The 144,179-nt window shown below is 43.0% G+C and overlaps 1 long non-coding RNA gene across 1 annotated transcript; it reads left to right on the forward strand.

Moving 5' to 3' along the window:
• The first annotated feature begins 45,466 nt into the window (after positions 1-45,466).
• LOC134478980 (uncharacterized) lies at positions 45,467-116,599 on the forward strand. The gene is made up of 5 exons (XR_015620231.1): positions 45,467-46,336; positions 100,457-100,625; positions 102,391-102,463; positions 106,914-107,015; positions 116,302-116,599. It is a non-coding gene; the product is annotated as an uncharacterized LOC134478980 (long non-coding RNA).
• The last annotated feature ends 27,580 nt before the right edge of the window (positions 116,600-144,179 follow it).

Genomic DNA, 144,179 nt, shown 5'->3' on the forward strand with positions numbered 1-144,179 from the left:
TGTGTGTGTGGTCACGTGAGCTCTTGTGTGTGTGTGTGTGTGTGTGTGTGTGTGTGTGTGTGTGTGTGTGTATTTGTGAATATGGAGGGCAGAGGTCAGCCTTGGTGTCATTCTTTTCAAACTACACACATTGTTTTTGTTTTTGTTTTTTTGAGACATGATCTCTTACTGGGACCCAGGGCTCACAATTAGGTCAGCCTGGCTGGCCACTAAGCTTCAGTGATCTGCATATCTCTGCTGTCCCAGTGCTGGACTCCCATGTACACCACTAGGGCAAATGCTTTGCTCACTGAACAGTCTCCTTGGTTCCCAATACAGACAGATTGTTCTTTAAAACCTGCTCAGCCCTCCCTCACCATGACTTTGACAGCTATAGCTACACCTGAGTCCCAGTTAATTTTGTGGCAGGTCTCAGGGTAGCTGGGGATTTCTCTCAGGAGGTTGATCCACAGAAGTAGATAACAGATCCTTCAACATTTTGACATGAAGAAGAGAGGGACAAAGCATGGCTAAGTACTTTCAATTAGCCTAGCTCCTTGTCAGAGACATCCAATTGTAATGGGAATTCAGTTGTTCTCATACAAAATGATGGGACTTCTTTTTTTTTTTTTCCGGAGCTGGGGATCGAACCCAGGGCCTTGCGCTTGCTAGGCAAGCGCTCTACCACTGAGCTAAATCCCCAACCCCTAATGATGGGACTTCTTGAACAGTCCCATGAATGGTGTGTAATTAGGGCCTCTGAACACCAGAAAGCTCTTTGTAGTTCCTTCTGAGAGGAACACACAAGCACATTGTTAGGCCAATGAAAACCAAGCTTTGTGAGAAAGAAGACCCTGGGAAAAAAATAATTTGAATATCTGCTGCAAGTCAGTGGACATTAGGTTAAACTGTCTGTGCAAGCTGCAGAGGGATCAGAAGAAAGGGTAATAAACTTGATCTGGGTCGGGACTGAGGGAATTTATTTAGAGTAGATTTCAGATTGTGAAAAGGTGTTTCTGGTCAACGAAGAGAGGAAAGCAGTAATATATGTAATCATGTTTAAAAACTTATCAATAGGTTCAGTATGACTGTGGCTACTGGGAGGAGTGAATGGTAATAAGACTCAAGAGAGCCCTAGAAAGACTAGCAGGCGTGGGGGCTGACATGTATGGAAGTAGCTTTACACTGAGAAAGGCTCTGACCAAGAGGAGATGCCTTTCCTGTCACAGACCCACGTTGGCGTGAACCTAGACTCTGTGCCCTTCCATTTTCTGTTTCCTCCCTGACAGACGTAAGTGAATGAATCTCTGATCTGGGAACTGTCTGAGAACACACAATACCGACAGAAAGCTGGGAATTTCAAAAAGAGACATGCCCAGGCAGGGACCCAGCTCCTGAGGGTTGGGTGGACAGCAGGGCTGACAGGAAGCCAGCTCAGACCTCTCTTTGCACTGCTTCTCCTCTGGGGGGGAATTGGGGTGTGTGTCTTGTAGCAAATATTTGTCACCAGAGGGAAATCTTGGCTGGCCTCAGGATCGCAGATAATTAAGAGATATGATTTATCACTGATGATGTTTCCAGTCCTGGCCAGAGCGTGAGTAACTGTTTTCCAAGCTGCTTGGCCTTTTGCTCAGCCAGGCTGCTGGGGAGGCTGTGCTTGCATGCCACGGATCTTAGGGTGTTCGAATTGTGATATAGCAGGACCAGGGAGAGCCTTTGGTGCTTCCTATCAGAGGTCCCTGGTTAGCTAGTCCTATCTTGCAACAGGAAGATGGTCTGGTAAAATCAACAGAACCAGGCAGGCTTGGGAGGAGTTACTACATGTACAACAGTGGGCAACTTGCTTGGCTTAACTGAACTGCCCCAGTTTCCTAGTATTTGGAATTAGAGACATTTAAAATGAAGCAACGTTGAGCCCAGGGAACACTTAGTAATGCCTGCAAGAATTATTTGGTTGTCACAACTTTGAGAAGGCCACATAGCGGGAAATCGATCAGAGTTGCTGATGAGTACAACAGAGTGTCCCTGCCAGTCCTTGCCTCGTATGTCCCCAGGGCTGAGACTGCGAAATCCTGAGGCATAGTAATGACATAGATTAGTTGGGAATGTAAATAGCAGCACAGGGCCGTACTGCTCTTCTGGACATGAAGTGGCCCTGTGCTAATAATCATTACCGTGGTAGCTACTAAAGTCATTTAAAAAAACCACTTTAAGGCCACCACCAATCTGAGGTAGATTTGGAGGGAAAGGGCCACCTCGATGCAGAAGTACAAATTAGACCCCTCCCCCCTAAAGAGCATCTCTCTCCTCCCTCACATATTAGGGGCTAGATATTTGAGCTGTGGAATTGACTAGAAGACTAACTTGCATGTCTTTGTGGAGAGTTCATTCAGAGTATTATCCCACAAACAGATCACGATTGGTTTTATAAAACAGAATCCCTTAAGGAAAAGCACAATCAACTACATAGACAACTTGGTGAGAAGTGTGTGTATATAGTTACAGCAGTTCAAGGTGACTTTCCTGAGGCCTGTAGGGTGAGAAGTCAGCATCCTACCCTTTCTTAGTGATTCCCCTCTCTGTCCAGTGGATGACTGGAATCCTTTCCAGATGACTAGCTGGTGTTGGCCTGAGGAGAGTGGCCCTGGGCCAGGCCCTGAGGTGTAGAGCTGAGCATCCGCTCAGGGACCAACTCATCTTATGGACCTGCCCTGCAGCTGGCCATGGGGGTGTTTGCAGAAGGAAAGGAGAGATTGCTGATCAGTCCCCATGTGCCCATCCTGGATTGAAAGGAACCTGGTTAGATGCCTAGGGCAAGCGGTTGGCTCTTGTTTTCTCTGAAGCAACTGGATGGGGATATTTGTACTCCATCCCAAAGCCGTGGCAGCAGGTTCAGGGTTGCCTGCCACAGCAGAGGCAAAGCCAGCTACCAATTTAGAAGTGTGTCTGTAAATGAGAAAGTGAGAACACATACACACACACACACACACACACACACACACACACACACACACACACAGAGACAGAGACAGAGAGACAGAGACAGAGAGACAGAGACAGAGAGACAGAGAGACAGAGACAGAGAGACAGAGAGACTATCATGGCTCTCTTTTTAATACCAGTCTCTAGGGTTCCCTCTTCAATGCTTCCAGCCATGACAGGATATACCCTTCAAGGATATGGAATTAATAGGATGAGTTGTTCACAGGACAAAAGAGATAAGCATAGGAGAGATCAGGTAGCTAGAACTACCTACATTTTATCACCAAGTCTCCCCTTGCCCCCTTCCCTGCCAACAAAAACGACAATCGTTTGGCCTCAGCATTTCCACAATTCTCATGCTCATGGTGGTGCGTGCATGCCCAGTGTGGACCTCTGTAGACAGTAGCAATAATACTACCTTTTGAATGTGTTTCTCTAAAGCTTTTGGGGTGCAGTTTTAGTTACTCAGTGTGTTAGTACTGGAGCTGTTAGGGCCATTTTTTTAATCATCAAGAAGGGAGCCTCACCTTTCTCCAGAGAAAGAGGATGGCTAGCTATGACAGTCAGCGCTCTTTCCCCAGTAACTCCTTTCTGCATCCACTGCTTCCATGCAGCAGAAAGCCCTTACCAGATGACGTGACCTGATCTTGGAGTTCCAAGGCTCGAGAAACTGAACTAGATGAATGTCTTTTGTAAACCTCTGAGACTCAGGCATTCTGTCTTGCAACAGAAAATAGATCAAGAGAGGGTTTAAAGAATATTTGAGAACCAGATATACAGGGGGTTATATACACTAGATATAGAAGAAAAGACATGTGGCCAGCAAGTGTCTTCTGGTTGGGATTGGGTGACTAAGACTACGGGTTAGGTGAAAGTTCTGGGATAGGAGTTTGAGAAGATATATGGGTTAGGAGCAGAGTTGGTGTAAAAGCAGGCTGAGAACATGAGGCTTTGCTTTGGGACCATTGCCAAAAAATTATCAGGTCTGAGATTTATGGGAGAGCCATCCCAGAAGCCCAAGAGAAAGTTTCCACGAAGAATTCAGGGTAGTCAGTGAATGAGGGGGCAAAGCTGAATTCTGGCTGTGAGTCTTTGCTCAGAGCATCTTGATAACACATTCTCCCACCTCTGCTGCACCAGTCCATGAACTAATGCAGCCTCAGAATCAGGAGGAACCTTAGAGTCAGTCTTCAAGGTCCAGCCCCACGGCCCCTCCAATGCCCTCTCACCATCACTTTGGATTTGCTGTGCAGCACACATTGGGCACCCCATGAGGCAGGGTGTTCTCTGCCATATCACGGTCCACTGGGGACAAAAACATTGACCTGTAGGCCGTGCCTGTCCTTTAGACTTCACTTAGTCAATCAAGTATCTGAACATTGAAAACAACACCAACATCTCAAAATCAGGTTCTCTACTCAAAAATAGACTCATCTGACTTATGAAGAAAGGGAAAACTCTGGGCACACTTGGCACCATGTGATTAAATCACGTGGACGGTGGGGGCCAAGCATCCTTCAGTGTTTTGCTGCTTCTGCCTCTACATTGAAGCTCCTGTTGTCTCATTTGTATAACTTGTCTAGCAACTATATTCTCTGGTGCTCATTTTGAACATGGGACTGTCACTGGGACATTTTGTTTGAAGCTTGAGCACTTACTACTATGTGGTCACAGCCTCTGATTGGCGTCTTGATTTTCTCATCTGTAAATCAGGAATCCTGACTCTTACCTCTTGGCATTGTTGCAAGGTCTAAGTATGGTAACATGACCACAGATCCAGCAGTGATGTGGAGGTGGGTGCTTCGGTATTCTGATTACTCCTTACTCCACATGGGTCTGGATCTCAGTGTCTTTTCTCTGTGGTCTTCCTGACTTTGAAGGAGATGAGAGGGTTAGCAAAGCCTTACACGCTAGGCTCATGACCACATAACACTGTGTCCTCTGCATCTCCTCCTCTGCTGTGTGTGTATGTGTGTGTGTATGTGTGTGTGTGTGTGTGTGTGTGTGTGTGTGTGTGTGTGTGCTATTTCCTGTTCTCAACCCACTTGCCCCTTTCCAGTTGTCTTCCTACTCAGAATGTTGCCCATGTCCTAGTCTCAGCCTCTCTCGGCATACCTGCTACAGTGTTGGTCCATACATTGTGGATGAGGTCTAGAAGCTGAAGACTTGTCAGCTTGAAGCCCTGCGTTCTCCTTTCCTGAAAGACCAAGAAATGCCATGGGAAAGAGCCTCTAGAGTCAGACAGATATGGTCCCATTCCCATCTTTGTCACTATCCATCTCTGGAACTAGGGGCAAGCTCTTTTCTGAGCCTCGATTTAGCTATACAGTGAAGCAATGACACCTCGCTATCAGGCTTAAGTATGAGAATTAAAGGAGTTGGTAAATTGGACGGATCACACATGCTTCCCTCATCTGTGTTCCCAGGAACCTTACTAGCTACGTGTTGTCAGGGTACCGGATAGTCTACTGAGCGCTAGGAGAGTGTCCTCAGTTCCCATCAGGAGCTGAGTGGCATCTTCTCTGGGTGCTTCTAGCAGGAGCTCAGTATCTTATTTCTGCACTGTGAAAGCTTTAGGTGAAACTTTGCCTCTGCTATAGGAGAGCAGGATAGCTCCGTGAAGGAGGATGATCGGCGATGCCGAGTTTACCTAAAAGCTTTTTTCCTGCACCAAGGGAGCAGGAATTCACTGTAGTAAGAGAGACTCACAGTCCTGTTCTGAGAACAATCATGGCTTCTTCAGAACCCTGGCTGCAGTCCAAAATCAGCTCCACCTTCCCTGCAAGCCAGTGAAGCAGGAAAGACACGCATGGCACAGCCTTGGACACGTCTGTACCTGGCAGAGCCTTCGGTGCTAACTTCTCAGTGACTGGCTGGAGCATCAGGGTGTCTGCCTGGAAATAGTCTCGTGGTAGACAAGGGCCAGAACTTTGAGAAGGCAAGGCCTCAGACTTTTAGGAAGTCCCTGCACAAAGACCAGTGTGTTCTGCAAAGTGTTTTGCATTTTAACATTTCTCTTTGATCAAAACCCATGTACTTGAGGCAGGGAGGCTGAGGATGTAGCTCAGTATTAGAGCACTTACTTAGCTTGCATAAGGCTCCTCCCCTCAAGTCCACAAAAAAAATGTAATAAAAAACAATTTGACTTTTTCTTTGACAGTTCTTTATTTCTCAACCCTGGGACTCAGAAAGAAGAACTGTGTGGGTTGGAACTCAGCACAGGGCCTGAGGACTTTGTGAGTTTGTGGCAAGAATGAAAAGGAGGTTGATTGTAGTCCTGACAGAACCTCAAATGTCAGCAGTGATTGTATGCCTATTCATAAAGATAATTTCAGTAACATAACGGGCTGTGTGCTTCCTCCATGGTAGTGGCAGGTGAATCTTTTCCTCCACATTGACAATTTTTCATTCATGCAATTGTCAGGGACGTGTAGTCATTTTGCAGATGAGAATACTCAAGACTTCAGGGTTACAAAACAGCCGAGGCTGACATCCAAGCCTCCACATGGTTAAGCATTGGATTATAGCTGGCTACAGCTGAGGCCCAGCCATTCCATGACAAGGGACAAAACCTAACGGTGGTATCTATTCTGAGGTTTGGAACCTGTACAGTCAACATGCTAGGAACTTTTCTCATTGGCTTGCCCAAACACCTGACAAAAGTAAGAAAGGTGCATTTTGGCTTGGGGCTTCAGGGGGCGTGGTCTATCATGACAGTGAAGATGGCAGTGGGAGTGTGCAACTGGGACTCCTCACATCTATAATGATCAGAAAACAGGGAACTGTACTCCTTTCCTCCTTTTGATTCAGTCTGGGACTCTGACCCAAGGGAGTATGCAGTCTACAATCAGGGTGTGTCATCTCTCCTCAGGTAAACTTCTCTGGAAACACCGTCACAAACATACACAGTATGTCTCCTAGGTGATTTCAAAGCTTGTCTAGTTGACAGTGAAGATCAGCTCTCACGACTGCACCACAGAATGATGTTTTAGACACTGATGGGTTACATGTAAACTACAGTGGTTTTACATAGCGATGGGTGGCCATCTTTGTGTAAGTCCTTTCTATGGTATACACAGAAGGAATGAGCCTAACATTTTGTTCTTTTTTTTTTTAAAGATTTTATTTATTTCATGTATGTGAGTACACTGTTGCTGTCTTCAGACACAGAAGAGGGCATCAGATCACTCGATAGATGGTTGTGAGCCACCATGTGGTTTCTGGGAATTGAACTCAGGACCTCTGGAAAAGCAGACGGTGCTCTTAACCACTGAGACATCTCTCCAGCCCAACAGTGCATTTCTAGGAACACTTCTCTGTCTCTACATGATATACAGCTCTAAGGAGATTTGTCCATTTGTATGGCATTGGGACTCTACTTACTCTATTTCTAAGCCCTGGGCAACAAGTTTGGGAATGCAGATCAAATTGCATTTGAGTTAAGGAATGAGAAATAAGACTCTAGTTTATTTCCTGCTTTAAGACTTAGGGTGAATCCTGTTTGCTGGGATCACAGAGCAGAGCTCTTAGACTGGCTCTAAGACCTTCACAATCCAGTGGTCAATCTATTCTTATTTCTCTTGTCTGTACTTCAAGTCCACATTCCAGCTGCATACAAAAGATGATTCTACCTTTAGAGTCCCTAGTTCAGACTTCTAGGCTTCTAGGTTTTCATGAATATTGTGATAGCCTGTCTTTATGTTTACTCTCTTAACCTCCTTCAACACACAGATACACATACATACAGACACATCACATACACACACACAGACACACACAGACACAGACACACACACAGACACACGCACACAGATACACACACACAGACACACACACACAACACACAGACACACAGACACACAGACACACACACACACACACACACACACACACACACACACACACACACACACACACAGCTCATCCAGGGCAGAGGTGAACTGAATCAATCACTCTTCACCTTGATCTCATCACAGAGTCAGCCACAGAGAACGCATACTTCATCTACAGAGAGAAAACTCAGAAACAAATGGTGAGAGCATCAATCCACAGGAATGAAGGAGGGCAGGACGGCAGGAGTCTGAATTAGGCTCCTTCCCAACGCTATGGCTAATCTTAAACCTAACCGAGGACCTTTTGTAGTAGCAGCTGAGCCCCGGTCCTTTCATAAATGATTTTGTGGGTTCAGTGGTTCAAGTTAGCTTAGGTGTGGCTGAATGCTTTGGAAAGATGCTGCCTATGCATGTGGTGTCTCAGTTTTTATTCCTTTCCCTACCGTTTATTGTCAAGGAGTCTAGATAAGGCCTCTACACATGGTGGTCAAGAAGCCCAGAAGCAAAAGAGCTGGCTCTCCAAGCCTTTGCCTGATTCTCATTTAACGATATCTTCTTGACCTAAACCAGTCTAATGGTTAACTGAGACCCAGGAAGTACAGAAGTATGTGCCATTTCTTAAGGGAAGAAACTGCAAATGTCACTGCAGCATTTGAGACAATTAATGACCATAATGGGTGTATGGTAGGTGACACAGCAGAGGAAGCAGGAGAGACTGAAGTATATCCTGGGACTTCAGCACAAAAGAGGGCTTCAATTTCATTTTGGCAGTGATGGGGCCAGGAAGGGCAGAGGAGTGAGCACTAAACCAGCTTTGTACCTCAGAAGCCTGTCTTTCAGACTTTGTGGAGGCTAAGCCAGAAACTCCAGGCAAAGGGCTCAGTAGGGACATGAGGGACATGTTGCTGAGACCTCCACTGCAGTTGTGTCTCTGAGCTCCTTGAGGATGGAGCTGCAGCAGTCAGCTTGCTTTTAGCCACGTGTCTGGCTGGCACAACAGTCTGTCTGGAATCAGGGCTCACTGAATGCTCACACGAGTGCTGAAAGTAGATTAGAGATTAGAATGGTAATCTGTGTGAGGCGGGTCCATCAGGACTCTAGGGATGGGCAGCAGCTGATGGGAGAAGAATGTGGTGGGGGTACATGCTCAGAGACTGGCTTGTCCTGGCCTGCGAAGGGGAGGGCTGGGCACAGAGATGGAAGTCAGGGGTAAAGAGGTGAAGAGTTAAGATATATACCTCTCTGACCATTTTCTATTGTCGTCTTCCTGCCATAGGTTTGCTCTTCCTAGTAACCTTGGGTAACTTGCCTCATCCTCAAGTTTCTGAAATAGCAAGATATATGTATCTCAAAAGAAAAAGAAAAAAGGGGTTGGGGATTTAGCTCAGCGGTAGAGCGCTTGCCTAGCAAGCACAAGGCCCTGGGTTCGGTCCCCAGCTCCGGAAAAAAAAATAAAGGAAAAGGAAAAAAACCTATATAGATGGCAGCCATTATTGAAATCCTGTGATGCCCACAAACAAATTAGCCACATAAGGGGGAAGAATAGAAGCCTTCCCATTGAGAACTCAGCTCAGTTCTATTGCTGTCTCAAATTTGCAAAGCATGCTGGTCTCTGTAGTGAGATCATCTCTTTAATGTTTTGGTAATGTAAGCATCATCAAGGCCTATTATGACTATTTCCAAGATAATGGATGTCCTGGTGGATGTTCTGTGATTGGCAGGGAAAGTATCACCAGAGCCTAGGAGAGAACTCAGAAATCTGAACCCAGTCCTTACTATATATTGCTTTCTCCCAGAGCAATATATAATAAAGGTTTCTCAGGTTTGCCCAAGCACAGCTCTAACCAGCTTCTCAGAGCTTTTTTCCCTTTCCCAGTAAAGGTCATCTTTGCATAAAAGAGCTGGAAGCAAATATTCCAATGAAAGAAAAAGTTCCCCCATGAAAGGGAGTTTGCGCACAATCAAAACGGTTTAGAACCAAGACAGGACTGCTAGTTTTGAATGCTGCATTTTTTTTTCTGGCATGTGCTATAATTAATACAGATGTTGAACATTATACATAATCTGCATATTAGTGACCCAGTACACAATTCATATGGTAATGTCATTAATTGCACATTACCTAGACTGCTGAATGAACATTACATAGGTTTTTAATGGATGTAGTTATTATAATTGAAGTCAATTATATTGCTTCTTGTGCATATCTAGTCAGTAGTGTGTGGTTGGACCTTATGGGGTCCCTGCCAAAAGAAACAGGTGTTTGTCATGAGGACAGCTTATGAGCTGGAACAAGGGGCAGGGAAAGGATGAGCCATGGTCAGAAATGACTGATCTGGCTGAGCCCTCTGTAGGGCTGGAATAGTGGTACAGAGGGCAAGGTGAATGGCCATTGTTGCTCCAAGGCAGGCTCTACTTGCCCTTTTGCTGTGGGCCTACGAGAGGGTGCAAGGCTGAGCTGAAAGCCAGCGCCACCCACACTGTAACAGAATACTTTTCTCCAGGCTGACCCAAAGCTAGATGGTGGTTGCATCACTTCCTCTGGCGTTGTGGAAGCCACATGACTCTGGCATCTGCTTTGCCAGGGATGAAAGGGAGCCCTGCCTGCCCACGATGCTGGCACAGAAGACTCTGGGTCCTGTGTGTCTTCTCCTAATATTCCGTTTCCCTAGCAAATGGGGCAAAGTTGTTGTAGTAGTACTGCAGTTCCTGACACTGACGTTGCTCACACTCTCTGGAAGGACAACCCAAAGGACACCCTGAAGGCTGGAGAATGAAGAGGGGTTAAGGCTGTGACTACTTTTTGGTAGTCAGTTTTCTGTCTGACAAAAATACCCAGAGTATTCAACTTATAAAGGGGAAAAGTTTGTTTTGGTTCCTGGTTTCAATCCATGCTCTTGTTGGTCCAGAATTTGATAGTGTTGGAGTGGCAGTCAATCATTGTGGTCATAAATAGAAAAGCTGATCACTCCTAGTGTCTGGGAAGGAGAGGGAGGGGACACACACACACACACACACACACACACACACACACACACACGAGAGAGAGAGAGAGAGAGAGAGAGAGAGAGAGAGAGAGAGAGAGAGAGGAGAGATCCTCAAATCCCTCTTAAGAGCACTCTTTTTTCCCTTTTTTTTTGGAGCTGGGGACCGAACCCAGGAAGAGCACGCTTTTTAAATGACCTCTTTTCACCTCACTAGATTCTATATCTTCATCTCACGACCTCCCAGGTGCAGCACAGGATGAGGACCAAGTGTCGAATACATAGGTGTCTGGGGACATTTATTCTAAACTGTAGTATCTTTTCCTTAGAGAAGGACACTTGAGTGCCATGATCCCCTGCTTTGACAAGTCACTTTGAGTGTTGCTACCCCCTTTAAACTTCATGCAAGAGCAGGCAGGATTTTTCTATTTAGTTGAATTGACACTGAAACTAAAGAGATTTTTTTAAACCCAGTGATATACATATTTATGCACCCTCACACACACACACATACATGAATACACACATACACACAGCACTTGTGTACATGACAGACAGGTCCTCTTAGTTGATGTGATGCTATGATTCTAGAGAGCTTGGAAATTTACTCACATACATATGCATGAATGTTCTGTCTCTGTCTGTCTGTCTCTGTCAGTCCCTATCTCATCTCCCTCCCTCTGTCCCTCCCTCCATCCCTTCCTTCCCTCCCTCCCTCCCTCCCTCTTTCCCTCCCTCCTTCTCTGTACAGTGTTAGTTGAAGGTAGGATGAGATTTTGAACTCTGTTTGATAGAGACTGATAATCATATTCAGGTTATCTAGGCCACCGTGTTGCAGTTTTGTGACTCTATTTTGGAGGTCACTCTGGAAGCTGGAGCTGAAATAAATGATGAAGGGCAAACTTGACACACACACACACACACACACACACACACACACACATCAGATTCAAGTGAATAGGAAAAGGGGAACAGCCTGATTTTCCTGGGAATCTGTGATATACGGACTTGCACGTCTCCTCTACGTCTCTGTCCAGCCACTGACGGCTCCTTTGCTAATGCCAGGGCAGCCAGTAATACACTTTCTATTTAGAAAGCAAAGGCGGCCAGCTTTGGGACTGGGCCTGGAGACTGACTCACTGTTTTTGGGATGACACATTGCCTGCACACATTTCACAATTCTCTGAAACACCAGACTTATTTCTGTGAGTATGCAGAGGCCCACTTCACCATCCACCTAAGGCCACACACAAAGGTTTTGCTATTTTTCTTCTCTGGGGCTTAAATGGATGGCTGGACTTCCCATGCCTGAAACATCACCCTCATTTGGAAGAAGAGAAACACTGGCCAAGAATTGCAATGTTTTTTAACCAGAGTCTGGCTAGCTTTCAAAAGCCACACACCAAGGCTATACCAGCCAGAGCAATGGCTATGAATGAATTAGGGGTAGGACTGAGGCTTAAAAACAAGGCAGAAAAAATATAGATAACAGAGAGGAGAGGAGAGGAGAGGAGAGGAGAGGAGAGGAGAGGAGAGGAGAGGAGAGGATGAGATAGTACATGTGAAGTAAAAGAGGGAATTTAAATGGAGAAGGGCTGCACAGAAATGATTGAAGAACCAGGGCAGAGGGCGAGAGTTCTGGGCTGTGATCATTTCTTCACGTACCTTTCCCTCCGTCTTTGGGTGAGTACTCTTAATACTCATTACTAAGAAGCAGGAGCAGGGGGTCAGGAAGTTGCAATCTATGTCTCAGATGAAATGGAGGACATTTTTGTTTATTAAACAAACAAACATACAAACAACTATGTCATATCGTCGGCCAGGCAAGCCCAGCACTCACCCAGTAGCCCAGGCTGGTCTTGAACTTATGGTAGTCTTCCTGCCTCACCCTTTGATTGTTGGGATAACAAGTATGAGAAAGGAGCTCGCTCCACATCAACGTGAGGTCTTTGGACCCCACATCACTGTCTCTCTGGGATCTGAAAGCCTGAAGGATCCTCTTCATGACCAGAGAGCTAGCTGGGAGGGCCCACAATCTGGATGGCCTGTGACAGTGTCCTCTGAAGAGTTGTTTATACACTTAGACATTAAGTGCTTAGGACTTGAAGGGCCGGCCTCATATTCAAAGCCCTGGATTCAGAACTATCTGGAGACTTCCTCCAGGGTAAACAAAAACAAGCACTTCAGCTCACTTGCCAGGGCATCTCACTCCAGAAGGGAAGGGAAGGGAAAGTGATGCTGCTTTTTCCCCTGCAAAGGAAAGGTTACAACAACATTTTCTCTGGGCAGCTGTGAGGTCGGCGGGCAGACTTTTCTCTGGTAACCATCTCAATGTGTCTGTGTGGAAAGTACCTAACAGTGACTAAGCGTTAGCTGAGGTGATTCACTTGTCACTTCGCTTGGGGACTTTGGCCTTGTTCTAGAAGCCACAGAATGTTTTCAGCACATGGGATCCAGGCCCTCCATGTAGGGTGGCAGGTGCGAGAGAACAGACTTATAGAATTCTGTTAATAGGAAAGGACCCCAGGAAGGAGGGAGGGTGTGGGCTCATTGGAATCCTGTCAGGACTTCTAAGAAGTCTAAACTCCAAATTCCTGTCAGCAGAGGAGTCAGGAGTCTGTGGAGGTTCCAAAGTTTGAATGGAAACGAAGTTCATTCATAGAGTATCCAGGATAAGTTGGAAGTTTCCTTAAAGTTGTCTCATCCTTCCTCACAGTAATGAGGCAGGTGTTGCTTTCCTTCCTTGCTGGAATGAGGACTTCACAGGAAAAGAGGCCCAAAAGTTCACATCTCTAACTCAAGAACACAGAACTGGAATTGGGGCCAGGAGACTCTGGGTAGGCAAGGATGTCCACTAAGATACAGGGGGGCCACACAGAGGCCAGCCTGTTCAGAGCAACTGGAGTCATTCTGTTTAATAATCGAGTTCAAATGTAAACTCTTTTGTTGCAATTTAATGCACAGAGAAAGGTACACATCACAAGTGTGTAGATGCTGGACTGTCACAAACTGAAGAGATCCCTAGAGTCCCTGCCCAAACAGAGACACAGAAAGCTTGTTTCCAAGATGACCACCAACAGTTCTTAGTCTCTATGTATATATATCCCTTCCTCAAAGCAGTAGAATCTCTTCCTCTTCTTTTCTTGATTCTGGATTGGCCATCCTGACTTCTCTGACTCAACATAATGCATAATGCAGTGACCCTTAAGCTAGGGCATAAGATGATTAGATGATACTTGCTGGGTTTCTTAGCAACTGTTTCCAGAAACACCTGGAGTCTATTGGCCCAGAGACTGACTCAGTAAAGGGCATACACAGCCACACTGTCCACAGTGTTGGTGGAGGCGAGCCTTCTGCAGATGATGCTGAAGTGCCGACTTTGTAAGGCGAGCTCTCTTGAACTGTTCAGAGGCCTCGTTCAAAACCACATGAAACACAAGAAATGCTTAGCCTAACCCTGACCTCCTGACTCATAGAATCATGACAAGCAATGAAATGGTTGTTATGTTAAGCTCCTAAATTTGGAATAACTTATTAGACAGTACTATAACCAAACATTTCAACTCATCATGGAGTACCTCAGTGATCCTTGCTAGCCATTGTGCCCCTTCCTGCAGTAAGCATGCAGTTGGCTTCTCTGGATCACTGTTATGTCCAGGACAGTCTTCTCTGATGTCTCCCATAGCGGTACATCATCATTGTTTTCAGCATGTAATAAGGTGTGGTTCTATTTATCCATTTATGATTGACAGGTAGTTAGGCTGCTGTGAATGCATGGCTGTGAACATTAGTGTGTGCATTTCTGCTGAATACTATTATAGTTCAAAGCTCAAGTGTCTCCTGCCAGCTCATGTGCTTGAAAACTTGGTCTCTAGCTGGTGCTACCAACATTGGGAGGTTGTGGAACCCCTAAGAGTTGGGGCCTAGCTGTTGGAAGCACTTTACTAGAGATGGGGAGACTGAAAGCTAATATCCACTTCAGGTTCTGACTCAAGCTCTCTACTTCCTTATCTATCTGAGATAGGAATAGGACATTCTGAGAGCTTATGCCACCAAGAACTGAACCACTTGGGCAGTCAGCCCTGCTTTTCCTGTCACGAGGGACTGTATCCCCTGAAGTTGTATGCAAAGATAAGTCAGTTCTCCCTTGAGTTGCTTCTTCCAGTTCCCTTCCACAGTGAGAAGAAAAGTCACCAATACGAATACATTGCTGGAGAATAAAGTGTTTTCGACTTCTGCATCGTCTTCTTCATTTTCAAGCACCATAACAATTTATGCTATTAACTGTGATTGGCGGGTGCTCGACACCCCTCCGGAACTGAACTTTACTGTCTCTGTCTTTTCATGTTTGAGAATTCCATCCAATCTGTTAACAAGAAAGAAATGGCCAGGCTGTCTACCTGCCAACAAGGCAACTGAAACATGCAAGCTAAAGGCAGAAAACTAGTTCCTTCCACCCAGATGTGTTCTTTCCACAAAAAAGGAAAAAAGAACACTACAACTGTTTGCTCACGTTCAGAGGGGTGGTTGCTGGCTCGGGCTTCCACTGTGTTATTCATCTGGGGAGGTTTTGTTTTGTAAGTCAGCTGAAGTTGCGGTAGAGGAAGCGATTGGGATTCTGAGTATTTTCTTCATTCTTCCACTGTGACTCATCTCTCAGTCATAGAATATTTGGAAGAAGGTGATTTGGTTTATTTTAGGGCAATTAAACGGTAGGATCACAAAAACCTACTCAAAGGGACTTGAAAATTCATCCCCCAAACCCCGTGACTCTCACATTTGTGCCTCCTAATTAGTGTGAAAAGTTACCTGGCAAACTCAACTTAAAATTGTGAGGAAACAAACAGACAACAAAACCCCCAGGATCATGGCTATTCCAGAAAGCTTCATCCAGCTTATGAAGTTGGAAGAAATATCATCACAATAAGGTTGGTGTGACAGTTGTTTTTTGTTCTTGTTTTTTTTTTTTTTATAATCAACTAAGCCAGTATGTATTCCTCAGCTAATTAAGCAGACATCAGTCTATGTGTTGTCATGAAGGTGTTTTATAACTGTGATGAGCCATCTATGATCAGGTGACTTTATCTGAAAGAGACTGAGTGGCTTTAACTGCTTAGCTCATCTGTTGAGTGTCTCAGGAACAAAATCAAGTTTCTGGGGACAGACAGAATTCTGACTCAGGACTATAACATTAATGCTTGAATGAGGGTTTGTTAGTTTACTTGTATTTGTTTCGTGAGACAGGTTTTAGGTAGCACAAGCTGACCTTGAATTTATGACTTTTTTGCTGCTGCATTCTGAGTCCTGGGCTGCACCACTACACTTGACCTTGTCTGTAACCCCCCTACAGGTTTCAGATTTTCTCACTTTACAAATACATGATCCAACTCACACACATAGACATATATGAACTCACACATATTTGTCATACGTACAGAGATGAGTAGGGGTAGACAGATCCCACTACTTGTTTTGTTTCTCTAGAGAAATCTTGACTAACAAAGATGGTATAAACACAATGAAACAATCCAGGGGAAAGTTTCAGACTTGCTGGGGGCCAGCTGGAGTTTCCACATTGCTCCAGAGGATGGGATTAGTATATGGTCAAGCATCTGTCCTGTTCATATTTTCTCAATTGAAGCTGAAAACCACACTCTGATTACTCAGATTACTCAGAGAAAGTTCTTGGTGCTACCCAGCATTAGCTGTCTTTTGAATCTGGAGATCAAATTCAGAACCACAGAGAGCCCCAACTGTATCTGTGTTAATCTTACTTCCTAGAAGAAAACCACAACTGAAAGTGACTTTCAGGTGAAATCTGCAGTCTTCCGTGGACACCTGGCACCTCTTGACCCATTTAGCATAATAATATCTGTGTTCTCATTGACATAGATGGATTGAAGATGCACACAGGACCTACAATGGTGGTATTATGCTTCGACATATGCCTTTAGTAAAGCCAATGAAATAATTATTCAAAGCAATTATCATGGTAATGATTTGCAAGTAATCTTTCTGAATTTATTTTTCTCTACAAAGGTTAATGATATGGTCTCACACATGGAGTTCTACAATGTGTCTTCTGGCAAAAAAAAAAAAGACAGATTGACTAATCTTTGGTGTTTTAGTAGATTTCATTGTCTTGGGCTTGTAGTAACCTAGCTTGGACAGCTCACTTCACTCAGCCTCTTCCACAAGTTTCACAGGGGCCAGAGAAAGGAGAAACTTATATGCTTATCCCATTGTGACACTGCAAATGAAATGACTCTCCCATGGCATCTTCCCACAATGATAGAAAGCAGTGACGTCACCAAGCAGCCTGTAGCCAGCCCCTGGGTACATAGTCACTGGGTGCTTTTTAGGTCTTGGGTTTCAGTATTTCTAGGTCTCTGAAGAAGTGTAGAGAGTCACCTGTGAATTTTATACCAAATTCAGGGCCCTAGTTTGTGTTTTCTGGGACAGAGAATAACACTGGCCAGGGAAGTTATAAATATTAGGGTAACCAGATGTGGAGGCAAGCACTTATCATCCTAGCACTTGGGAGGAGGAGGAGGAGGAAGAGGAGGAAGAGGAAGAGGAAGAGAAGAGGAGGAGGAGAAAGAGAAGGCAGGTGGGCCATCCTCTGCTACATGGTGAATTAGAGGCCAACTGGCTACATGAGGAGACGCTGTATTAAAATTAAAGCAAACTTCCAAACAATAGGTCTGTTTAACCAATATTTCTAGAGGTTTTAAAGTCCACGGGCATGACATCATCATCTAGTGAGAGCCCTCGTACTGTGTCATGACAGTTGTTCTTTCTCTTCATTTAGAATGTTGATCCCATCATGCAATTCACCTCTCATGACCTCATCTAATCCTACTTCCCCCAAAGTCCCATCTCCAAATAGCACTAATCTCTGGCTTGAGGGATTACGTTTCCCACATGTGAACTTTTGGGGGACACATTTTAACCACATTAGTGAGCTCTGTTCTGCCTATTGGCAGCCATCCCCCGAAAGGTTTTTACACACAAATTAATGTTGACGTGTTTTAAAGGCCCAATAATATGTGCATGTCACCACTTGTGCACTTAGAAATAAGTCACATCTATAAACAACAGTTCTTACTGTAGAACCAGGGCCAAGGGCATCTTCCCAAGAGGTAAGAGATGCTCCACAAGAAATATTCTAATTGATCCAAAGGGGCTCCGTGTCAGTCTGTTTTTCTCTAGTAGGACATGTTGCAGATCCTGCTGTCTGTACCACTTCAGTCATGCAGGAAGAAACTACAGGGCACAACCTCCAAACTGAGCAAGCGCCGAGGGAATCTTCTATGTTACCGTAGGCTCTGTCTGAAGTTTGTGTGAGGTTGGGATGCTGGCTTATACTCTGGGAAAATAGGTTTGCAGTGGGTATGACAGTCAGGATTAGAATCATGAGCCTGGGCTTCTGTGTGTTCAAACCCAAGAGCAAGTTGGCTTTCGTGTCCCATCATCCCCATCAGGTAGAGGTCTAAGTGAAGGGGCTCCCATTGCTAGGAGGAGTCCTTGATTCTGACAATGAGAGGCTATGTGACAAGCTTATCCTTTTGGGAGAAAAGACTGGGACCCAGGCATGGAGGTCATCAACCAAGGCAGTAATTAGTGGTCCTGCCTGACATGGAGTATCAGGGAAATGCCATTGTCCACGCACTTCTGCAGAGGACACCTGGCTCACTGGAGTAGGTGTGTAAGTGTGAGCACTTGTGTCATCCACTGAGCCTCTCACAGTTCCCTCTCAGAAAGTAGAAATCGGAGGGAGGCAAAGCAACTCAATCCTGGCTATTTAGTGATGAAGCTAGAATCCTGATGGCCTTTAAATATTACATTTTTGGTTCTTTCCATGACAACACTTTTTACTTTTTTTTATTATTTTATTTTTAACACACACACACACACACACACACACACACTTTTTTCACACGTGGGTATCAACAGAGAAAACCTCTGGGGTAGTTCTCATGTCAGCTCTAAGTGTGAAGGTGGAGAAGGCTTGTTTCTGTGGTGTACACTTGCTCAGTTTGACGGGCAACTTGGGCACACAAATCCGGTGAGTGGAGAGTTCTAGACAGTGACAGAGAGGAGAGAAGGGAATTCTAAGTAAACCGAGGCACATGCAAAGGAATCAAGGTGAGGCAACTGGACTACCTGAAGATCTGAAGTCAAGTTGATGTGACGAGTTGCAGTGGGCAGGGGATTTAAACCTCTTTTCAAGCAACCGGCTTCAGTGCTCTGCATGCTGTGGGGGCCCTGAATAATTTAGATAATTGCAATACATCTTTCCTTGGCATCACATCAGAGGCATCAAGTCTACTTGCTGAGGACGCTGGCTCAGGGCCATTTACCAGCACTCCAGCTGGACTGGCAGCCGGCGTGGCGTGAGGCCTCTGATGGCAATGCCCTGCAGGTACGAAAGCATTCCAGGTAGGAGAGCATTGGCACTGAAAGCCACCCCTCCACCCCCAACCTGGAGGCTCCACCAAGGAAAGCAGCAACAGCGTCATTAGAGAAGCCTTCCAGGGATTAGGTACAGTGCCACTCTCTTTACCTACCAGCTCCTTTGATCTCGCGGCTATACATGCAGGAGAGCTCAACCTTCTCCCTTTATAGACGGAATACAACTTCTCTTGTTTTGTGTGATTTGTCCTGAGTGACACAGCTGGGATTTGAACCCATGTGTGAATCCCTTTCCCTCACCCAATTTTGCTTCTGAGAGTTCTGGTTGCTGATTTCTCTTAGATTCAAGATGGAGGCCAATGGTTTCTCAAGGGGGCCTTTTAAGTACCACTGGTGTTTCATAAGAAACTGAAGCTTCCTGCTAAGACTGAACCCCCAGTGAACTAGACTATAGGGGGAGGGCGGCAATGGGGGGAGGGTTGGGAGGGGAACACCCATAAGGAAGGGGAGGGGGGAGGGGGATTTTGCCCGGAAACCGGGAAAGGGAATAACACTTGAAATGTATAAAAGAAATACTCAAGTTAATAAAAAAAATAAAAAAAAAAAAGAAACTGAAGCTTATCATTTTCTTCTCTTCCTCCTCCTCTCCTCCTCCTTTTCCTCCTCCTGCTCCCCCTCTTTTCTTTTTGAGGTAAGATGCCAATTAGCCCAAACTGGCATTGAACTTCACCTGTAGCCAAAGGTTACCCTGGACTTCTGATGCCCCTGCTTCCTCCACCCACTAAGTGCTGGGATTCTAGGTATGCACTAGCATTCCTGGCTTATGTGGCGCTAGGAATTGAACCCAGGACTTAGTGCATGCTAGGTCCCTTCTCTACCAGTTGAGGTCCAGACTGCAGTTCCATGCAACTCATCCTAAAGTACTTTGGTAGGCCTTATTTTTTCCTGGCCACCTTTCCTAGGACAGAGCTGGCCTGGCCACTTTGAGCAGCCTCTTAGCTCAGTCAGGACATTGAGCCTTTGTGGCTCCTTCCTGTCTAAGGAAATTTAGGACAGAAATGGTAACTGGTACTTATTTTTAATCCTGGCCTGTAACCTAAGAGAGTCACAACTGCTTTTGGAGCAGGGTTCCCCCAGAATGAAGGGAGGAGGGACCCATAGCAATTTCATGGGGAAGTAGTTCACCCGGGAGGATGGGGAGGGGCACATTGCCAAGAGGCAGCAGAGGAGCTGGCCGGAGGAGACAGGCGGGAGGAGGAAGGCACTGGCAGAGGTGTAGGGATATAACGCTCCTGTAGCTTGTGGGCGAGTGTGGAACTCTGGATGGATAAAGAGCAGGAGTCCGGGATTGCCGGACCCCGAGTGGGAAGTCAGCGAGGAGCCGTGGCTGGTGGCTTGTTTTGGTTCTGCTTTCGGAAGTACAGCAGTGGTTTGGCTGCAATATTCAAAGACCTGAAAATATGGAAGCAGGCTTTGAGGAAGGGGACCACCAAGAATAGCAGTAGTGAATACGGGAAGTGCAGAGCCAAGGGCTCTTCCTTGGAGCAGAGATTCGACTTCTTTCCGGAGCCTGTGGGTTGACAGGAAGAGGACATCGGGTTCCGAACTGCACTGAGTCTGCCTGGGTCATCCAGCTGGCTTGCTCTATCTTTGGCTGATGTCTGCACTCCAGTCTTGCCCGTGTCAGCTTAGACTATTTTGCACATCTTAAGGAGCCATTAATGACAATGTAGCTGTTAGTAATATTGGCTTTGTGGTTTATCATAGTTTATTGAGATTAATCTGTGAAAAGCCCCGAAATGTTGAGATGGAGTGAAATTCGTTGCAGGACAACGTTATAAATGTAGTGTGAGCCGCAGCATAAAGAAGTGCACTCATAGAGCTGCAGAATTCAGAGAGGGGAGAGCCTGTGCTGAACCTTGGAGAGCCAAGGTCAGTAGACCCAATGTAGTGCTTCTCAGCCTTCCTAGTGCCTCAGCGTGACCCTTTGATACAGTTCCTCATGTTGTGGTGACCTCCAACCATAAAATTATTTCATTGCTACGTCATAACTGCAATTTTGCTACTGTTAGGAATTACAATGTAAATATCTGATGTGCAAAATATCTGATATATGCAGCTCCTGTGAAAGTGTTGTGTGATGCACCCCCCAAAGGGATTGTGACCCATAGATTGTGACCTGCTGACCTTAAGGGTTTGCAGATATGTGTTTATGTAGAGGCGATGGCTCTAGGGTGAAGCATTTGCTAGGAAACATGAGGATCTGCACTGAAATGCCCAGAGTCCATGTAAGTAAAGTCAAGTATGATGGTGTACTTCAGTAATCTCAGTGGGGTAAAGACAAAAAGATGCTCCCAAAGCTCATGGGTCAGCCTGGCATATACAGCTTTGAACATCAAAGATGCCTTGGCCTTGTCTCAAAACAAGGTGCAAGGTGAGGAATGACTCCTCCACAAATATGCTATGGTACACACACACACACACACACACACACACACACACACACACACGCACATATACCATACACAAGCATACACAAGCCCACCGCACACATCCGCACAAGCATACATATCACTCCTCCCCCTACACACAGGCATGCACACACTAGGCATGTACAATGCTTAGGGAAAAAGGTATGAAAACTTGACTAAGTGTGAAGTTGACAGTGCAAGAAGGAAAGGCAAGACTTGTGCTTAGAAAGAGAAGTGTTTGACATAACTGGGAAAGATCCAGGACAAAAAAAAAAAAAGGTAGAAAGAGGATTGCAAATGCTGGACTCAGGGGTTTGGAGTTTATTCAGTTGACACTGGTAGCTAAGAAAGATTTTTACATAAGAGATAAATAGGATCTTAACATCATGTTTTAGGATTCCAGTTGTGGTGGTTAGAATGAAAATGGCCCCAATAGGCCCATAGGCTCATGGGGTAACAGCTGGTTTTAGAGCTATTTCCAAATAGTGCCTGGAGGAGGCACTGTTGGGAAGTGTGGCCTAGTTGGAGTAGATGTGGCCTTGTTGGAGAAAGCGTGTCACTGGGGGTGGGCTTTGAGGTTTCAGAAGCTCAACAGGTCCAGTGTCGCTCTCTTTTCCTGCTACCTGCCAATCTAGATATAGAACTCTTAGCTACCTCTCCAACATCAAGTCTGCTTACATGCTTTTATATTTCCCAAGACGATAATGGACTAAACTTTTGAAACTGTAAGCCCACCCGATTAAATATTTTTTAATAAGAGTTGCCATGGCCCTAGTATCTCTTCCCAGCAATAAAACCCTGATTAAGACATTTTAGGATATCAAATATGTAGTGATAACAATAACTAATATTAATTACAAATGGTGATGATGACCATACAAGTAAAAACATATTTATATATGCAAAAATGGTAGACAATGGGCCATCAGGATAGCTTAGTGGGTGGGGTGCTGGCTGCTAAGCTTGATGACTTAAGTTCAGTCTTTGGGGTCCACAGGATGGAAGGAGAAAATGACACCTCCAAGTCATCCTGTGATCTGCACCCTTGCATTGTGAAACGGTTACCCCTTTCCTAAAGGAATGAAAGAATGAATCAATCGATCAGTCAATTAATCAATGTAACTGTTAAAAATGTGATGGCTGTCCTAATGTTATTCTTTTATCATAAAAGGCTCTTTCTTAGTGGGTTGGAGAGTGTGATTCTCCTGGTGGCTTTGAAGGAGCAAATTGCCATGTTGTGAGCTGCTTCAGGGGGATGGCCGCTAGGGAGACAATGGGAGCCAGAGTCCTCAGTCACACATTTACAGGCAATGAGCCCCTCAACAACTGCAACAAGCTTGGAAGCTGCTGCTTCTCCATAGGAGCCTCCAGTGGACAGCCTGGTTGACACCTTGATTACTGCCTTATGGGTCCTGGGCAGAGCCAAGTCATACCTAACCTCCTAGAAAGTGGAGGATAATGCCTGCTGTCTTAGACTGCCAATCTTGTGAGGCATTACAAAGCAATATAAACAATGATACAGACCTCTTCCCATTCTCCAGGAAAGCAGCCCTGGAATCTGCTTCTAGGAGAGCCTGTTTGATGTGCAGGGTTATTAAGAGGCAGGTGTGCCTGATCTCTAAGCTTTCAGCCTCTGCAGCTACCCCACAAGGTAGAATTTGAGAGGGAGAATTGTGCCACCTGATCTCTCCCTGTCATTGCTTTTCATCCACTAGCAAGCAAGCTTCTTACAATCTTAAAGGCATGCCCCTTAAAGGGACAAGCAAGCACTCAGTTGGGCTGGATATCACCATACAGCCTTGTTTATTATTACAGCCTTTCTGAGTAAGACTCAGTTTCCCCATTTGGAACAATGAGGCTAATAAAGCTGAAGGGTGTGTCATTTTGCTTGTGATAGGCTCTCATGTCCCTAGGTTAGCTTCAAACTTACTAGGTAGCTGAGGATCACTTTGCCCTTCTGATCCTCCTGCCTCTACTTTCTGAGCACTGGGACCTTAGGCTGACTCTACCATATCAATCTTCTGGGGTGCTAGGGATGAAGCCAAGGCCTTGTGTGTGCTAGGAAAGCCCTTTACCAACTGAGATATACCCCAACCCTCAAATGCACTTCTTATGAATTTTATCGAAGTTATGTAGCTTGACTGCCTTTGTGCTGTGTAGCCTTTGCACTCAGAGAGGCAGCAGGCTATTGAGAAAGGCACAACAGTGCACATAGAATCACAGTGAAGTTTCTGTCTTCAGTACCTCTGGTCTCGGTCTAGGAACTTCATGCAATTGAGTAGAAAGCTGTGAGTTCAGGCCATTTGTTTGAAGCAGGTCCCAACAACCAAGTAGAAGGGAAATCTGAGCCCTGTAGAAGAAGGCATTGTTTCATGCCAGCTGTATTACATACAAGTGACTGGCATCCAGGGCCATGGGACTGTGTGGACAATGACTGAGAGCTGTCCCAAGTCCATGGCCAGGAAGTTGAACTACTGGTCTGCATCCATCCTTCTGTCATTGTCAGGGGCTGCTCTCAGCATCAGTCCGTTGCTCTCTGCCTTGCCGGACACTTGGGACCAAGTAGAGTTTCATGACCAGGAAAAACAAAACAAAGCAAAAAACAAGACTGTGCTTGTTTGCACAGTCTTTGGTATGAAGAGGTGAATGCTGTGAGTATGCGAGCTGAGGCTTTGTGAGGACAACTTCACTCGGATGCTCTGGACCTGAGACAACCCTTCACACTATCATAACGAACGTTGAGATCATAACGAAATAGGAAAATGATCAAGAAAAAGTATATAGATGTGAAAAACTACAGTGCTAGAGAAACCATGATGAGGCAGCTTGCTCATAATAGGATACAGTACAGTCCTGCAGCTTGACCTCCATTGGCCTCCTGGAGCATCGGTTGTTGCGACTTTCTGCTTGTCTGCGAATGAGGCCCCCAAACACGCTGAAAGACCATAAACGTTGCTATTGGGGGAGCAAAGAATGTAAGAGGGAAACAAATCCAAAGATAGTGAGAATTGGCTACGTTTCAAACTAGGCTAGGGATGGAAAGATGGCTTGATCAGTAAAGCTCCTGCTCTGTCATCTTGAGGACTGGAGTTGGGATCTCCAAAACCCATACAAAAGCTAGCTGGCCTCAGTGCTCCTTGTCTACAGTCACAGTGTAGGAGGTGAAGGCAGGCTGAGCCCTGGGGCTTGCTGGCCAGATAGCCTAGCAGAAACCATGTGTTCCCAGACTCAGTGAGAGATCCTTTCCTCAAAAATAAGGTGTGGAGAGATAGAGGAAGCTGTCTAACTTCCACCGCTGGTCTCCACATGTATGTATTCTATGTACACGTGTAGATAATATACCACATGTGCATCAGCATGCTTGTGTTCATGCAAACTGATGGCATTCTAATGTATATTATGATCAGGGAGAATAAAGAGTCCAACAGAGATCTGTCAGGCAACATCAGAAAATGGTAGAGGAGGTTGACTGCTCGTAGGATAGCCTTAGGCCCCTGACATTAACCATTCACGGAGCCCTGGGCCTCTTCTCTCTCCTCTCACCTGGTTTCCCAGACCTGATTTACCTCTTAGGCTTACCTTTAGGCAAGGCAGGCAGGAGTTGTGCATTCCAGGAACCCCAGCAGCCTCTTGTTTTTCACACTCACTCCTCTATGAGCTTAGGTCAAACCCTGTTCAGCCTCATCCTGGTCAAGTGATCAGAGAGCCCCAGGACATCCTTAGCCTTTATGTCTGCATTTCCCAAGGAAAGACCAGGAAAAGGATGGAAACTTCCATTTCCCAAGGGTTTCCAAGTGCCAAGCCACCAGGGATGGCTACTGTTGCCCCTGTCTCATGGAATCCTCACAATAACACTTCAGTGACCAGATACACCAGTACAGAGGGAGAATGTGAGGCTCAGTGGGATCCAGCAAGTGGAGGTAGGAGCACCCCTAATCTGGCTATTTGACAACATTGATTCAAACCACCACGTAGAATTCTTCCCGATGGATATGTCAAACATGAAAAGATGCAGAAACCTAACCAGGGTGTGAGACAAGCCTTAAAGTAAGAACTTTAACCTGTTTGATATATGCTAGGTAAAGTCTGGAACACATTACATATTCAATTCAGTGGTGATTTGCGGTATGGGCCATTACTGTGCCCATCGTTGAGATAAGGTATCTGGACTTTGGAGATGGAGCTGGTTTCTCAGATGTTCCTAACTCAGTGAGCAAGAGAGCAGAGGTGGGGATCCAAAGTTCTGCTGTGGTGGGCGGAGCTGGGGCTCATTTCTTGCCCTTCAGGCACCTCCAGTTCCTCCTCCATCTCATGGAAACTCGGGTCACCAGGAGCCAAAGAGTCTTCATCTGAGGAAAGACAGGAGCAGGAAGTGAGACTGGCACTATCTCACCCCTCGCTTCATCAGCCTTGTCATCCGACTGACCTCCAGCTCAGAGGTCTCCACTCACTCCTTTACTCTAGCTTTTCTGCCATTTCCTGCCTTCGGAGCTCTTTTGGGCCCCAGGGTTTCTCTTTCCTGCGGTGTTGCTTTGCAGAAAAGGAAAAAAGGAGGGACACCAATTACTGAGTGCCTGCTGTGTGCTGACAAGTTATGATTGTTATACCTTGTGATGGCTTTTATGACTCTGTCTGTCTGTCTGTCTTTATGTCTCTCTCTGTCTCTGTGTCCCCCGCCCTCTCTCTCTCTCTGTGTGTGTGTGTGTGTGTGTGTGTGTGTGTGCACGTGTGTGTGAGTGCAAGTGCCCACAGAGTTCAGAAGAGTGCATTGAATCCTCTAGAGCTTGAGTTACAGTGGTTATGAGTAACCTGATGTAGGTGTTGGGAACTAAACTTGAGTTCTTTGCAAGGGTGGTCAGTGCTCTTAACTGCTGAACAGTTTCTCCAGCCCCCACCTTTCTCTTTCATTTTCTTCTAAAATAGAAAATTTCAGCTGAGAAAAGCTGAGCCATTTCCCCAAGATAAGCACTTCTGTGGAGTAAGACCTGAAAAGCAAGGAAGCACAATTACTGAGAAATTCTTGGTTTCGAAAGAATGTCCTCTGGTTCCCTTCTCTCCTCATCATTTATGTTTTATCCTCTAGTTTCTCATTTTAAAAAATGCAATGGTTTTTTTCTTTCTTCATACCCTCCTTCCCACACTCCCTATTTTCCCTTACTTTCTGAGACAGACAGGGCCTCACAAGAAAACTAGGCTGGCTTGGAGTTCACTATGCAGCCTAGAGTTGTTTCAAGCCGAGATCAAGATTCTCCTTCCTCAGCCTTCTGAGACTAGGACTACTGGTGTGGAGTGATTTTCTTGGAAAGACTGTGAATGTGCTGCTTCCGTCTGATGCCTCAATGCTCACAACTCCACTGCTGGATGCGTAATACTGTAGAGGTACCCAGGTTGTGAGCATAGGGCTCATATCCACATCTAAGTCATTTCTCACCGCACGGCTAACTCTGAGCCTGCAGTCTAATGGTAGCATTTTCTCTCCAGCTTGACCTGATCTTGGAACAACAGTTGAACTGTGGAGACCAAGCAGAGAGATGGCGGCTTAGCAGTAGAGGCCAACAATGCATGTCACAGAGCTGTTAAAGACAGACCTCCATCAACAGGAGGCTTATGCCTTGTTTTACAATCCAAAGGATGAAAAATGGGAGGGACAGAGATTGGTCTCTTTTTGGAAGTGGTTTTCTTTTAAGCAGGGGATTCTGCAGTCTTTCTCCTGTCAAAGCCTGCACTGCTCCATACCCCACCCTCTGGAAAATATCACTGTAGTCAAAGCCACCCACCAGCACCCTGATCATTTCATAGGTGTGAAAACAGTCACCAATAGCAGAAGACACTTGGCCAAAAGCAATAGCAAATCCCCAGGAGAGCTAGATGAGGCCCAAGTAATGAATGTTCTGCTGAATATCCAGCTGTACCTTTCAAGAAATTTCAGTTTTAGAACAAGGGGCAAAATAAACTCTAGATCATGGAAGTTTTCGTCTTGAGGAAAAAGCTTTTTTACTTGTGATTCTTTATCCAGAGAATAGATCAAAAGATTTGTGCAACCTTCAAAACTATGGTTTTGGACCATCAAGGTGGCTCCGTGTGGGGTGGGGGTGGGAGTGGGGGTGGGGGTGGGAGTGGGGGTGGGGGTGGGAAGAACATGTTACAATGTCTGACCCCCTGACTTCAATCTCTGAGACCTACATAGTAAAAGAGAACCAATTCTTGTGGATTGTCTTCTGTCACTTGAGAGCTATTGTATACACACACACACACACACACACACACACACACACACATACACAGACACACACACACACAGAGTAAGATTTTGAAAAGAGAAATTAGTTTGAATTAACACTTTCTTTGAGATGGCCTATATGGGGCTTAGCAGTTGTAACAAGCTCACTGGGTAGTCTACTCTATCTAATTTACATCAATCTGATCCTAATCAAGTCTTGTTGGTATTGATACTTGTGTTACACTCTATTTATGTATTCAATTATTTAGTGTGCATTTCCATGGTATTATCAGAGACATCTACTTGCTTGTTTTTCACTCTATCTATGCTTTGTGATTTCCATATGAAGAAGTTGTGACATTTTTCATTTCTTGAAGCCACTTAATGCCTGGTGCTGTGACACCTTAATGACCCATGTTTCTTTGTTATTGAGTTTTAAAATCTTCTATTTAAATTCCCACTATAGTGACAGAACAAATATAAACAAAATCTTTTTGGAGCCCTCAATCATTTCTAAATTTTTCACTCTTATATCTGTAACGGTATCTGTATCTATATATTTATTTATTACCTGTGTTTATGTAAGTGCACCATGTTTGTGCTGGTGCCTCTGACAGCTAGAAGAGGGCATCAAGTCCCCCTGGAACTGAATTTCCAGACAGCTGTGAGCCACCACATGAGTGTTGGGAATCAAACCCATGTCCTCTAGAAGAGCAGCTCTTAATCACAAAGCTGTCTCTCAGGTCCCTACTCTCAGTAGCTTTTAAGACCACAAAGAGAACCACAGAGCAAAGCATTTGAAGATTGCTAGCAAATCCTCTTGGTGACTTAGTACCTGTATATGCGAAATAGCATTGTTATATATATGTATATGTGTATTCACCCACACATACATACATACATACACACACACACACACACACACACACACACACACACACACACCCATGGGAGTGTGTGGAAGAGCCTACCTTGAGTTGTTAGTAGGACTGAGGATTACTTTAGTTCTTTGAGTATCTGAGGATGAAAAAAACAAGCGGGGTAGGGCCTTTGCCCACAATAGAACCAGAAAGCTGCAGAAAGGGAGTTTGACTGAAGGCCATGAATGTCATTAAACCCCACTTGTAGGAACTCAAGAAGCCCTGATGTGGGCAGAAGGAGGGGAGCCCAGGACAGGGACTTGGCTGGCTTGCCAGGATAGGGACGGCCTTCCCGGCTGGGCTCTGGCACCTGCCTCTGAGTGGAGCAGCGCTGGCTGAGCAGTCTGAGCAGCTTGGGTTCCTGGAACTTTGCATCAGCACATTAGTTATTGTTTTATCAGCAAAGCACAGAGGCGGTGGAGAGCAAGGGACAGATCCTGTTACTCCAGACAAAATGCCTCTTTGGTTATGCATGAACAATGTTTTAGGGATGATTCCCAGCCTTGGTGTGAAAGCAGATGTTGAATTCTTTTTCCTTTATTTCTTTTATTTCCCTGATGCAGGACAAAGGGCAGGAGCCAAATGTCTGCAGCTGATTTCCCACATGTGATGGCCCTGGAGTGACTTCACAGGAGCTTCCCTGTCAGGGCCCCTGGGACAGAGAGAGCCTCCGTATGCAGATGGAGTGGCAGAGGTCACTCGGTAGGTACCAGGGTCTCAGATTGGCTGTGTTTCTCTCAGCCCTTTCCAAATGTTGAAAGTTAGGTTTGACAAGAGGCAAAGCATGGAAGCTGTCAGCTTTGGAGAGGTCCCTAGGGCAACAAGCTTGAGGAAAAACTGACCTTCTTACAACAGGGTCAAAACATTCTATCTGTCTGCCTGTCTGTCTACTTATTTATTTATTTATTTATTTATTTATTTATTTTTACCAAATTTCATATTTAACTAACATATTTTCTCTTCAAAAAATAGTATTTATAGACGAAGAGAAGTAAGAATTGAGGGTGTACAGACTGATGCTCCAAGCCTCAGTCTTTCCTTTATAGAAATGGGATACTGACCCCTCCTCTTCCCTTTCTTCTTCTTTACTTCCTTCATTTTTTTCTCCTTTTGAGTACTCAAACCACAGCTGTGCCATCTGTGGTGCTTCGTGATAGAGATGTTGTAAAGGAGACAGAACTTCTATTCAGAGGTAACCTAGCTACTTTAAGTACTTCCTGTATGTGCTAGACTGAAGAACTCATTCACTTGAAGCCTCATTTTTAGAATGAATGAATGAATGAATGAATGAATGATTAATTAATTAATTTATAAACAGGTTCTCATTATGTGTTATAGGCTGGCCTTGAACTTGTCATATTTATCAACCTGGCTTCAAAATTTCAACCCTCCCTCCTCACTCTCTCTTCTGAGAGTTGGAATTAAAAGCTTACATCTTTGTGCCAGCAGAAAGCCCCATTCATGGTGTGGTGGTTTGAATATGCTTGGCCCAGGGAGTTGTCACTATTAGGAGGTGCGGTCTTGTTGGAGGAAGTGCATCACTATGGGGGTGGGCAATGAGACCTTCCTCTTAACCACATGTGAGCCAGGCTTCTCCTAGAGGCCTTCAAATGAAGACACCCCTTGGCTCCTCCTGCACCATGCCTGCCTGATCACTGCCATACTCCCACCTTGATGAAAATGGACTGAGCCTCTCAACCTGTAAGGCAGCCCTAATTAAATGTCCTTAAAAGAGTTGCCTTGGTCATGGTGTCTGTTCACATCAGTAAACGCCTAAGACACATGGGCAAGAAAATAAGGACTCAGAGTAGTTACATACCTGCTCACGTAACTAAAATCACCAAGCCAGCAAGGGTCAGAGGTCACATTTGCACTCACCCCATATTTGATTTCCCATGCCTACATGGACCCTTGCAAGTTGCCAGGACAGTAACAACATATATGGTAGGTCCATGACAATTACTTTGAACATTATATACATTATATTCCTTTTTTAATTTCCTACATCATATCAATAAATTTGTGCAATCACTACACCTCAGTTGCAATATAGATTACTAAAAAGAGGCTGACATGCATACCGTCAATATTGGTGCATGATCAAAATGTTTGTATCCACTCTCCTCCCTTGAATCTACATGTTGAGATTTTATCATTTCAGATTTTACCAAGATACAAGGAGGTGGCGTCCTCATGGTGGCCATTTGTGTCCTGAGTATAAACCTCCTAAGAGAGATCACTTAACTGTCCACTCTGGGAGGCCAAGGGATCCATCAAGGTGTATGAATCAGAAAGTAAGTTCTAGCACACAGCAGGGTTTCACAGCAATTATGGGAAATTCACTCCGTTGTTGAGGCTAGAGCTTCCTAATCATTTTCCATTCATGAGTTCCCTATAGCCTGAGAAATTTTTATACTACCCCAGATATAAAGATACATAAAATAGGCATGCAAGTAAAGTGTTTGCAGATAACTACTCTTAAAGGAATTTATAAACAGTCTTTAGTATACATATTATCATTACTGACTACGAAAGCCAATCTACATTTGAATGAAGTAGGCATGCGTTTTTATTTTTCTATAAAGAATCAAGTCTTAGATAATACTTGCTAATGTTTTTGGAGGCTTTATAGTTTCTAATCTTCAGAAGACCGTTACACACTGATACATAGAACACAATGGCAGAAGCATGGTTAGGGCCATTTCAGAAACTCTTGCAAATTCTGTCCTACTCCTGTGCCAACATCCATTTAATTATTTTCAATGAAACACAGGTCAGCCACTTTTAACAACTTAAAAAATTTAAAAAGTCATTTTTATCATAATCCAATCCAAAGATATTTATTTAATTCTTATATATTGAAGAGTAATGGAATGAAATACTAAAGATCTTTGTTGTCTATGATCAAACCATTATGTTTTTATAAGAATGCAAACTCTTGTATATACAATAAAACCACTGCCAGAGTCCATAGCATACAAAAGTCTCATGTGTGAGCTGTTGTGTTTCAGACAGCCTTGCTGGGGCACGACAACATGTACAGAATGGTGTGCTCATGTGGTATCTTCAGAACGAGGTCTGCTGTGAAATTGGTGAAGCAACATGGATGGACATTGCCAGAAACACCTCAGATTCATTATGCATTTGAATTTGGTTGTCGCACATTCAGAAACCCTGCTCTAGTGCCAACATTTTCATGATCACCAAATTTAGCAACAAAACCCTATATGGGGCCACAATTCACAGCCTGAGAAGCTAAGCTTTTAGATTCTACTCAGTTTATGGTATTTTGTTAGCAGACAAACGACTAGGAAAATGCCTATGATTAAAATAATCATATCTCATTTCTCTTGGTTTATGTAGCATCCAAAAGACCGTTATCATTTCCAAATCACCACTGAAAAGAGTTCAGGAAAGTGGTACCCTGAGACAGCTGAAGATAGCCTGCAAGTCTCTGGAGTACCCGAGGTTAGGGGTTCACAGTGAATCTATCTAAGCATGCCGTCGTGGAAAGTTCAAGAAAAACAAAGAAAAGTTTCTGAGTTAATTTCCGTATCCTAAGATGAATCTTGGAAACCCAGATTGAACTACTTCTATGGCTCTTCCTGGATGACTAAAATGATCAGATTTCTGAGCTTTGAGCCGCCATTATGGAAGCCAATGGAGGGATTTTGCTTATTTCACGGTAATCACATGATTAGGCTGGAGCTAATATGAATGATTTGATAGGTGGTTACATGCCAGACAACCTCTTTCCTTTTTTATTGGTTGCATACTCTTTCAGGATGTGAATCTCAAGAGAGAAAATATCACAGTAGGATTTCTCTATGAGAAAGCTAGGGGCCTGTATAGTTGAGTGGTTCCCCCATTCAGAGATGTTTAATTAGCAGAAACAGATCTGACTGGTAGGCGGTATGCTTCAGAAGCCTCAAACGCTCCTGATTGGTAGGCGGTGTGCTTCAGAAGCCTCTAACGCTCCTGATTGGTAGGAGGTATGTTTCAGAAGCCTCTAACGCTCCTGATTGGTAGGCAATATACTTCAGAAGTCTCTAATGCTCCTGATTGGTAGGCGGTATGCTTCAGAAGCCTCAAATGCTCCTGATTGGTAGGCGGTATGCTTCAGAAGCCTCTGATGCTCATTGGTGATGAGAAATGGATGTTTCCTCCCCTCCATTATTTTAAAGGGATAAATTCAGCGTAAGAGTAAGCAGGGCTCTTCAAGGCAGAGGGAAGCAAGGCAGTCCACAGCTCAGGGCTTTTCAGATGTCGGATGGGTTTTGCTAGAGTTTCCAGAGCACTCCACCCAGGAAGCTTTTATTATTCAAAAACCCAGAAGCTTCTCAGGGAAGATGACAAGCTTTCTCCTAAACGGAAATAAAACACAGGAAAACCATGCACACCAATGAATTTTTATGAACCCATAGAGTGATACCTGGATTTAAAAAAACAAAAACAAAAACAAGACCTGGCTAGCAGCAATGAGTCCCCAATCTTGGGTACCTCCTTCTAACTACACTCTCCTAAGGCACGTGTCTGTCCGAGTCCAAATCCCTTAGCGTTGTCTTGCCTGCTTTTGGCTCTTTTCTAAATGGAACTAATTGCGATGTATATTATATTGGAATCTTATTGGAATCCTTTTGAGATGTATATTTTTAGAGGCCCAGCTTCACAAAATACTATTTTTGCATTTTTGTGATATTCTTACATACTGTTTTTTTCTTAATCCATGGAACATTTTGTATTCTTGCCACTACATTGTATTCTATTCATCGAATACACTATAATTGATTGGGATCCTCTATTGCCGAGAAATGTTTGGTTACTGTACATGCTGCTGCTGAGAATGTCCTAGCATCTGCCTTTTAGGCCATGTCTGCTATACTTCATTAGTAGGCTGATTGGTTTCTTGACAAGCTAGAGTCATCTGGAAAGAGGAAGTCTTAAGTGGACAAGTCTATGGGTACATTTTCTTGTTTAATGATTGGCGTGGGAGGGCCCAGCCTACTGTGTGTGGTGCTAGCCATGGGCAGTGATCCTGGGCTCTATTAGAAAGCAGTGGAGAGCAAGCCAGTAAGCAGGGTCTCCCTCCAGGGCCCCTGCTTCAGTTCCTGCCTCCAGGTTTCTGCCTTGAGTTTCTGCCCTGACTTCTGTCAATGGTGAACAATGATCATCTAAGTCAAATGAACCCTTCCTGCCCCAGCCGCATTGACCAGGGGTCTTTATCACAGCAATAGAAAGCTAAGTAGGCCAGATGTATAGACATGCACAGTGGAGCTGCTTGGAGGAGGAGTTTTGAGTTCATTAGGATAAAATAACTTCCAAAAATTCAGTGGAGGAAGATAATTTGTGCAGAACACAAAGTGTTGGAAGACACTAGAGACCACCCAGGAAGTAACCCTAGGGTACCAATAAAACCCACTCCACTCCATGTGCTTTCTTTTCTGGGGCACCGTAGCCTTCCTGTCTCTGGTCTTTCTGGTTGCCGCCTCATTCCTCTGTCATTTACAGTGTTGTCCGGAGCTTATGACTTCCCTGTCTTAGCTGTCATTCTCTCTGACTCTCTCTCTCTCTCTCTCTCTCTCTCTCTCTCTCTCTCTCTCTCTCTGCACACACACACACACACACACACACACACACACACACACACACACACACACACACACCCTGTTCTGACAGCACCTAGTGAACTGTCTTTCTTCGGTCTGGACTGCAAGCTTCTTGCAGGACAGGCAGGCAGGCAGACAGGATGGGGTTGACCTAGTGTCTCTGCTCTGTATTCGATCCACTTGTCTCTTCCTCTGCTCTACCCTCTGCCTAGGAAATCTGACTTCTATTGGCTGAACTAAGAGACCATCTCTGCTTTGGTTTTGTCGGTGGCCAATAGAGAAGTGCCTTCAAGGCCAGAGGTGGAGAGTGACAGGATCTACTAGGATCCAAAGACAGAAGACATTCATTAAAAAGAACACAAAAAAAAACAACAAAAAATAAAACAACAACAACAACAACAGCAAAACCAAACTATTGTGACTGCAAAGACAGCTCAGTTGGTAAAGGGCTTATCTTGAAAACCTTAAGACCTGAGTTCAAGTCTCAGGACCTACAAAAAAAGACAGAAGAGAAAGACAGAGAGAGAGAGAGAGAGAGAGAGAGAGAGAGAGAGAGAGAGAGCGCTAGGCACATACTTGTAATTTCAGAGCTAGGAGAAGTGGAGAGGCTGATCTCCGGGGTTCCCTGGACAGTCAGCTTTATCTATTTACTGAGCTCCAGGCCAAGTAAGGGACTGTCTCAGAACAAAAGCTCACGGTATATGAGACACAACAGCTGAGCTCTCCTCTGGCATGTGTGCATACTTACTTTGACGTGCACCCCCCCACACACATACATGTAAACACATATGAATGTGCACACACATACTCAAAAATTCATCTGTGTGTCTCCATTGTATCCTGCCTGGTACCTGTTAGTGATAAGGAAAACTGAGACAGTCACTGGGGGAATGTCTGAAACAGTCAGGGGTTGAACTGCTGAAAGAGCTTGGATGCTTTTTCAGGGCTGGGACTGTGAAGGTGACTCAAACTTGGGGACAAGATGCTGCCGTGTCAAGTATCTACAAAGGTAGGGAAGCACAGGCTGGGATTGTGGCACTGCAGGAAGTGAATGCTATTTAGTGTCAACTCCATAAGGCTTTGCAGGAATGCGGCTTCTCAAGGTTTTGAGGTGTAATCCTGTGTTGTAAGGTTTGTCATCAGTCAGTTTTGAAATACTTCATCCTGGCCAAGGAATAGATAGCTTCCAGTTTGTAAGCTTTCCACTGCCCCTGGGAACCCACTGGGCATCGTGAAGGCAGAGGGCGAGGTGATTGGATGTTGTATCATGCTCTGAAAAGGATTCTTGTAGCAAGTAGGGCATGGAGAAGGCAGCTCCTTTGATCTCTGGCCGCACAGCCGTTCAGATGATCTGGGAGGCTACTAGGCTGAGGACACTAATCTTCATTCTCCACGATGTGCTTTCTTCTTAAATTGGGTTGTAGTTCTAAAAATAGTGCTCGGGTTTGGTGGATTTCTCCGCGTTAGTCAGGTTCCCAGCCACTTTCTCTATTTCTGCTTCAAGCGAGGAGTCCTGAGTTCTCTCGGGTTTTATCAAATTATATACTGTGCGAAGGCATCCATTTCATGAACAGATGGACTTAATGTGCATGAAAATACATGCCTTTTAAAGAAACTAAATTGGTAGTTCTACTTCTTCCCCCTTTTATTAAAGACAGAGTTCCAGGAGAGCTCTCTGCTATAAAGCCAGACTTCATAGACATCAGCAAAATGAGGCTTATTCAGTGGAAACAGGACAGAACATTACAGGAGTCTTCACACCACAGATCCTGCAGGGTTCAAATAGAGACTCAGAAGACACCAGTCCCCTGTTCCAGTTATGGTTTAAAAATGGCCTAGGAGTGGGCTTTGGGGACCTCTAACTTCTTAAGAGTTGGAGACATCCTTGGAAGAAAATGAGGATGGCTTTCTTTGATCTCAGCTAAAGGGGCATCAGGACCAAGACAGTAGGGACGAGTGAAACAGGCAGGTGCTGTCCACAGAGCACTGGGGGCAAAGATATAGAAGACCTGGGGCTTCATCACTAGCCTGCCCTCCCAAATAGACTCTCCCGTTCCTCACAGGGAGCTAAGAGGCAGCTGATGACCTTGTTAGTTCATTGTTCGAGACAGAATAACTCTATAGTGGAAGAAAGTATGCTTTTTCTTTCAAGATTTTATTGATGTATGTATTGTTATGGAAACTATAATGTGTTTTCACTGTGAAATTTCATTCAGTACACTACCAGCATGAATGCTCTCTTTGCCTTTCCTTTGCCTCAGTCCAAAAAGTGACTAACAATGGCATGAAGGCTTTTTAAAATGAAATATCGTGTGGATAGAGGCTACAGGCATAAATGGTAATCTGTTTGTCTTTCTGTACAGGTCTGTCTGTCTGACTTGGGATATACTTCTGTGTATGAGTGCCTGTGCATACATGAAGAGGTCAGAGGTCATTTGGGGTATCTTCCTCTACTGCTGTTTGTTTGTTTATAAACAGTCTTATTATGTAGCCCTGGTTGGCTCAGAACTTGCTATACAGACCACATTGACTTTGAACTCATGGAGATCTGTCTGTTTCTGCCTTCTAAGCTCTGTTTTCCCCTTCTTTTCTTTTCTTTTCCTTTCTTTCTTTCTTCCTTCCTCTCTCTCTCTCTTTCTTTCTTTCTTTCTTTCTTTCTTTCTTTCTTTCTTTCTTTCTTTCTTTCTTTCTTTCTTTTTTTCTCTCTTACTGAACCAGAAGTTCTGCTAAGCTAGCTGGCCAGAAGTTTCTGGGATTCTCCTGTCTCTACAGCCTGATGCTGGGGCTACTGACATTGGCAGTCATTCCTGGCTTTAATAAGGATGCTGGGGATATGAACTCAGTTTCTCTTGTGTTAATGCTCACTGTAAGTACTTTGTCCCATTGAGCCAACTTCTGTCCCATATGGTGGTGCGTGTGTGTGTGTGTGTGTGTGTGTGTGTGTGTGTGTGTGTGTGTGTATGACAAGTAAAATCGTGTGGTCCACGATTATCTACAGTTTTCTCGTTTCACTGAATAAAACAGTCCTTGATAGAATATGGAAGTAAGGTGTGCTCTTCTGGAAGTCTTCATAAATGCTGGAGTTGATGACACTGTGGTCCTTTCAGCCATTCCTTATTGATGGAATATAAGAATACTTCGATACTGCATTAGTATGAGAAAATACAGTTTTACTCATTGAAACTATCTCCCTGAGATAGGTACAAAGAACCAACCTTGCTTGATCAAAGAGAATGTATCTTTAAAACTTTTATAGAGACATCCAAATTGCCCTCCAGAGAGTCCACTGATGTGGGTTTTTTCCCCACAAGCAACATTTATTAGCACACCTTTCACTTTTCCCTCACTGACATGGAAAATTATTTGCTCTTGTCATTTTTTTGCCAATATGATGAGTGAAAAATGATTTTAATTAGTGATTCCCAGAGGACTGGGCAGTTGCTCAACTTTTCGTATCTTTATTTGTTTGTGATGAGGATAGCCTCACTGTGTTTAAGGGTAGCTATGTAAAAACCATAGTTGTAATGGAAAAAGTCACCCTGGGAGAGGGATAGTGGTTCAAGTTCTGCCTCTACTGGTGAGCATGGTGACCCTGTTGCTGTTCCTTTCTAGTCCTTAATGAGCTCATCTGTAAAATAATAAATGTACTGTTACGGACTAAATATCTTTGTCTCCCAGGATGTCAAAGCCCCAAATCCTCCTCCAGTTCTTAATGTGATGATATTTGGAACTGATGCCTTTGGGAAGGAATTGGGGTTAAACAAGGAAGCTATCTGTGAGCCAGGAAAAACATTCTTGCTTATTGCTGAATGAGCCTGCACCTTGATCTTAGACCTCCCAGCCTAGAACTCCAAGAAATCATTTGCTGTTGTTTGAGTCAATCCCTCTGTGGTACTTTGTTATAGCTCTCTGAGATGCTAAGCACACACCACACCATTGTTCCTTCCCCTGAGTGTTGCTAAGAGAACTCAGTGTAAATGGGCCTGCAAAGCCCTTTGTCACACTGAGTCTTGCTCTTTAGAGAGTATAAGGCTCATTATTAAGAGGCGAGACTGAGGAAAGTCAGTGGGGAGCTGGAGCCTGGACACCTTAAACAGAACAGGTAGAGCATGAGCATCCTTTATTTGCCCTTCATTTTGCTGTACTGTTCGGGATTCAGTAGATTAAGAGGTCTGAAGGCCATCTGATTTGCAATTGCCTGACTCACAGATTCTTAATCCTGAAGCTTCTCTAGACACACAGAATAACCCTTAGCCAGATTCCTCCAGGTGCCTGTGACTGAAGCACTCATCTTCTAGCTAATTCCTCGAGTCCTAAGGCAAGCCTTAAAGTAACTGTCACTTAGAGTACAGAAGAAGGTCTCAACATTTATTTTTCCTACTCTAATCTGTTGGAGAAGGAATAGTTTCTAATTCCAACCCCATCCCAGCCCTCCCCAATTTAGTGTGTGTTGATATGCAGTGACTGCATCTCTGTTAAAAAGCTCCATTTCCAGGCTAGGAAGAGACTCGGAGCAGCTCAGGCCTTAGGACTGCCCAGCTCGAGAACATTCTAAGCTTGTGTGGTTTGGCTCAGACAAACCCCACAACTGCTTGCTTTTCCTTTTGTTTCATTTCACCAAGTTATAGGACAACCATCTCAGGACACTTGTTGCTTTTTTCCCTGACACCCAGGGAGCTGATGATGGAAGTTTCCTAAAGGCAACACACATAGAGTTCCTCTTGGTCCATGGCTTTACTTGTCTTCCCTGTGCTCTTTTTTCCCTCATCATCTTTCTGATTTTCTTTTTTTTTTTTTTTTTTTTTTTATTTTCCCGGTTTCCGGGCAAACATTCCGCTCCCCCCTCCCCTTCCTTATGGGTGTTCCCCTCCCAACCCTCCCCCCATTGCCGCCCTCCCCCCATAGACTAGTTCACTGGGGGTTCAGTCTTAGCAGGACCCAGGGCTTCCCCTTCCACTGGTGCTCTTACTAGGATATTCATTGCTACCTATGGGGTCAGAGTCCAGGGTCAGTCCATGTATAGTCTTTAGGTAGTGGCTTAGTCCCTGGAAGCTCTGGTTGCTTGGCATTGTTGTACTTTTGGGGTCTCGAGCCCCTTCAAGCTCTTCCAGTTCTTTCTCTGATTCCTTCAATAGGGGACCTATTCTCAGTTCAGTGGTTTGCTGCTGGCATTCGCCTCTATATTTGCTGTATTCTGGCTGTGTCTCTCAGGAGCGATCTACATCCGGCTCCTGTCGGTCTGCACTTCTTTGCTTCATCCATCTTGTCTAATTGGGTGGCTGGATATGTATGGGCCACATGTGGGGCAGGCTCTGAATGGGTGTTCCTTCAGTCTCTGTTTTAATCTTTGCCTCTCCCTTCCCTGCCAAGGGTATTCTTTTTCCTCATTTAAAGAAGGAGTGAAGCATTCACATTTTGATCATCCGTCTTGAGTTTCGTTTGTTCTAGGGATCTAGGGTAATTCAAGCATTTGGGCTAATAGCCACTTATCAATGAGTGCATACCATGTATGTCTTTCTGTGATTGGGTTAGCTCACTCAGGATGATATTTTCCAGTTCCAACCATTTGCCTACGAATTTCATAAACTCGTTGTTTTTGATAGCTGAGTAATATTCCATTGTGTAGATGTACCACATTTTCTGTATCCATTCCTCTGTTGAAGGGCATCTGGGTTCTTTCCATTTTCTGGCTATTATAAATAAGGCTGCGATGAACATAGTGGAGCACGTGTCTCTTTTATATGTTGAGGCATCTTTTGGGTATATGCCCAAGAGAGGTATAGCTGGATCCTCAGGCAGTTCAATGTCCAATTTTCTGAGGAACCTCCAGACTGATTTCCAGAATGGTTTTACCAGTCTGCAATCCCACCAACAATGGAGGAGTGTTCCTCTTTCTCCACATCCTCGCCAGCATCTGCTGTCACCTGAGTTTTTGATCTTAGCCATTCTCACTGGTGTGAGGTGAAATCTCAGGGTTGTTTTGATTTGCATTTCCCTTATGACTAAAGATGTTGAACATTTCTTTAGGTGTTTCTCAGCCATTCGGCATTCCTCAGCTGTGAATTCTTTGTTTAGCTCTGAACCCCATTTTTTAATAGGGTTATTTGTTTCCCTGCGGTCTAACTTCTTGAGTTCTTTGTATATTTTGGATATAAGGCCTCTATCTGTTGTAGGATTGGTAAAGATCTTTTCCCAATCTGTTGGTTGCCTAACCACAGTGTCCTTTGCCTTACAGAAGCTTTGCAGTTTTATGAGATCCCATTTGTCGATTCTTGATCTTAGAGCATGAGCCATTGGTGTTTTGTTCAGGAAATTTTTTCCAGTGCCCATGTGTTCCAGATGCTTCCCTAGTTTTTCTTCTATTAGTTTGAGTGTGTCTGGTTTGATGTGGAGGTCCTTGATCCACTTGGACTTAAGCTTTGTACAGGGTGATAAGCATGGATCGATCTGCATTCTTCTACATGTTGCCCTCCAGTTGAACCAGCACCATTTGCTGAAAATGCTATCTTTTTTCCATTGGATGGTTTTGGATCCTTTGTCAAAAATCAAGTGACCATAGCTGTGTGGGTTCATTTCTGGGTCTTCAATTCTATTCCATTGGTCTATCTGTCTGTCTCTGTAAAATCAACAAGATAGATAAACCCTTAGCCAGACTAATGAGAGGACACAGAGAGTGTGTCCAAATTAACAAAATCAGAAATGAAAAGGGAGACATAACTACAGATTCGGAGGAAATTCAAAAAATCATCAGATCTTACTATAAAAACCTATATTCAACAAAATTTGAAAATCTTCAGGAAATGGACAATTTCCTAGACAGATACCAGGTATCGAGGTTAAATCAGGAACAGATAAACCAGTTAAACAACCCCATAACTCCTAAGGAAATAGAAGCAGTCATTAAAGGTCTCCCAACCAAAAAGAGCCCAGGTCCAGACGGGTTTAGTGCAGAATTCTATCAAACCTTCATAGAAGACCTCATACCAATATTATCCAAACTATTCCACAAAATTGAAACAGATGGAGCCCTACCGAATTCCTTCTACGAAGCCACAATTACTCTTATACCTAAACCACACAAAGACACAACAAAGAAAGAGAACTTCAGACCAATTTCCCTTATGAATATCGACGCAAAAATACTCAATAAAATTCTGGCAAACCGAATTCAAGAGCACATCAAAACTATCATCCACCATGATCAAGTAGGCTTCATCCCAGGCATGCAGGGATGGTTTAATATACGGAAAACCATCAACGTGATCCATCATATAAACAAACTGAAAGAACAGAACCACATGATCATTTCATTAGATGCTGAGAAAGCATTTGACAAAATTCAACACCTCTTCATGATAAAAGTCCTGGAAAGAATAGGAATTCAAGGCCCATACCTAAACATAGTAAAAGCCATATACAGCAAACCAGTTGCTAACATTAAACTAAATGGAGAGAAACTTGAAGCAATCCCACTAAAATCAGGGACTAGACAAGGCTGCCCACTCTCTCCCTACTTATTCAATATAGTTCTTGAAGTTCTAGCCAGAGCAATCAGACAACAAAAGGAGATCAAAGGGATACAGATCGGAAAAGAAGAGGTCAAAATATCACTATTTGCAGATGATATGATAGTATATTTAAGTGATCCCAAAAGTTCCACCAGAGAACTACTAAAGCTGATAAACAACTTCAGCAAAGTGGCTGGGTATAAAATTAACTCAAATAAATCAGTTGCCTTCCTCTATACAAAAGAGAAACAAGCCGAGAAAGAAATTAGGGAAACGACACCCTTCATAATAGACCCAAATAATATAAAGTACCTCGGTGTGACTTTAACCAAGCAAGTAAAAGATCTGTACAATAAGAACTTCAAGACACTGAGGAAAGAAATTGAAGAAGACCTCAGAAGATGGAAAGATCTCCCATGCTCATGGATTGGCAGGATTAATATAGTAAAAATGGCCATTTTACCAAAAGCAATCTACAGATTCAATGCAATCCCCATCAAAATACCAATCCAATTCTTCAAAGAGTTAGACAGAACAATTTGCAAATTCATCTGGAATAACAAAAAACCCAGGATAGCTAAAGCTATCCTCAACAATAAAAGAACTTCAGGGGGAATCACTATCCCTGAACTCAAGCAGTATTACAGAGCAATAGTGATAAAAACTGCATGGTATTGGTACAAAGGCTCATTATTAAGAGGCGAGACTGAGGAAAGTCAGTGGGGAGCTGGAGCCTGGACACCTTAAACAGAACAGGTAGAGCATGAGCATCCTTTATTTGCCCTTCATTTTGCTGTACTGTTCGGGATTCAGTAGATTAAGAGGTCTGAAGGCCATCTGATTTGCAATTGCCTGACTCACAGATTCTTAATCCTGAAGCTTCTCTAGACACACAGAATAACCCTTAGCCAGATTCCTCCAGGTGCCTGTGACTGAAGCACTCATCTTCTAGCTAATTCCTCGAGTCCTAAGGCAAGCCTTAAAGTAACTGTCACTTAGAGTACAGAAGAAGGTCTCAACATTTATTTTTCCTACTCTAATCTGTTGGAGAAGGAATAGTTTCTAATTCCAACCCCATCCCAGCCCTCCCCAATTTAGTGTGTGTTGATATGCAGTGACTGCATCTCTGTTAAAAAGCTCCATTTCCAGGCTAGGAAGAGACTCGGAGCAGCTCAGGCCTTAGGACTGCCCAGCTCGAGAACATTCTAAGCTTGTGTGGTTTGGCTCAGACAAACCCCACAACTGCTTGCTTTTCCTTTTGTTTCATTTCACCAAGTTATAGGACAACCATCTCAGGACACTTGTTGCTTTTTTCCCTGACACCCAGGGAGCTGATGATGGAAGTTTCCTAAAGGCAACACACATAGAGTTCCTCTTGGTCCATGGCTTTACTTGTCTTCCCTGTGCTCTTTTTTCCCTCATCATCTTTCTGATTTTCATACTTGCCCTCCATCCTTGTGCTTCCCCAGGTAGGGATTAAATTCTATCTATCTATCTATCTATATATCTATCTGTCTGTCTGTCTGTCTGTCTGTCTGTCTGTCTGTCTATCTATCTTTCTTTCTTTCTACCTCTATCTTTCTTTCTCTATCTATCTATCTATCTATCTATCTATCTATCTATCTATCTATCTATCTATTATCTATTATCCATTTATCTATTATCTATCTATCTACCTATCTATCTATCTACTATCTATTATCCATTTATCTATTATCTATCTATCTATCTATCTATCATCCATGTCTCTATTTATCTATTATCTATCTATCTATCCATCTATCTATCTATCTATCTATCTATCTATCTATCATCTATCTATCTATCTATCTATCTATCTATCTATCTATCTATCCTTGTAGTGAATGTCCAGAAGTTGTGTAAATGCAGACACCAAAGAGCAACTTCACATATTCTGCTCTATCATTCTCAGTCTGATTTCACTGAAACAGGGTCTCTCACTGATCCTGGAGCTGAGCTGGAGGCCAGCAAGTCCCTGCAATCCTGCCTCCATCTCCTACAACACTGGGGTTGCAAGCATGCATCATCAAACCTAACTATGTATGTATGTATGTATGTATGTATGCATGCATGCATGCATGCATTGGTGTTAGGATCTGAACCCAGGTCCACATACTTGAGCAGCAAGTCCTCTTATCTACCGATCCATCTTACTAGCCCTATATTTTATTTTATTTTTTAAAATTTATTTTGCTTTTGAGACAGGGTTGACTCACTATGCAACCCTGGCTGGCCTGGAATTCCCTATGTAGCCCAGGTTAGCTTCCAACTCACAGAGATCCACCTGTGCCTGTCTCCTGAGTGCTGAGATTAAGGGTATGTGCCATCACATCTTGCATCATTTTCTTTTTAACTGATGTAAGCTAACTATGTATACTTATAGGCACAGGCTGATATTTGGGCACATGTGTAGGCCTTAAATGTTTCTCATTTCTTTGTGACTGGAGATCCAACTTCTAGCTAATTCAAAACATTCAATAGATTGGTGTTAATCACATCACTCTACTATACAATAGAACCTCAACACCATCTCCTTAAAGCACCTATATCAATTCCACACCACTAAGCTCCTGGCTTCTCCATTTCTGCAATCCACAGAGGACTAAGCCCCAGGCCTGTCAGTTAGCAGAGCGTTGGCTCAATCCTGCTAATACAGGAAATGATGCTTCCACTGAGCTGCTCCTGTGGAGTTTCCTCCGAATTAAAATAAACAAGACCATACAACACTGTCTCCAGGCAGTTCCAATATTGTGGTCTCATAAAGAACCATCTGGAAAGCTTGTCATACTTTCTGTGCTCAGGACAAACCCCAGATCAAGTTAGGGTCTTGCATGATGAGTCACAGACATCCGTGATTTATAAAGTTGGCCCGTTGATTCTACTGTGTAGGTAGCCACCTTTGAAAACTACTGTCATCTAGGCATGATGGCATAGGCTATTCAGCTAGTCAGATGGCTGAAGCAGGAAGATCTCAAGCTCAAGGTCTGAGTGAGCTACACATGGAATGAGTTTAAGGCTAACCCAGATAACTTAGGTGAGACTCTCAAAATAAAAACTTTATGAAGGGATGGGGCTATAGCTGAGTGGTGGGGTGTTTCCTAGCCTGCCTAGGGCCAATTACTAACTCCACAAAGCAAAAACTTATTGCCTCAAAGTTAAGTTGATTCTTCTACAAGATGAGGGATGTCAGCCCAAGGAGATTTTGTACACCGGATACCACGTAATCCTCTGACACAATAATGTTTTCAGAAGCAGAGCTTTGCAGTTTTATAAGAAGCCAGCTCAGACTAGCGAGGCTGACTTTACTGCAGTCCAAAGCTCACACACCACCTCAGAGCAGTGAGGCCTGAAACTGAAGTAGAACAAAATTTGGTAGAACAAGGCTGTAAACATTTCCTCAGCAATCAAGTAAATAAGGAGCCTGAGTTACAGAGGCAATAAAGAAATAGCCACCTTTAACCAAACATGACCCTCGGAGCAGTGCTATCAATCCGACCATATCTGAAGTGATTGGCCTGCGTGCCTGTCACTGATTAGATTGGGCAGAAAAACCACCAGCCTGCTGTTGAGCCAGAAGGCAGGCAGAGAAGGGTGGGGAGAAGGAAACTTGCTCCTAGTAAAATCTGACTTGGACTCCTACAACATGACTGGACTCCTTTAGAGGCTGGGGTGGGTGGGAAGTCCTGTTTAGAGCATTGTGATTATATTCTGCATCTGATGTTCAGAATGTATCCCATGGCTTGTACATGAGTGCCTCTTTATTTTTATTTTCTGAGAGAGGCCCTTATGATATAAGCCAGGCAGGCCTTGGATTCCTGATCCTCCTGCCTTCAGTTCCTGAGTGCTCAAATTGTAGGCGTAGGCTGCCAGGCCAGGCCACACTCAGCTGGAATGATCACATCTTGATAATCCTATGATGTTCTACCTTTGTCTCATGAATGAGAAAGGATGGACTTCAAAAAAAAAAAAAAAACCAAATGGTTTGCAATTAACAGAAATAAGGAAGTCACATTAGGAACTGAATGGCTGCTGACTACTGCAGGCATGGTCTGCTTCTGATTTAGTGCCTGACAGCAAAACACCCACGAGCACAAACTAATCCAAAGTCTAAATACCAAAACCCCAAAGCCTCATCTCTTGGGACAGTCTGCACCTGGACCCCTTCTCTCTTGACCCAGGCTTCCTCAGTCAGAGAACTGAAATCCCTCGTGTCACACATGTGGGCCTGCTGGAATTTTGTGTTCAGGGCCACTGGTGACACGTTTATGTCTGACACAGAGAAGGACAAGGGGACTCAAGAGGATACTTGCTGCCCTCATCTTTCTCATCAGTACCACATTCCTCCGTTCTGTCAGACTTCACTTCAAACCTCACGTCCAAACGTTGAACGAATGCCAGGTAAGTTGGTACACTGCTGTAACCCCAGCAATGGGAGGAAGAGACAGGGGGATTAATGCGAGTTCTAAGAGAGACTACTAGTGAGACCCAGTCTCAAACAAAGAATAAACTCTGAACACTAAAGAGATTGAGCCAAGACTTTTAAGGTCATGTTAACAATGAGTTGAGTCAAAGGCAAAGCTGTTTGGGCTACTGATGATGCCACAGCAGGATTTCTACCAAGCTGACCCTGGGTACAGTCTTGGATTGGGATTGTATGGTTTTGTCAATTGATGGTTTTCAGAAAGCATCCCGGTTATTCGTGTGAAAGTCATACCCAACAGACTCCACATCTGGGGCTGCAGCTCAATCCCTAATCTTAACCTTTTTAAAAATGCTTGTTTTCAAAGTCGTTTACTACAAAATTACTCCTGACAGGCAAGTGGCCAGACAGAACCTAGAGGAAAAAGAATAGAGAACATGGTAGAATCGTCTGTTCCCAGGAAAATCCTCAAGACGGTGCACAGGAATGGACGAGGAAGTGTCTTTGCTTAAACGTTAAATGAAAAAAAAAAAGGTGTTTCGTTAGTGTTGACCTTTATTATTAGGGGGTGTTGGACTGCAGAACTTTTCTTTAGTCTTTATGTCCATATCTGTTTATCCTTAACTTTATGTAGTGAATGCTTGTTCCTTTATTTCGTAACGTGTGTTTGTTGCTGTTCAGTCTGGGTGAAGCCTGGACATCTTCAGTGTTTCTGTGTGAGGATTCGGCAGCTCCTCTTAGGATATTCGGACTGTTCGTAGCATCACATTCCCCCCAAAACAACACAGTTTCTGTTCAACGACCTGGTGAGGAAGCCTGGCAATGGGGTTGGGTAGATTTGAAGAGGGAGATGATGACTTCTCTTCACTGCTCTGTGCTGGGACAGAGTGCATTGAAACATTATTCAGTGACACCTCTGGACTTGGAGTTACTCAGATCTGACACAAAGTCTGTGAAATTGAGACTCAAAAAAGACATTTTTTTTGAGGGGGAGGGGAGTGTATATCATACTTTGCAGTAAGCTAGCCTCAAAATTCAAGCTTGCAATCCTCCTGCCTTGACCTTTTGTGCGCTGATATTACAGGCAAATATTAATAATATTTCAGTGACCTATAGTTGACTCTCTTTTTATTTCAGGCCTCCCTCCTTCACTTCCTCCCTCCATCCCTCATTTCCTTCCTTCCTTCCTTCCTTCCTTCCTATCTTCCCTTCCCCATTCTACATTTTTTGCTACTTTTTCTTTTCTAGAGGTTTATAAAAACACTTTATCATCTTAGCCAATTTTAAATATATGGATTGGTAATATCAGATACATGAACACTGTTGTGAGACAGATTCTTTAAATTTTGCTTTCTCGTTTGAGACAGACTCTACTTTGTTGCACAGGCCGGCCTAGAGCTCTCTGTGAAGTCCAAGTTTGTCTCACCTTCGTGCGTTCTCTTGCCTAGGTCTCCTCTTGCCTGGGATTGCAGACGTGAACTTTCTTCTCAACTTCCTCCTCTCCCCCCTCAGTGTTGCATATGCTGAGTAAGTGCTCTAGCAGACAGTTCCATTCCCGGGCTTAACAGCTTTTGTGAGGTGTAGTTGATGTGGAACACTGATCTAATAAATACAATTTGATGAATTTGGACACAAACAGACACATGCCCAAAACATAAAGATGGTCATTTTACCTGTTACCTGGCATTTTCCTGTTCCTGCATCACTTGCGTGTTTGTGATAAAAACACCTAACAAGAAGTAGTGTATATACATTATCTTTTGTCACAGACAAATGTCTTGAACAGACAGAGTATTGAATGTATGCATCTTGCAAGCCAAATATTGTAGCATCTATGGAAAGCAGCATGGTGATTTCTCAAAAGATTCAAAATAGAATCACTGAATGATCCAGCAACTCCACTTCTGAGTGTGTATCCAAATGAATTGAAATCAAGATGATGAATAGATACTTACACTCCCAAACTACACACTAATATATAATGACCAGGATATGGAAACAAATTCACAGATGACTACGTAAAAGGAAATATGGCAAATATATATGAAAGAATAGTTTTAGTGTTAATAAAGAAGGAAATTCTATAATTTGTGGTAGCATGAGTCCATCCCTGGCCTCCGGTCTCTTAGACCTTGGCCTAAGGGAGATAATATAGCCACGGGATAAATATGAGGAGATAAATAGCTCCGTGTGTTAGTAAGCTGTGATCCTTGTGCATCAGGTGCTGGGAGCTGTGAAATAGAAATGCTTCTCCCTGTCTGGGAGTGTGGTCGTGAGCACTGACGTGACCGTGTAATACAACAATGTCATCTGAAAACTGCCAGTCGTTGGCACTGGCAACAAAGTCTCACACCCCTGGATTTCCCTGGCGAATTGGCAGGTCAAGGTCTGGCAATAGGGATGATAAATTCATCTCCAAACACATTGTTTCCAGTAAAAGCACTTTTCCAAGTCAGTGTATGATGTTTCCTCTCTCACAAGCCATATAGTTTATTGTTTATCATTTTTATGGTTCATGGGAAATGCTCTTTTATGTATTTAATGTCTTCCTTGGAAAGTAAAGGAAGTACCTGCCATGGGTTTAGGGGGAAAGGAACTTTCCTTTGAATTCTAGAAGCTTTCAAACCTAATGGGGCAGGACAGCTTGCAAACACATGTTTGCAAACCATGATGCTGAGGATAAGATGACATTCCTTTTCTTTTGCATTTGTAAGTCAGTTTTCACACCCTTAGCAAGATCTGCCCAGGGCCTGGAGCTGGGATCAGGGATATAAAGACAAAAGGTTTGATTCTTCTGCCCACCCACCTCTTCACCACTTTCCCCAGGAGACAGACTTGAAAATTGACACATGGCATCCTCCACAATGAATCCCCTTTCGTGGGGGCTGTAGATTGAGATGCCAATGTTAGCTAGCTAAGAAAGTTATGATAGTACAGAGCAGGCAAAGCATCGATCTCCCAAACCCTTAAGAACTCTTGTGCCTTCAGTGTCCTGATCACGGCAGAGTGTAGACAGGGGCCACCTCTACCCTTGGTGCAGGCTCTGTTGGGCAAGGGATTTTCCTTTCATCTTGTTATCACCTGGGCTGAAGGCATGCTTAACAGGTGACTTGAAGAAATATAAAAATATGTATAGCTTTGTGTTTTTATGCATCTGTTGATGCCTAGTATGGCTGAGTGCCTGTAATCCTGGCACTCAGAAGGCACAGGAAAGAAAACTGTAGCTTCTGGGGCTAGCTTGGGCTACACGGCGAGTTTAGGTTAGCCTTGGCTTCATAGCAAGACCTTGGAGAGAGATAGGAGGTGGGGAGAAGAGCAGAAGATAGAGGAGAGGAGAGCAGAGTAGAGGAGAGCAAAGGAGAGGAGAGGAGAGCAGGATAGAAGGGAGGAGAGCAGGGGAGAGGAGAATGGGAAAGGGGATATCTTTCTTGCTGCATGGAGCAGAATCACCCGTAAATGCTAACAAACCACGTTCTTATCCAGAATTCAGGGACTAAGTCAGATCGATCTCTAGGAGAAGGTCCAGTCATGTTTTTGATCATGTCTTAGACATAAGCTAATACTTACCGGTCACTAGGACAAAGTAGAGAACCCAGCTTGAAGTCAACAGTCTGGCTTCTACGCCCTTTCCCTTGGTGAGCTTCATAAAGGAGCCTGGGAATCACAATCCCTTTGGCAATATGGTTGTGAGACTGAAACTAAATCATGTAGGTGATCTCACCTCCTAATAAACCCCCTAACCATGTAGTCATACTTATTACTTTCCATTTTCTTTCCAGAGAGGGCTTAGCTGAATGGACAGTCTTTTCTGAACTTCTCGGGCTCTGCACTTAATAGTCGGTATCTGCTGGTCCTTGTTAGGACTGTGGAGTTACCATCAACACAGTCGGTTTACACTGAATGAAACTTTGTCTTAAAGACTACAGCCGAGTTCAAGGTGAACTTAGTCTAAGAAGACAGAGGTAAACAAGCAATTTCAATGCAATTTAAAAATAATAATGATAATGGCTATAATAAAATATTTAAATTGATAATTACCATAATTAGCATTTTTTCAGCATTATGATATGCCTTGAGTGTTTATATTTTGTCATCTATTCCTCATTATTATGCCACAAGCTGGCCATTATTATTTGCATTTGACAGATAATGAAATTGTGGTCAGGAGAGGGAGAATAGCTTGCTCTGGGGCAGTCACCAGGGGTATAATTCACATTCAAATCCAACTCTGTCAGATTCCAAAGTTCGCCTCTTTCAACTGGTCTGAAGTGCGGTCAGCAAACCAGTGCATCTGTAGCTGCAACTGTCAGGCCCCTCTAAGCCCTCAGTCAGGAGGTAGACAGGGGCCAGAGTACAGTAACTAAGCTCTTGATAATGATCTACAGTGAGAAGCTGATCTTACCCCAGGTCACAAAGGGTGTGTGTGTGTGTGTGTGTGTGTGTGTGTGTGTGTGTGTGTGTGTGTACGCGCATGCACACACTCACTTGCAGCTGAGAATAACCTTGAACTCTTGCCTCCTTCTGAGTTCTAGAACTGCAGGCATGGATTCCATCTCTGTTTTATGTTGTGTTTGGGTTGGATCCAAGGTTCTGTGCAAGCAGAGCAAGCACTGTACCATCCGAGTTACACTCTGAGCCCTGGCTGTTTGTCACTTTGTCTAGAACAAAGAAGATTGTGTTGACTTTATTTCTTGATAATGGGGCCCCAGATGATGAGCACTGAGGGACACTGAGACCGAGCCTGTGTTTTGTAGCAGTGAGTAATGTTGCTTGAGTGTGGAAGGGATGAGAGAAAGCTTTTGTTGGCAACCGTCATTGAGAAAAGTGCCTTCCAACTCTGGCCACCAGACTGCCATTCTCTGGCTATTGTGATGCACACCTGTAGTCCCAGCACTCCGGAGGGAGACTGAGATCAGGCCAGTTTGGGTTGTAGAACAACACTCAATCCTCTTACCACAGCCTTTCCCCCAAACACTGCCATTCTAAATCAGCCATTCTCTTTCACAGCAAGTGTAGTCTTTTCTCTTAGAAGACACATGTCATGACCTCAAGAGTTAAGAATGCTGTCATCAGAGCAAAGTCCCTCTCACTGATGAGCTTCCTTGCCCCCTTTCCTGATGCTATGGCAAAACTCAATCAGAAGGCCCCCTTGCCAGTTTCTTACACCACGGTCTTGGTCTATGAGCCAATAAATTCCTCACCTTTGTAAATTGACCAGTTTCAATTATTCTGTAACAGGAGCAAAGAAGAGACTTAGGCAAGTTCAGCAGTGTCATTACATTCCTACCATAGCAAACTGGTACTTCAGGCTTTCTAGGGGACAGGGTCTAGGTAAAGAGGAAAGAGCTTTTTGAGGACCAGGAAGTAGTACAGTGTTGGCAGGTGAAAGTTACAAGGGACACAGTGAGATACCACATCCCAGAGACTTCTTTAAAATGGATTCATATTTTATTAGCCCCGTTTTACACTTATTTATTTATTTTTGCATGGTGAGGTGCCTGGAAGTGCTATGGCACACATTGCCTGATAGGTATTGGTTCTCTGTTTGCTTCATTTGGGCCCCAGTAATTGAACTCAGGTCATCAGGCCTGACACCATGCATTCTTATCTATCGAGCCATCTTACTGGCCCTTATTGTACCTTTGAGACATAATCTTGCTATGTAGCCTAAGTTAACCTTGAACTCCTGAACTTCCTGCCTCAGCCTCCAAATATCTTCTGTGTGCTGCCACACCCGGCATTAACATTCAATTCTAAGCCTCTCAGTGAAATGTCATCTTCTCAGAACTAGACAATAGCATGGAATAAGGAAACAATTTTCTTATGTCCTCTCTACCTCAAGCCATCTTGAAAGAGAAGCTAATCAGGCATTCACTGCCCAATTTACCTAAGTCAGGTATAATTATTAAATAAACAAGACACACAACAGGGAGGTTCCTTTGGTCTGGTCACCTTGTGTGATAATGCCTACCACCCATTTTTGCTGACACTGCTTTTGTTACATAAGAAAACTGTACTTTTCCTAAGCAGCTGATGCTTCCTCTAATCTGACAGGACTGGTGATTCACATGCACCTTGATAAATGTTTCCGACTTTGCTTTCGACTTTGAGAACCATAACACTTCATCGGTGTTCATTTCCTCTTCGTACAGTGTAGGGAAGCTGCCCCACTCTCTTTCATGTAACATTTCCTTGGTTGTTTTTCTTGTATTGTAGCATTGGTTTTTATTTTATTTTTTTTTCAAAAAAGCATCTTCAAGTTCTCATAGGTAGAATACGTGTAAATGTCCACAAGGGACCATACTAATTACATAGAAATGGAAAATGAGGAAACTGAATGAAATCACACCTCTATCAATAAGTCAGTAAGTATTTGAGTAATTTTACATGAAGGACAGGAAGGGATGAGTCACTTTGGGAGAAGATTGTCCTCTGGAAACAGAGGTGTCCACACTGAATTGATTAAATATGAGATCAAATGCAATGTGGGGGCTGGGATAGTACTTACCCAGCATGCATGAAGTCTGGGGTTCAATCCCCAATACCACAGGGGTTAGAAAAGAGCAATTCTGGAAAGAAAGATTTAGAAGTCATCAAGCCAGTTGTCAGAACTATCAGAAGAACAGTTCATTAAGAGAAGCCACTTCTCCCCAGGCAACAGCAAAAGGAAAAGACATATGGCCAAGACAAGGTCCAAATTATCCCATGGCTGATGGTATACATATGTATGTTAGTCATGCAGCATGGAGTGAACGGTGGGACACCACCCTTACTCCTAATATTAAATCATATGACAGGCTGTGAAATGTCAGATTCAACTCAACACTAGAATTGCCTCCTATAATATATACTTTCTCTGGACATATATACTTTTCCCACTTGAGTATACAGATCAAGTATTTGTGGTTTCTAAGTAAGAATTCCATATGTTTAGAGAAGGAATATTTTGCCATGAAACTTCGAAATGTATCACCGATGGGAAAATTCCGATTGCTTCAGGGTCAATCTGTCTGTCTGCTCTCTGGCACATGGCAGGATGACTATCATTCATATTGTGAAATAAAATGGTTTCCATTCTTATATTTTAATGAGATGCTTTAAAACTTAAGAGTAGAGATAGCTTAGTGTGTACCAAATAAAATGTCACCAAATATCACAAAGGGCCACAGGTTTTCTTATTAGGGTCTCTAAACAGTTTATGTGGAAAAAAAAGATTTTTCAAACAGTTCTTTTACTATCCTCCAACCATTGCTTTGCTTGGTTCTGGTTAATCGATCAGCCATGAAGAAGAGATACAAGTATGTGAACCTCAAATCCTTGTCTTCTGGAAAAACAAGCAAGTAAAATGCATAGAGAATAAAGAAAATCCCAGTTGGTAAGGAAGAAAAACAATGGCAATAATGAAAATGAGTCAAAACATCACAGAAAATTAGCAGTTTTTTGCACAAGTGGCCTCTCAGGTCCTGTGGTCCTTAGTGCATTCTCAACTAATAAAGGTTCTTTTAACCTCATTGGCTGGGGGGCATTTAAGGTGGCCTTTTCCTGGATTGCATTTCTCCACAGACATCTTGGAGGTTCCTGACCTTGAGTTGGATTCCGCCATCTTGAAACCACCTACCTCTTTATGTGGACCCTCATCCCTGACCCCTGCACTTTGTTTGCTACTGCAGAACAGGCAGACTTGCTGCAGAGATAGCTAGTCTGCACTGAAAACTGCATCCATTTCATTTCTTAATCTTTAAAGCTTATTTTATATGCATGTTGTTTTGCTTACATGTATGTCTGTCCACTACACATATGCTTGTATATTAGGGCATGAACTGGTTATATTTTTGTCAACTGGACACAAACTGAGATACCTAAGAGGAGGGAACCTTAGGTGAGGAATTGCTCCCATCAGATTGGCTTGTGGGCAGGTCTGTGGGAGAGGTGTCTTGACTGGTGGTTGATGAACGACAACCCACAGTGGATGGTGCCAACCCTAGGCAAGTTGTCCTGAGCTCTATAGGAGAGCAAAATGGCAAGCCTTGTGGAGTGAGCCAGTAAACAATATTCTCCCAAGGTCTTTGCTTTGGTTCCTGCCTCCAGTGTTCCTGCTTTCAGTTCCTGCCTTGACTTCAGTCTATGATAGATTGTGACTTGCAAGCTAAAGCCAACACCTTCCTCCCTAAAGTTGATTTTTGTTGTGTTAACAGAGAAATAAACTAAGATAGGGCTAGTCAAACTTTTTAGCTTTCCTTACAGTTAGGTTAGGGTTTCTGTGCTGACTTGAATGAGAATGGTCACCACATAGTCATCTATTTGAATTCTAGGTTCACAGTTGGTGGAACTGTCTAGGAAGGATTAGGAACTAATTGGAGGGGGTGTGTCACTGGGGATAGACTTTGAGGTTTCAAAAAGCCCATGCCATTCCCAGATATGTCTCTCTACGTCTCTCTTTGGCCCGTGGTTGTGGATCAGATGTTGTTCCAGTGCCTGCTACCGTGCTTTCCGCTGTTATGGTTGTTGACTCTAACGCTCTGCATGGTGAGCCTAGAACTCAATGTCTTATGCAATCCTTTCATTATGGAGTTTTGTTCCAGAAATAGAAAGTTAACTAACATGGATCAATGAGTTCTTGCCAATAAAACCTAGGCAGACGTGATGTCCACTATTGTGTGGTCTAATGCTCTAATATGATAACACCCATCACACAGGAATCCTGTTAAGTGAAGACGATTCTGTGGGTTTGAGTGGGGTCAGGGACCCTACATTTTGACGGAGTCTCAAATGATGACAATGATGTATGGTACTAGTCATAGTCTGACCCTAAAATGTCCTGTGGGGACTTCTATGACTTATCAGCATTTTCCGCACAACTATAAGTAAATTAATTGCTCAAGAGAGCAGAGACCCTGCATAGATGCAAGACAATTAAATCAACACTCCCTAGGGAGCTGCTGAGAGACTATGAAAATAGCAAGAGGTAAAGTCCTCATTGTATTAAACCCTGTACATGGTAGCATGCTTGTGACTAAGTTGTGACTTGCTTTAGCTCTCCTATTTCCAACTGCTATTGCTGAGTCCTTTCTTGTCCTTTCTTCTGAGGACCACACCAACCTTTTACCAGGTATAATGATAGCTACTAGAGAAGTCACAGAGTCAGATGAAATTCTTTTTCTCAGTAATTAGGAGAGGAGATAAGAAAGATGATATCATTTAGGGGTGTGAAAATTTAGCAGACATATCGGGAACAGCTTCTAGATGTGATTACTAACATTGGCCTTGCATGATGGGTTGGCATAGAACACTTAATAACCAGGAAAAGGAAGGCCACCGCAGGGTATTTAAAAGGTGATGACAGGAAAGTGCACGAGGAAATGGGAGAATGGTGTTGGTGGTCAAGGGTAGGGTGGCATACAGAATACAAATGAAGTTAACATTGTATCATGGAAAACTTCAAGCAGTGGTCTAAGGAGCTGGGGTTTTATTCTGGGAAAGCAGGGATCGCGTGGCTACCACACACCCCCTTAATTTTTTTTACAAGGGTGCTAAGCACCTGAATTTAGTTTCCCTTAATTGTGAAACAAGCAGTTTACCCACTGAGGCATCTCATCTCCAAGGGTATGGAACTCTTGATGGCTTTAAACAGAAGTAGGCTCTCTCTGGGAAGAATGCAGAGGGCACTGGGTTACAAGGTTCTGGACCTCTCCTATCCAAGGGCCTGCTACAACAGTCTAGGTAGAAGATGTAAGGTTTGTGGATGCTGAGCACAAAGGTGAAATACTGGGAATTCCCTGACAGTACTGTAAGGAAGATGGAGTTGTACTTCTCCACACACCACACCCCCTTTTCAGAAAGGAGGAAGCTCCTTAGGCTGGGTCTTGACATGTCAGTGTGTCTTGTCTTGGTTACAGGTAGCCAAGGCACATCTGCCATGGAGACAGTCTTTAGATCTCTGGCTTCTAACGCCAAGCTCAGTATGTTTTCCACCCAAGAACAATGCTGTTGCCAGGGTCATAAGTGCCCTCTAAATTTGCCATAATTTACACCTTGTAACTTGGCCACCATTGCAAACTTTAATTTGAATAGTTTTGAGTCACCCAGTTGGGAAATTTACTGGAACTCTGTTTCACCATAACCTGCCAATAGCAGGTTTGAGACACACTAATCCTACAGTGGGCACATAGACCTGTTACCACTTCTCTGGAGCTATACCCAATGTGAGTGACAGAGTCTAGAAAGAGTACCCCCAACCCTCCAAGGACTCCCCTCATTCCACATCTGACCTAGACTGAAGGGACAGGGCTCAGCTATTGCTCTTCTTGTTATCTTTTCCAGCACTAGTGATGGGGGTCTATAGGAGAGAGACAGGTCATAGGCCACAGACTCTTGTTTGGAAACAACTATGGAAAGATACTCTAATGGCTTTTCAAGATCAGTCTCAGAGGGGAGTTCTTTTTCTATCTGTCACCAGGCAGACATTTCTTTATACCTTATATCTGTAATTTGCAAATTAACTCATGTCTGCTACTTACTAACTCTATGAGTTGGAACAAATAATATATCATCCCCAAACCATGTTTTCTATAGTTCTAAGTGACAATAGGGGTGGTTTGCCATCTGAAACTTTATAAGGTTAGGGTGACAAAGTTCTGAGTGGAAAGCATTGTCTTGTGTTTCAGCTGCTACCTCAATGCTGGTATCCAAACAACAACACTGCCAGTCACCCAAACCATCCGATCTGAGAGTATCCTGGTTTGGGAATAAGACTTCTTATCAGTCAAGCCTTCTCTATGGGTGACCTTGGACCAGGAAGCCTTTCATACAATGAGTCAGGACTTCAACTCCTCTACCTAGGGTTGTTTTTCTTATTTAGGAGGGTAGTAGAGTTCCTGTCTTGTCCAAAGAGTAAGATATGTCACTCCCGCTCACTCTTGTGGAATAGTCAAATAACCCCTCTAAGAAGCAGGGGGTGCTGGGAAATGAGGGTTGTGATATGATAGCGAGAGGTTTTTTTCTATGAGAGAGAAGTTATTTGTGGGAAGCAAGCACTGTCTCTATCATAGAGGAGGGACTACTGTGGTAGAATTAAGCTACGAGGAAAGGAATCCAGGTTGGTGCGGTGACAATATGTTAACATATTTACATCCATTTTAGTTGTGCTAGATTTTAGTTGGGCAGGTCCTGCCCTGCTTGGCACCTGGATCTGAGCGAGAAAACATGTGGGGCTGGTGACTCAGACTTGTTTGGGTCTCAGAGAGGATGTCCTTGAACCCTTTGCTCAATAAACACCTTCCTCCTGCAAGGAGGTGAGAGGTCATCTGTCTGCCCACTTTGACACCTTCACCCAGTGACCTTTGGGGTCTTCAGATACCTTCAGGGTAACTTGGTGTGAGATCCGTACAAATAGTCCTTGGATTTGTCTGTGTCTGACTCATCACAACTCTGAGTGTGAGAAAGCAAAAACAGACCAACAGCAACAGGATGGTGCCATCCAGACCTGGGTCCTGTAAACAGACTGTGACCCACATCCTGCCTAGTATGTGGGATGCAGTGAGAGTCCTGACAGTGAGTATGCAGAGCTTTGGACAGCAGACCACGACGTGCAAAGGCACAGCCAGATCACATCCCATGCACGATGGGGAGGCCAGATGAGGGAAAAGTATGTCTTTACATCAGGGACAACTGGTCCTGTGTATTTAACTCAGGTTTGTAAGTCTAGATAAAAGTTGGTTATCCTTTGTAAGTTTCAGTTTCCCCGAACTGAAAAAATTGGCATAATATTATGGATCCAAAATGCTTTAGAAATTTGTGAGTCAATTTATCCCGGCACCCAGTGCAAATTCTACTATAAATAAACGCAAGTAATATTTTCCCCTGTTCTTTCTGTGTGGTGTAAGGGAAGCTGTTATTCTTTCAGTTAATGAACATGAATAACACCAATAACAACCCTGTTTCAAGTTCCTCTTATGAACCACATAGTTCTTGCAGCAACTGTAATACGGATGGTATGATTTCTATGTTAGAGCAGACACTGAGAGTATACCAGGGACCCCAAGGGACAGACATTTTGCTACTGGCTTTTTATGAGAGAGAGAGAGAGAGAGAGAGAGAGAGAGAGAGAGAGAGAGAGAGAGAGAGAGAGAGAGAGAGAGAACAAAAAGCAATGGGTTCTCAGAGGGGCTGGAAAATGTCATGTCTAGTAAGCCATGGGGCAAGGTCTCTAACCCCACAGCTCAGCCTTGCATAAAGGATTTTCACCTCAGTCCACTTCCTTGGTTTTATTGATTGACACATTTGCAAAGAACTCCCTCATCTCAGCTACATAGCAAAGAGTGATCGGAAGCCGCCTATGCCCAAGATTTGCTGATTGGAATGTATTTGTTGAGCCCAAATCATCAGCAACTCTGGGAATTTGCTAGAAATGTTCACTGTCAGGCCTATCCCCAGACTTTCTGGACCAGAATCTGCATTTTCACAAGGTACCTGGGATAGCTATCAGAAAGATCAGAAGGCAGAAACTCACTCCCCTAGAAGGATTAAGTGGGAATTCTCCTTTTCAGGGACCTCTGCCCTTCATGTCTCATAGTTTCTTCTTCTTCATCATCATCATCACCACCATCACCATCACCATCACCACCACCATCATCATCATCATCATTTTCCTGCTAGAACCCTCTACTCAACAAGTTCCTTTCCTTTGTGTGTTGACCCACCAAGTTTAGTTCTTGCCCAAGCATGGGTGGAAGCTTAGATTCTAGGACAAGAGCAAGTTTGCTGTGGCCGACCATCAAGAAATGGCAACCACTCTCAATGATCTTTAACTGCCAATAGTCCTTTAATGAGGAGCGGGTCCTCAGAATCCCTCTCCTATCAGTTTGTCTTGTTTAGGTCTTGAGCACAGTGTTGTTTGTAATAGGCTTGTCCTGCTCTTGAGTGTACCACAGAGTCCCAACACTTGAGCCTGATGATCTGGGGGAAGATGTGTGGCACATGTCCTGGGCCTTGGCAGAAGGGGAGATGCAACAAATGAGGCTTCAACTGTAGAGAAACCTAGGGCCCTAGGTTTCTGTTGGAGTTAGAGATCCAGTTCCTGGAAGCTGAAGTCTACCAATGCTTTTCAAGGTGGCTCTTGCAGATCCCATAGTTAACCTATGATTAACTTTAGCACCACTATCATGCCCATGTTTGGTCTGTGATATAAAAGGTGTGACCATAGGATGTTCAGGCCCATTTATCCAATTGTCTATTTGAGGTGGTTCTAGAACCACAAAATACTGAAAATGAATCTCTTCTTGGAGGAAGGTGACCATTTGATGGACATAGATTCAAGATGAGACAAAGGAGCCATGCTTGACATGCGCGTCTTCTCATGTGCCCCAGTGGGAAACAGATGCTATTTATAGATTTTGAACACATGCAGCAGCCAGGCACTGGAAAGAGAAATGGCACATCTCTTCATGGTTAATTCTTATGACCCTTTAGGTAACAATATTGTTTTTTTTTTCAGAAAAGAAAACTGAGGCTCAGAGAGGCCATGCCACTTCCAGAGTCAAACTGATAGTGGTAGCAACAAGATTATGTTCAACCTTCTTTTCCAAATGTGAAATGGTGTTCTAATTGCAATGTGTTTCTACAATGTGTGAGTTTGAATCCTAATCCTTAGCATAGCAGTGTTGGAAGGTGAAGCTAATGGGAAATGTTTGAGTCCCATTGTGAATAGGTTATTACCAGTCATTGAAGAGTTTGAAGCCAGGGGTTGAATCTCTTGCTCTGTCGTGAGTGTGTGCATGCCCTTCTGCCTTGCATCATGGGATGACTTTGCAAAGGCTCCTCCCAGATAAGGGATCCTTCGTCTTTGACTTCCTAACCAGAACTACAGCAATAAATTACTTTCTTAAAATGGTATAAAGGCATAAGCTGTTACGAAAACACAAATTGGATTTAGGTCAATGGGATTATAAGGGGGTATGGATCATGCATTTCATAATTAGGGATGGGAATTGACATCCAAATAAAGGAAATCTTTAAGGGATCTTTGAAGTGTCTCAGACTGTCATTCCCCCCATCACTTCTGAGATTAGGGGAAGAAGGAGGAGGCTAAATGTTTGTCATACATGGGGAGGAAATGGCTTTAATGATATCATACATATACTCATGGATGAGTCATTGTTTCTAGAGATGCAGATCATTGACACTGATTAACATGGAGTCACACAACCAACCATGCTGCAACGGAGATGGTGGTGGATGTGCAAACTGGCAGACCCACTGGAGTGACTCAAAATGGAAGCTGTAAGTCCCCTGAAGGACAAGACAAAGCCAGATGGGAATCCATTCTTAAGCGCCTCAGAGAAAGAAAGACTTACTCCTAATACTTTTGTAGTTAACCCAATTAGTTAGGGACAGTCCCAGGAAGACGATTCACAAGTCACGAAAGGGAACTCTGGGAGCAAGGGAATGTGAGTTCGAGCTTCCAGAATCCACATGAAAAAGATAGGGCTCATAGGGCACCCAGCCCAGCTCAGCTATCTAATCCCATCAATGAGAGACCAACTCTTAAAAATAAGGTAGATGGCACTTGATGAATGGGAGCTGAGACCTTTGGCCTCCACACACACATGTGCATGTGTGTGTGCTTGCACGTGTGTGTGTGTATACATATGTGTGTGTGCATGTGTGTGTGTGTGTGTGTGTGTGTGTGTGTATGCACCCATGTGTGCACACATGCACATGACTGAACTACATCTATCTTCTGTGCAAAACAAAACAACTTTCAGGAGAAGAGAGCTGCTGCTGGGATGTGTGCATCTGACCCACAAGCAAGAATCCCCAGTGTTCCCCCTACTTTGAATCTGCACCAAATTTCTCCTAAACTTTTCCTAAACATCAGCAATAGGCAGACACCCAAAACCAACCCAATGTCACTCAGGTGGTTTCCTTCTTTCCATGTGCTGGCTCTTGCTTGGTAGACACTCTGTGCTCCACTGGCTTGTAAATGGGTAAGAGGACAACAGCCACGAGTCTCTGGGTTTACTGTCCTCAGTCCTTTGTGGTGGGAGGAACCACAGTGTTCTCTCCAAGATATTTCCTAGAAGTCACTTGATTTGCTTTAAAGATCCTTGTAGAACACCTGTTTTGTGTAACAAGCTAGACTGGGAGACAAGGCTGACACGTGTAAGCCAGATGGGAACTGCCTTTCATCACCTTGCTCTGCTTCTTCAAGGCCTATTTCTAGCCTTCCTAATATGGAGGAGAGTCTTCCAACACCAGTTTTACTCGATACCAAAGGGAGATGGAGGAAGGTGTTTTCAGATCTCAGAGGGAAACACTGACAACATTCTTCTGTAGTGTTTCCACTTTTCAGCATTAGTTCTGGTACAAGTCCAGGTTACTAGTCATGGATTCTTTGCTCTCCCTTTCCGCAGCAGTGTTGGGACCACTTTCCTTCAATCAAGTAGGTACTCCCACTCCCACTTGTCGAGCACTATCTCTAGAGAGTAGAACAATTCATTTCCGCCTTAGCTTTTTATACCCAATTTTCTACATGCACATGGCATCATGATTCTTGGAAAACCAAGTGAATCTCCAGTTCCACTATGACAACATAGTATAGCTGCTACTTAGTGGGCTCCAATATTCACCCAAAGATTATGGTCTTAGTTTTCAAATGTGAACAAGGAACCCCTGTTTTGCATGCTGGATTTGAATGAAAGCTCTCCAAACCTATTGGTGTTGAGAGTTACACCTGTGATTAATTCCAGCTGTTGGCTGAAGCAGGGGCTTGGAGAGCTTGAGGGCCAGCCTGGATAACACTGAGACATTACAGAACCTATACCAGATAAACTAAATCAAAATTTCTTTCTCTCTTGACTTTTTTTTTCTATTATTGGATTTTTAAAAAATGTACATTTCAAATGTTATCCCCTTTCCTGGTTTTCCCTCCAGAAACATGCTATTTCCCTCTGCTTCTATGAGTGTGTCCCTGCCCCCCCATTCCCTCCCACCCACTGCCCTGACATTCCCCTACACTGAGGCATGAAGCCTTCACAGGACCAAGGCCCTCTCCTCCCACTGATGCCTGGCAAGGCCATCCTCTGCTACATATGTGGTGGGAGCCATATAGCTCCATCACTGTGTACTCTTGGGGTGGTGGTTTAGTCCCTGGGAGCTCTTGGGAGGAGTCTGGTTGGTTGATACTGTTGTTCTTCTTATGGGGTTGCAAACACCTTCAGCTCCTTCAGTCCTTTCTCTAACCCCTCCACTGGGGATGCATTTCTCAGTTCAATGGTTGGCTACGAGCATCCACCTCTGTATTTGTCATGTTCTGGCAGAGTCTCTCAGGAGACAGCTATATCAGGCTCCTGTCAGCATGCACTTCTTGACATCAGCAATATTGTGTGGGTTTGGGGCTATATATGGGATGGATCATCAGGTGGTGAAGTCTCTGGATGGCCTTTCTTTCAGCCTCTGCTCCACTATTTGTCTATGTATTTCCTCCTATGAGTATTTTTGTTTCCCCTTCTAAGAAGGACTGGAGCATCCACACTTTGGTCTTCCTTCTTCTTGAGTTTCATGTGATCTTGGGTATTCCAAGCTTTTGGACTAATATCCACTGATCAGTGAGTGCATACCATATGTGTTCTTTTGTGATTGGGTTACTTAACTCAGAATGATAATTTCTACTTCCATCCATTTACCTAAGAATTTCATGAAGTCATTGTTTTTAATTGCTAGGTAGTACTCCATTGTGCAAATGTAACACATTCTCTGTATCCATTGCTCTGTTGAAGGCTATCTGGGTTCTTTCCAGCTTCTGACTATTATAAATAAGGCTGCTATGAACACAGTGGAGCACGTGTCCTTGTTATACATTGGAACATCTTCTGGGTATATGCCAAAAGTGGTATAGCTGGGTCATCAGGTAGTACTATGTCCAATTTTCTGAGGAACCTCCAGACTAAGTGATTGCACCAGCTTGCAATCCCACCAACAATGGAGGAGTGTTCCTCTTTCTCCACATCCTCGCCAGCATCTGCTGTCTCCTGAGTTTTTGATCTTAGTCATTCTGACTGGTATGAAGTGGAATCTTAGGGTTGTTTTGATTTGCATTTCCCTGATGACTAAGGATGTTGGACATTTCTTTTCTTTTTCTTTTTTTTTTCGGAGCTGGGGATCGAACCCAGGGCCTTGCGCTTGCTAGGCAAGCGCTCTACCACTGAGCTAAGTCCCCAACCCCAGATGTTGGACATTTCTTTAGGTGCTTCTAGGATATTCGATATTCCTTTGTTTAGCTCTGTACCCCATTTTTTAAAAAGGGTTATTTGATTCTCTGGAGTTTAACTTCTTGAGTTCTTTGTATATATTGGATATTAGCCCTCATTCTGATGTAGGATTGGTAAAGATCTTTTCCTAATCTGTTGGTTGCTGTTCTGTCCTATTAACAGTGTCCTTTGCCTTACAGAAGCATTGCAATTTTATGAGGTCCCATTTGTCTATTCTTGTTTTAGAGCATATGCCATTGGTGTTCTGTTCAGAAAAATTTCCCCAGTGCCAATGTGTTTGCGGCTCTTCTCCACTTTCTCTTCTACTAGTTTCAGTGTATTTGGTTTTATGTGGATGTCCCTGATACACTTGGACTTGAACTTTGTACAGGGCAATGAGAATGGATCGATTTGCATTCTTCTACATGCTGTCAGTTAAACCAGTACCATTTGTTGAAAATGCTGTCTTTTTTTCTATTGGATGGTTTTAACTTTGATCACGTGACCATGGGTGTGTGGATTCATTTCTGGGTCTTCAATTCTATTCCATTTATCTACCTGCCTGTCTCAATACCAATACTGTTCAGCTTTTATCACTATTGCTCTGTAATATAGCAGGAGGTTAGGGATGGTGATCACCCCAGAAGTTCTTTTATTGTTGAGAATAGTTTTTGCTTTTCTGTTTTTTTTTGTTGTTGTTATTCCAAATGAAATTGCAAATTGCTCTTTCTAACTCTGTGAAGAATTGAGTTGGAATTTTGATGAGGATTGCATTGAATCTGTAGATTGCTTTCAGCAAGATGGCCATTTTTTTTTACTATATTTATCCTACCAATCCATGAGCGTGGGAGATCTTTCCATCTTCTGAGATCTTTTTCAATTTCTTTCTTCAGAGATTTGAAGTTCTTGTCATACAGATCTTTCATTTGCTTGGTTAGAGTCATCCCAAGGTATTTTATATTATTTGTGACTATTGTGAAGGGTGTTGTTTTCCTAAATTTTTTATCAGTCTGTTTATCCTTTGAGTAGAGGAAGGTTACTTATTTGAGTTAATTTTATATCCAGCCACTTTGTTGAGTTCTCTGGTGGAATTTTTGGGGTCACTTAAATATACTATCATATCATCTGCAAATAGTGATATTTTGACTTCTTCCTTTCCAATTTACATCCCTTTGATCTCCTTCTGTTGTCTAATTGCTCCAGCTAGGACTTTGTATACTATATTGAATCGATAGAGAGACAGTGGGTAGCCTTATCTAGTCCCTAATGTTAGTGGGAATGCTTCAAGTTCCTCTCCATTTAGTTTAATGTTAGCTACTGGTTTGCTGTATATGGCTTTTACTATGTTTAGGTATGAGCCTTAGTTCCTGATCTTTCCAAGATTTTTATCATGAAGGGGTGTTGAATTATGTCAAATGCTTTCTCAGCAACTAATGAGATGATCATGCAGTTCTTTTCTTTGTGCTTGTTTATGTAGTAGATTACATTGATGGATTTCTGTATATTGAACCATCCCTGCATCACTGGGATAAAGCCTACTTAATTGTGATGGATGATCATTTTTTATTGAGTATTTTAGCATTGATATTCATAAAGAAAATTGGTCTGAAGTTCTCTTTCTTTGTTGGACCTTTGTGTGGTTTAGATATAAGCATAATTGTGGCTTCATAGAATGAAGTCTATGGGCAGTGTTTCTTCTGTTTCTATTTTGTGGAATAATTTGGAGAGTATTGGTACTAGGTCTTCTATGAAAGTCTGATAGAATTTTTTACTAAACCCATCTGGTCCTGGGTAGTTTTTTGGTTGGAAGACTTTTAATGAATGTTTCTATTTCTTTAGGGGTTATAGGACTGTTTTGATGGTTTATCTGATCCTGATTTAAGTTTGTACCAGGTATCTGTCTAGAAAATTGTCCATTTCATCCAGATTTTCCAGTTTTGTTGAGTATAGGCTTTTGCAGTAGGATCTTTTGATATTTTTAATTGCCTCAGATTTTGTTGTTATGTCTCCCTTTTCATTTCTGATTTTGTTAATTTGGATATATTCTCTGTGCCCTCTGGCTAGACTGGCTAAAGGTTTATCTCTTGTTGATTTTCTCAAAGAACCAGCTCCTGGTTTTGTTGATTATTTCCATAGTTCTTTTTATTTCTACTTGGTTGATTTCAGCCCTGAGTCTGATTATTTCCTACTGTCTACTCCTCTTGGGTATATTTGTTTCTTTTTGTTCTAGAGCTTTCAGGGGTGCTGTCAAGTGTATGCCAGTGTATGCTCTCTCCAGTTTCTTTTTGGAGGCACTCAGAGCTGTGAGTTTTCCTCTTAGCCCTGCTTTCATTGTGTCCCATAAATTTGGGTTTGTTGTGCCTTCATTTTCATTAAATTCTAAAAAGGCTTTGATTTCTTTCTTTATTTCTTCCTTGACTAAGTTATCATTGAGTAGAGCATTGTTCAGCTTCCATGTGTATGTGGGCTCTCCATCGTTTTTGTTGTTATTGAAGACCAGCCTTAGTCTGTGGTGATCTGATAGGATGCATGGGATTATTTCAATCTTCTTGTATCTGTTGAGGCCTTTTTTGTGCCAGATTATATAGTCAATTTTGGAGAAGGTAACATGAGGTGCTGAGAAGAATGTATATTCTTTTGTTTTAGGATGAAATGTTCTATAGATGTCTGTTAAATCCATTTGGTTCATAACTTTTGTTAGTTTTTTTTTTTTTTTTGGTTCTTTTTTTCGGAGCTGGGGACCGAACCCAGGGCCTTGCGCTTCCTAGGCAAGCGCTATACCACTGAGCTAAATCCCCAACCCCAACTTTTGTTAGTTTTACTGTATCTCTGTTTAGTTTCTGTTTCCACAATTTGTCCATTGATGAGAGTGGGGCGTTGAAGTCTCCCACTAGTATTGTTTGAGGTGCTGGGTGTGCTTCGAGCTTCAGTGAAGTTTCTTTTATGAGTGTAGATGCCCTTGCATTTGGAGCATAAGTATTCAGAACTGAGAGTTTGTTTTGGTGGATTTTTCCTTTGTAGAGTGTGAAGTGTACTTCCTTATCTTTTTTTGATAACTTTTGGTTGGAAGTCTATTTCATTTGACATTAGAGTGGATACTCCAGCTTGTTTCTTGGGACCATTTGCTTGGAAAATTTTTTTCTCAACATTTTACTCTAAGGCAGTGTCTGTCTCTGTCACTGAGGTGTTTTTCCCATATGCAGCAAAATGTTGGGTCCTGTTTATGTATCCAGTCTCTTAGGCTATATCTTCTTATTGGGGAATTGAGTCCATTGATGTTAAGAGATATTAAAAAATAGTGATAATTGTTTTCTGTTATTTTGTTGTTAGAGGTAGAATTATGTTTGTGTGGCTCTCTTCTTTTGGGTTAGTTGAAATTAAATTACTTTCTTACTTTTTCTAGGGTGTAGCTTCCCTCCTTCTTTTAGAGACCAGCTCTTTCCCAGTGGCTCTTGGTACAGAGAGCTGTGGCACAGAGTCAGGTCACAGACAGAAACCAGAAGGATTCTGTCCCATATTGCTCTTCAGTTCCTGTGTCCTGAGGTCTTTGGGCGGGTACCCCTGAGCAGAAGTGGTGGGGACTTACCTGTGTTCTCAGGTGTGTCAGCACTCCTGGGAGACCAGTTCTCTCCTAGTGGAATCTGGGTACAGAGAGCTGTGTCACAGGGTCAGCTCTGGGTGCAGGCCTAAAATAGAATTTCTTAAATCTCTGCACAAAAGATTCAGCTGGACAGTTATCCCTCCTTTCCTCTATCTCCCTAATTCTATCTCCTCCTCCCTAATTCTATCTCCTCTTCCCTTCTCCCTTTTCCCATTTCTTCCCCAGGGTCTTGCTATATAGCACTCTCAATTCTCCCACCTTAGGTTCTCAAGTGCTGGGATTTTGGGTGTATCCAATCATGTCACAACACAGTTTCTTTGCAAAATGGCCTTGAAACCATCGAACCATGTAACAAGACTTGTAATCATTCTTATTGAAGTACCCGCTGTATTCTGTTTTTCACTAACCATCTTATATGACTCATATGCAGCTACCATTTGAGTTATGGGAATTCAGTGAAGAAAGGTCAATCATTTCTTGCTGGGATTGGAAAAGGAAAGAGTGAAGAAATGCTACCTGGAGGAGGCAGGTGGTGTTTATGGCGGCTTTAAGAGAATGGTGGAGCTTCTATCAGCTGGGGAGAGTGGCTCGTGTAAATTGTCCATTTCAACTCAAGTTACTGAAAACAGAAGCAGTGGACCCACGGTATAAGCTGACTCAAATGTGGAATAAAAATTTCATCAGTGTGACAGCCTTTGTCTTGCTTGACCTTACGAGCAGCAGAGTCCCTTTCCTTTCTCCCTAGAAGATTAATAACTCCTCAAATACAGTCACTAAGGCTTTCAGGCTCCATAAATTTTCAGCATCATGACATATTGTAGAAATGCTGACATTTAAATATCAAAATTCCCTCTCCAAAATAGCATCTAACATTTGAAAGCACAAATATCTATTGACAGCTTCATGTTTTGATGGGAAGTTCAAATATGAACGCTTCCATTTCTTCCATAGCCAGCTCTCCAGCTCTCTCCTGAAGGCGCTGGAATGGAAGGACTCTGTGCTAAACAAGAGGAGGCTAACAGTGATAGCCATCGGTCAATACTGAGCTTAGTGGCTGACTGCCTTTTTCTCCTTAATGCTATTTGCTAAACCAACACCAGTGAGAGTCCTTAATAAGGGCTGTTAGCTCATAACAATGGTGTTTGTTGAGTTTGCTAAAGTGAGATGGTGCTTATATTTGCTCCACTGCCCTTGAGGGTGCTGCTTCAGAAGCCTATGACACAGTTTTGAAGTGGGAACGTTTGATGAGGGCACTTGGCAGCTCTATAAACACATTGGTAGTTGAGAACAGAATCCCTAACGCTAGAAAGTCCATTCATGTTTCTTTGGCTTATAAGGGATTTGCTTGGTTACAACCACAAAGCATACATAAGTATGTACAGAACCCATTCTCACGCGCTCTCACTGTGTCGAAATACACGCTGAAGTTCAGGGTTCTTCCCTTAGTCTCAGCTTTGAGTTTGTAATATAGGTGTTTTCTTTCCCACTAAGATGAGCATTTGGAAGGAAGGAGACTTCAGAACTGTGGGATACAAATGAGTTAGGTTCCTTACCGCAAACATATGTCATCTCAAAGACATTTATTTATCTATCTATTTATTATTGTGGTGTGTGTGTGTGTGTGTGTGTGTGTGTGTGTGTGTGTGTGTGTACATATGTGTGGTCATAAGATAGCTTGTGGGAATTGATTCTCTTCTTCTGCCATATCAGTCCAGGAAATAAAAGTCAGAGCACCGGATTTGGTGACAGACAAGTAGATTTACCCACTAAGCTATCTATATTACTCAAACATGTCCTTTACAGACAAATAGATAATACTAACGTCTTGGGAAACTGGGTTCTTTTCAGGACTCTTGATCATGCTCTCTCCAAAGTTTACAGACTTAGCCAGTTAATGCACTAAGGACAGCACTTCCCACCCCAACCCCACATTCATGTGATTCATGTGCAGTTTAAAAGTATTAAACCAATATTTTTTTCTTTTGCTCTAAGCTGTCTGCCTCCCTCTGAAGTGCCATTAGCCTCATTCTTGTTCATTGATATTAAAACATCATCTGTATCTCTTGTGAGATTGTAAGATTTAATCAACAGGTTCCTACAGGTTTTCGAAAGTTCTAGAATAAAAATTGGACAAAAGAATTAAGATGATGGTAATAAAAAGAGACACAGTTTATTGTTCAAACCAGGATCTTTGCAGAGTGACGGGGTGTACGATGATTAATTATGCTTGGACCACAGGTGTGAACTAGGGCTAACCTGGGTGTGACCTTTGGTCTTCCCAGCAATATGCAAAAGGTTAATATTTAATGTGCCCCTACCAGAAGCTGGGAAGTTAACTCTTGCTTGTATGTATTCTTCTATTTAAACTTTACATTAACATGATAGAGAGGTTTTCACAGTTCCTTTGTGAAGAAGAAGAAACGAGGGCCCAGGCAGTGATTCATCCAAAGTGACTCCTCATGTAAGCCTGTAAGAACAGATCTGAGTAGAGGTCTTCTTTCAAAGTGAATTCACACAGCACTAAAGGTGAGCTCTTCATCCTATAAATCGATGTATTAATTCCTACCCCCTACTGGGTTATAAAGGGATGTGGGTACTTCCTGGGGATCATTTGTACCTTTTAAGGTAAGGAAATCGTGAGACAAACTTCACAAAGAACTTCAGCTAAGTGACTGGGGAGAAGGTCAGTGGGAAAGTGGCTGCTGCAGAAGTATGAGGGCCTGGGTTTGGATCTCTAGTACCCATACAAAAGCAAGGCATGGCTGCTTGTGTCTATAACCCCAGTCAAGGGGTTGGAGAGGTTGCAAAGTCAAGAGAATCCTTAGACTTGCTAGCTAGTGTAGCTAGTCAGTCTAGATGAATCAATGAGCTCCTAGTTCAGTGAGGAATCCTATCTCGAAGAAGAAGCTGGGGAACAATTGAAGAATGAACCTCTTGTTGATCTCTGGTTTTCACATGGATGCCACATGAACATGCCCCCAATAAGCATGTACTACAACACATGCAAACACACACACATACACACACACACACACACACACACACACACACACACACACACTTCAGTCAGGTATGTGGCACAGGTCTGTTACCCTAATACTTAGAAGGTTATGGCAGAGAGATTATGAGTTCTCAGTCAATCTGACTGACATACTAAGATTTTGTCCGTGCCCCACCCCATGCAAGAATGAAGAACTTTACCTTTATGTGCTGGCCTATGTGGTGAGTTTTTGTTTAATATGATCAGGAGGTGATTAGTTTTTGGAAGAAAGGGAGAAAGGGGAAGAAGGAGAAGTAGTAAGAGGATGGAAGGAGAGAGAGAGAGAGAAAGGGAGGAAGGGGAGGGAAGGAAGGACAAAGGGAGGGAGAGGGAGAAAGGCAAGGGAAGAAAGCAAGAAAGAAGGAAAGAAGAACCCTTGTTCTGTTTTGTTCTGGAACTGAGATCCAGAGAAAGAAAATTCCCTGTCCAGGGTCACATAGTTCATGACAAAAAGAACAATCACCCACAAATTCCATTCTTGAGTTCTACTCCACATCCTTTTTGTGACACTTTGTTGTATAACAGCCACATTAAAATGACAGGTTGCTGGTTGACACTAATTTTGTATTTTACTTCTTTTTGACATTGTCTATGAATTGCTGGTTCTTGGGAAGTTTTGCTTTAAAAGCATGGTAAAGCAGGTTTGTACATGTGGAGCAGGAATTAGTGTCACACTTCCTCACTGTGGAAGACCTTTCTGAAGTCAAGTGTGGCAGGCTGGACTTTGTTTTCCTTCTCAGTAAAAAAACAAATATAGAGTTGTTGAAATACTTTCTTCCACCACCATGGTCCCGTGTATTTGAGAAAAATCATACAGCAGGTTCAGACTGGAAAGTAGAGAAAGCCACAGTAACTTTGCAATGAACACGGATCAGAGATTGGGCTGGACGAGAAGGCTACTAAGTATGGAAGGAAGGAATTGCAAAAGACACAACCATAGAAGATGTTTAGAAGAAATCCTCACTCTTCAGCTCCTACACAGACTTCTTATTGGCTTGTTAACACAAGAAGTGACTCTTTTAGGGGTGGACTGAGTTGTACCTTGGGTCTGTTTGAGGGGTAAAAGGACAAAGATCCCACAGACATTCATTCCAAACCTTCCGTGGAGCTTCTCACTTTACTCTGCTCCCACTTTTGAAGTGATTCCAATGAAATACATTTCACAGAGCAGAAGGAAAGGCCATCTTAATACTCCCCAGTTCTCACTCCAGAGCCTAACCAGATGCTCACTCTGTAACAGCATTGGTCTCACAGATCTTCGTTCTTACAGTGCACTGGTGATCTCTCAAACGTCTGTGCCCATGCTACCTCATTTATTCACTATCACCCTGAAGTTGATGTTGTTACAAGAGCTAAAGTCAAGCAGCTAACATGCTGTGACACTGGACTTTATGTGAAGGCAACTTACTTCTGTGTGTCCTTGGTACCGATCCACACTGAAATGTCTAAGCATAAGCTGGGAGCCAGGTGGTACACTCAACAGTTGCACCAAAAGCCATGATCATCGATGCTACTGTAAGGTGGACCTCCAGTAAGGTTTCCTTAATAGTATTGACCTAATTTTCAAGGTCCCTCCCTTATTTGTGTTGCAATCTGCCTTTTTTTTTTTTGACAACGACTTAGTTAAATCTCTGTTGTCTGCACGATGCATAGAATCTTAACAGGCAGTAGGTGGAATAATTAAAGGGTGGATTGGTTTCTATCAGTGGAAAGAATGAGGTCAAAGCCTAGATCTGATAAGGCAATTTTTCAGTGCCACCAGCAACCCTTCTCCTTTCATTTTCTGCCTGCCATCCACAGAGTGTCACTTTCTTCTCTACGAGGGGGTGGGTGCTAGGTCCCCGAAGGTGCTGCTTTGGTGCCTGTGTTGAAACAGGGGTGAAGGAAGATGGCAGAGAGCTCTCTTGCAGTGTGATGTTGGTGATGTTAGTGCCGTTGATGATGCTGGTCCTGAGAGGCTTTTCTGTTAGATCTCATTGGCCAGCAGATGCTGCTATATCAACAATCCAGGGGTCCAGCTGGATATGCCATCACTCCCTTTGAATAGAAGGAAATGATAGGTAAAGGTGGCCACCAGAAGGTCTGTCTTACACACCTGTACCAAAAAGAGATGCTCACCATCTTTACCCGTGTAGCCTTCTTGCTCACCTGCCTTTCTTGTTCTGAAATAATTTCATCTCCTCGTGACATTATTCTTTATTTCCATAACCTTAAACTCCCAGTCTCTGGGATCCCTTCTTCCTTAGCAACTTTTCAGACATGTTTGTTATCGTAGTAACCAGGGCTCTCTGTCCTCCTGCATCTCAGAGATGTCCTTTAGCATCTCAGAGATTGGACACATGTCTCATGGGCACCATTGCCATACTAAGCAGTCTGTTCTCCAAAACAGAAACTAGGGTTTCTTCATATCTGCTTTTCCACCAACCTTAGTGTGATGCTTTGCTTAGGAGAGGCACTGACAGAAAAACACTACCATTACCATACAAAATCTAGTTACTTATTCTTGTCTTCTATGGTGACTATTCTACTAGCTTGATTGGGACAATGCTATCTTGGCAAAATCATCAATCACACTCAATGGACTCCTGTTATTAGTCGGGCTGGTTGCAAATTTACTATGTAGTAAAGGCTGTCCTTATTTTGTGATCCACTTCAGCATCCTGAGTTCTGGAAAGACTAGCATGCAATATTATGTCCAACCACCCACCGTTCACTTTTCGCCTCTCAATGGTTCCTGGTATCAATAACAAATGGCATGTGTACTCTACCTATTAATGGTTTGTCTCACCCTGGAACCTCCACACCTGCTTACAAGGAGAGAGGCAGGGGGAGAAGCTTTTCACACCCAGGAAACTCTGCCTTTCCAAGTTAGATTTGTTTTATTTTAACTAACAAACAGCTCATTCAGAGTCTGAACTCTCTAGCACAGCTGTCTATTTCCATCTCTATCAGATCTCATGTTCTTGCCAGAAGGTGTTTGGGAATAAAAGTGTTCTAAGGCTCTGACTGCAGTCCTTTCTCAAGCCTGCCCGCCATGCCAGCATTTGTGTTCATGAGCACCGTGGGCATTCTTGTGGTCACTTACTTCGTTTCCTCTTTCATCCATGGCTTTCCATTGTGTTGAAAGTTGCATGGGGAAAGTCAGTCCTCTTGAATTTAACCTCTTTCTTCTGTCCCAATAGCTGCCCTTTCTCTGTATATGTTACGTTGTCTTCTACATTGAAGCTTCTATGCTGTGGCCTGAGGATGTGCTCAGGTCGAAATATCTTCACTTAGTATCAGTTTGTAAAGAGAAAGGAATGTAGAAAGTCACTGTCAACCTTTCAACGAAATCTAATTTGCTGCCTTTTGAAACTTTTTGTGGGGAAATAGATGGATAGATATAGTTTTCCCTCTTGGGAAGACAGAGAGGCAATGATGAACAAAGTTCATGCTCTCTGTTTATAGTCCATGCTCCCCAAAAGGCTGTCCCTGTTAAAAATACTTGCTGAATGGCTTGATGACCTTATGATCCGAACTTTGCTGGTGCCGTCTCTTCTCCAAATCCGTTGGGAAGTGGAATGCTAACTGAAGTCTTACTATCAACACACAACAGAAAGGGCAATGGGCTCACAGAATGTGTAGGCTCACATGGTATGGCAGAGTGGGAGCCAAGATGACTGCTGCAGCCTCCCTGAGTCGCTGAGTATTGTGTTGCTCATGCTTCCAGATTTGTGCTGAATATGTAGTGTGGTTCCTTTCTACATCAGTGTAAAGTCAAAAGATACAAATCATAACCCCATAACCTACCAAAGAGGGGAGGGGGAAGGAGAAGAAAAGGAGGAGGGGACGGCGAAGAGATGAAGAGACTTAATTTCTTAGAAAATTCTAGGAAAATTGTGTAAGACCGTTTTGAAGATGGAGAGTATCAACTCTGAAGACCCGGATGTGGGTCTTGACTTAACTCCCTACAGACTTAGTAAGTCTGGATTTCTTCCTCTGTCAAAGAGCTATCTGCCTTGCAGGGTAGTTAGAACAACTGAGCTGTGAGTGTGGTAATATGCTGTAAAATAATTTATTATTGTTCATGGAAAAATCTGATACTGTAAGAGAAACATTAGGCCATGTGGGAAATCTTCTGTCCAGACCATGATACTGAGAGCTTGTAAGCAGATCCAAATAATGGATGTATGTGCACGGGGTACCCCCTGAAGTTAGGCAACTATGGCAGCCAAGGGAGTCAGCCTGCAAGTTCACAGAGGTCTAAAAGCTGGTGATGAAGAGCAACGGGAGCTCTGCCTCTCATCTCATGGTTGGAGCAGGTGACATCAGCAAGGAGGAAGGATGCTTATTGCACTCAACTGTAATTAAGGCAAGCATTAAAACAGGAGTCCTCTGAGGGCCTTATAGGAGCTTGCTATAAGAGGGTCCAGGAAGGGGAGTACTACCTAAGGGTCTACAGTTTTGTTGTTGTTTTAGGCTGGTTGGTCAGTTTTGTTAGTACTGAGGATTAAAGCACTTAGCACTGAGGGGCTTCTTTCCTTCTTCTAATTTAAATTAAATTAAATTTAGTGTGAGATTGTGTCATGTGAAGCATAGGCTGGCCTCAAGCTGAAGATGACCTTGAATTCTTGAACCTCCTGCCTTTACCTCCCTGACACCCAGGATGCTGGCCTTGAACTCTCAAGCACAATCCTGGCCCAGCCTCCCAAGCTACTGGGATTACAGGCACGCACCACCACGCTCGGTCATGCCTTTACCTCCCAAGTGCTAGGGTTATAGGCAATTTTTCTGAGAGAGACAGACTTCCTATACAGTGAGATTCTCCCCTTGAGTGTGCTACTCTGTGGTTTTCAGTATAGACATACATTACCACTAGCTAAGCAGTTCAGTTTAAAGTAGATACGTAATTTTTCAGGAAAACAAATCAACTGGGTCAGGGGAGCACATTGCTGGTTGATTTGGGGAGTGGGGATTATATATGAAGAGAGCCCTGTATCAAGGATGGGCATGGAGTTATGTGGGGGAAAGAAAAGTCCAGAAAAAAAGAGACAGTAGAGAACTTGGAGGCAGAAGCACAGGTCTGTGTTTAAGGAGAAAAAAAACCCCACACACAGAAAGGAAAAGTGGAAGTGTCCAGGAGGGCAGATGTTCCTAGGCATGGGTAGCAGGGATCATGTAGAGAAGTACCTGGCACATTAGCTGGCACACAGTATCCGGACAGTAGGTGCTCAGCTCACAAGATCTGTGGTGGTTTCACTTCCATTGCTATTCACACCTGATTCCCTAGGCACCAGACACTGGTCCCCTTTCTTCCTTCCCAAGACAAGTCCGATGCATTGTACTTCTTTCAGAAAGCAATTAAACACCCAGTAAGTGAATAGAATGGTTTTCAGTCTTTAAAATTAATGACTTTTTGCTGGCAACAAGAATAGACAGGGATAAATGCCCAGATGGGTTGATAAACCACAAAGACAAATTAATGTTGTTTAATATTTAAGTGTTCTAAGGGAGGTCATTTTCTACATGACTTTCCAAGTCTCTATTTCTATGAGAGGTGTGCGTAGGATGAAGACCCCCTCCTTTTCTAAAGGAAAAGACCTCTTAGAGAAGGCAGCTCTGTGACAGGTTTCCTCAGAATTGGGCGAGGGGGTGTCTGGGTCAAAGTGACAGCCAACGTGTGCTGCTATTACAACACATTACACAAATAGCTCTACATAATTGCTACCATCCATCAGTGTGGGGAGATCAGTGGTGAGAGATGCTGCCAATTTCTTGGAATGAAAACCAAAGCTCTGAGTAGCCCACATTGTCAGACTCGCTAATCAATGCCAGTTTTTTTTCTTTTTCTTTCAGAAAGGAAGGTTAAATTGGTCTAGCCACCAACTCAACCTTGAGAAGGGTTCCTGCATCTTTCCTTCCTAAGGGTTTGTAGGATTGCTTGTCCAGTGCTCACTTAGTTTAAAACAAATTGGGGAGAGGGACCATTCTTCAAGTTACATGAATCTATCTCTTTCTTTCTCCTTCCCCTCTTCCCTCTATTCTCTCCTCTCCCTTCTTCTTGCCTCCATTCTTTCCATTCCCTCTCCTCTCCTCCTTCACTTCGTCTCCCTGCTCCTCCAGTCCTCTCTTTTCTTCCCTTCCCTTCCCTTCCCTTCCCTTCCCTTCCCTTCCCTTCCCTTCCCTTCCCTTCCCTTCCCTTCCCTTCCCTTCTGAAAACCTCTTTCTCCTCTCTTCCTCTGGATTTCTGCCTTTCTCCCCTCTCCCCTTTGCCTCCCTTCTTCCCCTCCCCTTGGTATTAATTTTTGCTCTGCCTTCCTCTGCTGTAACCTGAAGCCTTTGCTGAGTGGGCTGAGTGTGTTTAGCATTCTGATGGGTTTAGGTTAATCTGACCATTAGGAGGAACAGGACAGAACATCTTGGCACATCTGGGAATTCCAGTCTTGTAGATTTTCTGCCTTTATGGGTCGAGTTAACCTTATATTTTCTCAGTGCTTCCTCTCATCTGGGTTGGCAGAAGAGCAACCCTCAACTTTATAAACCAATCAACCAAACAGACAGATAGAAACAAGCGTGGCAGATACTCAGCACCCAAAAGCATGAGATCTTTTCATGGCTCCAGGTTGCTCTTGAACTTGGTCGTTGTGAGACCTGGGCTGTGAGCACTACAAACAGCAGGGCTGTGCCAGTCTCGACTCCCTAGGCTCAGACTGTGTCTCGAACTAATCAGCAGGAAATCTCATTGAATGAATATTAACTATAAAGACATATTTGTGTTGGTTGAAAATGAACTCAAACAGGAAGCCCCGCAAAACTGTATAATCAACAGTTTGCTGCATGCAGCTGGGGTATAGGAGCCTTACTGAGCTCCCATGAGACGGTCTTAGGGTCGCCTCAGGGGTGGGGATAGTGGGGAATCTATGCATTAAGCAGATCCAACTTACAGATACAGTGGAGAACTCTTGGCATAGTCTGTTTTTCCATACCACCTCCATTAGACAACAAACCCCAGAATGCTCATAAGATGGCTCCCTTTGACTAGAGCCCCTACCCAAGGTGACGTGGGGCACTGTGAGCTTCCCTTTGCATCTTGTTCCATGCTCTGTCTGAGCAATGTTTGTCTAAATGAATTCTCCATGTTGCTTAGAATGTTATAGCCTATTATATTAGTCAGAAGTCCTTTTGTGGATAATTAGTAGGAAATGAAAGGATTGAAGGCTGATTTGGGGTTTCTAAAAATCCTTAGAAGTTGTTTAAGAGGGAAAAATAAGTAAGTCTTGCTAAACAACCCAAGCCAAGGGGCATTGTTCTTTTTCATGGAAAATTGCTACTTAGAAAAACCCTATAAAATGTGTCATGCCTTTGTGTCAACGGACACTGCATTTAAATGTTCTTGAGCAAAACAAGATCTTGCCAGTGGTGTTTTTACCTTTCATATGTGCCAGGGAGTTAAAGGGACAGTCAGGTATATTGCTGTGAACAACAGCAGATATTTAATAATCCTTTAATAAATAAACACCAATTTTAATATTGGAATAGCCGTCATTCTTGAGGCTGCATTTGCTCAGGCTGTGGCTTCATTCGGCTCCTTATCAATACTCTTTATAGAAGCTTACAATGTGAGAAATGACTTCTTCCAGTTCTCTTGATAGCCAGGGCCTGTTATGCAAATATTCTGCAGGTTGAGGCAGGAAGAATGAGAGTTTGAGTCCCACTTGGTCCATAAGGATGCCTTCGCTCAAAGCAAAGCACTAAGTGGGAGCAGGGGTCTTCCCTGGCTGATTTGCTTTCCCCTTAAGGAAGCCTAGGAGGACGATTTCTTCCTGGTTTTCTCTTCTGTCTCAGTGGTTGCACCTTTGATTTGTTTGGGCAAAAGTCTATGTTTGCCCAACATGGACTTAAGCAGGAAGAGCGAATGAGCAGCAGCGGGGGAAGGGGTTGGGGTGTGAGTTGAGAGTTGTCCCTTGAAAGTCTGCAGGTCATCAACTGAGCAGCAGGTCAAAGGGCTGGAGGGTGTCAAGGGTGGTGAACCTTGAAGACCTCAATCATCTGCAGAAAGGAATTTCTTTTGCAGCCCAGCTGGGTGTGGAGATGTGGAGGCTGAGGCATCTAGAGGCCATACTCTGACCTAAGTGCATTCCCTACCTGAGCTTCAGGTGCAGGCTGTGTTTTCCCTCTCTGGTAAGAAGGCAGCTGGGAGGCGGTCTCTGAAGTCTCTTCCTCCTCTGCTGACTCTTTCAGAAGCTCTGGCTTTGAAGCCTCAAAAGAACCAAATGTAAAAAGGTTCCTGGTGCCAGTTGGGCCCTGATTGGCTGAATATGAGATACACAAATAAGGTGAAGGAAGAGGGCCAATCAATGTTTCCTCAAATGTGGGGCAATCAGGAAAGAGCTGCCAATCTTTCCTCAAAAGTGGGAGGTGGGAGGTGGGGGTTGGTTGGGAGGAGATGGACTTCCCTCCTTGAGTCTCTGCAATAAGTTACTAGAAGTCAACAAACAGTTGGAACGATCAGTTCCAAATGTAGAAATTTAATAGGTCAACTTAAAAAAGTTTTATTTTAAAACTGTGTGTGTGTGTGTGTGTGTGTGTGTGTGTGTGTGTCTCGATTACATGAGTATGTGCACTTGAGTCCAGGCGCCTGTGAAGGTTAGAATAGGGCGTCTGATCCCATGGAACTAAAGGTAAAGATGGCTGTGATCCTAACATGGGTACTAGGAACTACATTAGAAGAACAGAAAGTACCCTCCTCCTCAGCCCCCAATAAGTCAACTTTTAAGAATTATCACAAACATTGTCAGACCACAGAAAATGCCCATCCTCAGCTCCTGACCAGGTCCTGTATCATCTGCACCTAGCATAAAAAAAACACTCTGGAGTTTCCTTTAAACTGATTCATAAGTTCTACTCTAGAGGCTCAACTTTCAATGTTCTGACCTTCAAGGGAGAGTTCTCAAAAAATATTGGAATATCCATAGCAAACCAATCAAAATTGATTTTTCTAGAGCAGCAGGAAGACCAAGCAGAGATGTGGTGCTGGATTAAAGATTCCTTCCCTTTGTGGATATTGAATTTTTATAGACCTGGGGCCCTGGGATAGTGGTGGAAGGAAATATGAGCTAAGTTAAAAGAGAATGAAAACATGGGAACCATGTGGGGACTTTCTTCAGTGTCTTCGGTCTTTTCACATGGGTAAAAAGCAAGGTCTGGGATTAGAAACTCCAGTCCTGGGTCCTTGATGCCTTTGGGCAATGGCTTTGGGGGGAATCTCTTATTTTTTCTATGCTTTGAGTTAGTGTGACTATCTCTGAGTTTTATTGTGACAAGGGTCCTAAGAACTTAAATTGCAACCTTTCCCTATGGACAGGCAGAAAACATTTAAGATAGTGGATGAATTTGGCAAATTGGTCATAGCAAGATCAGATGCTATTTTCCCAAAGGACGGAAGCAATGTTTACCCCATCTTCATTCATGATAGCACCCAATTGGAAGCAACCTAAATACCTATCAGCAGGACAACAAACAACTGTATCTTCATTAAATGGAGTACTACTCAATAATAAAAAAGAATGAATTCTCAGGGTATGAATCAAAGATTAATCTAAAAACATCAATAAGAACCTCAAAACAGAGGGGGAGATAAATGCTGTATGTTTCTATTTATCCTAAATTGAAGATCTGACAGTGTGGGGCTTTGGTGGGAAGAATTAGAATAACAGCTGTATGTGAGAATGGAGGTGAAAATTATCTGAGAGATGATGCTGGATGTCCCTAGGCTGTCAGCACCCTACTTCTTGGTTGGGATGTGTATGTAATGAATGCATCATTTGTTAAAACTGATCTAATTCTGCATTAAAGACTATACACTTCAGTTACCAATGAAAGTAGAAACAGTAACAAATACATATATAGACTCATTTTAGATCTGATTTGAAAATGAGTTTAGAAAGGTGCAGTCAGCTATCAGCCTCTAGCAGCAGCAGCTCCTAGTGACCTAGTAATTTCATTAGGAGAATCTACCAGACAGAGTTCCTCTCAGGAAGAGAGGGTAGGGAAGCAAGGGCTGCAGGTAGGAATGTGCCAGAGGATGCCTGAACCCTATAGGTAGGATAACAGCAAAAGGAGGGTGCGGGGAACAGGCAGGGGGTGTGGGACAGGGTGGATGAGTCATATGGGATGAAGGCAGCATGGGTCACAAGGGATGGCAGGAAGAGGGATATACAAAACCAAATCCCAGAGTTTGAAAGACAAGTAGACATGAAAGAGAAAAGTTAAAAGATAGCTTGACCGAGAAACTGAAAAACATCGACTACAAGTGATATGAAGGCAAGTTAGACTCTCCCTCTTGCCCACAAGAGTAGGTTTTAATTTACACTTGGGTTTTGGATGTGGTTTTGCTGTGGCGTTGAGACAGGGTCTCAGTCTGTAGCTCAGGAGGGCTTTGAACTGGTTTCTCAAGTGCTGGGATTATAGATATGAACCACTGCACCTAGATAATTCTGCTTTAACGACAGCATCTTAAGAGCCCTTGACCTGTCACTCTGGCCCTGCTTCAACTCATTCTAAGCTGCTGACAGTGCATAAAGCTGGTGCTAGGCACAGTCCATAGCAAGATCATTCTTTCTTCCATTCGGTGTCCATTAGAAGTCAGAGACTTCTTCCCAGCATCTGCAGTGACCTGGCCTAGGTAGACTTGCACACAGCCATCTCTCAGCTCAAGACAAAAGAACTCTTAGGAGATGAATAGCATCCTAAGATCAGACTACGTGGGCTCAAACCTGCTCAATATTTCTGAGTGCTCCTCTGCATTTCTACAAGGGACGATTGTTCCCTCAGCATTAACATGGTTGTCCTATGCATCATATCATATATGTACAGAATTATCTAGGTGCGGTGGCTCATATCTGTAATCTCAGCACTCAGGAAAAGCTCAAAACTATTACTACTACTACTAGTAGTACAACTACCAACAACAATAACAATAAAAAAATCAAAACTCAACTCTTTCTAAGCAAACAAAAAATAAATGACCCCAAAAAAACCAAATGGCTCACCATACATAATTAGCCATTCTATCTCTAGGGCTGTGGCTTGAATCTAGGGCACAGGGAATGCTAGGCAAAGTGCTCTGCCACTGATATACAAAGCAGGGGTTTTGATGGAAAGAGCAATAAATACTAAACAAACAAGCACTGCCCACCCCCAACTCCTCAGGAGTTCGAGTGGCTGACTAGTAGAAGATTATATTTACAGGAAGAATAAATTAAGTTCTTACTTAATTTCAATTTTAGGATAATATTCCACTTACAAAGATAATACAGGGAGTTCTTGGCCCAAGTACTTTTACAATATGTTCCTAGTACTAAAGTCATGCAAATGCTCCTCTAAGCTGTGGGGAGCTGGGAAGAAAGAAAGAGAACCAAGAGTGGTGAGTCATCTGGTCCCTTCTACTTGTTCATCATGGGGCAGAGGTGTCTCTGCCTATACATTTGTCCAGTAGCTCTAGAGAGCTTACCAGGTGCTCAGTAGTGATAAAGGCTGATGATGACAGTTAGATTCCTACATCTTTCTGGGACTGCTCTATGCTGGCTATGCCATACCAGGAAGTAGAAATGTAGCAATGAACTGAGTATCCTAAAGGGGTCGGGACATTGGACCTGACATTCTGGTGATGAGGTGCCATTGGCCTAGGGTGCCAAGGGATCAGATCAAATGACCTCTTAATGCCTGCAACAGATGAGGGATGGGAAAGACTGGGGGGTGGGGATTTAAAGAAAGAGGAGAAGAGAAAAGGAAGAAGAGAAATTAAGATCCGTGTTCTATTTAGGAAGGAGGAATGTCTGAAGAGTTTCTGGAAGCCTGGTACAGCCTTCAAACATTTTGTCACTCTAGTCATCAACGGGTGCTGATTTTCAATTTCTTCCTGTCACAGCAAAGGGACTTGTTCCTTAAAATGCCCTGAAGAGTGTTGCAATGCTCCCAAATCAGAAACCACTTTATTTTTAGTGACTTTCACCCCTTCCTCCTGTGAGAGACTTCTTGTATCTGATAAAGGCAATAGAGAAATGGTGTGACCAGCTGACCCTGTGTCCCTGGAGAGGGCAGCTGTCTATGACCTAGGCGATGGGTGGGCTCCTTTCCTATGAGTAGGGTGCCCACTCCCATTCTTATCAGCTCTTGTTAACTTCCTCAGAAAGCCTTAGATGTTGTGAGCTTTTAGATGATGAAAGTTCTGCTTGGTCACTTCTGCATTCTTGCTCAGGCTGTTCTTAAATAATGCTCTTTATTCTTGTGAATTTTATATGCATTTACACTATAATATGAGGCCTATTTCCTCCTTCAACCCCTGCTCTATCCTTTTAACATATTTTCATGCCAACTTTCTTTTTTTCTTCCTCTCTCTCTTTCTTTCTTTCTTTCTTTCTTTCTTTCTTTCTTTCTTTCTTTCTTTCCTTCCTTCCTTCCTTTTCTCTCTCTTCCTTCCTTCCTTCTTTTTTTCTCTTTCAAACCCCTTCCTCTCTTCTTCCTTCTGCTGCCCCTCCTGCTCCTTCCCCTCTCCTCCACCTACACCCCCTCCTCTTTCTCCTCTGATAAACCACTAAGTCTGCTAGTGCTGCTCACATATACATGGTTGTAGGTCTGTTAACTGGAGAATGGGAAATTTACCAGTGGCTACCCCTTCAAAAAGGATTCTTGTTCCCACAGCAGCTGTCAATAGCCAATAGCTTCTGAGAAATGGTTGGGGCCTGGAGAGCAATTCTTTCATCTCTGCTAGAAGTGTGGCTAGCTTGATCTTGTATAAGGCTTGCCCTGGTAATTATTGCTGCTATGAGTTCAGGAGTAAGATAGCCATGTCCTAGTCCGAGACAGCATTTCACAGCACTCCCTCCCACTCTCTGGCTTTTACATTGCTTCTGCCTCCTCCTTTCATAATATTTTCTGAGCCTTATTGTGTGTAGATGGATAAAGATGCCCTACTTGTGACTGAGAAACCAATCTTGTTGTTAACATTTAACCAGTTATACCTTTCTGTACTGGTTGCTTCCCATTCATTATAGAAATACCTTTCTCTAACAAGGGTTGAGAGCAGCTAGGGATATGCATTTAAACATGAATATGTAGAAGACAATATGATAAAATGACCACTTAGCAAATTAACAAATTTATCCTACAGCTGCAGACTTCCCACCCATGAAATTTTGGTATCAGGCATGACATTTTCTTCTGTGGAACAGGTCTCAAGTCTAGTCAGAAAGTGTTTATTTACCAATAACAGTTGTGCCATTATTGTTCCGGTGGGCACATTTCACTTGGCAAGTTGGTATTATGTCATGTAAGGTCCCCAGCAGACTGGATAGTTCATTCTAGTACTAATACATCCAAATCTTTGTAAACCCAGTTATCTCTCTGCACAGAGTCTGTATGTGTTAATCCTACCTGGATGGATTCAGCCAGTTATAGGTAAAAACTATTAAAAAGATTACATCCTGAGAGACACAGCCAGAATACAGCAAATACAGAGGCGAATGCCAGCAGCAAACCACTGAACTGAGAATAGGACCCCCGTTGAAGGAATCAGAGAAAGAACTGGAAGGAGCTCGAGACCCCATATGTACAACAATGTCAAGCAACCAGAGCTTCCAGGGACTAAGCCACTACCTAAAGACTATACATGGACTGACCCTGGACTCTGACCTCATAGGTAGCAATGAATATCCTAGTAAGAGCACCAGTGGAAGGGGAAGCCCTGGGTCCTGCTAAGACTGAACCCCCAGTGAACTAGATTGTTGGGGGGAGGGCAGCAATGGGGGGAGGATGGGGAGGGGAACACCCATAGAGAAGGGGAGGAGGAGGGATTAGGGGGATGTTTGCCCGGAAACTGGGAAAGGGAATAACACTCGAAATGTATATAAGAAATACTCAAGTTAATAATAATAATAAAAAGATTATATCCATCATGAACATATAGGCAGCTTTTTCTTGGTAATTATTTTACAGACAGTGTAATTACTTCAAACACAATATTTATATTTGCACCTAATATTAAAAGTAACAAAGTCATAAACTTAAATGAGAACAAAGATGGCTTGGAGGAAGGAAAGGGAATGGAGAGATGATGTAATTATATTATCGTCTCAAAAACAAAAGAAAATGGGAAAAGAGTAATCTATAGATGACTTTTAAAAATATGGGACGAGGGGAGTAGGTTGTATGCAAATATGGTGCCATTTTAAAGGATTGAGCATCTGTGGAAAGCTAGATGTTTTCAGCTACCAGATACTGAGCGACTACTGTATCTGACTGAAGCAAAATGAAAGATTTGTGTTTTCCTGGGATTGGTCCTTATATTTGCTGATGAATGTTCCTCATGTGTGCCAATGTGCTGTTCATGTCATTGAACTGAAATTTCTCAGCCCCTACCCTATGCTTACAATATCTAGGTATAAGTTCACTGTTTTTTTTCCCCTAAACTCCACGTGATAATGAATTTTCATGTCCATTTGACTGGATTTAGAATCACCTGAGAGATACACCTCTGGATGTGTCTATAAAGGCATTAGCCGAAAGTTTAACATGAGAAGGGAAAAGACCATCCTGCATGTTGGGAGCGCCATGCCCTTGATTGGAGTTTCAGATTGAATGCAAAGGAGAAAGTGACTTGAATTCAATGCTCTCTGCTTCCTGACCACAGACGGAACCTGAGCGGCGCCATCAAACCGAGAGCCAAATAAACTCCATCTTCTTTGAGTTGCTCTTGTAGTATTTTGTCACAGCATATCTAATCCACTCGCTCTCTTTGGAATGGCATACCTTCCTTGCAGGCTTTCAAGTTAGAAAGTTAAGGATGATTCTCAACGCCCTGTTTTTCACTCCTTGCAAGATCTGGTATGGCTTTTCTATTCCTCAGAAAAACCCAAGACCTCATATTCATTCTTTGATCTCCAACAGATCTCCAAGCTCTGATCCATCCTTCAGAGTTGTCCTTGTAACATTTACAACTGACCCTGTCCTGCTTTGCTGGACTCTTCTCACATTAATTTTGATTTCCAGCACAGTCTGGAAATGAGGACCCACACACCCCTTAACAGGGTATACTCCAAACCTTCTGCCCAATGAGCCCTCAAACTACCTGTTTATCATAAGCCTGTTTCCTAAAAACTGTCCTCCCACATTTCTGTCTTTTCCTCTCCTCCCCCTCCCTCCCTCCCTTCTTTCCATTCTTCCTTTCTGCACGTGGTCCAGGCCGGCCTCAAGATGGTGACAACCTCTCCCAAGAACTGAGATTACACACCTGACTCACCACACTCAGCTTGTTGCTTCTTTCTTATTGTGCACTTTTTGAATGAACCTTCTGGAAGCTCTGGGGAGGGAAGAGTTCAGTGAGATTTTATACAAAGGCTTATTGGCTAGGTCCAGACCTTCTGCCTCAAGTGTCCCAGGAGAAACACAGCCTGAGGAGACTCACCATTAACTTTATTGAAAGCTGTGGAAGCTGATGTAGTGTGAACTATAAGAGCTTCCTAGGCCAGAAACTCTGAATCTGTTTCAGATAACAACCTACTAGTTCCTCTTGGCCTCTGCAGAGTAGAAAATAGCCTTATGACTAGAAAGTCCCTTGGAGGCAACATCTAGCACGCCCACCGAATCAATGCCTATGAAATGACTTTGTTTCCAAGTTTCAGACTGATGTGATAAAAAATATAGGCTTTCATGTCTGTTGAGTCCCTTATACAAAATGCTATGTGTCTTAGTTACTTTTTATTGCTGTGATAAAAATCCATGACCAAGTCAACTTATAATAGAAAGCATTCAATTTGGGTTGATGGTTTGGTTTCAAAGGGAGCCCATGATGGGGAGCATGGAAAAGTAGCTAGGCGCTCACAACATGATCCACAGACACAAGGGAGGTAGGGAGGAAAAGAGAGAGAGAGAGAGAGAGAGAGAGAGAGAGAGAGAGAGAGAGAGAGATTTGAAACCTCAAAACAGGTCCCCTCTCCAACAAGGCCACACATCCTAATCCTTCCCAAGCAGTTCTGTTAACTATAGACCAAGCATTCAAATATATGAGCCCATGGGGACCATTCTTATTCAAACCACCATACCATGCATCAGGATGCTTCTTTCCCACAGCTTTCATTACAACTGTAAATTAAATATAAAGTGAAAAAGCAACAAACAAAGGCCAATGGGATAATTCGTCTCTAGTTTGTTGCCTACCTGGACCATCTTAAACTTGTTGAAACTCGGAGGGCCCATAGACACCAGGGAGGATGAGTTTTCCATAAATGGTCTAACCAGGCTATTTGACCAGGGTTATACACAATAAATATTTCATCAATCAGCCAAAGATTGTTTCTTATTGTCCTGTAAGATATGAATCCAATTTTATATCAAGTCTGGAATGTTAGCCTAAGAAAAATTAACTGTAAAGAAGCGTGTGGTTTCTTGTTCTTACTCTAACTGGTTTTAAGATCTAATTAATCAAAGAAGGATAAAGTCCTAGCCGCTTGCCTGACTTCGCTTTTCGTTTGTTTGTTTGGCTTTTGTATTTGAAAAGAAGTTGTTTACAACTTCTAGAAGATGATGTTTTAATATCAGTGTTTTGGAGGCACATATCCCACTCTACGGAAAGAGGAAGTAAGCTGATATATTCTGTTTTCCTAGCTCAGCTTTATCTTAGAGCCTTCCTTCGTGGAAACAATTTCTCTACCTCATCACATCACTCCTGATCTCACAAGACACCACCATTTCCTTTATTCATATAGCCTTTTGTAAACAAACTATAACACAGTTGAATGGCCTAATGGCTTTTAATATGGACTCTGACCGAGTCCCTATTCCAAGACAGCATCTTCTTTTATCACTATAGCACTTTAAATTCCTAAAAGCCCAGGCAGGCATTCACTGTATATATTAGAATGAACGGATGAAAGATAGGATAGGTGGATGGACAGAGAGACTTGACAGAGGGAAAAAAGTCAAGACTCTAATCAGTTTCCTGGGAGAGACAGGCTTGCATATGGTAATCGATGCAAAACAGAGTTACATTTATTCTATTTATGTAGGTCAAGCTTTCATTTCAAATTCACTCCCTCTCCCATTGCTTTTGCCTGGAGTCAAGAGGAGATTTCTGATCCCATCGTTGTATATGTGTGTTGTTTTCCTTCTCACAAGGATGACTTTTTGATGACTGACGATTGTTTAAATAACTCGAACTAAGCTGTTCTGCACTTGGGATTTGGGACTTTCGAGCTATGTACTTTGGAATAGGATATGGTATTATTTCAAACACAACACAAGCCAAATATCATTACTAACATGTCTCCTGAGGAACCAGATGTTGCCAATGCTTAGTTTTACTTAATTCAAATAATCTTCAACAAAAATTATACTCATGTAGCATACTTTGGAGAGAATTTTAGAATTTGTTATTATAGGATTAACTCATTATATTAATTATTACTTAGAGTCTCGGGAATCTCCTTGTGCTCACAGTTGAGAGATGGGATTGTTCACTTTGTCTCTGTGTATTTATTTTTCTTCTTAATTCAGAGGAAAAGTCTGCGAAGCATCACTGGGTGAGGAATCATGCCTTATACATCACCAGCACTGATACAGGACCTGACACTACATAGGCATTTAAAGAAGGTTTGCTGTAAAAGCAAGCAAGGAACATGAATTCTAGGTAAAACCTCAGTTTTGGCCAATGGTGATTTTAAATTAAGAGCTAATATTATTATTCTCAGACAGAGAGAACTTGAATACATAGTAGGATTTTATTTAATTTCTTAAGTCAAGAACCAGGCAGCTGTTATAAGTAGGCCAAAGGAGACTCTGGAGAACTGGCATATCGATAGATGAGAAATATTGAAATGAATATGCAAACAAAAGCAAAGCCAGGCTTCTCCACAGTAGAAGAGGAATCAATGGAGCCTCTGTGCATATGGCGAAATTTGCACTTCTCCTTATACAAGACATCATGTGCTTGTGAGCTCTCTTGTGAAAAGGCTTGCCTACAGACTCTGAATCAGGAAACCTGGGCCATGCATACTAGACAGTGTGGACTTATTCACTACAGTACAAGATTTCCCCTCTAGTTCAGTCCTGTGATGTGCTCACCAAGGGAGGGGCAGTCTGCTTAGAGGTAACAGTGCCTGCAAAGTCCTCAAGTCACGAAGCATCCTGCTGCTTTCTGTAAGGAGAAGGAAGAAGCTAGAAAGAGGGAGTGAACAGGTGGGTAGGGCCCAAATCATTGTAAGTTCTGTAAGTCAAGAATAGGAATTTGGATTTAAGGAAAACTTTTGGAATCGTATAAACCTTACAAAGTATAGGCTGGACTTGCAGAGTCTCATGTTTACAATCTCAGCACTGGGGATGGTCAAGCAGAGGGGATTATTGTGAACTGGTTATCAGGCACACACACACACACACACACACACACACTATTCCCCCAAATAACCCTATAAGTACTTGGTCAAAAGTTGTGTGTTTACTTAAAATTATTCATGTGACATTTAGAGGTAACACTGCAGTTGGAAAGATAGACAGGGAAGTGTAGCAGCATCCCAGGCAGTGCAGTTGTGAGTGTTGGGGAATTAGTAGACACTGCTCCATGCTGCAGTGCCTACGGAGAGCCCAGTGTCCTGGATTCACATTCCCAGTGTTCACATTCCTAGCCTGATTTGCTACTGGATACAGTGCTTGTTACTTCAAAGAGAGACATCCCCTTCTTGCCATCTTGGCAGGGTACCTTTGAGGAGGCTTGTCGCCCATTTTATGATGGGGAAACTCAGATTTACAAAGAACTGAGAATCTCTGGGTATAGACTGAGTATGCAGGCAGAGCCAGGGAAATACTACCCTGCTCTACTCTTCCTGGTCACTCCAGATCTCTCTGCTTTGTTGCTTTTGGTACTACTGTTGAGGCAGCATTTAAAGATCAGGAAGTCGATGCTTGGTGGGAAATACACCAGGATCTCAGCCCTCCCTTCAAGAGGCAGGTGGAGGCAAGGAGAGGGCTAGAGGGTTCTGGGAGGCTCAAGAAACCTAGAGAATGCCAACTGCCTGAAAAGACTGGGATGCAGGCTGTTGGTAGGGCAGGAGATGAGAGCGGTCACAAGGGGATCTTTTAATAGTTCACTCACAAGACAGACTCAAACTCTCAAGGAACTCAGGTATGACAAAGGAGAACAGGCAGTTGACTGAGGGAGCTCTCTTGTGAAAAAGCTGAAGTCTGGTCTGTCTGTTCAGTCCTTCCTTCTTTCCTTCCTTCTTTCCTTCCTTCCTTCCTTCCTTCCTTCCTCCCCTTTGCTTTCCTTTCCTTCTCTTCCTCCCTCCTGCCTTTCTTCTTTCTCTTCTCTTCTCTCTCTCTCTCTCTCTCTCTCTCTCTCTCTCTCTCTCTCTCACTCCCCGTTCCTCATACCACCTCCATCTATTATCAAAATATTACTACTTTTATTTTTTAAGATTTATTTTTACAGCTCTGTGTGTGTGTGTGCGCGTGCGCACACACACACACACACACACACATACACACACACACACACACATGCATATGGCTTTAATGACCAAGGAGAATAGAAGGGGATATGGAATGGAATAACCTGGCAGATCTGGGTGCTGGGAACTGAACTTGAGTTCTTTAGAAGACTGTTCACATTTGTAACTGCTGAGCCATCTCTCCAGTCACAAATCTTACTTTAGTCTACCACTAAGCAAAGTATGTGTGAATATTATGTATATCTTTAAAACATGTTTTACCTCAGGGCTGGGGAGATAGCTCAGTTAGTCAAGTTCATTCTGTAGGCACAAAGACCTGAATTTTGTTCCCAGAACACATGAGAAAGAACTGGGCGTGGTCATGAATTATGTGTTCATAATCCCAGTGCTGGGAAGGCAGAGATGGCAATCATAGCCGAAGTAGTGATCCCTGGGCCAGTGAGGTACCCTGCCTTGTACAAAAAAGGTGGACTGACACAAGAGGTTGGTCTCTGGACTTCACATACACATGCATGTTTTATCATCCATTCAAACATGGAATTTGTAATTAGAGGGAGAATAAATAGCACAGAACCCTGGAACCCATGTTAATAAAGAAAATCAAGATGATTTATAAGTTGAGCCTTTCACCTGTCTATGACCCTAACAGTTTACAGTGCAGTTTCTCACTATTGGTGAGTCTCAGTGTGTAAAGGTTCATGGACACGGTGCCTAAGATGCTGCTGGGCTGCCTTCCCTTCCCCTGCACTTCCTTTGTGAAAGGCTCGCAGGCCTTTTTTGAGTGATTATGTGGATGGATGAGGAGTGATTCTTCAGGCACACCCTTGACTGAGTCATGGTAGACTCTCAGAATTGTTCATAAAAAATGTTATCTTATAGTAGACCATATGCTTGCTGGAACTGGATTAGAACGAATTCTAATGAACTATTTTATTGAAACGTGTGCCGTCAGCATTTATAAATCAGTTATTTACTGGATCAGGATTGTGATGATGGCTCTGTTCACTGGGTTTTATCAGAGTTTAAGATGGGCTCAATTATTTGTTTTCTAAGGGTGAGATCAGTCTCCCATTGTCTCTTTGACTTTAACAAAGTAACTTAAAAACAACAACAACAACAACAACAACAACAACAACAACAGAATCTCATGTGGCTAGAGCTAGCCTTGACTTCATTTTGTACTGGATAGCCTTGACCTCCAGATCCTCCTACCTGTACTTCCTGAGAGAATTGCCTGTAGGCCATCATGCCTAAGTTCTCTTTGGCTTTAGAGGTTCAGAGACACCAAGCTTGTTCCATGCCTTGCCAGCTTTTGCTCATAGAGTATAAAGCAGAAGCATCACCTTCCCACCATAACCAGTGCAGCTTCTCTCTCTAAAAGGGGACATTGTTCTTTCTGTTCTCTAAATAGGCAGTTCTGGCCCTTTGAGGGCCACAGAGAAGTCAGTTCCCGATTCAGGGGAAGCAGGAGCAGGGCAGGCCTGAAGCAAGATTCAAGTTTCTGATGCTTGAAATTTTTCCCTATAGACTTCTCCCCCTTCATATCTCTCTCTCTCTCTCTCTCTCTCTCTCTCTCTCTCTCTCTCTCTCTCTCTCTCTCAGGGCATGCAGCACTGTGGTGAACTCAGAATGCTTTTAATTCAGACTAGTTACTCTACAGAAAATAAACAACACCAACAGGAGCAAAATAAAGCAACTCTGTGTTACAAGCCGCTTTAGTGTGTAATTGGGAGACAGTGTTGGCTTTGTCAGTTGCAATTGACGTTTCCCATGAACCTGTTCTGGTGTCACCTTTGTCCCTTGAAGCAGATGCGGCAAGCTCTCAGTTATAAGAGACAAATGAGAGTGTTCGCAGCACAATAGCGACAAGACTCCCACTGTCCATCAAACAACAATAGCCACGGGACACTGCTTCCAAGTTAAGCTCCGGACAACTGATTTCACAGGGGAATTGCACATGTTTTAGAGACAACACAGAACTAGAAGCTTCCCTAAGTCAGTGCTAAAACATGGGGAGTGATCAGGAAAGCACAGGACAACAGTGTTGGGTTGGCTCAAGAGAAATATCAAGATTCTAGAATCTTAGAGCCACTTGTTCTAGGTTTGAGAGGTGGCATGGTGGGGTAGGGGCATCCAGCCCAGCCTTCTCGTGTATTTCACATCCCACATGCCTGAAGTTGGCTTGGTAGACTCCAGTCTCTGAGCACTCCCAGCCTCTGTTTGCCCTCTTAGGTTTTGAGTCAGAGTTGCTCCTTGAGTGTGGAGCTGATTGATTGGCTGGCCAGTGAGCAGACAGTAATTGGACTCTCTGCTTTCCCAGCGCTGGGATTTCAGGAACACGCTGCTGGACCCCAGTTTTTATGTCGGTGCTGGGGATCTGAACCCAGGTCCTCATGCTTGTGTCACATATCTGCTAAGCCATTTCCCCAGCTCCATGTAGACAAAATGCTCCATCTTGGAAGTGAGGCTTTGGGATATAAATGTGACACCGAAATTCTTTTGGCACTCACCAGGCTGGAATGAATGGAAGCCATTTTCATTTCAATAACATTTGCCCCATTTTTGATGGGGTGGTCAGCTCCCAGGCATGTGGAGAGATCCAATTTGTAGCCTCTTCTTTTTTTCTCCTATTTTATTTTAAGCCCACCTTGCTGGGCCTTTTTCCTTTTAGGAACCTTATAGAAGGAAATGTACCTGACATGACTGTTGGCCGTATTAAGGAGTATGACACCAGTGAGTCTGAGACATTTCTCTTCAGTCTACTGCTTTAATTTCTGGGTAAAATGACAGAAGAGGATGCAATGATGCCATTCTGGTGTCATCTGCCCTTATTTCTTCTGAGCTGGTAGTGAGAGTAGGCCAGAAAAGGCAGAGGACACTGTGTCCCTCACATGCAGAATTTGGGACTAAGCCTCAGAGATGGCATGGCAAAATAGGAATCACATGATTGTTGCTAGTCCCTGTAAGGCTAGATCCTATGCACACTCACTGCACCTCAACCCCCACAGGTAGCTCATAATAACTCCATGATCCTGGGTCTATTCTTTCAGAGAATTCTCTATTGTTCTACAAGATCCCCAGACAGGGTAGAACTGGACAGGGGCCTTTTTGACCCTTGACCCTGGTTGATCTCCCTGGAGATTAGGGACGGTGAGCTAGTCAAGAGAAGCCACAAGTACGCTGCTTGCATAGGTGTTAGGCATCACAGCAAGGAAGATTTCCAGGGACCTAGCCTGGATGGTACCTTGCCTGCCTGCTTGGTCTCTTCTGGGAACCCTTGGGTCTATATCATACTCTGGCTGCTTCTACTCACCTTGAGCCACAACACTGCCTTCGGTTCCTCAGCCTATTAATCCATCGGGGCTGCCTGTGCGTCTCCTTTCCTCAGCCACATTGTAGTCAATGCCTAACCCAGGATCTGGTACCCTAAAGAGGCCAGCGCACATTCCTAGGATGAATGATTTGACATGCATCTAGATTATAGTCTTTTGTCCTAGGACTTGAGGTCCTTAGTAACCTTTGAAATTCCCCATTAAGCTCTTTCAGGACGACCATAAATGTTTCCGTCATACAAGGTTTAGCATTGGTCCACATAGGAAGACAAGACAAAGTACATAGCAGCAGGTGTGGAAACACTTTCAGACACCTATGATATCTCCTTACAGATGGGGACAGTATCTCTAGAATTTCAGGAGAGAGTGTATAGGCTGAAGGAAGTAGAAGAGACACCACTGAATATTCAGCAACTATGTACTCATTTGGCGAGGGCCTTTCACCACGAGCGACACACTAGCATACTATGTAGATACTGCTGGCTCTGGACTTGGAGAATAGCCTGGTGACAGTGCCTGCTTAGCATGAATGAGGACCTGAGTTCATTCTTCCAGCATCACAAGCAATAAATAAACAAAAAGTACTAAGAAATTGCTGGTTCAGACTTGGCTTTGCCATATCCTTATTAACTGGGTGTAGGTAAGTCATAAGCCTGACTGTGCCTCAATTTCTTTTCCTGTACAATGGGGGCAATACTGAACTTTAGCTCCCTAGAAGATTAGAGCAGTATCTGCACTCATGAGCCCAGTGTGATATTTCTAAGGCTTGTCACTACATTCTTTAAGGAACTGGATAATCTGAAAATCCTATCCAGTCTTGTTTTTTGGGCTGTTCTGTGCTAAGAGCAGCATGAATCTGGGTGGGAAATTCCAGATGAGCATTGGCTTTACCCTTAAGCTGCTTATAAGATCCCTTTAATGGGAACATCATGAATGAATGATGAACTTGAACCAGTCTCATGCTCTGAAGGAGGCAGATGCCCAGAAGGCCTGGGCCAAGTTCAGACACTGTAGCTGTCTTCATCACAGAAATGGGAAGGGCAAAGTCCTGGGTATGAGGAAAAATCTGCTGCTGCCCATGACAGATTGTTTTCCAAGAACAGCACGACTGAAACTTCCTATTCTGCATGTTTTTTCCTGATCCTTGGCACCTTCCCTTCAACAAGTGGCGTCTAATACCCCTCTGCTTGCATCTGGGCAAGGCTCCCAGTGTGCTTGGAAGGAATAGAGGACAGAATGCCACCATGGAGGAGTGGAGCGACTGTTAAAGTCAGGTTACAGAGGTTCTGGCTGGGCACCCATGGTGACACTCTACCTCCAGCTGGGACTTGAGAAGCCTGAGGCTGCCGTGCTGTGAGGAAGTCCATACAGAAAGGACCTGGACAGATTCTCTGGCTGACAACTCCAATGAAGACTGAGGTTCCAGATGACTGGCAGATGGGAGAGAAGGTGGCGGCTTCAGATGACTTCAGTCCTTGGCTACTGGACCCCAGCTGTTGCCTTTTCCTGGATGAAGCTTTAGAACTGATGAACACATAGAGTCAAACCTGCTTTCTTTTTACATACCTAACTCAGAATCTGTGAGGATACTGTATGTTAGCATCCCACCACTGGGACAAAGTACCGAGACAATCAACTTAAAAGGAAGAAAGGATTATTTCAGTCCCTGGTTTCTTGGTTGATCATTTCCTTTGGGCCTGTGGTGACACAGAACATCAAGTGGGAAACATGTTATAGAGGCACACTCTTTACCTTGTGACAGTCAGAAAGCAAAGGGAGAGACGAGTTGGGACTGAGGTCCCAGTGTCCCCCTTTTAAGTGCATGTTCTCAGTAATCTGATTTCTGTATCCCTACAATTACAGGCTAGAGACCATGCCTTTCAAACACGGACTTTGGGGAACATTTAAGATCAAATCTATCCCAATGCTGGCTATTTGAAGTCATTGCATGTTGGAGTTATTTGTTATGTGGCAATAGCAGCCAGAACATAGCTCTCTAACCTTCTTCTGCATGGCTCATTCTGTTAGGATTCCTGCAACAAATACTTCGTTCTCTAGAGGTCTTAGAGGAAGAAGAAAACGTGCTTCTAGCACAGTTAATAAGATTTGTTTCTTTAGCAATCTAGAGAACTCCCAGTGATCAAAGATCAAACAGCTGGAAAAGTTTCTAGAGCTGTCATGCTTGCCAACATCTGGCGGGGATAACACCCGAGGGAGTCATCCCCGGTACCCCAGATGGGAGGGCCATGCAGGATGATAGAGCCCCTCAGCAGCCTCTGCTGTCTCACAGTTCCTCTGCTAAGCTGGCATGGATCACGGCAGCTGGTAAAGATGAAATAAAGTTAATAAAGGAGAAATGTTAAGTCCACCTGGAAAGACGGAAATCCCCTCAACGAGAGCCAAGAACTCTTGATCTGCTCCACAAGATGGCTCCCACATTTTCCCGATCTGTGCTGTTGTCTGGTGCTTATCAAGTGCTCTGTATTTTATGTATAATGTAGCATTCCTTCTTATCAAACGGGATGAGAAACAGTCAACCTTATTTTAAAGTAATGTTATAGATACTGAGGCTTAAAAGATTACCTCAGACTGGCATGTCCAACCTGTAATGTGGCCATGGATGACTAGTACACGTCATAACTGTGAATTGACTTAAATATTATGAGATTTTTGTTTTATAGTTTTTCTTTTGTAACAATACTGTGGAGTTATTGAGCATGAGTTCTACAGAGGACAATGTCCTGGTCCAGTGTCCAGAGGTTTAAAACAATTTTATTATTATTCAAATCAGTGAAGGTCAAATGTAGTCCTGTGCCCTCCAATCCTAAATTCAATTTTATTGTTATTATGCTCTGAAATGAACCCCTGTCTAAAGGAGAACATTGATTTCCGTTTATTTCTAAATAATCAGGAGAACTCTCATTGAAGGAATGTGCTGATTCTTACTTAGTACCAGAATTCTGAGCTTCATTTGTGTTATTCGATTAATTTTCTGCTCTGAATGCTGGATGTGTGACTCTTCCAGAAGCAAGGTGCTCGTAATTTTCAAAATCCTTTGGCAAAAATGACCAAAAATCGATTTGAAGTATTTGCCCATGCCTATGGTGTGAACGCCCCCAGAGTGACTGACTTCAGTCTAGTAAAGTCAACATCATTCACCACAAAGCTGAGCAGAGACAGCATGTCTAACTTTTGCGAGCCAATATTAGCCAATTCCAGCAGTGGATGATACCAATGCAATTACGGGTACTTTATGACTTGTTTTTTTCCCAAAGCCTTTGAACCTCTTTCATTCAAACTTTCATTATCAGAGATGCACTGGGAAAACAACACATTGCTTATGAGATAGGAAGTGCTTTATCTGCAGACACATCTGAGAAAGATCACGGTTGTGGAGCAGTGAGATGTCAGCCTCAAAGAACCCCTTGTACTGGTGGTCCTAAAGTGCGGACACAGGCTCTGAATGCTGACTCCGTAGTGTGGTGTGAACACCCTGCTCACATTGCTATGTGGGGGGAGGACAGAACTGAAGGGCTGGGTGGGAGCAGAGGACAAGCTCACAGATCGCCTGGCTTCACAAGCTGGCCCCATGCTCACAAAGTAGCTTCTGACTCCTACTTTGCTGAGGCTGTGGAAAGAGAAAGCTTCTCAGCTTCTGCCCGAATGCTCTCTCAACTCTCCTAACTGAGTGGGATGTGCCATCCTCAATCCTGCCCTGATGGTTTTCCCAGTGCCTCCCTTTTCCCCATCTATTCTCTTTTTGTCCCCCAGATACCATGTAGCATGTCCTTTTCTTACAGGAGAGTGGAGGGAAAGAAATAGATGGAGTTATCAACATAGACACCTAGTCTAGCTGGAGACCAAAGTCTCAGAGGGGCTGGTGTACATGCATCCAAGGACACAGCAAGGGTGGTGAGTGAGGTCTCTAGCACTAGAAAGGGCAGCTGGTTGAAGGAAACAGAGGACATTAGGATAAATCTGAAAGTCAATGATCTGATAAGTGCATTCCAGCATGTCCAAAGTGAATCAAAGTGGATTTCAAATTCCTTCAATACACAGATGTCTTATCTTTGTGACTATGAATCAGTTTACTTCCCAGCAACCCTGTCCTGTGCTAACTTCTGCTCACCATGTGAGACACAGCTTGGTTGTTATACCCTGGAGTAGCCTCTTTTGACACTGCCTACACACACACACACACACACACACACACACACACACACACACACACACACACACACATACACTCTCACACACATACACTACTAGAACTGTGAATTCTGGCCTTAGTATTGCCCTGGTTTGATGGTCTCAAGTCACCCCCCTCAACCCACATTTCCTCATCTGTGAAACCAGGGGCTGGGTCACCACCGAGCTATTCTGGAGTTCTGAGGAAGTGTGTGCCCTGAGTGTCTACCCACAGTGGTGCCCAGCAACCAGTGTGGACTCTCCATTCTGTTTTAAGTAGAATGAAGAGCCTCCGGTCACAGCAATTCATTTTCTGACACTTAGGATGCAGCCTTGCATTCGGTGGCTCCAATTGCATGCTGACATTTTCAATGGAATCGACTTAATGGAGAAAAATGACTCTATTCCCCAAACAAGACAGACTGTGGCAGGGGCTAGGGTGGGTCGCCAGGAACTTTGATTTACATGTCACATCTCTCTAATTCTGAGGAATTCAAGCATCTTCTCTGCTGTGCCTCTCATTCTCTAGCTATCCTGTTAATAAAGATTAATAGAAGGACTCAATTCTAGTGAGGAAAACAAACCAAAATAGCAATTTCCAGTGCATTGGCCTTAGAAACACGGCACGGCCCAGTTTGAATGTCTCATAAAACGCCATCCAGTTAAATCTGTGGTTATTAAGCAATTAATACTCAGTTTTGGTTCTGCTTACTCTCTGGAAGTGCTTTTTTCCAAAAGCATGAATGTTACAGGAAATTTCTTCACTCACTTATCCTTGGTAGTTTAAATACTGTTTCATAACGGAAAATAGGCTCCTCTTTTCTTTTGCATGCAGGAGAGAGCTGGCCTTTTATTTTTTATTTTTTGTTTGTTTGTTTAAAAGCTGGGTGTGTGGCTATGATATTCATTTCTTCCCAGGTTGATAACGCTGTAAATGGACTCATGGATAAGAAAAGTCTTTCCACACTCCAGGCACAAATGTACAGAGGCAGCATGAACAAGAGCAGTCATGGAGAGGGTTATATTCTAGGAGCTCAAGTGTGTTTAAATACTTCAATCAATTCCCAACCCCGAAAGAATTATGTGGCAGAGAAAATTACAGGATGAGACCAGATTCCAGAATAGAAATGCCACCTGCATTATTGAAGAAGTCCAAATGGACACTCAGGCACGGGATCATGGGTTTTCTCTGTTGTTTCTTTCTTTCCCTTTATAAATTATTCTTGTGATTGCCCTTTACCCTCTGATAAAGAAGTGATATTTCTGCTAGTGCAGTTCCTCAACCGGAGTTCGAGGAATTTGCAAACAGTCGTCTTATATGGCTTGGCCTCAACATTTCCTCATGAACTTGGCCATCCCATGTCTGACTGGATGCCCACAAAGTGCAGGCCTTGCTGCTGGGAGTGGAGTTCAGTGGCACAGTGCTTGCCTAGCCCATGTGAGTCCTTAAATTATCTCCCCAGCAACAGAAACCAACACGAAAGGAACATGGGTAAAAGTGTTTCGTGGGTAATGGAGTCCCACGCTGCACTAGAAAACAAAAATGCCAATGTCACTTTGTGTTTATCTAATCTGCAAGGTGTTTGCATCTTTGAGGATAACATCCAAGAGCCTGAGGGCCCTTCCCTCCTATGTGAGGTAGTGTGTTGGCCTAGGGAGTTTTCAGACTTGGGATAAATAAGACAGTTTTCAATTGAGGATTCTAAAATTATTTCTTTTTTTTTCAAAGTGTGAAAAAGTCCTGAGGAGACTTTGAGGAGAAATAAATGCATGCAGCTTTGTACCCTTGCACTGCTCTCCCATTGAAGGCAGAGCTCTGTGGGTCACGTCCCTGTTGCTCCTACTTGGAATGAAATATAATCATTCATGGTTTTCATATGGAAACAAAATCAGCCCAGGCAAAGGAACTCTATCTAGATTATTCTTCTCTTTATCTTACTCCACCAAAATATTATTGCTTTAAACATCACATAGTCAAGGAAGTGTCCATTTTGGGAGGGGGCATACCAATAAATGTTTTAATTTGAATAATATTAGAAGTGTTCTTTGATGAGCCAAGTATTTTTTCATCAACTTCCCTTTGGGACAGGAGACAATGAAATTGATTTAAGAATAGTCCCACTGGTAGGCATCTAAACTCTTGAACTGGGGGTATCGCTGGGTGATATCATATTTGCCCGACATCCTGAGGTCCTGGTATGATCGCCAGTCTTGAGAAGGCAGGAGCAGAAGAGAAAGTCAAGATATAGATCTTACACCTGAATTGATTCTACAATATTTGTCCAGCATTTCTCTCAGTTTTCTGGTAAAGTAGGCAAGACAGTCCAGTTTCCTGCTCAGTTCATTCAAAATACATTCAGAAATCTGGGCAAACTTGCGCTGTGCAACCACACGGTACTCAAAGCACGCATAGAAGTATTTTCGTCCGTCCTGTCCTCTGACCATTATTAACTGTCCTTTTCTCATGTGGAATAATGAAAAAACTGAGGCTCAGTGTTTGATAGAAAGCCAGTGGCAGTGACTTCTCTGAACTCAACCCTGGGCTGCTGAGTCCAGCACTTGAGAGGTGATTCCACGGCTTTAGATGGACCTCAGATGATTCCATTTCCGTAATTTGGGAGCAGATGCCACCAGGGAATGTTGGGGCTGGGAGACCCTCCACTGTATCCCTACATCCACCATTGTAGGTCCAGTATAAATTGGATTTCACAGACAGTTTCATTTGAGTAAATGCTTCAAGATATTTTATTTTTCAATTTATGTTTTCTTTTTTCAGTGCTAGAGGACAAAGTCAGATCCTTACGCACACAAGGCGACGTGTTTACCATCTAAGCAGCCTGCACATTTCGTACTTCCTGAAAATCAGCGTGCTGCACGTGCTGACACCTATGACCCCCCACTTTTTGCAATGATAAAGACTGAACCCAGAGCCTTGCGAAGGCTGACTCTCCTAATAAAACTACATCTCTAGCACTGGATACCCCAACTTTTTAAACTGACATTTCCAAGTGAATAAGCTAAAGATCTTAGTCACACTATTATTTTTTTTAAGTTGATTTGATTCTGATCAACATTCTCTTGATCTCTGTCAAGTCTTGTGGTCGTTGGGCCCCACTGGCATGTTGGGAAAAGTCTCCTGGGGTGATGCGAGTGGGTTGGGGTTCTGGTTATACCGTCAAATCCCTGTGCAACCTTGAAGAAGTTACTTCCTCTCAGGCTCAGTTTCGATATCTGTAACATGAGGACGTTGGACTAGATCAACTTCCAGGCTCTGCAAGTTTGAGGAAGACCTGAAGACTGCCCCAGCCTTCTGCAAGTGAAGTGCTCATGATTGCTGGAGGGAGGCCTGAACACTGGCTAAGCACACAAAGCGCAGCCCATCAAGGTAATGTGAACTTCCGGTGTACATAAAATTAGTTTCCTTTTCTTCTTCTTTTTAATTGTATGTACATCGAACATGATATTAGGAACATGATTTTTTTTCATGTGCAGTGTGGATCTGTGAGATGCTTCAGCAGTCAATGACACTTAGTTCTAGCATTGAAAAAGAAGAAGGTAAATTAATAAAAATAAAATATCTTAAACCACACACTCAAGTGAAATTGTATATGAAATTCTCGTGAGCTAAATTCTATCACACATAAAAGTGGGAGAGAACCATCTCTACAAAGTTGTCCTCTGACCTCCCTACACATGCTATGCTATACATGAAACTACACAAACAAAGGACACATTAATAATAATTTTTAAAATGTCATTGAAATAGGTTGAATCTGAATTTCAAAATTTTCCATGTGCCCTTATGCCATTCATTCATGTTAAGAATTGTAATCTGAAATAAAAATAAATAAATAAAAATAAAAATAAAAATTAGTTACAAATATTTTAAGCATATACACTGTTGTTTTCATATTTGATGATTTAACTAAAGCTTTGGACTTGAATGAACCTCTTCTCTTTTTGTTCCAAATATATCTTTTTGGCTGGAACGCACACTGGCATCAGAAAGAATTGTGTTGGCTGTCTCTGGATTACCTTCATAACTTCTTAATATACACACATACATCTGTGGCATATGCACACATGTTCACACACATACATATGCTTGTGCACACACACACATACATAGCATATGCACACACATATATAAGTATGTGTGCAAACATACATACATGTACCCTCACACATATGCTCCTCTAATCCAAACTTGCATTTGCTTCTTTCCAGCCAGTGATTGCATGTGGCTGGTGGTTTCTGTGATTGTGAAATACTCTTGAAATACCAGTGAAGAAAGTGTTCCTCCTGCACTTGTGGCCATCCCCCAACCCCCAGGAACTTCAGGTTTCTTTCTGCCCCCTTGGGTAGGGAAGCACTCTTATGGTAGCTTAGTGGAAGGGAAGCACAGGCTGATAAGAGAGTCAAGGTACCTCCTCACAACATGCACACAGAGTCCCCTGTAGCTTCTGATGGTCCTTTGGTTCCAGTAGGAATTCTATGCGTACTGGATAGAACTGGTCATGAATCAGCATGAGTAGTACCAATCCAATGCAGGGAGATGTGAGGAGACAGGGGCCATGGGTCTAGGCAGGGAGCCACTCAAACGTGAGGAAAATTGAACAGCCTGTGTCTGGCATATACTCAGTCCCATGAAGGATGAGGAGAGTTTATCATAGTCAGAAGTGAATCTGGAGGGAAGGCTGATGCTGCCAGAGGAACAATGAACAGTGATCTGAAGTCAGAGCATCTGTCAGCATTTCCTTAAGGATGGCTCTTCCAAAGGAGAAAGGGTGAGAGTCCATTGAAAGACTTTTGTGAGGCTCAGCATCTAGCTAGATGACTTCTCTGTATGAATCCAGTGTGCTGGCTATCAGAGGACCAAACAATGAGAAGTTACATGGAAGAGAGCAGTTCTGGAGGTTGTGAGAACTATTCTTTCTTCCTAGGTCTACTGGGAGCTCATGATCTTGGGTCTCAAGATCTGTCTATATTGTACGTTAGTTGAACCAATCCCAACAAGATGTGGTCCAGGATTGACTATTTGTTATTTCTGCTTCTCTGTTATTTCTGAAATAGTTTACCCATCCTCCTCTACTTCCCCTCCACACCCTCCTTTAATCATTATCATTCAATTGTCTTTCATTGGAATACAGACTTTAAGAACAGCAGCAGAATGTATGGCTTTTCTTCTCTCATCACCCAGAGATCTTCAAATGAGACAATGAGGTATGCCCGACACAGAGATCTAGCCAAATTTCATGTGATGAGTGTGTGTGTGTGTGTGTGTGTGTGTGTGTGTGTGTGTGTGTGTGTACCTTTGTTCAAGCTGACAGAGACTAGGAAACTGGCCATCTGAGTGAGCCATGATATCACTGGTGGCAGAGAGCAGGGCAGAACTCTGCAGGACCAGAGGAAGAAGTGGTTCATTTGCCTCGCTGTTTCTCTGTGGAAGTGATATATGGGGGTGCGGGGGACTTGGACTATTGAGGCAGCAAATAGAGGAAGTAAATGCTATCAAAATAGAGGAGCAAGGAGGAAATAAAAGTTCTCCTAACAGAAACTAAGAAAGGCTGGGCAAAGCCAACGATTGGACTACTTTCCCTGCCAGTTTTTGGAATTGGGATTATTCTCCAAGGGACAAAAATGACAATGGAAAGACACCTCCCTTTGGGAAGTGTGACATTTTCTATTTGCAAAAAAAGCAGACATGTAAGTGTTCCTCTATCCATCAGGCAGGATCCATGAGAGGATGGGGAAGATGCTTCCAGAAGTTTTGTGTTCCTCTTTAGGCCACCTGGTTTGGCAACTACCGCAGATAAGGCTGGGCCCATGGTTGCCTTTGTATACTCAGATCCCTATAGAGGGTGTGAGGCCACCCATGCCAAAGTGTGCATCTGCACATCTAAGTTGCATAAGTTCATGGAGAAAGGAAGTGTTGATCTGAGAATAAGCAGCTAGGTTATAATCATGGCATGGGACTCCCAGAGTGGGCTGCCTGCCATGGAATAGAAACATGATACATGCAAAATTTCCCTCGTTTCAATTCCATATGGACCTCCCAATTAGATCTTCCAGCATTTAGCCACAAATCCAAATACCCTTCTCCCGTCTCAGAATTTACAGGATAATCCATTTACACATCTGTCTGTTCACGCTGCTGTATATTGTCCTGCCATATGTGTCTATTGTCAGTAGACAGGCAATGGTTGATCAGATGGATGGATGACTTTAGACGGTGAATAAAGATAATACAGAAAATCATTCCAACCAAATATAAGGGAGCAGTTTCTGAGCTATGTTATGGCAAGGGGGCGTCTCAGAAATTCTGGGCCTCTGAAGATCTCTCTTCTCCAGATGCAGAAGGCAGTGAAGCATCCCAGAAGGTAAGAATGGAAAAACCCAGGGGAGTGCTTAGTCTTGAGGTCTGTTTAGGGGATAGGAAGCCTAATAGTAACTATGAGGCTAGAGACGATGATGGCTTGAAGTCCCGCCATGGTGATGAGATTTTCTCTTCTCATATATGGAAACCACACAGATGACGCAAGGACTTTGTTCACATTGGAGCTCAAGAGTCTCCTTTGAGAATGGTTTTAAAATTGCTTCTAACAGTCTAGAGTTTACTATAATACTCTCTTGTCATCCTTAAAGGATTCTGTGCTTTTGCTAGACACTTTCAGGCATTCCCCAGTCTGGCAAAGCCCTCCATTTTTCTTCTATAGATACTAGACCAAATTGTGGTTCTATCATGCTTTTGTTTCTCTTCTCAGGTGCACAAAGTTGAGGATGATAAAAATTGGTCACAGTAGCTATTTAAACTTTATTGAATACCATACTCATTTTGTTTAAATAGTGACAAGAGGCAAATATAACACTTTAGAACTCAGTAGTTCTTCACTATCAACTCAGAGAGATCTGAAAAAAAAACCTCGCTTGAAATAATTTCTCTTATGCATGTGCAGGTGTGTGTTTGTGTGTGTGTTTGTGTGTGTGTGTGTGTGTGTGTGTGTGTGTGTGTGTGTGTATACAAACACATAATTGGATGATGACAGAATTCAATGTCAGGTCTCTTTCTTGATCATTTTCTATCTTAATTTTTGAGACAAGGTCATTCACTACATCTTGAGCACACAAATTCAGCTAGGCTGACTGAACAGAAACCCTAAGAGATCCTTTGGTCTCTACCTTCTCATCACGGGCGTTACAAGTATAGGCTGCCATACTCAGCTTTTTATGCAGATCCTGGGAGCACAATTCATCATGCTTTTATGTCAAGAGCTTATTGACCAGTCCATCTCCTCAGTCCCCTATTTTATGAAATAAGTCATTCTCTATCGTCTGCAAGGCAATTACAGCAAGAAATACCTGTAGCTGGGAATAAAATGATGGCCTTTCTATAGTTACTGCGATGTTTAATCTTTAGTGCACCTTTGCCTATATCATTGTGAGGATCAAGAGATTTATACAATTAAGAACAGTGGACATTTGAAATTTGAATATGGATTAGTTATTACTGAACTGTGCCCCCTCAAACACAGTTTCGAAGTTATATTTTGAAGTCCTTACAGTACCTCAGAATGCAGTCTTACTTGGTAACAGTCATTATGGATATATATTAGTTAAGATGAAATCCTACTGAAGTAAATGGATCCTTAACCCAATGATGGGTGGCCTTGAAAGAAGATAGCATGAAAATACCCAGAGGGAACAACATTTGATGCAGTGGCAAAGACTATGGTGACGCAGGTACAGTTTAAGGGATGCATAGCAGCTAGAAAGGGAAAGAAGGAATTTGCTAAGAGTCATGGAGGGTACATGGTCCTGCTGTCACCTTGACTTTAGCATCATAGCTTATGAAAGAATAAAAGAAAGAATGACAAAAATAACCTTTATCATTTAAGCCACATAGTTTGTAGCATTCTTTTTAGCAGCCCCAAGCAACAAATAGAAAATATATAGTCTCACAGAGATTGAGAGCCTTTCTATCTAACCTTGCTGTCTCAGGGGGGCAATACTCTCACTGTAGTTAAAGGTTGGATCAGATTCCCAGGCAGCAAAGTCCAAGGAGTTCTTCTGAAGCATTCATAAGTACATTGCTCAGTCCCATGAGTTCTCAATAATGCCATAATTAAACCAGGTTTTAAATTAGAGGAGAAACTTCACAACAGTGAGAGGAATCCAAAATATGAAGAACATTCAGTGTCATAAAAACTCTCAGATTTGATGGTACTTTTTTAAGTGTTCTTTCATTTTTACACATAGTTGTGTTCCTACGACCTCCATCCATGGACATCGCTGTGAACTGCTCTCTTTCTCCACATGGCTTTGTTAATTTTATCTTACAAAGTCTCCCTAATGCTCCATCCGGGCATGGCTCCTCGGTCGTGTCACCTAGGCACACCCCATGGTCATTAATTTGGATGCTGTAAATGTTAGGAATTTATTTACTTTTCCTGTATTTATTCATTTCTATGCATATGTGCATAGGTGTGCATGTGCTTAAGTGCACATGCCAAGATCAAAAGGCAACTTGTAGGGCCCAGGGACTGAACTCAGGTCAGCAAACTTGACAGCAATCACTTTACTTGTTGAGCCATCTTGCTGGCTTTTGTATACATCTTTCTCCCTTTATTACTTATTTAGGTAACATTGCAAAGGATACTTCTCTGCATATAAATTGTTTATTCTTTCGTGTTAATGTATTTGAAGATTATGTTCTAGCAGAGCTTTACCAGTTCCAACAATACAAGTAATAGTAAAGATATTTACATATAAATAAAATATGGATATGTATATATGTACATATTTTATATTATAACTTGATGCTGTGGGATATGTATAAACATCAAAACATTAACGATTTAATGAGGGAAATCCACAAAACAATTACCTCATATGGTTACCTGTTTTTGTGAGTATGTGTGTGTGTGTGCATTTCTGTCTGTGTAGGTGTGCTAAGAGTGTCTGCTCACTTAAGCAGGAATCCTATGCCCACCTGTGGCCTTCCTGTTGGACTTCAGCTCTCTCGCCTTGTTCATCCCACAGTGAATAATACTGTTTCCTACAAGAGCATAACCAAAGTTTATTGCCACTAGACAGTGTGTGTATTTTATTTCCTGAGCTTGGAATGTGTTTATTTCCTTGGTTGGATTGGCCTTATACTAATTAACTTCTCCCCTTCATTCTGTAGGTTCTCTCGTGCTGGCTAGTTGTGCGCTATGCAGCATGGATATTAAATAATACCATCTGTGCCATATTTTGGGAAATATCTTTTGTTTACCTTAGTGACTTTAATTTCTTTTTCTTTTTGGAAGAGAGTTACAGTTCCTGAAGAGAAATTGTTGGTGAATTTGAACTTGGGTTTCTTCGAAATTATTTATTTGCTACTTACTAAGAACTTCCCTTCCACAAGTATTATCCAGTACTTTATTTTGATTATGTTATTTCTGTGATTCATTTGAGTAGTTTTTCACTTTTGCTTACTTGGTGTTTCCTTTTGCCTACCATTTAATGGCAATGCAAACGAACTTATCTCTAAATTGTGATTCAACTGCATAAAGTAGCCAGCTAAATAAGCACTAAGTGTTCCAGTTCAGTTTGATGCTTTCTTTCTTTAAAGTAATTTATTATTTTTAAGAAAATTTTAATGATTTGTTTGCTTTTATTTTGCATGTATGAGTGCTTGTCAGCTTGTATATCTGTGTACCACATGCTTGCCCAGCGCCTTCAGGGACAGAAGAGGGCATCTGATCCTCTGCAACTGGAATTATGTACAGTTCAGGTAAGGAAGTCCTGGAAATCAAACCTGGGTCATCTGTCTGAGCAGCAAGTGCTCTTAATCGCTCAGCCTCTCTCTAGCCCCTTGGTGCTTTCTTAATAATATACTAAATTGCCTCATATACTCCTTTCTCTTGTACAATTAGTTTTCTGTACTCTTGGAGTATTGCAATTTTTCACTCTCACTGTTATGGTTATCATTATCACCACCACCACCACCACCACCACCACCACCACCACCACCACCACCACCATCATCATCATCATCATCATTATCATGTGGTTTAATTCCCAGTGCATCTGGTTCTTCCACCATTGCTTATTTTAATCTTATGTTATTTCTTGGACTCCCTTTAACTGAGAGCCCTGGATTACTCTTTCTGCTTCTAAATAGAGACTACCTACCTGCTACATGGGTAGGGTTCATTTAAATGTACATTCTTTATAGGGTGGGTCAGTGGAGACTCCAGGGAAATCATTTCTTTGAAGTGGTAGCTGGGTAGAAAGGGATGGCTTTATAATTGGATTGTCATTGGATAGAAATCCCATCCTGCTTCCTGCTTGCTTGCCCAAATTATTCAGCCACCCACACCTGGTCTTCCTTATAACCACATAGTCACAGTAATGGCATCCTCAAAGGGTACCTTAATTGAATGGAACGTGAAACCTTCAGCATGTGCCTGCCTCAGTTTAAGTGCTTAGTTGTGATATTGTTGCTTTCTTCCATTGGTAGCTTCTAGCTTCTTCTGACCTTCAACTTATTCTAAAATCTTAATGCACTACACATATTGGATGTGCTTCATTATCCCTGTACAGATGCTTAGTTGCTTCTTGCTGGTGAATCAAGATGCTATAGAATCTTTTCAGCTTATTCTTATCCTTGTTCTGAAAATGTGTGTGTGTGTGTGTGTGTGTGTGTGTGTGTGTGTGTGTGTGTAGGCATAGCTTGATATTTTTCCTTTCCATTTTCTTTTTCTTTTCTTAAAGCCCTTGTCTGTTCCCAAAGTGATGCAAGTGATGCTAGAGAGACACAACATTCCATGTCAGGGGCTTCTCTCTCTCTTCGCTCCTTTGAAGACTCCATCCTTGAGTCTCCTGACTTCTCACCAAAAGGAAGGGTGACATGGTCTTTGCTTTCTGATGCCCATCCAGAACACAGCTAGAATTAAAGCAGCTCTGGATGTTTTAGACTTGCTGTTTCCTTTGGTGTCTTGGTCCCCGTAGCACATGTCCATTTTCCAAGCCATCAGGCCACTTGCGAGCAAGAGAACATAAGGAACGACAGACGGCTGAGACATCTATAATCTGAGTCCTCATCTTGACTGCTACTGGCCAGTTGTCCCTCACTAATACATTTATACACCACTGTTTTCCAAAGAGGATCTAAAGTTTCTTTATAACTATAGGAAATTAAAAAAAAGTTATGAAGATAGTAGGGGGTGGGGCAAACAGATTCAAGAATGACAGGAACACAAATATAAACCTTTTGAGTAGTTCTTTCTGGTCACATTTGACCTTGAGTTTCCTCGTGGTTGGGGAAAACAAAGAAATGCTTTAGGTGAATGACATTATCTCTAAATCTAAGTTTCACTGTGGCTAAAATGAAACTACAAACATTGACATCATAGGATCGCCCTAAGGATTAAATGAAGGTGGAATGTGCAATTCTTAAGTGGGAGTTGTGTTTAAGTGTATGAGTGTGTGTGTGTGTCTATACATCCATACATGCATGTGCACTAGCACAGATTTAAGAGGATTGTTTCATATGTCATTCCCCAGGAACTATCTACTTTGGCTTTTGAATAGTTTCCCGATGGCCTGGAGCTCACCAAATAGTCTAGGCTGGCTGGACAATGAATCCCAGAGAGCTTTCTGTGACTACCTCCTTTGTACTGGGCTTGTGTATGTGGCTTCAGATCCTCATACTTGCAAAGGACTTTACCCTGACCTCCCCAGCCTTGTATACTGTTTCACTGTTATTGTTGTTTCTCAGACTGTGTCTTCTCTGAAGGCTGGCACACTAACTGACTAAGCCTCAGAGCTCATATCCCTTTCTCAGTGTGGTACAGGATAAGCCACGTGGATGCATGGTGATGGACATGTACAGAAGGAGAACTTAATCTACACGTCTCAAATAGGATGGCAGGTAAGGACAAGGACACTCCTTGTGTCAGTCCTTATTCCAACCCACTTGTTAGGAAGAACTGATCTCAACAGAACAGAACTGTGGGCTTGGAAGAGAGCGTGCCGAGCCCATCACTATCTCTTTCCAGGATGGCGGGTGGAGAATGAGTTAGAGTTGATGTGCTCCATTTTTTTCTTAAAGGACTCACTCAGAGGAGGGTACAAATATGAGATTAAACTAAAGGGGAGAACTCTGCTGTATTTATAGTTTAGGGAAGTGAAATTCAGTCTGAGCACTGGCTCACCATTGTCACACTCAGCCACCCAAGGATCCTCTATGCCTCTCCTCCCCTCTGCTGGCCCTGGCAAGCCAGGCCCCTGCCATGGCACGGTCAACAGCGAGAACTCAAATACTCTATACAAAAGACTGCTGTGAGAAGAGCATTTGGGTGGAGAGGGATGTAAGATTTTAAAGGGTCTTGTATCCAAAGTGCTTCTGTGTTTTGACACAGCATCTTCTTCAAACTTACCTCTGGGCTATTTAAAACTTGGAGAGGAGGTGCCTTCCAAGTGTGCACATGTGCCCTGAAACCTCTGAGGAGCACTGGTTTATTTTGAGTGTCAGTGTCTGACACTCTTGATCACAGGCCAAGTTCATCATGACACCCTTTCTTGCCTGTTCCCAAGCAACTGACAACCTATATTCATGGCAGTGAACATGAGTGAGGAGCAGTCAAGCTGGTTATGATGAGGCCACATAGGCTGAGTGGTTACATTCCTCAGGAACCTTTCCCTGTCCACCTTCATCCTACTGCCTCATCAGTCAGGGGAAATGGGTATTATTAGCAACCACACCAATTTGCAAGATCATGCAGAATAGTGGGCCAACCTACTCAAGGTCATGGTCATAGGCTCACAAAGGTGCCAGACCCCATGCTTAGCACTGTTTCCTTGATATCATTACATTCTACTTTTTATGGAAAGAAAGAAAGGATCCCTGTGGAAGAAACAAATAAATATAAACCCCAAACAAATTAGAGACAAATTTCATTTCCTTCAGTCTGTGATGTAGTCATTCAGTGACATCTCTGGTGTCACCAATTGCATTATCAGAGTACATATCAGGGAGAAAAAGGTCTGATTTGCGTTTTCTGGGTGGCAGTACATTCTGATGACCCTAAACTGTTTGCTTGTGAGGTCCTAAGCAGCAAAACCTGTCTCTCTGTGCTTCCTCTCTTCTCTGTCCCATTTCCCTTTCTGAGTTGGTCACTTGGGGTGCTCAATTCCATGCACATCTGTGCGCACTTGAGATCTGAAACCCCACCAGCTGCAGGAGCATGCCACTCATTGTCATTTTTGGAAACCAAAAATGACCGGTCACACAACAGTGATTAGATAAAGCTTGTAATTAGTGTTTGCTGTAGTCAGCGACGTGGTATTTTAGGGACAAACAGCCACTCAGTGCTACATATAGCTTGGAATTTGTGGGTTTGGTATAACCGGCCATTGCATGGTCAAGGAAGCAAAGGAGAAAGGGGAGACAGAGAATAGATAAAAGGAGAGAGGTTGGAAAGACCCCTCCGCCCAGCAGACTTAAAAGCTTAAAGGACCCACAGAACTTTGGAGTGGACTTGCCTCAAAGTGGTACCCATTAGATGTCAAGTGCTCCCTGGTTCCTTGATCAAGCAGTGTTTTCCAGACAGCTGGAGACACTTGACTCTCAGGGAGAGACTCACCCTTTATAAGGCTCAAGGAAGAATCCTAATGAGAGCCAGAACATGGTGGAAGAATCCTAAGTTCAATTCCCTAGTGACTCATCTTCCCAGGATGACTTATACCCCTACTTTAATCTAGAAGGCCTACCTGCTTCCCTGCAATTATTTCGGAAATGTTGTGTTTCAGCTGAATAAAGCTTTCTTTTCATTCATGAAATATTATCTGAGAAGCCTCACATACCAGGCTGGGAAGGGCACTGCTGGTGTTGAAGCAATTTGCCTGAATAATGTCCCTTCCCTCATTGTCCCATCCTTCACTTGGCAAGTGGAAGACTAAGACTCTTTGGGAAAATGCTAATCTTGCTCTAAGGAGATCCCACTGGGACTGTCATTCTCAAGAGCAAAGTGGGAGACAGCATCCTACCAAAATGTCTCCACTGTAGCTGGACAGAAACAATTCCCCAGGAAAGTGTGGTGCTGTTCTATTCTACACAGAGAACTAGGGAAAGATGTGTGAACATCTGAAAGGAGACTTTTCATTGTTATAAATTGATAGCCTTCATTAACATGATCAAAGACTAGACACTTCGGAGAAAAGAGACAATGCAATGAAATTATCAACATTCAGCGAATGTTTGAAAAGAAAAGAGACTAATCTGTGCAAGAAAAAGAGAGTACTTATAAAATAGTCCTCAGTCTAGAAATCAGTCATTTTCTCACTTGGCAATGCTGGCACTCTGGTTCCTGAAGGTGTGGCTTGAGAGCTCTATAGAGAACAAGTTTCTTACTGGTTGAGGCAAAAGAGTGGTTCCTTCAGATAGGATTGTTGCTGGTTTGCCATCAGTGAAGTGTCCTCCTGGGCTCTGGAACTTATTACCTCAACTGTTGACACTGCTGCTGCTGCTTTAGAGATGTCAGTGAGTTTGTTGATAATGAGGGGTGTGGGTAATGAGTACTTCAGATGCATATGTAACTCACAGGTACTTGCAATCATCATCTAAAAGCCTTAGCACCCATCAGTGCGGCATTCCTGCATGTACTAGTTCTTGGTGTTCATTTTGTTATTGAGGGTTTTTTAGTCAACCAATTGAACTCATCTTGGGAAAGGAAGTCTTAGCTCAAGAATTGCCTCTGTCAGATTGGCCTTGAGGCATTTTCTTCATTGATAAGGGAGGGCTCATCCCACTATGGGCATGGGGAGACGACCATTGGTTGTATAAAGGAGTAAACTGAGTAGGACAGAGGAGTAAACCAGTGAACAGCATTCCTCCATTGCCTCTGCTGCTTGAGTTCCTGCCTCCAGGTTGCTGCTCAAGTTCTTGCCTTGACTTTCTTCCATGGTGGACTTAAACCTGTATGCCAAAAAATCCTTTCCACCCCTAGTGGTTTTTAATCATGGTGTCTGCAAACTAGTATAGATGAAACTTATAAAAACACCAATCCATTTCTGATGGCTTCATCTTCATGTCTTCTTTAGGGAATATATATATATATATATATATATATATATATATGTGTGTGTGTGTGTGTGTGTGTGTGTGTGTGTGAGTGTATGTGTGTGTTTGTGTGTGAGTGTGTGAATAGGTTTATGTGTATGTATATCTGTATATGTATAGGTATGTGTGTGTATATGTATGTGTATGTATAGGTATATGTGTATGTATGAGTGTGTTTGTATGTGTGTGTGTGTGTGCATGTGTATGTGTATTAGATTTTGCCTATTGTGTCAGCTATTTTGCTGTTGCAGTCATAAAGCATGCTAGCCAAATTCAACTATTTAACTTGGGGGAGCAAACAGTTCGTTTCAACTTGGGAACCCCAGCAGGAATGGAAGCAGAAACTGTAGAAGGATGATACTATACTGGCTTTCTCCCTGGTTCATGCTCAGCTAGTTTTCCCATACAGCCCATATCCACCTGCCTAGGGATGGTGCTACCCATAGTGGGATGGTGCCTCCCATATCAATCATCAGTCAAGGTGCTTCCTCAAAGTCTGGCCATAGTTTACCTGATAAAGGCAATGTTTCAGTTGAGGTTCCACTTCCTAGAGACATGCGGGTTGTGTCAAGTTAACAACAAAATCTAACCAGAACATCCTTCCAGTGTTTCCTTCTTGTGGGAGTAATAAAACAAGTACAGAAAACACTGTTGCAAATTGTTAATGGACATATATATATATATATATATATATGTGTGTGTGTGTGTGTGTGTGTGTGTGTGTGTGTGTGTGTGTATTTTTGTGTCAGCCAGAAGACCATTTTCTGGATTTGGTTTTCTCCTCATAGTGATTGTCCACAGGTCTTTCAGGCTTGTCTGTCAAGTGCATTTACCTTCTGAGTCATCTCACTGTCTTCCTCAAAGCCCAGGCTTTGATCCTTGGGAGGTGATGTGAAACCACAGTGATTTGGAGCCAACTGGGAGGCTTTTAGATTATGGGGGTCTTTCTCGTGAAGGTGATTGTGGTCTTTTACTCTTTCTCTTTCACATCTGCTCATGGCATGATTGAGTCTCCTTTATTTCATGTACCTGCTATAATTCATTGGACTTTAAGCCAAAAGCAATGGAGTCAATTGGCCATTAACTAAAACCTTCAAATCTGTGAATCAGAAACAAGCCTTTTTTGTATGTTGATTTATACTGAACATTTGTTATGTGAATGGAAAGCAGATTAATGTTTTGGCTTGGAGATTTTAAGTGATTGGCATGCTTTAAAAAGGCTGCCGATTATCCACCATGGTCCAGAACGGTGGGGACACTTGGGTAGGATTGCCCCTTTAGGACACTACTGAATGACCATTGAAAGCATGCTGACTGAGGATGTTTCTGGAGAGGCTGAATATTTTTTGATAACGTCGCACATCTTAAGTATATCTTCTGGATTCTTTTCTTCCTTTTGTCTTTCAGTCATGCATTAGGTTTGTTTTAGTTTCGGTTACTCTTGCTGTGGTAAAATATTATGAGCAAGGAAACTTGGGGAGGAAAAGGTTTTTTTTGTTTTTTGTTTTTTTGTTTGTTTGTTTGTTTGTTTGTTTTGATTTGCACTTCCACATCACAGTTCATCATCAAAGAAGTCAGGATAGGAACTCCAGCAAGACAGGGACCTGGAGGCAGGAAATGATGCAGAAGTCATGGAGAAATGCTGCTTAGTGGCTTATTCCTCATGGCTCGCACAGCCTGCTTTCTTATAGAGACCAGGGACACCAACCTAGGGATGGCACCACCCATAATGGGCTGACCCCTCCCCCATCAATCACTAATTAAATAAATGCTCTAGAGGCTTGGATATAGCCCAATTTTATGGAGACATTTTCTCACTTGAGGCTCCTTTCTCTCAGATGACTCTAGGTTGTGTCAACTTGACATAAAACTAGGCAGTATAAGTATCAGTTGGTTAAATCTTCTTGTCTCCATATTTATGGAATTTACAAGTAAGTTTGAGATCTGTTTTCCTGATATCATATATCTTAATAAAACACAGGCAAGACATGGAGTTGTTTGGGTTATATCAGGGAGAACATCTGGATATTTGAAAACATCTGGTCAGTTTTCAAAAGAAAAATAAAACAATATTTTGTATTTTAGCATCTGGAATTATGGGATACAGGCAACTTCTGAATAACCAATGCATCTCTTAGAGTTGGGAAGTACAGTTCCATAAGAACTTAGGACTCTGTCCACTTCTGTTTCTGGCCCACTTTCATCTGCACAGTTTATTGTATTTATGGCAAGCTATTTACTTAAAACCAGCATAGAAATGAATAGTTTATCATTTGGCATTTTATTTCTGGAGAAGAAATGAAATAGGCTGCCTTTGATAACTGTGTTTGGAGGGGTGAGTGACCCAGGTTACCAAGGAAATATTGGATTACTTCTTCACAATGGAGGTAAGAAAAATTATGTCTCCAGTACAGGAGATGCTTTAAGGCATCTCTTGGTGCAACCATGTCCTGTGATTCTTGTCAATGGGAAACCACTGCAGCCTAATCCAGGCAGGATGACAAAGAACACAGATAGACCCATCAAGAATGAAGGTATGGGTCACTCTCCAGGAAAAGAGCCAAGACCTGCTGAGGTGCTTGATGAGAGTAGGGGAATACAGAATGGGGGATAGAGAGAGGTAGTTACAAATACAAGCTTTAGGCCATGTGGCCAGTTGCAGAAATGAGGATTATTGTTAACATAGTGCTTCTGCTGTATCTACTAAGAATATGTTTGTACAGATATTTGTGTTTTCTTTCAGTTTCTTTATCACATGTTATCAGTGATTGTCATATTTAAGTTTGAGATACTAAAAGAATGTCCTTCAAGTGACATTGCTACCTATTCTAAATTTATAATGCATTCAGTTGTACTAGGGATAGTTATATACTGTTAGATGTAATTATGATCTGGTTAAACATATAATGTATTTGCGATTATATGTGAGATAGTTACATTATGCTTATGTGTTATTATTATTACCTGGTTATATTTTAATTTGGAAATTAATTATGACAAGAGGAAATATGATTGTGTATCAAGATGATTAGGGGTGGACTTGTGATGGCTATTATTGGTTGTCAACTTGACTACACCTGGAATAAACTATAATCCACAGATGGAGGGCATACCTGTCAGAGATTTTTTTGGCTTGGTTTGAAGTGGGTGACTCTACTTCTAGTGTGGACCTTTGTGGTAGGAAGACATTCATCTTTGATCCTGATCTTGAAGTGGGAAGACGCACCTTTAATCTGGGCCATACCTTCTGCTGGAAGTCTATATAAGGACATAGAAGAAGGAAGCATGTGCTCTTTGCCTGCTTGCCCTCACTTTGCTAGCACGTCCATTCCTTCACTGGCATTGGAGTCCACTTCTTTGGGATTCCAATATATACAGAGGTTCAGTTGAGATATTATCCAGGCTTGTGAGACTGAACTACTAGATTCTCAAACTTTTCATTCATAGTTAGTCATTGTTGGATTAGCTGGACTGCACACTATAAATCATTCATTCATACACACACACACACACACACACACACACACACACACACACACACACACACACACACATATATATATATATATATATATAGAGAGAGAGAGAGAGAGAGAGAGAACACTGACTAATATATGAGTTCTTTTCTAAATTGAGATCCTATGTGAGAATTGACAAGTAGGAACCAAGACAATAAAATAAAAATAAAATTTAGACAATAACATAAAAAAACCCTAAAGCAAATAAACAAAATCCTCCCAGTCCTACCTTCTTTCCAGCTTCTTTTATCACCCTCTTCTTCTAAAGAGATTTCCGGATTCATCTTTACTTTCTCATGTGGCTGCCATTCTCCTAAACAATGGGCATGACCTCTCTCTTTCCTCCACCATCTTGTCTGCCTTGGGCTTTCCAATGAACCTGTCATTGGTTGGTCATTTCTTCTGCCTTGAAATCTCTTCCTTGATTTTTTTTCCAGGTGCCAACTCTTCTGATGAGAGGAAATGATTATAGTGTCCACCTCCAGAAATGCTTGTGATGAGAAGAATAACATGGATGGTAAAGGGCATAGGAAAGAAGGGCACCTGGGCCACCTCCCAGGGCACAATTCCATGGGCAAAGCTTCTAAGAGTTGGAAATATGGAACAGTCTTACATAGAAATCCTCCTATCACATACTACACAGTTTGCAAAAATGTAGACTGGACCTCTCACCCAAGTACAAAATGCCTTTGGATGGAAGTAGTTTAAAGAAAATAAAAAGAAAGCCTTGCCGACAACTGCCTGGTTGCCTAGTTTGGAGGGATGTTCTAGACAAGATTGGTCAGCTGAGCTGCTGGAACTGATTGTGTGGATGTAGCATTCTTTACTTTGATGATTCATTTTCTTATCTAAATTAAAAATTCTTAGTAATCCCCTTTAGCAGTTTATTGGCTTCAGAAAAAAAGTTCATAAAACTCAACTGAATACTAAATTCAAGAACCATAGAAAATAGGAAATATCTGTTTTCCCCCCTTTTATCATTTTTATGAGCATTGGATAGTCATTGGTCATGGGATTGAATTATAAGAACCTGCCTGAATAAAACTTATATTAAGAGAAAATCATTTTCATCCACACCACCTCCCTAAATAAATATTGAGCAAGTGTTTAAAGGATACTATTGGGAGGTGTCACAAATTAGGATCCTGCCAGCTCTCAACCTCCCACCTCATAAAGATGAATTCAATGTGGTGGTGGAAAAATACATTCTGAGAACGTGAGGAAGTAAACGGTGCTCATAGCTCAGACCAGGACAGCTATGATTGGCAGAAGGGAAGTCAGGTTTGGGGGAAATAAGCTTTGAAGAAGCCTTGATTGTGCTTGGGAATCATGAGAACGATGTCTCTGATGCATTCCTTTGCTGATGAATCCCCAAAGGACCAGCTGATTACAATGAGCATCCCAAAAGAAGATGGCTACTTTGAGCTTCTAGGAGCAGGGTTCTTTTCTAAGTAGGATGAAGGGTAGTGATTCTCAAAGGGTGTTCTCAGACCACCTATACCAGTGGAACTTGTAAGAAACTGACTCAGAAAGGTGATGCAGTTGTCTGTGTTTAGCAGTCAGATGCAGTAAGGCTGAGGCACAGGTGATTGAAAAGAAGCTGATACAAATAGGATGTGTTTAGGTGACAAGTTGGCAAGGGTTAGACTGGTGATGGTTAATTTCCATTGTCAAGTTGACTAGATGTAGAATCGCCTAGGAGCCAAATCTCTGGTCTTTGAGGGAGTTCTAGAGAATAACTAGAGTGGGAAAGACCCACCCTCAGTGTGAATGGTGCCACTCCATGGGCTGAGGTCTCAGACTAAATTAAAAAGGGAAAGGAGAAAGCTAGCTGAGCACCAACATTCATCCATCTCTGCTTATTAACTGTAGAAACCATGTACCCAGTCACCTCACACTCCTGCTCCCAGGACTCCCTGGCCATAATGGACTATGCTCTCAATCTATGAGTCAGAATTCTTTTTTATTTTGCTCTTGTCAAATATTTTGTCATAGCAATGAGAAAGGTCACTAATACAGTACCAGGAGATGAAAAACACGAGTAGAACATATGAGGAAAACAATGGTGAGATCCTCAACCGTCAGACTTAGCAGAGTGTTCTAACCAACCAGGAACTTGGCATTGGCTTCCAGGCACACTGAAGCAGATGCAAGAACACAGTACTTCCTTGTCTTGTACAGGAAGCTTCAGAGTTCTCCCATGGTCTGAGAAGCACAATAGGAAAGAGGAGACCTTGCCTTAGTTTGTAGATGTGGTGATGACAGAGTCTTGATGCTTACCCTCCTGCCTTTGTCTATGATACACACTCAGCATGGGACTTCTGAGGACAGTCAGCTCCTCCTAGGAATCACTGACCTCAGAGAGGGCGACAAAGAGAAGGTGACATCCATAATAGGGGAGCTGCATTGTCTGGTTGAATAGATTTTGTCCCACTCAGTAAATATTTCCAGCATACCCAATCTGAGCCTGTCCTTGGCTATCAACTGGGAAACAGAAAAGGTCACACAGACAACCTGGTTCTTAGGACATGTGTTATAGAAAGGATTTGTCGATGATTAAGGAAAATCCAGGGATCAGTGTATGGGCCACAGAGCAGCACCTGTAAGATGTCTTAATTAAGTTGAGCTTAAGCTCATACACATCTGAGGACATAATTGACAGCAACACTGTTAGCCATTAACAGTTATTCCAGAATAATAAGTGTCAGCAGGGATATTTCATGGCCATGGTGTCATGCTGTATAAGGCTGTAATACTGGTTGTTAGGGGTTGTAGATCCAAAGCATGAGAGTCGCCACATTTGGTGTGCTGTCTTCCCATGATACCTCTGTATGTAACACGTAACTGGTTTTTAGAATCAGTACTAACCAGAGTCAGAGGGAGGAGTCAGCAGCTTCTACCCTATACAGAACACTACTCACTCCTGCGAGGAGCCAGCTATAGCTTCAACCTTCACAGGCTTCTGCCTTGGCTGCCATCCCCACCCCTCTCGTGATCTGACAGTACAAAGTTGACCTAGTTGCAAGGCTTCAGGGAGTGTCCTCTGCCTCTTGTAATTTTACAAAACTGTGTCTGGGAGGCTAGTCCAGCATACTCAGGAAGACCTCTTTTCCTCTCTTAAGATCAAAATTAAATTCCATATATCTGTTACACAGTACCTTTTGCACTGATGTTCTCCTGATTCAGATAACAGTTTCCCCATTCAGCAGCTACCAGGTGATGTGAGAGCATGATTAGACCACTCATTCATTTTTAATGTTATTTACTATAATTACATGTGTGTATACATGTGGCATGCGTGTGTATGTGTGACCACACATGTGTGTGCATGCGGACATGTGCATGTGTAGCCATGAATGTGGAAGTCAGAAAACAATTTTCAGATGTTTGCTCTCTCCTCCCACCTCATTTCTGAGGCAATGTGTCTTGTTCCCACCATGCTGCATTCTCCAGGTGAGCTGGTCCCTGGAGCATCCAGGCAATTCTCACATCACTGCTGCCATCTCTTGCAGAATTACAGATACCTACCACTGCATCTCACGTCCTTAGTTCTTGTTCATTGGGCAGCCACTGGGGATTGAGCTCAAGTTTCCCTGCTTATTTTTGAGATATGTAGGCACTTTTGCCTGCCAGATTGTCTCACTGGCCCCTTCTAAGCCTATTTGATATCAATAAAACTCTAATTATACTCATTCAAGAACCCATCCTCTGTCTTCCACTGACTCGTCATCTCGAATCTGAGGCCTTATTTAGGACATTGAGGCAAGCTTTGGAAATTGCCTCATTTTACTCTGACTAGGGATGGATTTACATCAAGCCAACCATTTAGGAGTAAAGTGGTATAGTAAACTGATCCCTCTCCCAAATGCAGATGTTGAAGTCCTAAACACCTGCTCCATAGCATGTGGGTTTGGAGAAAAGGAGTTATTTAAGTCATCCTTAGGAGGAGAGAAATCCAGATGCAGACAAGTCCAGAAGAAAGACCACATGAAGGTATGGGGAGAAAGGGTTTTTCTCAAGTCTGTTTTGGCTCCTTGGACAAAATATAGTTTAGGAACAAGGGAAACTTCTGTCACCTAGTTCTAGGGCCTTTAAATCTATGACAGACACTAGTGGATGCAGTGTCTGGTGAGAGACAGAGGTTTGGTTCCTAGCACCTTTCAGCCTGTCTTTACAAGCTAGAAGTGGGTAAGGGGATGTGTTTTCTACAAAGGCACCCATCCATTTGTGAAGGATCCACCCTCACAACCACATTACTTCTCAGAGTCTGCATGGCCTCATATCATCTCTTTGGGAGCAAGGTCTTCAATATATGAATTAAAGGGCACACAAACACTCAAGACTGTACTCGTGACCATCTGCAAATCGTGGAGAGCTACCTTCAGGGGAACTAACCATGACTATACTTTCTAACTTCAAGAATTGTGAGAAAATCAATTCTTTGCTTCTGGCATCCACCTGTGGTGCTTTGCTCTGGAAGACCCAGTGACTAAGACGTGCTCCCAAACATATATCCAGCGGGACCCATGAAGACACCACCTACCGATCAGCTTGGTAACATAGCCAGGCCAGATCTTGCTGGTTGCTCCCTTAGACTCTCTGGGCTACTGCCAGAGCCCCTCCAAGATTCCAAAGGACTGACAGTGGAAACAGGCCAATGGGGTCGCAGCTCTAGCTTGTCACTTTTCTGATGCATATGCTCGACCCCTCTTCAGCCACATCAGTCTCATCAGTCTTGAGATTCTCACGGTTGGCGTGAGTTACTATGCCACTGTTCAACCCCTCCCCCTATCTACTTCCTTCAAAGTGTCATTTAATCTTCTGAAAGTGTAGCTCTGATCATACAGTTCATGTGCTTTATCTTTCTCTGTGTATGTGTGTGTGCACTCACACACAGCACATCCTGGTGTGCATGTGGAGACCAGATGTTGATGTATTTGGTGGTTTTTTTTTTATCACTCTCCTCCTTACTTTTTAAACATTGAATTACCATTTCATGTATTTATTTTGTGGGTCTAAGTATGTGTGTGTGTGTATGTGTGTGTGTGGTGCATGACGGCATGTGCATCACAGTGTTCATGTAAAGAGCAGAGGACAACTTGCCAATTTATATTTTTGAGATGGGCTCTCCCATTGACTCTGAGACTTGCTTGTTTTTTAGCTAGATTGGCTGGCCAGGTAGTCCACTCATCTCGTTCTCCCTCTTCTACTCCTCCTGCTTAGGCCTGGGTTGCAGAACATGCTATTGCATCTAGCTTCCTACGGGAGTTGGGCTCTGAACTAAGGCTCTCAGGCTTACATAGCAGACATTTAACCACAGTTAACTACTGGCTGTTCCTTGGGCTCCCATTTCTTAACCATTAAAGCCCGACCTCAGCTTGCACTAATCTGCCATCCATCAGCTCTAGAGGGATGTGTCGCTCTCTTCCTTTCTATACTCATCACTGGAGTCTTCAGAAAAGAACCTGCCTTCCTGTCATGTTCCTCTACCTTTCTAAACAAGAGCTGGACCACTGCTAACCCTGTTGCTGCTGTCTAAAGCATGTGTGTCTGCCTCTGCATGTACAAGATCCCAAGTACAGTTCACATTCCACCCCCTCTGCAAGACTCTTCCGGTCTTTCCAACTGACCTTTGAGGTGTCCGATTCTCAGTTCCAGCACACTGCACCTCAGGGCTCCTAAGTCCTCTGCACCCCACGTTACAGTTATTCATGCTTAACCTCATGCGTTTCACACGTTTACACACCTCCTAAGCACTTTCTGGAAGGAAAGCCATCTGGTGAGTAAGGACTACAAAGACCGATACCAGCTTAATGATTTGTATAGACCCAGTCACTTGGTAAGCCACAGCAGGATAGAGATGTGTGATGTTTAAACGCCCTTGACTGGGTTTGAAATCGCCTGGGAGATATTCGTTTATCTCTATTGTATGTAATATTGATGTTTTCCTGTACATGTGTATGGACATCACTGTTCATGCCTGGTGCTGTCAGAAGTCAAAAGGGAGCACTGGATTCCCTGGACTTGGAGTTATTGATGGTCGCAAGCTGCCAAGTTGCAAACTGACCTCAAGCCTTCTGGAAGAGCAGCAGGTACTCTCAACCATTGAGCGGTCTCTCCAACCTTTAGAAAATACATTTCTGAGTGTTTCTTTGAGAGCATTTCCAGAGATGCATAGGTGTGGAAAGGCTTACCCTAAATGTGGGAAGAGTCTCAGAGACAAGCGTCCCAGCCTGAACAAACGAAAAGGCAAGCAGCAGCTAGGCATGGTGCTCTCTCTCTCTCTGCTTCCTGACTGGGGATACAATAGGAACAGTTTCATCACATTCCTTTCAGCGTCCCTTCCAGGCCATGATGAACAGGATTCTCTGAAACCTTGAGCCAAAATAAGTCTTTCCTTAAGTGGTTTTCTTGTATTGGGTGTCTATGGAAACAGGAAAAGTAGTTGCTGTAGGACCCTCATCTCTCTCAGCCTAAGTAGCAGTGATCACAGCTCAGGGAATTACCCAGGACCTAACGGGAAAATCACCTCATCTCTTCTGGTCCTTGCTTCCTCTTTTATACCATAAAAATAATACACTTACGATATTAATACAAGCTTACAGCTTGTGCATGAGCTTGCAATATTAACAAGAAGTGCTTTTGCAAAGAATATAAGTCTTCATGAATATTCTTTGAATGCTCTGAAAGAGCGTATGTATCTCCATCAGGCAAGACATGCATTTCCCCCAGAACCTTAACGCTGCACTGGAGTTTTAAATTGTTCACTAACATGATGGTACAGCGTGGTGCAGATGTCATTCAAAGTGCTGTCAGACTCATCAGTAACATTAGGGAGACACAGGTATTACTCCCACATTGCAGAAGACAGGGGCTTCTGAGAGGTGGAGCAGGATCCCGATCTCTGCAATGTATCCTCAGGGAGCCTTCTGGGCCCAGTGGGAACTGAACCCAGTGGGAGGAAAGCATCAGGAAACTGAGCCTCCACGGGTTAAAACTGGAACAGTGTTTCCAGCTGGGCAGTCAGATTGAGTTCCAGGATTTACTGGGACTATGTTCCCCAGCTGGGCTGGACACAGTCTTGCATCCTGCCTCCGTGCGCCTGGCGGGTGACTGGGAGGATTTGGAATTTCTGGGGCTGAACTGGCAAAGATCTCCACTAGCCAGGAGTGGGGCTGCTCTGATGAGTAGATAATTAGGATGCTTCTTTCAGCTGCAGATAAAGTCCAGAGCCTCACTCCAGCCATTATCCTGCCAACCCTAATAGAGCCAGATTGATGGATACGGCGCGGAGGGAATTTGGAACATTCTTGTGCACACTATATCACACTCAATAACCGCTCGTGCACAATGTGGGACTTTTATAAGCCATTACAAAATCCATTTTGAAATGTCTCTGGGTGCGACAGCCAGCTGCAAAGCATCTGAAGTATCCCTGACATTTGGGCTTTGGTGGAGCATGTGAGAACACGGGGAAGGGAGAGCAATCGCGAGAGCACCCGAGCCGGCCAAGAGAATCGCGTAGTAAGCCGAGCAGATGGTAGCACTACAGCCCACTGTTCATCTTAGAGTGTACCTCAGCTAGAGCACTAATCCTTCTTGTTAGACAAGAACAGAACCCCCCCCCCCAAATGCTTTCCATATGTTCTATTGTCTTCCCGGCACTTTAATTCTACCTTAAAAGCCCCCAACTTAGCAACCTTCATATTAATGCTAAACATATTACATCAGTTCTAACACTGATATGTTTAATATGAATACAATTAAAGTTACTCCAACGATAATCCTGATGAGATAAACAGCACCGCTTTATTATAAACGTCCCTGCAAGGTCCCTTGTAAAATATTATCAATGCTAATAGGAGCGCCCTCCACCCACCCAGATACTTGGGCTAAACAATGCCACTGCCTCCCTACTAATAACAGATATGTTCAGCGATTTAAACATCGGTCCATCCAATGTAAACACCATTACAGCTAATGTAAAACAGTTACCCAGCCTCAGCTCCACAAGCCGTCAACCAGAAAGCTTCGGAAGAGAAAGAACTGTTTCCTCAACAAGGATGCCTTACAGCCTGCTGGAGCCATTTGCAATAGATTACTTAAGCCCATAAAGAAATGAAAATTGCAGGCCTGCTTTGAGCCAGAAATGATGAAATAGGAGAGCGCAGGCATCGTATAGCATGGCATAGGCCTGCTTCTTCTACCCAGGGAATGCAGGCCCTGTGAGGTTGGGGCGCACCCTCCCTGAGTACAATGTACAGTTAGAGAACCCCAGCCCCCAAGCCTTGTTGGTTCTGTCTTCAGTGCATGGCTTCTGCTCACACATGTATCAAGCCCAAGACTGGCCTGTCCAGAGTTAATGGCTTTCCAGGGCTGGGTTCCTCAAATATGTGCATAAGGTTACACAGCATGACCAGGGCGAGGACCATTGCTATGGTTTCTGTCCTCCATTGTGGAAATTCCCTTTCTAGGCTATAGAGAACGTCAAGTATTTTGGCCAGAGACCTAGACCATTTTCCAAAACCTCTGAAATGATCAGGGAAAGCCCCACACAAAGCCAAGGCTCGTCCACAACAAATCTTAGTTTGATCTTGCCCATCTCGCCCTTTCTCTTCATCTCTGTGATTGGCAGGTTCCCCATCATTTTTGAGCACTTCTTATTTCTGGGAACTTCTTGAGTATGGTTCCAATTTATCATCCTGGCTTCTTTTCTCTATTCATCAGACCCACTCCTTTTATACGTGTAGACACCATGACTTTGGGGCCTCTGCAGGGCAACTCTAGTAAAAAGCAGTTTAAAAATCTCCATTTTTTCCACAGGTGTATAGGTGTCTATTGACACCATGAGCCAGCCTTCCTGACTTCCCTCAAGATGTCCCTGAGAAACTTGCAGAGGGAATAGTGCCCTGGGGGGATGATCTATGATATTTACTATAACGGCCACAGAATTATAAGGTTCCATTATGACTCAGAGAAGAGGAAAGGGATTTCCAAGTGAATTATCCCTCAAGTATTTTAACAAACATTAACCACTTCACATTTTTAAGATCTCCTCCTCTCTCTCTCTCTCTCTCTCTCTCTCTCTCTCTCTCTCTCTCTCTGTGTGTGTGTGTGTGTGTGTGTGTGTGTGTGTGTGTGTGTGTGTGAGAGAGAGAGAGAGAGAGAGAGAGAGAGACTGTCAGCTTTCCTGGAGCTGCAGTTATAAGCTGTTGTGAGTTGCCCAGCGTGGGTGCCAGGAACCAAACTTAAATCCTCTGAAGAGCAGCAAGTGCTCTTAACCACTGAGCTATCTCTTCAGCCTGTACCTCACTGTTAAACTACTCTTATGGAAAATGCAAGTGCCCATTTCTGTGGATGAGAGAACTTTCTCCAGCTGAGAAATATTCATTTTCGTGGGGTGACTCTGAGAACAAGGGTCTGAACATAGCTTCAAATCATCATCGGCTGAGGTGTTCAGCCAACACTCACAGCTCAGTAGAACTTGAGTTGCTCATCTTTGGGGCTTTGGGCGTTTGGAACAACATTGTTCTTTGCGGTGTTATCTAGAAATGGAGGAAGGCAATCTCAGATGCAAATTCTTGTTTTCTTCCTTAACTGCCTGGGTGGTCCCAGTCTGCAGAATCATAAGGCAGCTGAGCATCAGTTTCCTCACGTGTGCAGTGGGATTGGCAGTACTGTGTTTGAGGCCTGGTGGCACACCAGCTAGGTTTTACATATGTTTATTCCTGATGCCAAGTGATGGCCGCCATACTTCTCATTTGAGTCCTGCATCAAGCACCTTCCTGTGGAATGAGCCCTTGAGTGTGCAAAGCCGGGAGAGGTCTCATTTCCCCAAAGTATGGAAAAATGGAGAGCCGGGATTTTATTCCTGCTAAACATCATATTATCAATGCCAGGCAACTCTTTCCTAATAAAACCCCAAGCCATGTAAACACCAGTATAGCTTTCAATTTGTAGTCAGATTAAATGCCAGCAGCGTTTGGTTCTTATTTTTATTTTACTTTTTAATTTTATTTTTATTATTTTTCAACTGAAATCTTTACAGTAGATTTGAAAGCGAGCTATTTTCTGCCTTTGGAGAAATGTAGGTTTTGGAAAGTGAGTTTTGGAATGTTTCAACTTCAATCAGAGTGGAAGGGAGAAGAAAACTAAAAGAAGAAAAAGGAAAAAAAGACTTCGTCAACTCCTATGATAGTATTTCTGCACCTGGATTCACGATCTCCTTTAGGTGGTGCCCTATGGAGTGAAGTATGCACAGAAAGGAGCTGGATTTGTCCTGAGAGCTATTTTATATCTCTGGAAAAGCAGGTGTTTATTATTGTACTTTAAGCTACAGCCTTATACCTAAGCCATTCCAGGGAAAAGGTCATTTCATGGAGAGGAGAGACTAATTCTCCACCCAGCAAATTTATGTCATCATCATGGTTTCTTCTGATACAAGAGCCCTATCCTCTATTGATATCCATTGATCACTGAAGGATATAGCAAGGAATCATCAGATCTCACCCCTACATGTCTACCTCTGCTCCACACCAGGTAAGGAAGGAGTGGGCAAGTCTTACGAAGGAAACAATGCCTGTTTTACTCTGTCTGGAAGCTTCTGGGATAGCTCTGAGCTTTATTCAGAGTCCAGAGACATAGAGGCACAAGGTACTTGTCATGGGGAGTCTAAAACCAGCAGCCTATTGATAAGTAGTGGTGGGGGGGTCAGAGCAAAGGGTGGCTGACAAGCAGGGTGTGTGTGGGAGCTATTCATTGCCTATGGAAAACAGCCTGTAAGAGGGGTATCCTGGGGAAACAGGCTATCTCTTAGCCCAGAGCCTATCTCAGAAAAGGTCACAAAGCATCAAGCAGGGCAGCCCCTATGAGCTTGGATCCTGCCCTTGTTAAGGCCCATTGGAAAGCCCTGTATGGATATCTTTAGAGAACCATCCAAGAAATCAAGGCCTTACTTGGGCAGCCTTCTCATCTATACTTCTCTAGGTCATCTGTTCCTATGACTTCAATGGGCACCACAATATAGATAAAATCATCATGTTTGCCTTCCGCCATGTAGGTCCACCAATCTTCCAGAAACCTCTGCTGCACCTACCCAGAAGCCTCCCCTGACCCCTTTGGTTCACTGCCCTCCTGGGAAACCCCTTATAGCACTTAGCATGGCTCACTCCTTCATACATATCCCCTTTTATTGACCATACTCCTCATGGCAGATGGGTTGTTCTGTTACCTGCTCAAGGGTAGGATCCTTACTGATTAAGTCTCTACAGAAAGAAAAACTCCCACAAAGCAGATGTCTATCCCCACAGCTAGTCATGGGCCAGTGGGTGTAGGGGGAGGTTCCCTAATTATTTGATTGCGTCAATAAAGCTGGAAGAAGCTAATCTCTGGGCAAAGATCTAGAGGTGGTTTACTGGGTCCAAGGAGGAAGGAGAGGAGATGACATAGATCAAGGGGCTTTTCAACCAGGCTTTGGAGAGAGGAGCATGGACACCATGAAGGCCCGGGGGCTATTAGAACTGGGCAGCCACTGGAAGAATTCTAATATAAATAGCTGATGAGTTTAAGACAATAGATTCCACACTGATTTTTTTAAAATATTAAAATTGTCTGGTGTTTTCCATCCATGGTGACTCAGGTGGGCAGAAGAAAGGGTACACGGGGCATTCATTGGCAGCTGGTGGAGCCACCAGGGAGGTTAGTCGGTGCAAAGTGAGTGAGTGGTAGCTCCAGGTGGATGGATGTTGGGCGGCTTAGCAAAGCACTCTTGTGAAAACACCAGCTGGCAACATGGCTGCGGCTGTTCTCGGACCATAGCCAGGAACTCAGGGAGCGCTCCCAAGAAGGAGCAAGCGTGCATTTTAAAATTATACACAACAACTGGGAATTTAGCAAATCTATGAAGTTACAGTGGGGACCTCTACTTGCTCTTTGGTGAGGAAGAGGCTCACAAAAGTGGGGCCTTCATCCACTTCCCTCCCTGCTCTTTCCAAATGCCATGGCAATGTACCAGCCTAAGGTTGTTGGCTTGCCAAGGCGGGTGGGGCCCAGGGCAAAGCAGTTCATATTCTTTCCTGCTTGGCCCACCTGTATCGTCCTGCATGACCTCACGCAGAACTGAGACTAATAATGTTCAGGAAGACCATCTCCTAGCTAGCATGGTGACAGAAAGTAACAAGAAAGGGGTGACCAGATGAAAAGCCACAACATGCAACCCAGATAAACTTTCTCCCTTGCTCCATAGCAGGAAAGCAAAGTCTGTTGACCAGGGTGGGAAATGGTTCGGGAGTGGTAGCAGTGTACAGTGATGCTTGCAATCTTACTGGACCCCACTGGGATGTAGAGCACAGTTCTGGAAGGTATTTGCTTTCCTGGGATTGCTCACTGCCACATGGCTATGTGCTGACCCTGATCAATCTGTTTATACTAGTGCATAGTGCGGGAGTAGGGAAAAGACCCTGATTAGACATAGGAAGTCACAGAAAGGTTGTTTTGTTTTGTTTTGTTTTGTTTTGTTTTGTTTTGTTTTGTTTTGTTTTTTAACCAGGAAAACTGCACTGATACCATGGAATGAACATGAAATCATTGTTTCAATAAGACAGATCTAGGTTGCCATTGGTAAGAACTTTCCCGTGTGCTTGACAAATACTGCCCATTTTATTCTGTTCAAAGAAAAAACTGCAACAAATACTGTTTGAAGAACTTAATCGTCTTTATTTCTGATGCTAGAACGTAGCAACACCCTGTTCTATAAGGAGTTCTGATGAGGTAAGGGAAGAGGGCTGGGGAAAACAGACATAACACAAAGATGTGTTCATTTCCCTGTAGGAGGCAAGCAAGCCAGAACAATAGAAAAATTAATTGGTGAACATAAAGTTGCTTTATAAAGAATTTAATGGGAGTGGGGTCTGGGGTATGAGGACTGCATCATCATGCTAGTTTAGTGGCTGCTTTGGGAAAATTGGCATCTATCTTTTTTGGTTGTTTGACAATGATCAGCATACTTCCCTTTTGATGACTTAGCTCTTTATTGCAAAACGACTTCAGTTTGATTTTGACTATGGTCTGTCAAGGTCCAATGCAAGAGTTTAGTTAAAAGAAATAGTCTATTAAAGCTTTTGTTTCACAATCTTAAAAAAAAATTACTACAAGAAATATACCCATTTTACTGATGGAAAAGTGAGAACGAACAGTTGAACCTACTTGGTTCATAAGTAACAGAGTTGGCCGTGGGATGACAGATTTTTCCTGTAGAAATTAAACACACACATGTCTACTCACACAGTACAGGGAGCCCACTCAAGACTAAAGGACAGGTACTACCAAAGTCCGGTTTGGTGAACCAATGATTTTTATTGGGGTTATTTATAACAATATGGGTGAGGAATTACTTAAAGAAGTAGAAATGACTGAGAGACAGACGCTGCATCTCCAAAGCCCACATCAGCATAGGGGACATCTCACAAGAGCTGAAAACCGGGACCAAATACACAGCCTGCAGACAACTCAACTGTTTGCAGAATGTCTTTTTGGTGTCTCAGTCTGTTTGCATCTCTTCTAAGCAGTTTTCCTGGTCTCTCTTTTTTCTAGGCTGCTTTGCTCATCTAAGAGTGATTTACTGGGGATGGGGGGATGGGAGGGATCCATTGAGTATGATTAGTTTCAGGGACTTCCTGAAACTTTTTTGAGTTCTTTACTTCCGGTCTTAAGGAGTTTCTCTGAAGGATGGAATGTTTCATCTCTCCCTAGACCATCTTGTTGTGTCACCTCCTTGTAAACATCGAGTCCTGAAAATACGTGATACTTTCACTTTCTATTTAGGCACCATGTTTTACGATGTTTCCCTCTAAGATGGAATGTTTTAATTTCAGAGGAAACAGACACACAACATCATGTTCAGCGAGCCATTGTTCTGTGCTTCCTCATATACACAGCAGACACACAAGTAATTAAAAACTTGTACTTCCCCTACTATTTTTCAAAAATTCAATTTAATAAGAGCTTGATAAAAAGCCTAGTCTATATGATTGTGTTTAGGATTCATACAGGTCATGTGCAGGTTTTTAATTTATGTGTTTTTAAATTTTCATATATATATATATATATATATATATATATATATATATATGAAATTTATATTCTTGTACCTTCTCCCCAACCAGTTTTTCTGTTTCGCTGTTGTGCAAAATTAGTTGAGCCTATTCAGGGGGCCTCATTGTTCTTATTACCTAGCATGCCTCCTGCCTAAGTGTGGGACTCCATTACTGGCCTTTGATGATTGGCAGCCTGCTAATGCCTTTGGCTCACAATTCCCTCTAAATTCCAGGTCAGAGATGAGTATTGCTTGTCTGTGTCCATTCAGGTTTCTATGGCAAAACAACACAGACTGAATGGCTTATAAACCACAGACACTTATTTCCAATACTTCGTTTGGGAAGTCCTGGATGAAGACATCATTGGTCTTGCTATTTTCAGAGAGTCTACTTTCTGGTCTTAGCGATAGCTTCTTGCTGTTTTCATAACACTAACGGGGCAAGGGATCTCTCTGGGGCACTCTTCTGGTAATTGAGCAGCTCCACCCTCATGACCTAATCAGTTCTCAAAGGTCCCACCTTTCCATATCACCACACTGAGGATTAGGATTTCAGCATACTAACGTGGGGAGCCATAAACACTCAGCTCATTGTAATATCCTTCAAATCTGTTTTCTCCAAATATTATTGGGGGAAATGTCTACCATATACTGCATATTAGTACAGAATGACTTCTAGTTTTTTGTTCTCACAATGTTGGAATTTTGCCGTTGTCTCTAGTCATAACTCTCCATGTTCTCCTGATGACTGCCTCTTCCTATATGGGCTGTAGATGTGGTAGAGGTAATGTGGCCATTGTCACTATGTGGCCCGCATCTCTGTGAATCTACAGCCAACATCTGCAGTGAGCTGGGGCCACATCATGCAGATTGAGAGGAAGATGCTGAGTCAGGGAGAAGGAGAACTTATGACTGTCTGCGGAACATCTATGTGCCCACATGTCTACATATCTGGTCACAACTGACTTCTCTATGTGACAATTGCTGCTTCACCTTGGCCTTCAGCATCCCCTATCGTTTTCTCTTTGGAGTTTCTTCTGGAGTGGTAGTGGTACAGGAAAGATGATTCTTGGACATCTAGTTCAGTTTACTGAGGCTTGAACAACAAAATTATATACACTATTAGGTTTCTTGGAACAGTTGTTTCAGCCACACTAGAGACTACTGTTTTGGAAGGATGTAAGACTCAAATAACAAGATATCTACACTTTGTGATGTTGGACTAAGGTGATTGGATGGATGATTTTAAGGTAGTTTGTGTCTTAGTTTTGTTTTCTGTTGCCCTGATAAAATACTCTGACAAGTTAACTCAGAGGAATGAGTGTCGATTTGGCTCACCATTCCAAAGCATAGTCCATCATTGTGTGGAGAAGTCAAAGCAGCAGGAAGTTCAAGTTCTAGTTAGCAATTAGATCCACAATGAAAAGCAGACCAGACATATGCATGCTCAGCCTATTTCCTGTCATCTTATACAGGTGGATTCCAGTCAGGGAATGGAGCCACCCACAGTGGGCAAATCTCCCCACATCAATTAACATAATAAAGATGCTTCCACATGGAATAGTGATAAGAACCTTTGATCTCAGCATGTGGGAGGCAGAGGTCGGCAGTTTCCTAGATAATTAAGGCCAACCTGGTCTACATAGTGACTTTCAGGACAGCCAGAGTTACAAAGTGAGACCCCATCTTGAACAGTTCTCCCCCTCAACAAACAAACAAACAAACAAACAAACAAAAAAACATAATCTTCCATAAAGATTGCTACAGACCAATCTAATCCAGAAAATTTCTCCCTGAGATTCCCTTCCCAGGTGATGAGTGTCAAATTGAAAATTAAAATTAACCATTCTATCAGAAGTTCTCCAGCTAAGGTAACTTGATGAAGGTGGGTAGATGCCCCTACCTCCGTGCCTGATATGGCCAGCCCTGAGAGTAGTGTTTTTGTTCCTGAGATCTACTGTCCAGCACTATCTTTCTTGGAAAATTCTTGCAGGAGTACTGCGAGTGGCTGTCTCTGTTAATGAGCATTTTATCTTTAACTGTTGGATTTTGAGTCAATGATCCATACAGAGACATTCCAGTCTTGCTTTGGTCAAGAGCTCTGATTTACACTAAATAAATTATCTGGGCATGATGTTGCAGGTCTAAAATTCTAGTACTTAAAAGGTTGAGACATGGGGACTGTGAGTTCAAGGCCAGGCTAAGCTACACAGTAAGTTCCGGGCAAGTCTGGTCTGTAAAGCACAACCCCACTTCACTATGCCCCATGAAAAACCCACTTGGGACTTACAGAATAAAGAATGCTGCCCAATTGGATAAGAGTTCAATGTTATATCTATTAATTTCTACAACGAGGCTGAACATCCTCTAGTCCTTTTCTTAATTCGCCAATACATGTGGTAATGGATTCTTCTGTCATTAGGTTAGGTGGGTAGGTCATAAGCAACAGCGTCTACTGACCTTAATGGCAGGGGCTATTTAAACACAATGTGCTAAGAGACTGCTGGCATTGGAGGATTCAGCAGTAAGAGTGGTTTTGAGGATATTCTTTGGAGGAATCAGTGTGTGTCTCTCCCACTGGTACAGAAGCAATATAACAGGAGACACACTTTGCTTGATGTCAAAATAGTAGCTTACTCCCTTTCCAGGGCAGAAGTCCTTTGAACTTATAGGACGTATTGGACCACAGTAGAGGGGAGGAATTTTACTGTCCTTTGCCACTCTGTTGATTATTATCTCGGACAGAACTTTTTAATTAATGAAATGCGAGTGGTTTTGCAATCTGGAATAACTCTAAGGTTTATTGTCGAGGAATTCTTGAAGTTATGGGACTGATCTGCAGTTCTCCTCCTGAGGGCTTTGTTAATGGAGACTGCTGAGAAAGTATAAAATTTCTTTCTCCGAGTGTGCTCTAGAATCATCTCATAAAGTCAAACAGCAGTTCCGTCTGCTTGGATACTTAGCTCAAGATATGGAAGTGACCACTGCATCCTGGATGACCATAGCCTCCTGGAGAAGTCAGTTGATCTCTTCAAATCTCACTTTCTCGTCTGCTAGTGTAGCTGACAGCAATAAACACCACACGAGTGCACAGCAAGTACTCAGTAAGACGATGAACCCACACGGCATGGACACTTCACCTCTTTCACCAGCAAAGGGGTTTCCCTGGCATACACTAAATGACTTCCTGAGATGAAGATGAACATGAGTAGACGTGCTCTTCAAGGTGACTGAACAGCAGTAGGCAGTGAAGAAGCCAATGAAACGCTGTACCTACTGTTTGCCTGTCAAGTTTTTCTTAGTGGAGTCTGCATTTAGAGAGCTTTCATAGAAGAAATGAGATCAAAGGGGGATTCACTTCTACCAGCCTTTGTGGTAGGTCTACCCAGTCCAATGCAGAAAGCCTTGCTTACCACAAGAGGTTGGACAGGCAAGTGGAGCCACAGCCCTTCTGGGGATCATGCTGTATTAGGTAATGTACTAATTCCTCTGACAAACTGCCTGACACCATAACTTCAGGAAAAAGAGAGTATAGTCCCTCAAGGTTGGGAAGGCGTAGCAACAGAGGCAGCCGATGGCAGGAAGAAAAGAGAAATGAACACTGGTGCTCAGTCCACTTTCTACATTTCACTCATTCCAGGGTCCCTTCTACCCCTACCAGCCCATAGGATGATGTTTCTCACATGTAGGGTGGGTTATCCCTCCTCATTTAAAGCTTTTTGGCAACCCAGACATAAGAACACCTAGAGAGGTTTCTCTGAAGTTGAGTCAAAAAGACTATTACTAATACACCTTTAACAACTTAAAACCAAAGTACACTGTTGTTTTCTGTCATAACTTTCCATACTGTGTTTCACAGTCTCAACTTCATCTCACAATGCAAGATCTGTTTCAGTCCATTGCTAAGACTCTTTATCCATAAAACATATCACTGTTCAAAAGCTCAAATCTCCAGGTGTCTTCTGATACTCTATTTGATCTCTTAAATATGAACCCCTATTTTAAAAATATGGATTAATAAAATGTCACATTCTTCCATAATATTATAGCACAGATTAAGTATTCTCATTCCCAAAGACGTCAAGCCAAACTATGACTGAAACCCAATAAATATCAATCTTGCAGCTCCACAATGAGCATCTGCAGAGGCCATGGTAGAATCAGTTGTACTCCAATAGTCTTTTATAGGCCAGCCTCCACTCCTTTAACACTGTTGGCTGGAAAGACAAGAGATGAAGAGGAGGAGCCACGCTGAAGACCCAACAACCTTCTGGGAAAAACAGAATGATCTTAAAAACTCTAAGGTTTGTGTCCATTTTCATCAGAGCATCTGCTTGTTGGGGAAAATGACTTCTAGCTTTGGCACTCCATTAATTGACACACAAACAACATCAAATACTAATCCCAGAACCCAAAACAAAACCAGAGCTTCATCATCTCCATCCCCCAGGCTAGGAAAAAGTGAGTCTCCTGTTTTGGTTTTCCTCTCTCCCCACTGCTTCCTTTCCCCTCTGCCTGCTTTGTGGGATAAGATGATGTTTTCTTGGAAAAGGGAATAAAAGGGGATGGTCTCTTGTTGAACATGAGCCAGGGACACAGCCATGAAGGAAATCTGGTGACCAATAGGCCCACTTTGATGCACAATTCTCATTGACTGATATTTGCCTGAGACTGAGAATACCCATTGTCAATTATATAGGCCTGAATGTTTAGAGAGATGCATGAGGTTGGCCACACTGCTGATCAGACAAGGTGAGAGCTAGGTATTGTGACCTATGGGGAAAGAGGGACATCTTGCCTGGCAGAGAAGAGAGCTTCAGAAATGCCAGTTTTCCTTTCTCTATAGCAGGTATAACAGGGATTGCAACCTTTGAGCTCACGATATCGTCACGGTGGGAAGGTCCTCTCACTTAACACAGAAACTTCCCATTGGGTGGCTACCTACAATGACAATGACCTGAGTTGCTGAACCCTCACTGTTCTGTTATCTAAAGTCATCATGAGAAAGCAGAAGTATTAGCCAGAGAGAGAATTGCATGGGAAAATCTATGTGGGGTCTTGGCTAAGGCATTTCTCTGAAGTCTCAGTTATTTTGAAAGTATAAGGGGGACATCAGGAAGACAGAAGAAGTACATAGTACAGTGTTTGCCTCATGTTAAGTTACCAATATTTGCTCTCCTGCACATTCTGTTCTAGACATCTATGATTTTCTTGTATTACTTCAAAAAATATATCTTTAGGAAACATAGATGGCCGATTCTAGGCAACCTGCACTATATACTAGGAGTAGACATCATTTCAGTCCCTCATTCTGGCTACGCTACCCCAACTAACACAGGTGACCATTGAAGCATTTGTGTTAATGAAAATGTCCCTCTGTTAGACTGTTAATTTCTCAGTATAATCTTCCAAATGAAGTTCGTCTTTACCCTTTCCCTGCTTTTTCACAAGGGTGCGAGAATTGGATGAAGAGAAATGCCAGAGTTAGTATGACAATTAGGATTCTGAGGTGACCAACATGCATGAGAAAACTCAAAGCAGCCACGAAGAAAAGAGTAACCCATGTGGTATAATCTACCTTGCTAAAGTATTTCTTACCTTGGCATTTATAGACTGCAGTGCCTGTGCGTGGTTGAAGGGGATAGCAGTTGCTTTAGGATCAGAGAGAAACTATTACGGAAAATCCTTTGAGATAATTCTCTGTGGATTCTAGTTTCTAGAGATAGATTGAGAAAGTCAGGGATTTAGCTATGGCCTGCATCTTGGTTTGCTACAGGACTGCCCCTTCATTTGGTGGTAAAATCAACTTAGCTGTAGCATATACTGTGGAAACAGGAAATAGACTAACACTAAAAGACCGCTCTGTCTGTCTGTCTGTCTGTCTGTCTGTCTGTCTGTCTGTCTGTGTGAGGGCCAGGGGTTGTAATTTTTCTAAGGGACTAAGAATCTGTTTTTGTGTTCACAGTGATTTTAGTGATCACTGCTCGTTGTTTGTTTTGTTTTGAGACAGGGTCTCATGTTGCCCAGGGTGACCTTGATCTTGCTAGGTAGACAAAGATAAATTGGAACTACTGATCCTCCTGCCTCCACCTCCCAGGGACTGAGATTCCAGATGAATGCTTCCAACTTTCAGAGCACAGTCTAAGAGGACTAGGCAAGTTGTGACCGAGGACAAGACAAGCCTTTTGGGTGCAGCCTGGTGCAGAGGAACAAGGACAGCTTTGGGAATGAGGCAAAGCTTGTTCTAAGTATTTGTCCTACAAATAATCATCTTTGACACTGGAGGCAAGTTGCAAAAATTCTATGATTAAAAATGAGGGAATTCATACCCCACCTCAAAGTATTGTGAGGCTGATAAAATAACATATTGATATAAATCACACAAATGCTATAAAACCAACTATGTTCTAAAATGTGTAAATCTATGAGGTTCTTGACAACTCTTATTTCAACTAAATGATTCCATTAGCATCTAAACTTCAAGAGTCCAGATTCTTAGAGATGGAGAGAGGACCTTTCAGTTAATTATCATTCACTGCTTTTGCAGAGGGCCTAGGTCGCTTTCCCAGCATTCACATGGCGTCTCACAACCACCTGTAACTCCACTTACAGGATGATACCCTCTTCTGGTCTCCACAGCTCCTGATGTGTACATATAAACATACATACATACATACATACATACATACATACATACATACATACATAAAATAAATGGGTTATTTCCCCAAGATATCCCATCTGGTCAATAAAGTAAAATAAAATAAAATAAAATGTGTTGTCAATCTTCCCTTTGAACAAAGATGCTCTGTTTGCTCTGTAAAAGCAAAGCCACTTGTTTTGCTAGAATGTTTATAAGAATGTCACACGATGCTTCTCCATATGTTACCTCAGAGATGCTTGTTAGTGGTTAGGTTTGGGGGATGGTATCCATAAACTTATGCACTCCAAGCACGTCATCTATTACTGAGCCGCCTCCCAGCTTCATGTCTTATCTTCATTGAGCCTCACACAACCCATGAGTTCTAAGAAAAGAGAAGGTTAATAATGAAGAAAGAGTGCAGCATAGGTGGAACATCTAGTATATCCTGAAGAGGTGCTTTGCCACCTTAGATCTTCAGAGGCAAGGTTGAGTCTGAGGCAAAGTTCAAACGGTGATGTTACATTAGGATGTGTAAGCCCTATGGAGAAAAAGTAAGAAAAGTTGGGGAACTGAGAATGAACCGCCTGGAGCCTCAAAAAACAAACAAACAAACAACAACTACAAAAACCTCACGATAAACTATCTGGTCATGGGATTTGGGGTGTGTTAGAATGACCTGTACACTCCTGAGATTCAACCCACTCTCCACTGTTTGCTTTCTGGTTCTAATGAGGTCAAAGCATGAACTTCTTCACACTTTGCATTGTGCTAGGCCACCTTTCTAGGCAGCCACCAGGAAGGCCAGAGCCTCTGTGGGCCAGATCAGGTCCGACCAGCACACCCACAGCTGAGCACTTACAGTATATGCCGTGCTAAGGCCCAGCTCGTAGTGTGGAGTAGCAGTGAAGCCGGAGAATAGGGAGAGGTGGGGCGGAGCACACTTGGACTGGGCTACAGAGTGGCTCTGAGACACTGTGAGTAGTCTGATTCCATGCACTCACCTCTAGGGAGAGGCATTTCTCATCCCAACTTTCCATTTGGGCTTCATGGAGAAGTGACCGATAGGAAAACGTTGAAGATCATACTTACATGCGTGTACGATTAATGTTCTTTCCAGTTAATTTATCAAAGTATTTTTAAAGAAAGTACAGGGGGTAAGGGCATGTATACTTCATCCATATAACAAAGTTACTGAAGTCCAAAGGAGTCAACCATACCAGCACGTCTAAATAAAGACCCTCTAAGATTCCAGCTAGATCAGGGTGGACCAGCCCTTGTTAAAAGGGTTTGCACAAGAGGCTGGAGATGGGTCAGTGGTTAAGCACACATACATACTGCTTTTACACAGGACCCAGGTTCAGTTCCTAGAACCAACGTATCAACTCACAATGATCTGTAACTCACAGTTAGGAGGGTCCCACACCCCTCTTCTGACTTCTGTGGGCTCCTGCACATGTGGTACTCAGGAATACACACATATCCCCACACACTCTCGAAAACCCACACTCCCACTCGCACTCTTGTGCACGCGCGCGCGCACACACACACACACACACACACACACACACACACACACACATTTTTAATGGTGGTATGTAACTTTACATTCAACACCATAAGCACTGGCTCTTCTTGGTTTTGGTTCACCTGTAAGCTGTAAACTGTTCACCTGTGCTCTGTGTTCTCAAACTCAAAGAGTACCAATGACTTGCATTTCATGATGGCATTTCCTACCCACTCATACTTACACCCATGTGCAAAGACGGAATAGCTCACATATGTGACAGATTAGTTCATATATGTTCATCCCTCTGTGCCTCTTTTCATTGCTTCTTAAATTTGAAAGAGCATTTGCCTTTGAACATATGGGCATTTACCTGCATATTAGTGTATGTGGGTAGTTACACATGTGTGTGAGAGCCTGTGTACTTGCATTCATGTGCTACACGTGTGTGATGGTCAGAGGACAACCTCAGGTGCTATTCCTCAGGCACTGTGCACCTTGTGCCCTCACCCAGGAACCCTCACAGGCCTGGAACTTTCTAAAGCAGCCAGCCCAGCTGTTTGGCAAGCCCTGGGGAATCAACTGTGAACACCAGCACCCTCCCCCAACACACACCAACTCTTTTTTAAAATGTTGCCAATCCGAATTCATGACCTTGTGCTTGTACTCAAGTACTTTGTTGGGACATATCGCTGGTTCTGCTTTTGTCTTTGGATTTGCCTAAATATTCGTTAAATCCTTCTTCAAGCTTCCTGATCTGTGAAGCTGGGCCTGGCTATCCTCTGAATCCCAGTGAAATGTCCAGGCATTTTGGTTTCATGAGGATCTGTGAAATCCTCCTGCAGGCGCTATAATCACAGCATTTCGCTTGACTGCCCACTCATTTCAAGTCAGCTTTCCTTCCTCTACTTGCTCATTCCCCTCAGATCCTACGGTTCTGTATAGACACATTCGTCCTCACTGGGACTCACTTATGAGTGTTGCAATTCAAGTCTCTAGACTCATCCTTCTCAGAAGCAAAGACTCAACTTCCAAATTAGAAGCATATGTCTAAGAATTCATTGTACCTTGGATCTGGGCTCAGTACAAATCCCCCCACCCCCCAAGAAGTTTCAGCAATGGTTACCAAACTAATAATCTATCATTTGATATGTTTTTAATCCCTGAAGATTCCCAAATCCACTGCAGGTGTAGTTTTATCAAGTGATTGCCTTTCAACTCTCAGACCACATAAAAATTTTCTCAAATATTTGGCTGAATGCAAATTTTACAAAGGCTAAAATTTCACAATCCTAGGCAATGAGAAGTTACTTGGGAGCATGAACTGAGTAATCTCAGAGCTCATGCAGAGCTTGGAGACAGACTGGTTCCAGCCAGTCACAGTAGAGAGAGCTTGCTGAAGATGTTGGGCAGTCAATAAGGATCCAAGATGCATCAGTCCTTAGCAGTAGGCATAACACACAAGCCAATGGAACATAAATATGTCATGGGAATGATATTACATTGAACATGAAACAATGTAACAGTTTACATGAAATAATGTAACATTTTACAATTGTAGACTGTTGTAGATCATGAGAAAGATCTATATTCTGAATACTATAGCTACTATTAAAAATGTCATCAAACAGAGAAAGTAAAATGTAATAAAACAAAGGAAATGAGCAAGGAAGGGACATAAGTTCTATGGGAGCCTTAAAAACAAATACAAAGATGGTAGAATTACGCCCAGCTTACCAATAATTGCTTTGGATACAAGTGGTTTGATACTGTCCCTAAAAAGAGGAGATGGTGACATGGTATAAAGAGTTGTGATCCAGTAATGTTCTCACTTCAAGAAAGGAGCCTGGGGAGGTGGCTAGTGGGCAAAGCAAGCATCAGGACCCAAGTTCAGAACTCTAGCACCCATGTAATAGCTGCGTGTTCTGATATCTGCTTTAATCCCAGCTCTGGCTGTTGGGAGAAACAGGAATGAGTGGATTCTGGTGATTTACTGGCTGGAAAACCTAGCCAATCAGTGAGTGCCAGGTTCAGTGAGAGACCAGTCTCAAAATTTAAAGTGGAGAGAGATAGAGGAAGTCACCCAGATGTGTGGACTTCTGGCCTTTCCATGTTCACATATGGGCGGCAGCACTTGTATGCATGGCTACACACAGATACAACACACAACAAAGATAAAGAGGAAATGATGAAAAGAATCATACTTTAAAAATAGCACACATGAAGTTACAGAGCAGAATTGTGGAGAAAAGGCAAAAATCCAGGTTAATTGTGGAACTCAGAAGATACTGTTGGCCATTTAGAAGGCTTCAGAGTGATGAATGGGTATGTTTACCAGGAAGCCTTTGCTCTGCAAGTACCTTCTAATTACTGAAATTTATGAGAAAAATATTAAAGAACTGAAAAGGAACAAAAATCTACAGTATAATTATTATTATAACATTAAACCTTTCTAAGCAGTCAGTAGGATATTCAAATACAATTATAGCAAAATTGGTGAGCTCACTGAAGATTCCTTAAGAGACCTGACTCAAAAGGTGAGGTGGAAAATGGCATTAACTTCTGGCCTTCACGTGTCCCTCCCACACAAATGCGCACGCGCGCGCGCACACACACACACACACACACACACACACACACGTCTACACACACATTAGCACAAATGGTGTAATGATTTAGAACAACACAGAAATGCACTGGTTATATTAGAAGTCTGAAATATAGCTTATCAGATTAAAATCTCATTCTATGTCAGAGATCATGAATGGCAGGCAGACTTATGGTCTCCTAAGCCTTAGCTTAGATGGAATATAGGTCGCTTTGGCAGAGTGGAGTTTCCCATGGAATTAAGAGTGTCAATAAGCTGGCTTTGAGAAGGAAAGATGATTGCCCCTCATCTAGAAGGACCCAATACTATTACAACAGGAGAGTGCAAACAGGGAGCACAAGAGAGATAGCTGCTCAGAAAGAATCCAGACTGGGGTTGTTGATTGTGAAAGTGGATGGACAAGACCACCAGCCAGAGACTGTAGGTAGTGCCTAGAAGCTGTAAAAGGCAAGAGCTAGATAAATCTCCAGAGTGTCCAGAAGGAATGAAGCTGCTGGTGATGAAAACATTAAGATGTGATCTGATAAAATTATTAAACACATTTCTTGATTACTATGTGGGATTTAATTCTGATTTTTTTTCAGAGGGGTAGGCCTTCCTGCCTGCTCTCTCTCTCTCTCTCTCTCTCTCTCTCTCTCTCTCTCTCTCTTCCCCCCTTCCTCCCTCCTTTTCTTACTTCCTCCCTCCCTCCCTCCTTCCCTCCTTCCCTCTCTTCCTTCCTTCTTTCCTTCCTCCCTCCCTTCCTTCCTTCCTTCCTCCCTTCCTTCCTCCCTCCCTCCCTCCCTCCCTCCCTTCCTTCCTTCCTTCTGCTTTTCTTTCTCATACAAGGTGTAATGTGGATCAGGGTGACCTCAGACTTGTCATATAGCAGGCAGACAGCTGTGATATTCAACAGAAGAGTACAACATGTGCTAATTGAACAGAGATAATAAATATCATCACCTCTTAATTTCTTTATGTCAATGAGAGAAATTTAGAAGAATTTTTTAAGTTAAATGTTTATACCATGTTCACTGGAAGAATTAGTATCAGATCTACTGATTCACTGCTCAGTGTGACTGCAGTCAAAATGTCAGGGTCTGTTTTTAGTGTAACTCTTAGACTTATTGAAACACGAAAAGCACAAAGTTTTGAAAAAGACAAGCATCCGGTTTTAAGAATTAATGTATAGCTATAATCATTAACCTACAGGAGTGACTTAAGAGTAGACATATGGGTCAGTGGAGTGAGCTAGACATTCCAGAATATAGGCCCGATTGCGTTAAAGAGAGTAATCTATACTGTTCAGTGGAGTCGGGATGATTGGCTGCACATCAGCATGAACATCATTGGAAGATCACGTGATAAGTGAATGTATATGAAGGGTCGTGACCCTTAATTCACAGAAGGAACGGGAATTAACTTGACTCATAGATCTAAATATGAGGTTGAACCTTTAGAACAGAGAAAAATATTAACTGTAAAATAAAAATTGGAAAACCTTACTTCATCAAAATCAAGAGCTTTTAATCTTTACAAGCTTCTGTTTAGAAAATGGAAAGTCAAACGGCACATTACGAAAAAATTACACAGCACATATCTGACCAAGTGTCTGTGTCCAGTGCATTAGAGTGACCCAGAGAACCAGAGCCATAGATACATGCATATATATATGTATATATATATGAACTGCATATGAACATGATAGATATTTGTGTATTTTTATGAGATTAATTAGGAAGAACGGTTCTTGTGGTTACAAAGGCCAAGCTGTCTGCTCTGCTGGGTGCAAACTACAAATCCAGGAAAACTAGTGTCTGTGCTATCTACAAATGCCTGGGACTCCGAGAAGCCTGTAGCGCAAGTGTTGGTTCAAGGGCAGAAGGAGCTGGATAGTTAGCTCTCAAAAAGAATGGCTTCTCCCTTTCTTGTTCTTTTGGTTCCATTAGGTGCTCTGTGGATCAGATGGCGCCCACTCACACAGAGAAGCACAAACCACTTTAAGGAGTCTGAAAAGTCAAAGGTATTCTTCTCTCCTGCATGCCCTCACAGAAACACCCAGAAGGCGAGCTTAGCCTGTGTCTAGGTACTGTCACATCAAGCCCACAGATAAAATTAACCATTGTATTCATAATCTCTCTCTGTCAACTCTTTTCTTCTTTCCTCTTCTCTTTCCCCTTCCTTTCTGCTTTCTTTTCTTCCCTTCTGCCTTTCTCTCCTTCCTTCTCTCTCTCCCCTTTTCTTTATCTCCTTCTTATACATTTACACTGGAATCCATCAATAAGACCAAGACTGTTTATTTGTTTGAAACTGGTCTTCACCATGTAGCCCAGGCTGGCCAGGACCCCACCCCCTCCACAAAGCTGGGGCCATAGGCTGGTGCCATTACTCCTGATCCTTCTCTTTCCTTTTGGCTGGAATACATATATATATATATATATATATATATACATACATACATACATATATATATATATGCGTGTGTGTGCACACACACACACACACACACACAAATGTATGACCAAGAAAGCTTGAAAATCTTTAAAAATGGCTTGCTTGCCATATATAGTTGAGAAGCATTGCCTCAAAAAAGAAACAGGAAAACCAAAGCCTCCAAGTCGAACTCAACCCATCTGTTCTCTTACAGCTATGAGCTAAAAGTGTCGTTTTTACAACTTTGAATGGCTGTCAAAAGAATCAAAGAAGAACACATTTTACGATGTACGGAAATTACACAAAATTCCAGTTTGTGTGCATTAATACAAATTGGTTTTTTTTTTTGATCATGCATACTCATCCATTTTTGCATCTCCTATGGGGTTTTCACACTACAAAATTATTATGTCCATGAAGCCTAAAATAGCTACTATGTGGCATTCTTCTGAAATCGTTTCCCCCACCCCGCTCTCTACAGATTTCTGATTTTGCTAGCTTGCTTCCCTTTTAGCAATCCAAAGTGATTTGAAGGGCATCGGAATTATTCTGCAAGGTCGGGACAGTTTTGGGAAGACTTGGTTAATCCCAGCAGGTTTGTCCTCAGTTGGTGTTCATATTGGGGTTCTGCAGAGGTCACGCTCTAGATGCACGATAACTGGCAGCATGTGGCTTGGCTCACCCCAACTTCTGAGGGAAAACGCCTGCTGCCTTTGTTGTTTTGGGCATTCCCATTCATGTTTTCACCAGACCTGACCCTGCCTGGCTTGTAAAATCTGATGGGCTCTCTGCCCAAGGAGAGATGGCCTCGGGCACGTGGAAGTGCCACTCCAGAGAGGTGGTAACCAGTGAGCAGAGCAGAGGGCAGGCTGCAGAAGGAGGGGCCGCACCTCTCTGCTGTCTTCTCCAGCTGATGCAGGGCTTCCTCAATCTTAGACTCAAATAGCTCATTAGCTAGCCTGGAGAGTCAAATAATTCGCGGCTTCTCAGGAGTCCAGTATTTTTTCCCTAGGAAGGATTCCCGGGGACGTAAAAGACTCCTCTACGTGAGCAGTG

This window comes from Rattus norvegicus, chromosome 5 (genome assembly GCF_021556685.1).
Source record: "Rattus norvegicus strain SHRSP/BbbUtx chromosome 5, alternate assembly SHRSP_T2T, whole genome shotgun sequence".
Taxonomy (NCBI): domain Eukaryota; kingdom Metazoa; phylum Chordata; class Mammalia; order Rodentia; family Muridae; genus Rattus; species Rattus norvegicus.